The sequence below is a fragment of the Platichthys flesus genome, chromosome 24 (genome assembly GCF_949316205.1).
Source record: "Platichthys flesus chromosome 24, fPlaFle2.1, whole genome shotgun sequence".
Classification (NCBI taxonomy): Eukaryota; Metazoa; Chordata; class Actinopteri; order Pleuronectiformes; family Pleuronectidae; genus Platichthys; species Platichthys flesus.
Window position 1 is genome coordinate 5977047 of NC_084968.1, and position 125531 is coordinate 6102577.

General features: G+C 42.8%; 6 protein-coding genes, 5 non-coding genes and 3 pseudogenes across 11 annotated transcripts in view; 10 read left to right on the forward strand and 4 right to left on the reverse strand.

The window, feature by feature from the left end:
- Positions 1-466, forward strand: part of LOC133949561 (carbohydrate sulfotransferase 12-like) — a 2229-nt gene extending 1763 nt beyond the window's left edge. The window contains exon 5 of the mRNA XM_062383471.1: positions 1-466. This exon is cut by the window's left edge and continues 213 nt beyond it. Within this exon, the coding sequence (XP_062239455.1) occupies positions 1-28 (28 nt within the window). The 3' untranslated portion in view covers positions 29-466.
- Positions 467-4732: 4266 nt separating this feature from the next.
- LOC133950282 (semaphorin-4F-like) lies at positions 4733-16864 on the reverse strand (annotated as a pseudogene).
- LOC133950210 (carbohydrate sulfotransferase 12-like) lies at positions 10036-12964 on the forward strand. The gene is made up of 5 exons (XM_062384452.1): positions 10036-10289; positions 10448-10623; positions 10715-10858; positions 10991-11265; positions 11359-12964. Exons 1-5 carry the CDS (start codon positions 10190-10192, stop codon positions 11597-11599), a joined length of 936 nt encoding a protein of 311 aa, XP_062240436.1. The 5' UTR covers positions 10036-10189; the 3' UTR covers positions 11600-12964.
- Positions 16865-19068: 2204 nt separating the features above from the next.
- Positions 19069-21954, forward strand: LOC133950302 (carbohydrate sulfotransferase 12-like). The gene is made up of 5 exons (XM_062384553.1): positions 19069-19240; positions 19399-19574; positions 19666-19809; positions 19942-20216; positions 20310-21954. The coding sequence occupies exons 1-5, from the start codon at positions 19141-19143 to the stop codon at positions 20548-20550; spliced, it is 936 nt and encodes a 311-aa protein (XP_062240537.1). The 5' UTR covers positions 19069-19140; the 3' UTR covers positions 20551-21954.
- A 108-nt stretch (positions 21955-22062) lies between these two features.
- On the reverse strand, positions 22063-25719 carry LOC133950303 (semaphorin-4F-like; annotated as a pseudogene).
- Positions 25720-27924: 2205 nt separating this feature from the next.
- Positions 27925-30154, forward strand: LOC133949555 (carbohydrate sulfotransferase 12-like). The gene is made up of 5 exons (XM_062383466.1): positions 27925-28196; positions 28546-28721; positions 28813-28956; positions 29089-29366; positions 29460-30154. The coding sequence occupies exons 1-5, from the start codon at positions 28097-28099 to the stop codon at positions 29698-29700; spliced, it is 939 nt and encodes a 312-aa protein (XP_062239450.1). The 5' UTR covers positions 27925-28096; the 3' UTR covers positions 29701-30154.
- Positions 30155-31090: 936 nt separating this feature from the next.
- LOC133950283 (semaphorin-4F-like) lies at positions 31091-35379 on the reverse strand (annotated as a pseudogene).
- A 4947-nt stretch (positions 35380-40326) lies between these two features.
- LOC133949582 (carbohydrate sulfotransferase 12-like) lies at positions 40327-43167 on the forward strand. The gene is made up of 5 exons (XM_062383499.1): positions 40327-41207; positions 41563-41738; positions 41830-41973; positions 42104-42378; positions 42472-43167. The coding sequence occupies exons 1-5, from the start codon at positions 41108-41110 to the stop codon at positions 42710-42712; spliced, it is 936 nt and encodes a 311-aa protein (XP_062239483.1). The 5' UTR covers positions 40327-41107; the 3' UTR covers positions 42713-43167.
- Positions 43168-44392: 1225 nt separating this feature from the next.
- LOC133950198 (semaphorin-4F-like) lies at positions 44393-91178 on the reverse strand. Its single transcript, XM_062384437.1, has 16 exons — positions 90443-91178; positions 90117-90352; positions 52691-52836; positions 51891-51950; positions 49125-49223; positions 48751-48862; positions 48511-48630; positions 48221-48375; positions 47955-48136; positions 47673-47805; positions 47365-47572; positions 47112-47221; positions 46873-47024; positions 46408-46463; positions 46083-46273; positions 44393-45958 (listed from the first exon to the last, which is right to left on the reverse strand). The coding sequence occupies exons 2-16, from the start codon at positions 90238-90240 to the stop codon at positions 45236-45238; spliced, it is 2571 nt and encodes an 856-aa protein (XP_062240421.1). The 5' UTR covers positions 90241-90352; positions 90443-91178; the 3' UTR covers positions 44393-45235.
- Positions 91179-95898: 4720 nt separating this feature from the next.
- Positions 95899-95970, forward strand: trnaa-cgc (transfer RNA alanine (anticodon CGC)). The gene has a single exon. It is a non-coding gene; the product is annotated as a tRNA-Ala (tRNA).
- A 525-nt stretch (positions 95971-96495) lies between these two features.
- Positions 96496-96567, forward strand: trnaa-ugc (transfer RNA alanine (anticodon UGC)). Its single transcript has one exon. It is a non-coding gene; the product is annotated as a tRNA-Ala (tRNA).
- A 4580-nt stretch (positions 96568-101147) lies between these two features.
- On the forward strand, positions 101148-101219 carry trnaa-cgc (transfer RNA alanine (anticodon CGC)). Its single transcript has one exon. It is a non-coding gene; the product is annotated as a tRNA-Ala (tRNA).
- An 846-nt stretch (positions 101220-102065) lies between these two features.
- Positions 102066-102137, forward strand: trnaa-cgc (transfer RNA alanine (anticodon CGC)). The gene has a single exon. It is a non-coding gene; the product is annotated as a tRNA-Ala (tRNA).
- Positions 102138-102983: 846 nt separating this feature from the next.
- trnaa-cgc (transfer RNA alanine (anticodon CGC)) lies at positions 102984-103055 on the forward strand. The gene has a single exon. It is a non-coding gene; the product is annotated as a tRNA-Ala (tRNA).
- Positions 103056-125531: the final 22476 nt, after the last annotated feature.

The window sequence follows — 125531 nt, forward strand, 5'->3', positions numbered from 1 at the left end:
AAAGCCAGATGAATTGCTTGATGGTTGAGAGGAAGTCATGAGAACTTCATTCCTCTCTATGAAACCAATAAGCACAAAAGCCACAGCAGTCACTGCTCAGCCAAGAGCAGACAATAGTTTTCTGTATGAAGCGACAACCATTCAATAAAAGTAACTTAATACAAGAAGCAAAACAAAAGACTGTTTAATTAAAGAAAAAGAGTTGCAGAGAAAATCTGTCCTAGCTGGAGAAGATTAGAGCTCTCATACCTGGAGTGTATCAGGAGGTCTGACCGCAAACATACAAAGAGAATACATCATAATCATAAAGTCATCTGTATAATATTCCTGTGAGTAACTGATGGTGAAATGTTCGCGCTGCTTGAAGTGAAAACCTCTTTTCTCAGAGTGTCATTCTGTTTTAGACAGGAATCTGAACTAGGCGCACAGAGTACCGTGCAGTCCGTGTATCTTCTACTATAAATAAAGTTAGTTGAAAGAAAACACTGAGTGTGAGTGGAGTCAGATTTTTCTCTGAACCATGGTTCTCCTTTCTTTACTCCTCATGGCTTCTCCCTCAATGCTTTCCTTGACCTTGTGAAGTTTCCTTTCGGAGTCAATGAGCAGTGGTTGGGAAAGGAGATTAGTTTGACTTGACGAATGTCTCCATGTAAGACAGTTCTCTCTTTGTTACAGCTCTCTGCCTCCTCTTAAATACAGGACAAAATATTTGTATGTAATGTGGGACTAGACACAGCATTAAAGTAATGAAGTTATTCTGAGAAGTGATGGCCTATTTCAATGGCAAGATAAAAAAAATCTACAGAAGAATGAGGAAGCGTAGTGCATTCACTTGAAAAAACACTCATGGGTGGCAGCGAAGGTCAGGGGTCTCGACGGACCAGACCCGGGCGGCAGAAGCTGGCTCTGGGGACGTGGAACGTCACCTCGCTGTGGGGAAAGGAACCGGAGCTTGTGAGAGAGGTGGAGCGCTATCAGTTAGATCTGGTGGGGCTTACCTCCACGCACAGTCTCAGCTCTGGTACCGTACTCCTGGATAAGGGTTGGACTTTATTCTTCTCCGGAGTTGCCAAGGGCGTGAGGCGCCGGGCGGGTGTGGGGATACTCATAAATCCCCGGCTGAGCGCCGCGGTGTTGGAGTTTACCCCGGTAGACGAGAGGGTCGCCTCCATGCGCCTAAGGGTTGTAGGGGGGAAAACTCTGACTGTTGTTTGTGCGTATGCACCAAACAGCAGTTCAGAGTACTCGGCCTTCTTGGAGACCCTGAATGGAGTCCTGTATGGGGCTCCAGTAGGGGACTCCGTACTTCTGCTGGGTGACTTCAACGCCCACGTGGGCAACGATGGAGACACCTGGAGAGGCGTGGTGGGGAGGAACGGCCTCCCTGATCTGAACCCGAGCGGTCGTTTGTTATTGGACTTCTGTGCTAGCCATGGATTATCCATAACAAACACCATGTTCGAACATAAGGGTGCTCATAAGTGTACCTGGTACCAGAGTACCCTAGGCCGAAGATCAATGATCGATTTTGTGATCGTGTCATCTGATCTGAGGCCGCATGTTTTGGACACTCGGGTAAAGAGAGGGGCGGAACTGTCAACCGACCACCATCTGGTTGTGAGTTGGATCAGGGAGTGGGGGAAATTTCCGGATAGACCTGGTAAGCCCAAACGAGTAGTGCGGGTGAACTGGGAACGCCTGGAGGAGGCCCCCGTCCTAGGTATCTTCAACTCACACCTCCGGCGGAGTTTTTCTGGCATTCCTGTGGAGGTTGGGGGCATTGAGCCGGAGTGGGCGGTGTTCAAAGCCTCCATTGCTGAAGCTGCGGCGGCTAGCTGTGGCCTCAGGGTCTTAGGCTCCTCAAGGGGCGGTAACCCTCGGACAACGTGGTGGACACCGGTGGTCAGGGAAGCCGTCCGATTGAAGAAGGAGGCCTTCCGGGATATGATATCCTGGAGGACTCCTGACTCGGTTGCAGGGTACCGACAGGCCCGAAGGGCTGCAGCTGCTGCCGTGTCGGAGGCTAAGCAGCGGGTGTGGGAGAAGTTCGGAGAGGCCAAGGAGAAGGACTTTCGGTCGGCACCAAAGTGTTTCTGGAAGACTATCCGGCACCTCAGGAGGGGGAAACGGGGAACCATCCAAGCTGTGTACAGTAAGGATGGGACTCTGTTGACCTCAACTGAGGAGGTTGTCGGACGTTGGAAGGAACACTTTGAGGAACTCCTGAATCCGAATAACACGCCCTCTATGTTGGAGGCAGAGCTCGAGGTTGATGGTGTTTCATCGTCAATTTCCCTGGTGGAGGTCACTGAGGTGGTCAAACATCTCCGCAGTGGCAAGGCCCCAGGGATTGATGAGATCCGGCCAGAAATGCTAAAGGCTCTGGGTGTTGAGGGGCTGTCATGGTTGACACGCCTATTCAACATCGCGTGGGAGTCGGGTACAGTGCCAAAGGAGTGGCAAACCGGGGTGGTGGTTCCCCTGTTCAAAAAGGGGGACCAGAGAGTGTGTGCCAATTACCGGGGCATCACACTTCTCAGCCTCCCTGGTAAAGTCTACTCCAAGGTGCTGGAAAGGAGGGTTCGGCCGATCGTCGAACCTCAGATTGAAGAGGAACAATGCGGTTTTCGCCCCGGACGTGGAACTACGGACCAGCTCTTCACTCTCGCAAGGATCCTGGAGGGGGCCTGGGAGTATGCCCATCCGGTCTACATGTGTTTTGTGGATCTGGAGAAGGCGTATGACCGGGTCCCCCGGGAGAAACTGTGGGAGGTGCTGCGGGAGTATGGGGTAAGGGGGTCTATCCTCAGGGCCATGCAATCCCTGTACTCCCAAAGCGAGAGCTGTGTTCGCGTCCTCGGCAGCCAGTCAGTTTCGTTCTCAGTGGATGCTGGTCTCCGCCAGGGCTGCGCCTTGTCACCAATCCTGTTTGTGATATACATGGACAGGATATCGAGGCGTAGTCGTGGTGGGGAGGGGTTGCAGTTCGGTGGTCTGAGGATCTCGTCACTGCTTTTTGCAGATGACGTGGTCCTCATTGGATCATCGGCTTGTGACCTTCAGCACTCACTGGATCGGCTGGCGGCCGAGTGTGAAGCGGCTGGGATGAGGATCAGCACCGCTAAATCTGAGGCCATGACTCTTAGCAGGAAACCGATGGATTGCTTACTCCGGGTAGGAAATGAGTCCTTAGCCCAAGTGAAGGAGTTCAAGTACCTTGGGGTCTTGTTCGCGAGTGAGGGTACTATGGAGCGTGAGATTGGCCGGAGAATCGGAGCAGCGGGGGCGGTATTGCGTTCGCTTTACCGCACCGTTGTAACGAAAAGAGAGCTGAGCCCCAAGGCAAAGCTCTCGATCTACCGGTCGATCTTCGTTCCTATCCTCACCTATGGTCATGAGGGCTGGGTGATGACCGAAAGGACGAGATCACGGGTACAAGCGGCCGAGATGAGTTTTCTCAGAAGGGTGGCTGGCGTCTCCCTTAGGGATAGGGTGAGAAGCTCAGCCATCCGTGAGGAACTCGGATTAGAGCCGCTGCTCCTTTACTTAGAAAGGAGTCAGCTGAGGTGGTTCGGGCATCTGGTGAGGATGCCCACTGGGCGCCTTCCTTGGGAGGTGTTTCAGGCACGTCCAGTGGGGAGGAGACCTCGGGGAAGACCCAGGACTAGGTGGAGAGATTATATCTCAACACTGGCCTGGGAACGCCTCGGGATCCCCCCGTCAGAGTTGGTCGATGTGGCCCGGGAAAGGGAAGTCTGGGGCCCCCTGCTTGAGCTGCTCCCCCCGCGACCCGACCCCGGATAAGCGGATGAAAATGAGATGAGATGAGAGTTATTCTGAGAAGTGATGGCCTATTTCAATGGCAAGATAAAAAAAATCTACAGAAGAATGAGGAAGCGTAGTGCATTCACTTGAAAAAACACTCAACATTATCAAGTCCAAATACCGTTCAAGAATGATATTCTTTCACATGTACATTCCTGTTTGAGAACGACACTGAGTCATTCAGTTTAGATTAAGATTAAGATGCATTTACTAGTCCCAAACACATGCACAGGCACACTCATGCAGGTAGGGAAATTTAACCTCTGCTTTTGACCCATCTGGTGCAGGACGCACAGAGCAGTGAGCGACCATGTTTGGAGCCCGGGGAGCAGATGTTGGGGGCGTAAGGTGCCTTGCTCAGGGGCACTAGACAGGATAGGGAGAATCCTCTTGGATTTTTGGACAGATCAATCCAGGTTTGTCTTTTTGTTGTTTCTCCCTGGAGTCGAACCAGAGACAAACCAGAGACCCTTTCTGCCCATAGTCCAAGTTTCTGCCACTAGTCCACCGCCTCTCCGCAACCTAAAGCACTTTATCTTTGTCTTTTAGGATGTCACATCTTTGATGGTTAAAAGGCCTATGTGAAAATTCATGTTTGTCCAGAACAGGCATTGTATTTTTGCCAGTTGGTGTTTGATTTTGTATTGTTAAAAAAGCAACCTTTTGCAATAAAAATGTCATTTAAGATGATTTAGTCAGAGCCCATATTTGTATGTCTCAAATTATCCAGACCCCAGAAGGGGAGGAGGGTTGATGTCTGGACCTCTTGCAATTTTAGTTGAAGACCCCTGGACTAGAGTGAGAGAGTGCAGCCGTGCTTGTGAACTGTATGTGCAATCATTAAAAACTACGCAACTGGTTTACATGAAACTTTGTGGCGGAGTGGGACACGACCAAAGGAAGAAGACATTCAATTTGATTATTAGGTCCATATGGGAACAGTGATACCAGGTAAACAGCTACTTTTGTGTCTTTATTATAAAACAACACATTTTTACGTTGAAATCCAAACACAAGGTGATTGTGGCTCAGTGTCCATTCTGCAGATTACTTCCATATCCTTGTTGAAAATCATTTGCCTTCTGAGTAACGTTACAGGTGAACAGTGACATTTCTGGGCAGCTGTAGACTCTATTGCTGATGGGTGAACTTGAACCTATCATCCACTTGCCCTCTGTGGCAGTTTAGGCCGGAACAGCCCCATCACGGTTCTTTAGTCTCTGACATCTATTTGTCTGAAGCCCAGGGGTGGGCAGTCCGTGGCTCAACAGTCCTTTGGTGCCTTTGGCCCCTCGAAAGATTTGAGTGGTATGTCAGAGAGAGAAATAGAAATACAGAGACAGAGAGAGGTGCCCAAGGATGCAACGTGCACTCTTCTGCGGTGCCATTACGAGAAGAGTTCGAGAGTGCGAACGAAAACAGACGCTAAGGACAAAGACAATATGGCTTTTGGTCACACACGTGGCCTTTGATTCATTGTGACATCTGAAATGCCCAGCGTCACGCTCACTGTCCTGTCCACAGCTTATATTTACAGTTTTATTTATTTACATCTGATACATTTATGTAGCTGTGACAGTCCATCCCAACACTCGCAGCTCTCTCTATACGTCTTTCATACTCACATATTTTCCTCACGTCTCAGTAGTCTCTCTTCGAGCCACAGCTCCCTTTCAAAGGCATTTGGCAGTAGCCATTTTGCATCCCTCCCAGCAGTACTCAGTTTATTTGGAGGAAGCAAAAATGCTGCAATTATTAATATTTTTGTATCACTTTGACATATTGAGCTTTCCTCACACTGAGCCAGTGGTGCTGGTGATTTAAACATGGGAAAGCTGGCAAGCTCCTCCTCTAGTCCTTTTATTCCTTCCCCTAACCCGTCCCCCAGCCCTTCATCCACCTCGTCCCCCTCCCCTGAGTCCCTCTCTACCACTTTAGGCCTCACTCTCTCCCCTGTCCTTGCGTCCAACATGTCTGCAGCTAGAATTTCGGAGGCAAGCTTCAGCCCACTGCTACTCGTGTTGCAGTTGGTGTACAAGGCGTTCCCGTGGCCCGTTGGGTTGCTGTGGATCAGGGTCCCGCTGTAGCTGTTACCATGGTGGCCACCATTCCCCTGGTTGCTGAGGAGGGTGGTTGATGTGGTTGTGGTCGCGGTCCCGTTTCGCTTCTCCGTTAGCCGGAATCCCTCCGACAGCAAGCTGGCGCTGCTCGGGGACTGCGGAGTGGCAGAGGAGCCGAGTAAGTCCTGCCCCTTCCCAGACGACAGCGAATTATCTGGCAGCTGGTGGCCCTGGCGTCCAATGTTGCGTCGCCTGGTCAAAAAGTACAGGACACACATACCGAAAGCTACACCTGCGCAGAAGAAAAGGATGGAGACAGCCAGGACGTGACGCCCACCGGCTGTGGCTACTGCTCCTCCAGCTTTAGGGCCTTTTAGTGTGAGGTGATAGGCTGCTCTACGACAGGGAGTGTGGTCTCTGCTTCCTGGTCTCACCTCCTGGAACCAAGATGAAAAGAGAGAGAGTGTTAATTGACCTGTATGTGGTGTGAAAATCTAAGTATAATGAAGCAACACTTAAAACAAAATAAAGAACTTGCGGTTGACATCAGTGCAGTAGTACCTGGCATGTGCAGACGTATTTTCCCAGGCTCTCCTCTGTGACGGTCACCTCCAGGTCAGAGTGATGTTGCCGGGTGTGTCTGTGGAGAGGATGTTCCCAGCTGCAGGGCCTGGGAGTCAGCTGGACGCACGGCAACAGGAGGCAGGCTGATGGAAACTTGCAGCTCCCTGGTGGAAGGAGAGCAATGCCCTGGAAGAGAGAGAGCAAGCGGCGAGACAGCAGAGAGGTGAATAACAGGAGATGGGGGTATATGATACTACCAATTGATGCTTAACTTTATTTGCATTGTGTGTGATCACCACATGAAAGTGGAGTACATTACCCTCCTTTAAATCACATTTCCTCAAGGCCTCCTCTACCGAATCACCTGGACCAGGCCTGGACACACACACACACAAAATGTAGTCAAACCTTTGCATCAAAGGTTTAAGAAGCAACAGAAGTCTTTCCTTTTCCTTTGCATTTAAAAACAGATCCACAAATAGTAATAATAATCTATTAATGATGTATCAAGTGTGATATGATTAGTGAAGGTTGCATCTCTTGTTTTCTGGTATCTACTCAACATCATAATTAGACGTTTTACTTCAGCTCTGCTCATCTGTTTTTTGACAAACAATTACTAGTGTTTCCACTATCAAACTAATGTAAAATAATGAAAACGCTGATCAGAAATATCTACATTTTTACACTTAACTCAGCTTTTCTAAATCAATACAGTTGCTGCCTGCCTGTGATTTTCATTCCTGGAAGCCTTCCGGTTCTCTATGTGCTGCCGTGCTCCTGCAGGCTGCTTCCTTCTCGCTCCACACACAACCCAGTCCTCTGGCTCTGGCACACAGCTCACAGTTGGGATACAGCGCGCAGCCTTCAGCCTGGACAAGAGCCAGAGACAGAGGGCTGCCCACCAGAGCCTGGCCCTGGAAACAAAAGATGACAGCTGATATGTCCTGGAACTGCAGGTTACTTTGTTTGTCAAGGGTGTGTACGGATGCATGTAGTTTTACCTTGCGTAGTAATATATTGTTGACAGGTTCATTTGAGGCGAACAGAGGAATCTCCTGCAGAAGGGTGGTGTTCTGGCCCACTACCTCCACCTGGTGGAGCTCCCCACGGTCTGCAACATACACGATCACATGGTGAACTTTTACATCTCATCTTTTAACAAACTATTCAAACTCTTCTTCAGCTCTTTAAAGGGGCCGTCCATCACTTTGATGATGTCAGACTGAAAACACACACTGCGTAGCTCCTCACGTTCCCTGTGAACAAAAAGTAATAAGAGTTAATTTCTCATGTCGTCAAATATAAAAAGGATCAAAATTTAGGGAAAAGCCTATTCCATTTCTGACTGAGAGTTAAAGGAGAAAAATGATTTCTTCTTTCCAAGAGTGTCAAAAAACCTGTGCATGGTTCTGCTTGTTCTTCATCTTACCACTGGGGGGGGTGAAGAGTCCATAGAAGTGCGTGCTGCTGGGGTCGCCTGGCGTGTGCTGCATGGTAAAGAACAACGGTCAATATGTTGTAGCGCTGATCACATGGGTTTGTCCTCTCACACCTTTAGCTGATGTAAGGCTGCAGTTACACAACATCTAGATTCATCGTTCATTATAATCAAATCTGGGTAAATGAGAGAAATACATGGAAACATGATTATTAGACTTATTCCCTCACTGTGACTTTTCTGTGTCCCTTCAGTTGAATTTAAGCCTCCGAACAAAACAGTGAAGGCAGCAGCTCTAGACAGACAGACACACAGAAGTACTACTCGCGCAGTAGGTGGGATTTCCTGCTGGTGATCATGAGGTTATACTTAAGTAGGCCTCAATTGTTTGTGTGATTTTGTATGATTATCATTTGTGACATAATCTACATTACTTTGTCATTACTATTCATTTATTTTGGTTTCAATTCTTAAGCACTGAAAATCAACCGTTTTTAGTTTTTTACACATTTATGTAGATTTTTATGAGGTTTTTAAATAAAACCAACATGGAAAACCAAATGTTAAAGATTCCTTCTATCCACTTGCACGTACGCACACACACATGTAGGCACGCACACGCGTAGGCACATCAGTGGGCGCGGATTACTTTCTAGAATGGTGGTCCCTGGGACAAAACCAGTTGAAAACCCCTGCACTAGATGGTCTAAAAGCCCTATCTGTAGAATTAAAAGAATACTCAGGAGTGCCATCATGGGATGATTACATGACGTATATTTCAGCAAATGGTCCAATATGGTAACGGCTTTTCAGATGTCTGCAGCCTTCTTCGTCGCCCTTTTTGGCATCTGTGGATGTTGTGCATTCCCTATGCCCGTGCTCTATGTGTTTGAGTTATTGAAACAGCTGTGGCAAAACGAGACGGTGAACAGGCGGCTATGATGCCTCTCCTCGATGAAATGGATTCTGACCATGACGCCGGCAATTACCTGCTACTGTTTCCTCAGGCCATGCACAAGGAATATAATCTGCCAGAGTATGACCAGAGCATAGCACAGGAGGTAGAATATGACGACGTGGCTGAGGGTTATGTCGATGTGTCCAGTGTCGTGTGATTTTTGTTTACTGATATTCTGTGTTTTAATTTCCTATTCTGATTATTCTGTGACGTATAGTCATAAATCAACAGAGGGATTGTTGTGATTATATCCATTGTCATTTGCTTGCATGCTCCGCTGCATTAACGCACACACTTACAGGATGTGGAATGAACTTACTCAGCAAACAGGTTCTGCAGGCCTGAGAGGAAGACGGTGTACGAAGGTTCACATGTGGGCAGTGTTAACCTGTTCCACCACATTTTAATCTAAACATAACAAGGCCATTAATAGGCATACAACAAAGACCAAAAGAGATTGGGGCTCGAGTCTCCATGGCAGCACTCCTCCCATTGGAGGACTCAAACCTTCCCTCCTCTCATTCTGCACCCAGTTCTGTCTCTGTAATGCAATGTTTGCTTTCACCTGGACTATCACAGTCCACCTGGAAACGTACGTTTGGGATCTGCCTGGGATCTGAAATAAAGGATTGTGAACCATCAGTGAAAAATAATCTGACCATCATTCAGTTGGGCACACTACAATATGAAAGTGTCCACTGTTTAAAGTAATTATTTGTCATTAAATTGCGTTCAGTTCATCATTCTCATAAAAGTTAACCTGTTCAATGAACGCGTTCTTTTGAACTCGTTCATGCACAACACTGGGTACAGACCTGTGATTTCTTTGGTTTAGAGGATTCAAATGTTTACAAAAAAAGAACATACAGCCGATGGATCAGGAACACAATATTCTTTACTCCAATGAACAACAACACTGACTCACAAGGCCTCAGTCGAGTCAAGGCTTGTTTTTGAAACACAAAAAAAACTGTCATGAATTGAAGATTTTGCCACGCAATTATCAGAGGAGGAGGAGTGAGATTGGGAGCGGTTGCTTGTCATATCCATATTCCAATGCCAAGAGGCTGGCACCAAGTATCGACTCCCCTTCATTATTGACCAATCAAATTATACATACTGTTGATATTACAGACGCCGTATTTTTGATGCGACTCGTGACTCTCTAGTGCTGCTAGAGTGCCAGGGCTGTGATATTGGTGCCCATTGCTTAGCTCTAACTTTTCATACCTTTTCATTGCTTCTAAATAAATACTTGATAAAACTCTTCTCATATTTAGGATAAACAAACACGCAACGACATTCAAAAGCGTAGACTGACATACAATATATCCAGCTGCCATGGCACTATGCAGAGGAATGCTGTGGACCCTTATATTTCTTGGATTTATTTTTCTCATCATGTCCGTTTACGGATGGGACAGGTTCCATCGAAAAAGAGGTAAAATGTGTGTTTGTTAGTTTCTCACTGTTCCTGCTGCATCCTGATCTTGGTTTACACACCTATTTTCTTTTTGAGTAAGAATTCAATGCTAAAGCTATTTTTAGCACTAATAACTTTGGATGATTGAATGTATCTTCTGCTTCTCCTTATCACAGCTGAAAGGATGCATAACTTACAGGAAGGGAGAAAACAGCTGCTAAAAGAAATCTGTGAAAATGACAAAGAGGCCATTTCTAAGGGGGAACACAGTCTTGAAGACTTGAGTGACAGTGAACTGGAGAACCTCATTGTGGATGACAAGCACGGCATCATCTACTGTTACATTCCCAAGGTGACACGGACATGAACACACAGCACACAAGATTGTTTAGGAAAATACTTTATAGCTAAATACCCTGCTGGCTGTACACTCTGTCTCTCAGGTTGCATGTACCAACTGGAAGAGGGTGATGTATGTACTGAAACACGGGGAGCCATATCAGGAGCCTAGTTCCATATATGATCAGTACGTTCATGGCCTTGACACCTTACGTCTTTTAAGCAGCTACCCAAGAATAGAGAGGAAGGTGAGTCCATATGGTGACCTCAGAAGTATGTTTAAACTTACAAACCAAAAGTTTGTCTGGCTATGAGTTGGTTCAGTTTCAACACAGTTAGTATGATAGAGTGTTCATGTGTATCGTATTTGTTAACCACAGGCAAAGCTGAAGCACTACACCAAATTCCTGTTTGTACGGGACCCGTTCGTCCGTCTCATCTCCGCCTTCCGAGACAAATTCGAAGATTCGAAGAACGACTACTACTATAAGCCCCTCAGCCAACACATCCAGCGTCTCTACGCCAGCCAGCCTTATCCGCCACGCATTACATTTAACAACTTTATTCAATATCTTATTGAGCAGAGTGAGCAGAATCTGCCCCTTAATGCTCACTGGAGGCAGATGCACCGTCTTTGCCACCCCTGCCTCATACAGTAAGGACATTTTGAATGCTACAAAGATCCTGTCCTCTGCGTTGTTGATGGACATTTTCCTAAAGGTTGATACTGGTTGGTTTTATTTCTCAGGTATGATTTCATTGGCCATGTGGAGACTCTACAGGAGGATGCTGAACAGCTACTGAACACCTTAAAGCTGCAGAACGACATTAAGTTCCCTCCTTCCTATGTCAACCTTACAACTGCTGAGTCTTTGTCAGGCTGGTTCAGAAATGTGCCTCTAGTGGAAAGGATGAAGCTGTACAAGCTCTATGAAACTGACTTTAAGATGTTTGGCTACAGAAAGCCAGATGAATTGCTTGATGGTTGAGAGGAAGTCATGAGAACTTTATTCCTCTCTATGAAACCAATAAGCACAAAAGCCACAGCAGTCACTGCTCAGCCAAGAGCAAACAATCGTTTTCTGTATGAAGGGACAACAATTCAATAAAAGTAACTTAATACAAGAAGCAATCAAAAAACTGTTTAATTAAAGAAAAAGAGTTGCAGAGAAAATCTGTCCTAGCTGGAGAAGATTAGAGCTCTCATACCTGGAGTGTATCAGGAGGTCTGACCGCAAACATACAAAGAGAATACATCATAATCATAAAGTCATCTGTATAATATTCCTGTGAGTAACTGATGGTGAAATGTTCGCTCTGCTTGAAGTGAAAACCTCTTTTCTCAGAGTGTCATTCTGTTTTAGACAGGAATCTGAACTAGGCGCACAGAGTACCGTGCAGTCTGTGTATCTTCTACTATAAATAATGTTAGTTGAAAGAAAACACTGAGTGTGAGTGGAGTCAGATTTTTCTCTGAACCATGGTTCTTCTTTCTTTACTCCTCATGGCTTCTCCCTCAATGCTTTCCTTGACCTTGTGAAGTTTCCTTTCGGAGTCAATGAGCAGTGGTTGGGAAAGGAGATTAGTTTGACTTGACGAATGTCTCCATGTAAGACAGTTCTCTCTTTGTTACAGCTCTCTGCCTCCTCTTAAATACAGGACAAAATATTTGTATGTAATGTGGGACTAGACACAGCATTAAAGTAATGAAGTTATTCTGAGAAGTGATGGCCTATTTCAATGGCAAGATAAAAAAAATCGACAGAAGAATGAGGAAGTGTAGTGCATTCACTTGAAAAAATACTCAACATTATCAAGTCCAAATCCCGTTCAAGAATGACATTCTTTTACATGTACATTCCTGTTTGAGAACAACACTGAGTCATTCAGTTTAGATTAAGATTAAGATGCATTTACTAGTCCCAAACACATGCACAGGCACACTCATGCAGGTAGGGAAATTTAACCTCTGCTTTTGACCCATCTGGTGCAGGACGCACAGAGCAGTGAGCGACCATGTATGGCGCCCGGGGAGCAGATGTTGGGGGAGTAAGGTGCCTTGCTCAGGGGCACTAGACAGGATACGGAGAATCCTCTTGGATTTTTGGACAGATCAATCCAGGTTCGTCTTTTTGTTGTTTCTTCCTGGAGTCGAACCAGAGACGAACCAGAGACCCTTTCTGCCCATAGTCCAAATTTCTGCCACTAGTCCACCGCCTCTCCGCAACCTAAAGCACTTTATCTTTGTCTTTTAGGATGTCACATCTTTGATGGTTAAAAGGCCTATGTGAAAAATCATGTTTGTCCAGAATAGGCATTCTATTTTTGCCAGTTGGTGTTTGATTTTGTATTGTTAAAAAAGCAACATTTTGCAATAAAAATGTCATTTAAGATGATTTAGTCAGAGCCCATATTTGTATGTCTCAAATTATCCAGACCCCAGAAGGGGAGGAGGGTTGATGTCTGGACCTCTTGCAATTTTAGTTGAAGACCCCTGGACTAGAGTGAGAGAGTGCAGCCGTGCTTGTGAACTGTATGTGCAATCATTAAAAGCTACGCAACTGGTTTACATGAAACTTTGTGGCGGAGTGGGACACGACCAAAGGAAGAAGACATTCAATTTGATTATTAGGTCCATATGGGAACAGTGATACCAGGTAAACAGCTACTTTTGTGTCTTTATTATAAAACAACACATTTTTACGTTGAAATCCAAACACAAGGTGATTGTGGCTCAGTGTCCATTCTGCAGATTACTTCCATATCCTTGTTGAAAATCATTTGCCTTCTGAGTAACGTTACAGGTGAACAGTGACATTTCTGGGCAGCTGTAGACTCTATTGCTGATGGGTGAACTTGAACCTATCATCCACTTGCCCTCTGTGGCAGTTTAGGCCGGAACAGCCCCATCACGGTTCTTTAGTCTCTGACATCTATTTGTCTGAAGCCCAGGGGTGGGCAGTCCGTGGCTCAACAGTCCTTTGGTGCCTTTGGCCCCTCGAAAGATTTGAGTGGTATGTCAGAGAGAGAAATAGAAATACAGAGACAGAGAGAGGTGCCCAAGGATGCAACGTGCACTCTTCTGCGGTGCCATTACGAGAAGAGTTCGAGAGTGCGAACGAAAACAGACGCTAAGGACAAAGACAATATGGCTTTTGGTCACACACGTGGCCTTTGATTCATTGTGACATCTGAAATGCCCAGCGTCACGCTCACTGTCCTGTCCACAGCTTATATTTACAGTTTTATTTATTTACATCTGATACATTTATGTAGCTGTGACAGTCCATCCCAACACTCGCAGCTCTCTCTATACGTCTTTCATACTCACATATTTTCCTCACGTCTCAGTAGTCTCTCTTCGAGCCACAGCTCCCTTTCAAAGGCATTTGGCAGTAGCCATTTTGCATCCCTCCCAGCAGTACTCAGTTTATTTGGAGGAAGCAAAAATGCTGCAATTATTAATATTTTTGTATCACATATTGAGCTTTCCTCACACTGAGCCAGTGGTGCTGGTGATTTAAACATGGGAAAGCTGGCAAGCTCCTCCTCTAGTCCTTTTATTCCTTCCCCTAACCCGTCCCCCAGCCCTTCATCCACCTCGTCCCCCTCCCCTGAGTCCCTCTCTACCACCTTAGGCCTCACTCTCTCCCCTGTCCTTGCGTCCAACATGTCTGCAGCTAGAATTTCGGAGGCAAGCTTCAGCCCACTGCTACTCGTGTTGCAGTTGGTGTACAAGGCGTTCCTGTGGCCATTGCTTGGGTTGCTGTGGATCAGGGTCCCGCTGTAGCTGTTACCATGGTGGCCACCATTCCCCTGGTCACTGAGGAGGGTGGTTGATGTGGTTGTGGTCGCGGTCCCGTTTCGCTTCTCCGTTAGCCGGAATCCCTCCGACAGCAAGCTGGCGCTGCTCGGGGACTGCGGAGTGGCAGAGGAGCCGAGTAAGTCCTGCCCCTTCCCAGACGACAGCGAATTATCTGGCAGCTGGTGGCCCTGGCGTCCAATGTTGCGTCGCCTGGTCAAAAAGTACAGGACACACATACCGAACGCTACACCCGCGCAGAAGAAAAGGATGGAGACAGCCAAGACGTGACGCCCATCGGCTGTGGCTACTGCTCCTCCAGCTTTAGGGCCTTTTAGTGTGAGGGGATAGGCTGCTCTACGACAGGGAGTGTGGTCTCTGCTTCCTGGTCTCACCTCCTGGAACCAAGATGAAAAGAGAGAGAGTGTTAATTGACCTGTATGTGGTGTGAAAATCTAAGTATAATGAAGCAACACTTAAAACAAAATAAAGAACTTGCGGTTTACATCAGTGCAGTAGTACCTGGCATGTGCAGATGTATTTCCCCAGGCTCTCCCCTGTGACGGTCACCTCAAGGTCAGAGTGATGTTGCCGGGTGTGTCTGTGGAGAGGATGTTCCCAGCTGCAGGGCCTGGGAGTCAGCTGGACGCACGGCAACAGGAGGCAGGCTGATGGAAACTTGCAGCTCCCTGGTGGAAGGAGAGCAATGCCCTGGAAGAGAGAGAGCCAGCGGCGAGACAGCAGAGGGGTGAATAACAGGAGATGGGGGTATATGATACTACCAATTGATGCTTTACTTAATTTGCATTGTGTGTGATCACCACATGAAAGTGGAGTACAGGTACCCTCCTTTAAATCACATTTCCTGAAGGCCTCCTCTACCGAATCACCTGGACCAGGCCTGGACACACACACAAAATGTAGTCAAACCTTTGCATCAAAGGTTTAAGAAGGAACAGAAGTCTTTCCTTTTCCTTTGCATTTAAAAACAGATCCACAAATAGTAATAACAATCTATTAATGATGTATCAAGTGTGATATGATTAGTGAAGGTTGCATCTCTTGTTTTCTGGTATCTACTCAACATCATAATTAGACGTTTTACTTCAGCTCTGCTCATCTATTTTTTGACAAAAAAATTACTAGTGTTTCCACTATCAAACTAATGTAAAATAATGAACACGCTGAAATATCTACATTTTTACACTTAACTCAGCTTTTCTAAATCAATACAGTTGCTGCCTGCCTGTGATTTTCATTCCTGGAAGCCTTCCGGTTCTCTATGTGCTGCCGTGCTCCTGCAGGCTGCTTCCTTCTCGCTCCACACACAACCCAGTCCTCTGGCTCTGGCACACAGCTCACAGTTGGGATACAGCGCGCAGCCTTCAGCCTGGACAAGAGCCAGAGACAGAGGTCTGCCCACCAGAGCCTGGCCCTGGAAACAAAAGATGACAGCTGATATGTCCTGGCACTGCAGGTTACTTTGTTTGTCAAGGGTGTGTACGGATGCATGTAGTTTTACCTTGCGTAGTAATATATTGTTGACAGGTTCATTTGAGGCGAACAGAGGAATCTCCTGCAGAAGGGTGGTGTTCTGGCCCACTACCTCCACCTGGTGGAGCTCCCCACGGTCTGCAACATACACGATCACATGGTGAACTTTTACATCTCATCTTTTAACAAACTATTCAAACACTTCTGTGATTAATTCCCAAAGTATAAAATATGTCTAGAAAGCTGCTGTTAGCAACATTAAGGTCCTTATTTCTCCTCACCTGTTCCGAGGTGCAGCACCCCACTCCTGATGGCTCTGCCCCTATCTTGGTTACAGCCAGCTTGGTGTATCTTGTCCCCTTGCGGACCAGCAGGGGTGCTGCGTTGACACTGTTTTCCATCAGAGGGTGGTCCCTCACGATTGTCAGCACCTTGTCTGGGGGTTTTTAGGGATGACTCCAATCCTTCGGCCTTTAATGCGTTATTTAAACACTTAAAAAAGTGTGGAGGGGAGAAGATATACATTAAGGACGTTGAAGGAGGCATTGTATAACAGATTGATAGAAAGATATGGGATAGTAAAGCCCAGTACCTGGCCAGGCCCGGGTGTGGGGACAGGATTCCAGCCCGCACCGGTCTTCTTCAGCTCTTTAAAGGGGCCGTCCATCACTTTGATGATGTCAGACTGAAAACACACACTGCGTGCAGCTCCTCACGTTCCCTGTGAACAAAAAGTAATAAGAGTTAATTTCTCATGTCGTCAAATATAAAAAGGATCAAAATTTAGGGAAAAGCCTATTCCATTTCTGACTGAGAGTTAAAGGAGAAAAATGATTTCTTCTTTCCAAGAGTGTCAAAAAACCTGTGCACGGTTCTGCTTGTTCTTCATCTTACCACTGGGGGGGGTGAAGAGTCCATAGAAGTGCGTGCTGCTGGGGTCGCCTGGCGTGTGCTGCATGGTAAAGAACAACGGTCAATATGTTGTAGCGCTGATCACATGGGTTTGTCCTCTCACACCTTTAGCTGATGTAAGGCTGCAGTTACACAACATCTAGATTCATCGTTCATTATAATCAAATCTGGGTAAATGAGAGAAATACATGGAAACATGATTATTAGACTTATTCCCTCACTGTGACTTTTCTGTGTCCCTTCAGTTGAATTTAAGCCTCCGAACAAAACAGTGAAGGCAGCAGCTCTAGACAGACAGACACACAGAAGTACTACTCGCGCAGTAGGTGGGATTTCCTGCTGGTGATCATGAGGTTATACTTAAGTAGGCCTCAATTGTTTGTGTGATTTTGTATGATTATCATTTGTGACATATTCTACATTACTTTGTCATTACTATTCATTTATTTTGGTTTCAATTCTTAAGCACTGAAAATCAACCGTTTTTAGTTTTTTACACATTTATGTAGATTTTTATGAGGTTTTTAAATAAAACCAACATGGAAAACCAAATGTTAAAGATTCCTTCTATCCACTTGCACGTACGCACACACACATGTAGGCACGCACACGCGTAGGCACATCAGTGGGCGCGGATTACTTTCTAGAATGGTGGTCCCTGGGACAAAACCAGTTGAAAACCCCTGCACTAGATGGTCTAAAAGCCCTATCTGTAGAATTAAAAGAATACTCAGGAGTGCCATCATGGGATGATTACATGACGTATATTTCAGCAAATGGTCCAATATGGTAACGGCTTTTCAAATGTCTGCAGCCTTCTTCGTCGCCCTTTTTGGCATCTGTGGATGTTGTGCATTCCCTACGCCAGTGCTCTATGTGTTTGAGTTATTGAAACAGCTGTGGCAAAACGAGACGGTGAACAGGCGGCTATGATGCCTCTCCTCGATGAAATGGATTCTGACCATGACGCCGGCAATTACCTGCTACTGTTTCCTCAGGCCATGCACAAGGAATATAATCTGCCAGAGTATGACCAGAGCATAGCACAGGAGGTAGAATATGACGACGTTGCTGAGGGATATGTCGATGTGTCCAGTGTCGTGTGATTTTTGTTTACTGATATTCCGTGTTTTAATTTCCTATTCTGATTATTCTGTGACGTATAGTCATACGTCAACAGAGGGATTGTTGTGATTATATCCAATGTCATTTGCTTGCATGCTCCGCTGCATTAACGCACACACTTACAGGATGTGGAATGAACTTACTCAGCAAACAGGTTCTGCAGGCCTGAGAGGAAGGCGGTGTACGAAGGTTCACATGTGGGCAGTGTTAATCTGTTCCACCACATTTTAATCTAAACATAACAAGGCCATTAATAGGCATACAACAAAGACCAAAAGAGATTGGGGCTCGAGTCTCCATGGCAGCACTCCTCCCATTGGAGGACTCAAACCTTCCCTCCTCTCATTCTGCACCCAGTTCTGTCTCTGTAATGTGTTGAAATTTGTTCGCACGCACACATGAATGCAATGTTTGCTTTCACCTGAACTATCACAGTCCACCTGGAAACGTACGTTTGGGATCTGCCTGGGATCTGAAATAAAGGATTGTGAACCATCAGTGAAAAATAATCTGACCATCATTCAGTCGGGCACACTACAATATGAAAGTGTCCACCGTTTAAAGTCATTATTTGTCATTAAATTGCGTTCAGTTCATCGTTCTCATAAAAGTTAACCTGTTCAATGAACGCGTTCTTTTGAACTTCTTCATGCACAACACTGGGTACAGACCTGTGATTTCTTTGGTTTAGAGGATTCAAATGTTTACAAAAAAGGAACATACAGCCGATGGATCAGGAACACAATATTCTTTACTCCAATGAACAACAACACTGACTCACAAGGCCTCAGTCGAATCAAGGCTTGTTTTTGAAACACAAAAAAAACTGTCATGAATTGAAGATTTTGCCACGCAATTATCAGAGGAGGAGGAGTGAGATTGGGAGCGGTTGCTTGTCATATCCATATTCCAATGCCAAGAGGGTGGCACCAAGTATCGACTCCCCTTCATTATTGACCAATCAATTTATACCTACTGTTAATATTACAGACGCCGTATTTTTGATGCGACTCGTGACTCTCTAGTGCTGCTAGAGTGCCGGGGCTGTGATATTGGTGCCCATTGCTTAGCTCTAACTTTTCATACCTTTTCATTGCTTCTAAATAAATACTTGATAAAACTCTTCTCATATTAAGGATAAACAAACACGCAACGACATTCAAAAGCGTAGACTGACATACAATATATCCAGCTGCCATGGCACTATGCAGAGGAATGCTGTGGACCCTTATATTTCTTGGATTTATTTTTCTCATCATGTCCGTTTACGGATGGGACAGGTTCCATCGAAAAAGAGGTAAAATGTGTGTTTGTTAGTTTCTCACTGTTCCTGCTGCATCCTGATCTTGGTTTACACACCTATTTTCTTTTTGAGTAAGAATTCAATGCTAAAGCTATTTTTAGCACTAATAACTTTGGATGATTGAATGTATCTTCTGCTTCTCCTTATCACAGCTGAAAGGATGCATAACTTACAGGAAGGGAGAAAACAGCTGCTAAAAGAAATCTGTGAAAATGACAAAGAGGCCATTTCTAAGGGGGAACACAGTCTTGAAGACTTGAGTGACAGTGAACTGGAGAACCTCATTGTGGATGACAAGCACGGCATCATCTACTGTTACATTCCCAAGGTGACACGGACATGAACACACAGCACACAAGATTGTTTAGGAAAATACTTTATAGCTAAATACCCTGCTGGCTGTACACTCTGTCTCTCAGGTTGCATGTACCAACTGGAAGAGGGTGATGTATGTACTGAAACACGGGGAGCCATATCAGGAGCCTAGTTCCATATATGATCAGTACGTTCATGGCCTTGACACCTTACGTCTTTTAAGCAGCTACCCAAGAATAGAGAGGAAGGTGAGTCCATATGGTGACCTCAGAAGTATGTTTAAACTTACAAACCAAAAGTTTGTCTGGCTATGAGTTGGTTCAGTTTCAACACAGTTAGTATGACAGAGTGTTCATGTGTATCGTATTTGTTAACCACAGGCAAAGCTGAAGCACTACACCAAATTCCTGTTTGTACGGGACCCGTTCGTCCGTCTCATCTCCGCCTTCCGAGACAAATTCGAAGATTCGAAGAACGACTACTACTATAAGCCCCTCAGCCAACACATCCAGCGTCTCTACGCCAGCCAGCCTTATACGCCACGCATTACATTTTACAACTTTATTCAATATCTTATTGAGCAGAGTGAGCAGAATCTGCCCCTTAATGCTCACTGGAGGCAGATGCACCGTCTTTGCCACCCCTGCCTCATACAGTAAGGACATTTTGAATGCTACAAAGATCCTGTCCTCTGCGTTGTTGATGGACATTTTCCTAAAGGTTGATACTGGTTGGTTTTATTTCTCAGGTATGATTTCATTGGCCATGTGGAGACTCTACAGGAGGATGCTGAACAGCTACTGAACACCTTAAAGCTGCAGAACGACATTAAGTTCCCTCCTTCCTATGTCAACCTTACAACTGCTGAGTCTTTGTCAGGCTGGTTCAGAAATGTGCCTCTAGTGGAAAGGATGAAGCTGTACAAGCTCTATGAAACTGACTTTAAGATGTTTGGCTACAGAAAGCCAGATGAATTGCTTGATGGTTGAGAGGAAGTCATGAGAACTTTATTCCTCTCTATGAAACCAATAAGCACAAAAGCCACAGCAGTCACTGCTCAGCCAAGAGCAGACAATCGTTTTCTGTATGAAGGGACAACAATTCAATAAAAGTAACTTAATACAAGAAGCAATCAAAAAACTGTTTAATTAAAGAAAAAGAGTTGCAGAGAAAATCTGTCCTAGCTGGAGAAGATTAGAGCTCTCATACCTGGAGTGTATCAGGAGGTCTGACCGCAAACATACAAAGAGAATACATCATAATCATAAAGTCATCTGTATAATATTCCTGTGAGTAACTGATGGTGAAATGTTCGCTCTGCTTGAAGTGAAAACCTCTTTTCTCAGAGTGTCATTCTGTTTTAGACAGGAATCTGAACTAGGCGCACAGAGTACCGTGCAGTCTGTGTATCTTCTACTATAAATAATGTTAGTTGAAAGAAAACACTGAGTGTGAGTGGAGTCAGATTTTTCTCTGAACCATGGTTCTTCTTTCTTTACTCCTCATGGCTTCTCCCTCAATGCTTTCCTTGACCTTGTGAAGTTTCCTTTCGGAGTCAATGAGCAGTGGTTGGGAAAGGAGATTAGTTTGACTTGACGAATGTCTCCATGTAAGACAGTTCTCTCTTTGTTACAGCTCTCTGCCTCCTCTTAAATACAGGACAAAATATTTGTATGTAATGTGGGACTAGACACAGCATTAAAGTAATGAAGTTATTCTGAGAAGTGATGGCCTATTTCAATGGCAAGATAAAAAAAATCGACAGAAGAATGAGGAAGTGTAGTGCATTCACTTGAAAAAATACTCAACATTATCAAGTCCAAATCCCGTTCAAGAATGACATTCTTTTACATGTACATTCCTGTTTGAGAACAACACTGAGTCATTCAGTTTAGATTAAGATTAAGATGCATTTACTAGTCCCAAACACATGCACAGGCACACTCATGCAGGTAGGGAAATTTAACCTCTGCTTTTGACCCATCTGGTGCAGGACGCACAGAGCAGTGAGCGACCATGTATGGCGCCCGGGGAGCAGATGTTGGGGGAGTAAGGTGCCTTGCTCAGGGGCACTAGACAGGATACGGAGAATCCTCTTGGATTTTTGGACAGATCAATCCAGGTTCGTCTTTTTGTTGTTTCTTCCTGGAGTCGAACCAGAGACGAACCAGAGACCCTTTCTGCCCATAGTCCAAATTTCTGCCACTAGTCCACCGCCTCTCCGCAACCTAAAGCACTTTATCTTTGTCTTTTAGGATGTCACATCTTTGATGGTTAAAAGGCCTATGTGAAAAATCATGTTTGTCCAGAATAGGCATTCTATTTTTGCCAGTTGGTGTTTGATTTTGTATTGTTAAAAAAGCAACCTTTTGCAATAAAAATGTCATTTAAGATGATTTAGTCAGAGCCCATATTTGTATGTCTCAAATTATCCAGACCCCAGAAGGGGAGGAGGGTTGATGTCTGGACCTCTTGCAATTTTAGTTGAAGATCCCTGGACTAGAGTGAGAGAGTGCAGCCGTGCTTGTGAACTGTATGTGCAATCATTAAAAGCTACGCAACTGGTTTACATGAAACTTTGTGGCGGAGTGGGACACGACCAAAGGAAGAAGACATTCAATTTGATTATTAGGTCCATATGGGAACAGTGATACCAGGTAAACAGCTACTTTTGTGTCTTTATTATAAAACAACACATTTTTACGTTGAAATCCAAACACAAGGTGATTGTGGCTCAGTGTCCATTCTGCAGATTACTTCCATATCCTTGTTGAAAATCATTTGCCTTCTGAGTAACGTTACAGGTGAACAGTGACATTTCTGGGCAGCTGTAGACTCTATTGCTGATGGGTGAACTTGAACCTATCATCCACTTGCCCTCTGTGGCAGTTTAGGCCGGAACAGCCCCATCACGGTTCTTTAGTCTCTGACATCTATTTGTCTGAAGCCCAGGGGTGGGCAGTCCGTGGCTCAACAGTCCTTTGGTGCCTTTGGCCCCTCGAAAGATTTGAGTGGTATGTCAGAGAGAGAAATAGAAATACAGAGACAGAGAGAGGTGCCCAAGGATGCAACGTGCACTCTTCTGCGGTGCCATTACGAGAAGAGTTCGAGAGTGCGAACGAAAACAGACGCTAAGGACAAAGACAATATGGCTTTTGGTCACACACGTGGCCTTTGATTCATTGTGACATCTGAAATGCCCAGCGTCACGCTCACTGTCCTGTCCACAGCTTATATTTACAGTTTTATTTATTTACATCTGATACATTTATGTAGCTGTGACAGTCCATCCCAACACTCGCAGCTCTCTCTATACGTCTTTCATACTCACATATTTTCCTCACGTCTCAGTAGTCTCTCTTCGAGCCACAGCTCCCTTTCAAAGGCATTTGGCAGTAGCCATTTTGCATCCCTCCCAGCAGTACTCAGTTTATTTGGAGGAAGCAAAAATGCTGCAATTATTAATATTTTTGTATCACATATTGAGCTTTCCTCACACTGAGCCAGTGGTGCTGGTGATTTAAACATGGGAAAGCTGGCAAGCTCCTCCTCTAGTCCTTTTATTCCTTCCCCTAACCCGTCCCCCAGCCCTTCATCCACCTCGTCCCCCTCCCCTGAGTCCCTCTCTACCACCTTAGGCCTCACTCTCTCCCCTGTCCTTGCGTCCAACATGTCTGCAGCTAGAATTTCGGAGGCAAGCTTCAGCCCACTGCTACTCGTGTTGCAGTTGGTGTACAAGGCGTTCCCGTGGCCCGTTGGGTTGCTGTGGATCAGGGTCCCGCTGTAGCTGTTACCATGGTGGCCACCATTCCCCTGGTTGCTGAGGAGGGTGGTTGATGTGGTTGTGGTCGCGGTCCCGTTTCGCTTCTCCGTTAGCCGGAATCCCTCCGACAGCAAGCTGGCGCTGCTCGGGGACTGCGGAGTGGCAGAGGAGCCGAGTAAGTCCTGCCCCTTCCCAGACGACAGCGAATTATCTGGCAGCTGGTGGCCCTGGCGTCCAATGTTGCGTCGCCTGGTCAAAAAGTACAGGACACACATACCGAAAGCTACACCTGCGCAGAAGAAAAGGATGGAGACAGCCAGGACGTGACGCCCACCGGCTGTGGCTACTGCTCCTCCAGCTTTAGGGCCTTTTAGTGTGAGGTGATAGGCTGCTCTACGACAGGGAGTGTGGTCTCTGCTTCCTGGTCTCACCTCCTGGAACCAAGATGAAAAGAGAGAGAGTGTTAATTGACCTGTATGTGGTGTGAAAATCTAAGTATAATGAAGCAACACTTAAAACAAAATAAAGAACTTGCGGTTTACATCAGTGCAGTAGTACCTGGCATGTGCAGACGTATTTTCCCAGGCTCTCCTCTGTGACGGTCACCTCCAGGTCAGAGTGATGTTGCCGGGTGTGTCTGTGGAGAGGATGTTCCCAGCTGCAGGGCCTGGGAGTCAGCTGGACGCACGGCAACAGGAGGCAGGCTGATGGAAACTTGCAGCTCCCTGGTGGAAGGAGAGCAATGCCCTGGAAGAGAGAGAGCAAGCGGCGAGACAGCAGAGAGGTGAATAACAGGAGATGGGGGTATATGATACTACCAATTGATGCTTAACTTTATTTGCATTGTGTGTGATCACCACATGAAAGTGGAGTACATGTACCCTCCTTTAAATCACATTTCCTCAAGGCCTCCTCTACCGAATCACCTGGACCAGGCCTGGACACACACACACACAAAATGTAGTCAAACCTTTGCATCAAAGGTTTAAGAAGCAACAGAAGTCTTTCCTTTTCCTTTGCATTTAAAAACAGATCCACAAATAGTAATAATAATCTATTAATGATGTATCAAGTGTGATATGATTAGTGAAGGTTGCATCTCTTGTTTTCTGGTATCTACTCAACATCATAATTAGACGTTTTACTTCAGCTCTGCTCATCTGTTTTTTGACAAACAATTACTAGTGTTTCCACTATCAAACTAATGTAAAATAATGAAAACGCTGATCAGAAATATCTACATTTTTACACTTAACTCAGCTTTTCTAAATCAATACAGTTGCTGCCTGCCTGTGATTTTCATTCCTGGAAGCCTTCCGGTTCTCTATGTGCTGCCGTGCTCCTGCAGGCTGCTTCCTTCTCGCTCCACACACAACCCAGTCCTCTGGCTCTGGCACACAGCTCACAGTTGGGATACAGCGCGCAGCCTTCAGCCTGGACAAGAGCCAGAGACAGAGGGCTGCCCACCAGAGCCTGGCCCTGGAAACAAAAGATGACAGCTGATATGTCCTGGCACTGCAGGTTACTTTGTTTGTCAAGGGTGTGTACGGATGCATGTAGTTTTACCTTGTGTAGTAATATATTGTTGACAGGTTCATTTGAGGCAAACAGAGGAATCTCCTGCAGAAGGGTGGTGTTCTGGCCCACTACCTCCACCTGGTGGAGCTCCCCACGGTCTGCAACATACACGATCACATGGTGAACTTTTACATCTCATCTTTTAACAAACTATTCAAACACTTCTGTGATTAATTCCCAAAGTATAAAATATGTCTAGAAAGATGCTGTTAGCAACATTAAGGTCCTTATATCTCCTCACCTGTTCCGAGGTGCAGCACCCCACTCCTGATGGCTCTGCCCCTATCTTGGTTACAGCCAGCTTGGTGTATCTTGTCCCCTTGCGGACCAGCAGGGGTGCTGCGTTGACACTGTTTTCCATCAGAGGGTGGTCCCTCACGATTGTCAGCACCTTGTCTGGGGGTTTTTAGGGATGACTCCAATCCTTCGGCCTTTAATGCGTTATTTAAACACTTAAAAAAGTGTGGAGGGGAGAAGATATACATTAAGGACGTTGAAGGAGGCATTGTATAAGAGATTGATAGAAAGATATGGGATAGTAAAGCCCAGTACCTGGCCAGGCCCGGGTGTGGGGACAGGATTCCAGCCCGCACCGGTCTTCTTCAGCTCTTTAAAGGGGCCGTCCATCACTTTGATGATGTCAGACTGAAAACACACACTGCGTGCAGCTCCTCACGTTCCCTGTGAACAAAAAGTAATAAGAGTTAATTTCTCATGTCGTCAAATATAAAAAGGATCAAAATTTAGGGAAAAGCCTATTCCATTTCTGACTGAGAGTTAAAGGAGAAAAATGATTTCTTCTTTCCAAGAGTGTCAAAAAACCTGTGCATGGTTCTGCTTGTTCTTCATCTTACCACTGGGGGGGGTGAAGAGTCCATAGAAGTGCGTGCTGCTGGGGTCGCCTGGCGTGTGCTGCATGGTAAAGAACAACGGTCAATATGTTGTAGCGCTGATCACATGGGTTTGTCCTCTCACACCTTTAGCTGATGTAAGGCTGCAGTTACACAACATCTAGATTCATCGTTCATTATAATCAAATCTGGGTAAATGAGAGAAATACATGGAAACATGATTATTAGACTTATTCCCTCACTGTGACTTTTCTGTGTCCCTTCAGTTGAATTTAAGCCTCCGAACAAAACAGTGAAGGCAGCAGCTCTAGACAGACAGACACACAGAAGTACTACTCGCGCAGTAGGTGGGATTTCCTGCTGGTGATCATGAGGTTATACTTAAGTAGGCCTCAATTGTTTGTGTGATTTTGTATGATTATCATTTGTGACATAATCTACATTACTTTGTCATTACTATTCATTTATTTTGGTTTCAATTCTTAAGCACTGAAAATCAACCGTTTTTAGTTTTTTACACATTTATGTAGATTTTTATGAGGTTTTTAAATAAAACCAACATGGAAAACCAAATGTTAAAGATTCCTTCTATCCACTTGCACGTACGCACACACACATGTAGGCACGCACACGCGTAGGCACATCAGTGGGCGCGGATTACTTTCTAGAATGGTGGTCCCTGGGACAAAACCAGTTGAAAACCCCTGCACTAGATGGTCTAAAAGCCCTATCTGTAGAATTAAAAGAATACTCAGGAGTGCCATCATGGGATGATTACATGACGTATATTTCAGCAAATGGTCCAATATGGTAACGGCTTTTCAAATGTCTGCAGCCTTCTTCGTCGCCCTTTTTGGCATCTGTGGATGTTGTGCATTCCCTACGCCAGTGCTCTATGTGTTTGAGTTATTGAAACAGCTGTGGCAAAACGAGACGGTGAACAGGCGGCTATGATGCCTCTCCTCGATGAAATGGATTCTGACCATGACGCCGGCAATTACCTGCTACTGTTTCCTCAGGCCATGCACAAGGAATATAATCTGCCAGAGTATGACCAGAGCATAGCACAGGAGGTAGAATATGACGACGTTGCTGAGGGATATGTCGATGTGTCCAGTGTCGTGTGATTTTTGTTTACTGATATTCCGTGTTTTAATTTCCTATTCTGATTATTCTGTGACGTATAGTCATACGTCAACAGAGGGATTGTTGTGATTATATCCAATGTCATTTGCTTGCATGCTCCGCTGCACTAACGCACACACTTACAGGATGTGGAATGAACTTACTCAGCAAACAGGTTCTGCAGGCCTGAGAGGAAGGCGGTGTACGAAGGTTCACATGTGGGCAGTGTTAACCTGTTCCACCACATTTTAATCTAAACATAACAAGGCCATTAATAGGCATACAACAAAGACCAAAAGAGATTGGGGCTCGAGTCTCCATGGCAGCACTCCTCCCATTGGAGGACTCAAACCTTCCCTCCTCTCATTCTGCACCCAGTTCTGTCTCTGTAATGTGTTGAAATTTGTTCGCACGCACACATGAATGCAATGTTTGCTTTCACCTGGACTATCACAGTCCACCTGGAAACGTACGTTTGGGATCTGCCTGGGATCTGAAATAAAGGATTGTGAACCATCAGTGAAAAATAATCTGACCATCATTCAGTCGGGCACACTACAATATGAAAGTGTCCACCGTTTAAAGTCATTATTTGTCATTAAATTGCGTTCAGTTCATCGTTCTCATAAAAGTTAACCTGTTCAATGAACGCGTTCTTTTGAACTTCTTCATGCACAACACTGGGTACAGACCTGTGATTTCTTTGGTTTAGAGGATTCAAATGTTTACAAAAAAGGAACATACAGCCGATGGATCAGGAACACAATATTCTTTACTCCAATGAACAACAACACTGACTCACAAGGCCTCAGTCGAGTCAAGGCTTGTTTTTGAAACACAAAAAAAACTGTCATGAATTGAAGATTTTGCCACGCAATTATCAGAGGAGGAGGAGTGAGATTGGGAGCGGTTGCTTGTCATATCCATATTCCAATGCCAAGAGGCTGGCACCAAGTATCGACTCCCCTTCATTATTGACCAATCAATTTATACCTACTGTTAATATTACAGACGCCGTATTTTTGATGCGACTCGTGACTCTCTAGTGCTGCTAGAGTGCCGGGGCTGTGATATTGGTGCCCATTGCTTAGCTCTAACTTTTCATACCTTGTCATTGCTTCTAAATAAATACTTGATAAAACTCTTCTCATATTTAGGATAAACTAACACGCAACGACATTCAAAAGCTTAGACTGATATACAATATATCCAGCTGCCATGGCACTATGCAGAGGAATGCTGTGGACCCTTATATTTCTTGGATTTATTTTTCTCATCATGTCCGTTTACGGATGGGACAGGTTCCATCGAAAAAGAGGTAAAATGTGTGTTTGTTAGTTTCTCACTGTTCCTGCTGCATCCTGATCTTGGTTTAAAATGCATTTTGTTCATTTCATTCATTGTTTGCATTTTGCTCTCCACTGCCTATGAAATTAATACATGGACTGGTAGATGGTGCACATGTGACCTCAGCTCTGATTACTTTTGGATTATCATGCATTACATTTCTTTACCTGACTGAGGCTCTCACCAAGAGAGATATTTGCCCTTTGGTTTTGTTTTGGCCACACCTATTTTCTCTATGAGTAAGAATTCAATGCTAAAGCTATTTTTAGCACTAAACACTTTGGATGACTGAATGTATCTTCTGCTTCTCCTTATCACAGCTGAAAGGATGCATAACTTACAGGAAGGGAGAAAACAGCTGCTAAAAGAAATCTGTGAAAATGACAAAGAGGCCATTTCTAAGGGGGAACACAGTCTTGAAGACTTGAGTGACAGTGAACTGGAGAACCTCATTGTGGATGACAAGCACGGCATCATCTACTGTTACATTCCTAAGGTGACACGGACATGAACACACAGCACACAAGATTGTTTAGGAAAATACTTTATAGCTAAATACCCTGCTGGCTGTACACTCTGTCTCTCAGGTTGCATGTACCAACTGGAAGAGGGTGATGTATATACTGAAACACGGGGAGCCATATCAGGAGCCTAGTTCCATATATGATCAGTACGTTCATGGCCTTGACACCTTACGTCTTTTAAGCAGCTACCCAAGAATAGAGAGGAAGGTGAGTCCATATGGTGACCTCAGAAGTATGTTTAAACTTACAAACCAAAAGTTTGTCTCGCTATGAGTTGGTTCAGTTTCAACACAGTTAGTATGACAGAGTGTTCATGTGTATCGTATTTGTTAACCACAGGCAAAGCTGAAGCACTACACCAAATTCCTGTTTGTACGGGACCCGTTCGTCCGTCTCATCTCAGCCTTCCGAGACAAATTCGAAGATTCGAAGAATGACAACTACTATAACCCCCTCAGCCAACACATCCAGTGTCTCTATGGCAGCCAGCCTTATCCGCCACGCATAACATTTTACAACTTTATTCAATATCTTGTGGACCCACAGAGTGAGCAGAATCTACCCTTTGATCCGCACTGGAGGCAGATGCATCGTCTTTGCCACCCCTGCCTCATACAGTAAGGACATTTTGAATGCTACAAAGATCCTTTCCTCTGCGTTGTTGATGGAAATTTTCCTAAAGGTTGATACTGGTTGGTTTTATTTCTCAGGTATGATTTCATTGGCCATGTGGAGACTCTACAGGAGGATGCTGAACAGCTACTGAACACCTTAAAGCTGCAGAACGACATTAAGTTCCCTCCTTCCTATGTCAACCTTACAACTGCTGAGTCTTTGTCAGGCTGGTTCAGAAAAGTGCCTCTAGTGGAAAGGATGAAGCTGTACAAGCTCTATGAAACTGACTTTAAGTTGTTTGGCTACAGAAAGCCAGATGAATTGCTTGATGGTTGAGAGGAAGTCATGAGAACTTCATTCCTCTCTATGAAACCAATAAGCACAAAAGCCACAGCACACACTGCTCAGCCAAGAGCAGACAATCGTTTTCTGTATGAAGCGACAACCATTCAATAAAAGTAACTTAATACAAGAAGCAAAACAAAAGACTGTTTAATTAAATAAAAAGAATTGCAGGGAAAATATTTCCCAGCTGGAGAAAAACAGAGCTCTCATACCTGGAGTGTATCAGGAGGTCTGACCGCAAACATACAAAGAGAATACATCAGAACATAAAGTCATCTGTATAATGTTCCTGTGAGTTACTGATGGTGAAATGTTCGCTCTGCTTGAAGTGAAAACCTCTTTTCTCAGAGTGTCATTCTGTTTTAGACAGGAATCTGAACTAGGCGCACAGAGTACCGTACAGTCTGTGTATCTTCTACTATAAATAAAGTTAGTTGAAAGAGAACACTGAGTGTGAGTGGAGTCAGATTTTCTCTGAACCATGGTTCTCCTTTCCTATCTCCTTTTCTAACTCATCATGGCTTCTCCCTCAATGCTTTCCTTGACCTTGTGAAGTTTCCTTTCGGAGTCAAGGAGCAGTGGTTGGGAAAGGAGATTAGTTTGACTTTACGAACGTTCTCCATGTAAGACAGTTCTCTCTTTGTTACAGCTCTCTGCCACCTCTTAAATACAGGACAAAATGTATTCATGTAATGTGGGTCATTAAAGTAATGAAGTTATTCTGAGAAGTGATGGCCTATTTCGATGGCAAGATAAAAAAAATCTACAGAAGAATGAGGAAGCGTAGTGCATTCACTTGAAAAAACACTCAACATTATCAAGTCCAAATACCGTTAAAGAACGAAATTATTTTACATGTACATTCCTGTTTGAGAACGACACTGAGTCATTCAGTTGAACCTAAAGCACTTTATCTTTGTCTTTTAGGATGTCACATCTTTGATGGTTAAAGGAATGTAGGCCTATATGCAAATTCACGTTTGTCCAGAATAGGCATTGTATTTTTGCCAGTTGGTGTTTGATTTTGCATTATTACAACAGCAACCTTTTGCAATAAAAATGTCAATTAAGATGATTTAGTCAGAGCCCATATTTGTATGTCTCGAATTATCCGGACCCCAGAAGGGGAGGAGGGTTGATGTCTGGACCTCTTGCAATTGTAGTTGAAGACCCCTGGACTAGAGTGAGATAGGACTATGTGCACCAGTGCTTGTGAACTGTATGTGCAATCATTAAAAGCTACGCAACTGGTTTACATGAAACTTTGTGGCGGAGTGGGACACGACCAAAGGAAGAAGACATTCAATTTGGGTGTAGATCCATATGGGTCCAGAGATACCAGGTAAAAAGCAACTTTTGTGTCTTTATTATAAAACAACACATTTTTACGTTGAAATCCAAACACAAGGTGATTGTGGCTCAGTGTCCATTCTGCAGATTACTTCCACATCCTTGTTGAAAATCATTTGCCTTCTGAGTAACGTTACAGGTGAACAGTGACATTTCTGGGCAGCTGTAGACTCTATTGCTGATGGGTGAACTTGAACCTATCATCCACTTGCCCTCTGTGCAGTTTAGGCCGGAACAGCCCGTCACGGTTCTTTACTCTCTGACATCTATTTGTCTGAAGCCCAGGGATGGGCAGTCCGTGGCTCAACTGTCCTTTGGTGCCTTTGGCCCCTCGAAAGATTTGAGTGGTGTGTCAGAGAGAGAAATAGAAATACAGAGACAGAGAGAGGTGCCCAAGGATGCAACGTGCACTCTTCTGCGGTGCCATTACGAGAAGAGTTCGAGAGTGCGAACGACAACAGACGCTAAGGACAAAGACATTATGGCTTTTGGTCACACACGTGGCCTGTGATTCATTGTGACATCTGAAATGCCCAGTGTCATGCTCACTTTGCTGTCCACAGCTTATATTTACAGTTTTATTTAATTACATCTGATAAATTTATGTAGCTGTGACAGTCCATCCCAACACTCGCAGCTCTCTCTATACGTCTCTCATACTCACATATTTTCCTCACGTCTCAGTAGTCTCTCTTCGAGCCACAGCTCCCTTTCAAAGGCATTTGGCAGTAGCCATTTTTCATCCCTCCCAGCAGTACTCAGTTTATTTGGAGGAAGCAAAAATGCTGCAATTATTAATATTTTTGTATCACTTTGTCATATTGAGCTTTCCTCACACTGAGCCAGTGGTGCTGGTGATTTAAACATGGGAAAGCTGGCAAGCTCCTCCTCTAGTCCTTTTATTCCCATCCCTAACCCGTCCCCCAGCCCTTCATCCACCTCGTCCCCCTCCCCTGAGTCCCTCTCTACCACCTTAGGCCTCACTCTCTCCCCTGTCCTTGCATTTAACATGTCTGCAGCTAGAATTTCGGAGGAAAGCTTCAGCCCACTGCTACTAGTGTTGTAGTTGGTGTACAAGGCGTTCCTGTGGCCCTTGCTTGGGTTGCTGTGGATCAGGGTCCCGCTGTAGCTGTTACCATGGTGGCCACCATTCCCCTGGTCACTGAGGAGGGTGGTTGATGTGGTTGTGGTCGCGGTCCCGTTTCGCTTCTCCGTTAGCCGGAATCCCTCCGACAGCAAGCTGGCGCTGCTCTGGGACTGCGGAGTGGTAGAGGAGCCGAGTAAGTCAAAAAGTACAGGACACACATACCGAACGCTACACCCGCGCAGAAGAAAAGGATGGAGACAGCCAGGACGTGACGCCCAACGGCTGTGGCTACTGCTCCTCCAGCTTTAGGGCCTTTTAGTGTGAGGTGATAGGCTGCTCTACGACAGGGATTGTGGTCTCTGCTTCCTGGTCTTACCTCCTGGAACCAAGATGAAAAGAGAGAGAGTGTTAATTGACCTGTATGTGGTGTGAAAATCTAAGTATAATGAAGCAACACTTAAAACAAAATAAAGAACTTGCGGTTTACATCAGTGCAGTAGTACCTGGCATGTGCAGATGTATTTCCCCAGGCTCTCCCCTGTGACGGTCACCTCCAGGTCAGAGTGATGTTGCCGGGTGTGTCTGTGGAGAGGATGTTCCCAGCTGCAGGGCCTGGGAGTCAGCTGGACGCACGGCAACAGGAGGCAGGCTGATGGAAACTTGCAGCTCCCTGGTGGAAGGAGAGCAATGCCCTGGAAGAGAGAGAGCAAGCGGCGAGACAGCAGAGGGGTGAATAACAGGAGATGGGGGTATATGATACTACCAATTGATGCTTTACTTAATTTGCATTGTGTGTGATCACCACATGAAAGTGGAGTACACGTACCCTCCTTTAAATCACATTTCCTGAAGGCCTCCTCTACCGAATCACCTGGACCAGGCCTGGACACACACACAAAATGTAGTCAAACCTTTGCATCAAAGGTTTAAGAAGGAACAGAAGTCTTTCCTTTTCCTTTGCATTTAAAAACAGATCCACAAATAGTAATAATAATCTATTAATGATGTATCAGGTGTGATATGATTAGTGAAGGTTGCATCTCTTGTTTTCTGGTATCTACTCAACATCATAATTAGACGTTTTACTTCAGCTCTGCTCATCTGTTTTTTGACAAAAAAATTACTAGTGTTTCCACTATCAAACTAATGTAAAATAATGAACACGCTGAAATATCTACATTTTTACACTTAACTCAGCTTTTCTAAATCAATACAGTTGCTGCCTGCCTGTGATTTTCATTCCTGGAAGCCTTCCGGTTCTCTATGTGCTGCCGTGCTCCTGCAGGCTGCTTCCTTCTCGCTCCACACACAACCCAGTCCTCTGGCTCTGGCACACAGCTCACAGTTGGGATACAGCGCGCAGCCTTCAGCCTGGACAAGAGCCAGAAACAGAGGGCTGCCCACCAGAGCCTGGCCCTGGAAACAAAAGATGACAGCTGATATGTCCTGGCACTGCAGGTTACTTTGTTTGTCAAGGGTGTGTACGGATGCATGTAGTTTTACCTTGTGTAGTAATATATTGTTGACAGGTTCATTTGAGGCGAACAGAGGAATCTCCTGCAGAAGGGTGGTGTTCTGGCCCACTACCTCCACCTGGTGGAGCTCCCCACGGTCTGCAACATACACGATCACATGGTGAACTTTTACATCTCATCTTTTAACAAACTATTCAAACACTTCTGTGATTAATTCCCAAAGTATAAAATATGTCTAGAAAGCTGCTGTTAGCAGCATTAAGGTCCTTATATCTCCTCACCTGTTCCGAGGTGCAGCACCACTCCTGATGGCTCCGCTCCTGATGGCTCTGCCCCTATCTTGGTTATAGCCAGCTTGGTGTATCTTGTTCCCTTGCGGACCAGCAGGGGTGCTGCGTTGACACTGTTTTCCATCATAGGGTGGTCCCTCACGAATGTCAGCACCTTGTCTGGGAGTTTTAGGGATGACTCCAATCCTTCGGCCTTTAATGCGTTATTTAAACACTAAAAAAAGTGTGGAGGGAAGAAGATATACATTAAGGACATTGAAGGAGGCATTGTATAAGAGATTGATAGAAAGATATGGGATAGTAAAGCTCAGTACCTGGCCAGGCCGGGGTGTGGGGACAGGATTCCAGCCCTCACCGGTCCTCTTCAGCTCTTTAAAGGGGCCGTCCATCACTTTGATGATGTCAGACTGAAAACACACACTGCCGGCAGCTCCTCACGTTCCCTGTGAACAAAAAGTAATAGGAGTTCATTTCTCATGACGTCAAATATAAAAAGGATCAAAATTTAGTGAAAAGCCTATTCCATTTTGACTGAGAGTTAAAGGAGAAAAATGATTTCTTCTTTCCAAGAGTGTCAAAAAACATGTGCACGGTTCTGCTTGTTCTTCATCTTACCACTGGGGGGGGGGGGGGGGGGGATGAAGAGTCCATAGAAGTGCATGCTGCTGGGGTCGCCTGGCGTGTGCTGCATGGTGAAGAACAATGGTCAATATGTTGTAGCGCTGATGATCACATGGGTTTGTCCTCTCACACCTTTAGCTGATGTAAGGCTGCAGTTACACAACATCTAGATTCATCGTTCATTATAATCAAATCTGGGTAAATGAGAGAAATACATGGAAACATGATTATTAGACTTATTCCCTCACTGTGACTTTTCTGTGTCCCTTCAGTTGAATTTAAGCCTCCGAACAAAACAGCGAAGGCAGCAGCAACCTTTACCAGAAGCACCAGAGTCGTGGGCCCAATGTTAGCCACAATGTGTTTAGTTTGCTTTGCAAACTTACTGGTAGTGGAGGAGAAACTGGTAAATATATTATTGGTTACCTTTTATGCAGTGGTGAGAAGTAGAAATACTTCGTTACTGTACTTAAGTAGATTTTTCACATATCTGTACCTTACTTGTGTACTGATTTTCCTGGCGACTTTTTACTTTTACTCGCCACGTAACTTGAGCGAGAGAGAGAATCACACATATTATTAATTGTATAGCAAAAAATAATTGTATATGAACGCAGGCATATGCAGTGCAAATCCAATAACATCCACATTTAAGCATAACAATTTGCATAGCAACCAATGTTAAAAAAAAAAGAAGTGCAAATAGGGTACTGTTAAAAATGTATTCTTACTGTTTGTATAACAGAGCACGACAAGGATATCCGGGAGAAGACAAACACATTTGAGGCAAACCAAATATACATAAGGCTTTTAAGCTGGGCCAGCGACAGGTACTCACTCTAGTCATTTCTGCGAGTCCTCTTTTCAGTTTTGTGTGCGTGGAACTTGATTCCCTTTGCTGAGTTATCATAAGGGGCATTGTGAATCACTCCTGCTACTGATGAAAGGTCCATGTTTAGTGATATTTACCGAATTATTTAGTGGTTATACTGTGGTCTATTAGTGGTTTTAGGTTGACGCAAGAGGCACTTGTTTATTCTGTTCTCTTGATTATTTGTTTTCCCTAGAAGTTCAAATGCACTGGTCCAATTATATTTGAACCTCAGCATCTGGGGTTCCAAAATTGTAAATTTATACATTATATGTGTATATATATATATATATATATATATATTTTTTTTTTCACTCAGTTGAAATAAATCCTGAAGAGAACAATTTCGGGTTGTTTGTGCCTGTATAGGACTACTATAAAAAGCACTTTTTCTTTTTGCATTTTTAATGTTGGTGATTGTACTTACTAACCCTACTTTTGATACTTAAGTACATTTAAACAACAGATGCTTTTGATACTTAATTTAATATGAGCTACTTTAAGACTTTTACTTAATTCATTTTCTGACGGATGACTTTTACTTTCCGGTAAGATATCTGTACTTTTACTCAAGTATGACTTCAAGTACTTTATACACCACTGCGTTTATGAGTCTTAATGTGTGAGTGTCCGGAAAATGTCCAGATGAGCTCATGTGGGAATACAGAAGGAAAATGTCTAGAAAATTACGTTTCTAAGTTGCAGAGAAAATCTCAATTCAGCCGAAGGACGGTGCTCATACACATGGGTGTATTCAGGAGATATACAGAGTTGATGGCTCAACCTCGGCCTGACTATTGAGTGGTCTACATGTAACCTGCATTTAAAACCTGCACTTCCTGACGTCTTGTGCTACATCCTCATTAACCTGTGCTCTGTTGATTTCTCCTCCGTAACAAATTCCTAGTCACACAGCACAGCATTGCTTTGATTATCTTATACTACTGTGTGTGTGTTTTGTGGTGGACTTTTCTTCTAGTGCTCTTCATTTAATTTTGTATTAAGATTTACTTTTTTGGGGCTTACAGAGTTTCTATGTGATTAGATTGTCAGTATTTATATTCATTTGTGACTTCTGTCAATGTGAACCTATTTGATCTGCGCTAGCCTGTATGGACACTTCCACAGGAAATAAAGTTCGATTGATTCATTTATTTTACCTACAAGTGCATTTTCTTTCTCTCACAGTATTTCATGACCTATTTCTGAGAAGATACTCTTCACTTTAGCTAGCGCTGGAAATGTATATCAAAGTGTGGTATTTCAGAACTCAAATGCAAACCAGTATTGGCTGTCTTCTGTTGTAATTACATCAAATGTCATTGGTTTGCGCGCTCATATCCGCTGTTCCCCATCATCTGGTATTAAGCCAGTCAGCGAATTCAGAGTAAACAAGCCCTGCCACCAATCCTAAGTACAACAAACTCCCATCCAAATGTGTCACACAGCAGACTAAGTAGGAGTACATCCCCCACCACTCCAATCACCAAAACATGTACATGGAAAGGGGTGGGATGGTCCAACACACCAATTTGTCTAACCACACCAGGAATGGCCAAGGTCACGTTCCAAATTGATCTTTGTAAGCTTTTCAGCTGTCCACAACATCGCAATGACCATTATAAATTGAATCCCCTACCCTACAAAGACTGGTCCTCCTCATTTGCCTATACAGGATATGATTGGAATCCCTCACCTACTACAGTGTCAGCTAGAATGCTGCAAAGCAAGATCTCTGTAACAAGAGGGGTTATACACGCAACATACACAACATAATGGTTCATTTCTCTGAAATGAATCTGACTCAACTCCAAACCTAAACAGGATCCACTGGAACATACTATCAGATATTGGATAAAAACAAATCCATTTGTCAATGTTCACCTATGCCTCTAGGACAGATCCAATGGTTCATTTGGTAGTAAAAAAAAATCAAATCAAATCGAATCAAGTTTATTGTCACATGCACCAATGACAGCGTCATCAGCAGTTTACAGGGTGAAGGATGGGGGAATATTAAATTAAATAATATGAATATATGTATAACACATAACAGTCAAATCAAAGTCAAATGAAGCAGCAGATTACAGGGTGAAGAAGTGGGGAATATTAAATAAATGAACATATGTGAAGTAAGAGTATTTGTATGAGTGGGGGAGCAGAATGTACATGGTGACTGTTCAGAGGGTAGAAAAATAACATACTATGTAACATATCATATAACATAACATCGTAACATATAACATTGTCAAGTCAAGCAGCACTTTACAGGGTGAAGGAGTGGAGAATATTAAATTAAATAATATGAATATGTGTATATCATCTAACATAGGCAGATCAAGATCAAGGCCCAAAAGGGCAAAATTAATAATGAAAATATTAACTAAAACAAAAGAGCGAAAAAACAAATACTTTGTAATAAGAAAAATAAAATGGCATAATAGCCAAAACAATAATTGCAATAACAGTCAACTTTACCACGTTCGATGGTTGAGAAACAATTTCTTAGGAGAGCTCTAGACAGACAGACACACAGAAGTACTACTCGCGCAGTAGGTGGGATGTCCTGCTGGTGATCATGAGGTTATACTTAAGTAGGCCTCAATTGATTGTGTGATTTTGTATGATTATCATTTGTGACATATTCTACATTACTTTGTCATTACTATTCAGTTGTAGCCCCAGTTTATGTTGATTGTTATTGATCACCGTTACTTTAATGTTCTTTCAACATGTCAGCTACATGTCTGTACATTTAAGTCATGAACATTATACATTGACGTACATATGGTTCTGAGATGCAGAACAACTACAAACTGCATTTTTTATTTTGGTTTCAATTCTTAAGCACTGAAAATCAACCGTTTTTAGTTTTTTACACATTTATGTAGATTTTTATGAGGTTTTTAAATAAAACCAACATGGAAAACCAAATGTTAAAGATTCCTTCTATCCACTTGCACGTACGCACACACACACGTAGGCACGCACACGCGTAGGCACATCAGTGGACGCGGATTACTTTCTAGAATGGTGGTCCCTGGGACAAAACCAGTTGAAAACCCCTGCAGTAGATGGTCTAAAAGCCCTATCTGTAGAATTAAAAGAATACTCAAGAATGCCATCATGGGATGATTACATGACGTATATTTCAGCAAATGGTCCAATATGGTAACGGCTTTTCAAATGTCTGCAGCCTTCTTCATCGCCCTTTTTGGCATCTGTGGATGTTGTGCATTCCCTATGCCCGTGCTCTATGTGTTTGAGTTATTGAAACAGCTGTGGCAAAACGAGACGGTGAACATGGTCAGCATGCATTTCATCGAGGAGAGGCATCATAGCCGCCTCTCCTCGATGAAATGCATGCTGACCATGACGCCGGCAATTACCTGCTACTGTTTCCTCAGGCCATGCACAAGGAATATAATCTGCCAGAGTATGACCAGAGCATAGCACAGGAGGTAGAATATGACGACGTGGCTGAGGGTTATGTCGATGTGTCCAGTGTCGTGTGATTTTTGTTTACTGATATTCCGTGTTTTAATTTCCTATTCTGATTATTCTGTGACGTATAGTCATAAGTCAACAGAGGGATTGTTGTGATAATATCCATTGTCATTTGCTTGCATGCTCCGCTGCATTAACGCACACACTTACAGGATGTGGAATGAACTTACTCAGCAAACAGGTTCTGCAGGCCTGAGAGGAAGGCGGTGTACGAAGGTTCACATGTGGGCAGTGTTAATCTGTTCCACCACATTTTAATCTAAACATAACAAGGCCATTAATAGGCATACAACAAAGACCAAAAGAGATTGGGGCTTGAGTCTTCGTAGCAGCACTCCTCCCATTGGAGGACTCAAACCTTCCCTCCTCTCATTCTGCACCCAGTTCTGTCTCTGTAATGTGTTGAAATGTGTTCGCACGCACACATGAATGCAATGTTTGCTTTCACCTGGACTATCACAGTCCACCTGGAAACGTACGTTTGGGATCTGCCTGGGATCTGAAATAAAGGATTGTGAACCATCAGTGAAAACTAATCTGACCATCATTCAGTCGGGCACACTACAATATGAAAGTGTTCACCGTTTAAAGTCATTATTTGTCATTAAATTGCGTTCAGTTCATCGTTCTCATAAAAGTGAACCTGTTCAATGAACGCGTTCTTTTGAACTCGTTCATGCACAACACTGGGTACAGACCTGTGATTTCTTTGGTTTAGAGCAGTGGTTCCCAAACTTTTTACAGTCTCGTACCCCTTCAGACATTCAATCTCCAGCTACGTACCCCCTGACGCACGTATACAGCATATAACACTTGAAACTTTGAAATTGTCAGGGATTTCAGGACTCGGATGGAAGTTTAGATCAAACAGAGTTTATCTATCAATTGTCAGTTATCAATCAGTTGTTAACCATGATTGTCAGTTCCTAATCGATTGTCGGGAGAATTAACGATCGATTTTTGATTAATCGTTAATATTTTATATTAAAATGCACTATTTATAGGCTCTGTTAAAATGCAGTGAAAATATAGATCTTTATTACAAGGTGAACAACTCTTGTGGCAGTTAAACAGGAACCGCTCACTGGTTACACGTGAAAATATGCGCTGCTGTTCTCTTAAGCCCCGATGAGAGTGCAGCTAGCCGCTGTGAGCTAGCTGGATTTGACGGTTCTCGACTTCTCAGTCCGGTAGTTGTCACCCCTCACTCAGAGCCAGCTCTGTCTGGGTCCGAAGGGGCTAGCTTTGGAGCTAGACCTCCTACTTGAAGAGAGCAGTGGACTCCTCAGGCGCTCATGGAGACGTATAGCTTAGCAGTGTTGGCAGTGAACGCAAAAGAATTAAGTCATTAAGTCATTAAGAAATTCTTAAGGATCAATTAATCGATTGTCGATTAATTATGCCCATCCCTCGTTTTTACTAACAGTCACTAACCTACCTGTAACTTTTATTGACAGTCTAATTATTTTGCTGAATATGGGTATACATGAGTATTTTTGGCAATGCGACTTGGCTATTTAGACTATTTAATATTGCATGATTATTTATAACTCAGTTTGAAAATGTAAATGGCCTTTTTCACTTTGAAAACGCAAATAAAATGTTCTCCCCATGTACCCCCTGAACCACTTTGCGTACCCCTGGGGGTACATGTACCCCAGTTTGGGAACCGAGGGTTTAGAGGATTCAAATGTTTACAAAAAAAGAACATACAGCCGATGGATCAGGAACACAATATTCTTTACTCCAATGAACAACAACACTGACTCACAAGGCCTCAGCCGAGTCAAGGCTTGTTTTTGAAACACAAAATCGAACTGTCATGAATTGAAGATTTTGCCACTCAATTGTCAGAGGAGGAGGAGTGAGATTGGGAGCGGTTGCTTGTCATATCCATATTCCAATGCCAAGAGGGTGGCACCAAGTATCGTCTTCCCTTCATTATTGACCAATCAAATTATACCTACTGTTGTAAATTATTACAGACACCGTCTGTTTGATGCAACTCGTGACTCTCCGGTGCTGCTAGAGTGCCGGGGCTGTGCTATTGGTGCCCATTGCTTAGCTCTAACTTTAAGCTAAGCAACTTTTTATTGCTTCTAAATAAATACTTGATTGATCTCTTCTCATATTTAGGATAAACAAACACGCAACGACATTCATTAGCGTAGACTGACATACAATATATCCAGCTGCCATGGCTCTATGCAGAGGAATGCTGTGGACCCTTATATTTCTTGGATTTATTTTTCTCATCATGTCCGTTTACGGATGGGACAGGTTCCATCGAAAAAGAGGTAAAATGTGTGTTTGTTAGTTTCTCACTGTTCCTGCTGCATCCTGATCTTGGTTTAAAATGCAGTTTGTTTATTTTATTCATTGTTTGCATTTAGCTCTCCACTGCCTGTGAAATGGATATTAGTACATGGACTGGTAGATGGTGCACATGTGACCTCAGCTCTGATTACTTTTGGATTATCCAGCATTACATTTCTTTACCTGACTGAGGCTCTCACCAAGAGAGATATTTGCCCTTTGGTTTTGTTTTGGCCACACCTATTTTCTCTTTGAGTAAGAATTCAATGCTAAAGCTATTTTTAGCACTAAACACTTTGGATGACATTATGTATCTTCTGCTTCTCCTTATCACAGCTGAAAGGATGCTTAACTTACAGGAAGGGAGAAAACAGCTGCTAAAAGAAATCTGTGAAAATGACAAAGAGGCCATTTCTAAGGTGGAACACAGTCTTGAAGACTTGAGTGACAGTGAGCTGGAGAACCTCATTGTGGATGACAAGCACGGCATCATCTACTGTTACATTCCCAAGGTGACACATACATGAACACACAGCACACAAGATTGTTTAGGAATATACTTTATAGCTAAATACCCTGCTGGCTGTACACTCTGTCTCTCAGGTTGCATGTACCAACTGGAAGAGGGTGATGTATATACTGAAACACGGGGAGCCATATCAGGAGCCTAGTTCCATATATGATCAGTACGTTCATGGCTTTGACACCTTACGTCTTTTAAGCAGCTACCCAAGAATAGAAAGGAAGGTGAGTCCATATGGTAACCTCAGAAGTATGTTTAAACTTACAAACCAAAAGTTTGTCTGGCTGAGTTGATTCAGTTTCAACACAGTTAGTATGACAGAGTGTTCATGTGTATTGTATTTGTTAACCACAGGCAAAGCTGAAGCACTACACCAAATTCCAGTTTGTACGGGACCCGTTCGTCCGTCTCATCTCCGCCTTCCGAGACAAATTCGAGGATTCGAAGAACGACTACTACTATAAGCCCCTCAGCCAACACATCCAGCGTCTCTACGCCAGCCAGCCTTATCCGCCACGCATTACATTTTACAACTTTATTCAATATCTTATTGAGCAGAGTGAGCAGAATCTGCCCCTTAATGCTCACTGGAGGCAGATGCACCGTCTTTGCCACCCCTGCCTCATACAGTAAGGACATTTTGAATGCTACAATGATCCTGTCCTCTGCGTTGTTTATATAAATTTACCTAAAGGTTGATACTGGTTGGTTTTATTTCTCAGGTATGATTTCATTGGCCATCTGGAGACTCTACAGGAGGATGCTGAACAGCTACTGAACACCTTAAAGCTGCAGAACGACATTAAGTTCCCTCCTTCCTATGTCAACCTTACAACTGCTGAGTCTGTGTCAGGCTGGTTCAGAAAAGTGCCTCTAGTGGAAAGGATGAAGCTGTACAAGCTCTATGAAACTGACTTTAAGATGTTTGGCTACAGAAAGCCAGATGAATTGCTTGATGGTTGAGAGGAAGTCATGAGAACTTTATTCCTCTCTATGAAACCAATAAGCACAAAAGCCACAGCAGTCACTGCTCAGCCAAGAGCAAACAATCGTTTTCTGTATGAAGCGACAACCATTCAATAAAAGTGACTTAATACAAGAAGCAAAACAAAAGACTGTTTCATTAAAGAAAAAGAGTTGCAGAGAAAATCTGTCCTAGCTGGAGAAGATTAGAGCTCTCATACCTGGAGTGTATCAGGAGGTCTGACCGCAAACATACAAAGAGAATACATCATAATCATAAAGTCATCTGTATAATATTCCTGTGAGTAACTGATGGTGAAATGTTCGCTCTGCTTGAAGTGAAAACCTCTTTTCTCAGAGTGTCATTCTGTTTTAGACAGGAATCTGAACTAGGCGCACAGAGTACCGTGCAGTCTGTGTATCTTCTACTATAAATAAAGTTAGTTGAAAGAAAACACTGAGTGTGAGTGGAGTCAGATTTTTCTCTGAACCATGGTTCTTCTTTCTTTACTCCTCATGGCTTCTCCCTCAATGCTTTCCTTGACCTTGTGAAGTTTCCTTTCGGAGTCAATGAGCAGTGGTTGGGAAAGGAGATTAGTTTGACTTTACGAATGTCTCCATGTAAGACAGTTCTCTCTTTGTTACAGCTCTCTGCCTCCTCTTAAATACAGGACAAAATATTTGTATGTAATGTGGGACTAGACACAGCATTAAAGTAATGAAGTTATTCTGAGAAGTGATGGCCTATTTCAATGGCAAGATAAAAAAAATCTACAGAAGAATGAGGAAGCGTAGTGCATTCACTTGAAAAAACACTCAACATTATCAAGTCCAAATACCGTTCAAGAATGACATTCTTTTACATGTACATTCCTGTTTGAGAACGACACTGAGTCATTCAGTTTAGATTAAGGTTAAGATGCATTTACTAGTCCCAAACACATGCACAGACATGCACAGGCACACTCATGCAGGTAGGGAAATTTAACCTCTGCTTTTGACCCATCTGGTGCAGGACGCACAGAGCAGTGAGCGACCATGTATGGCGCCCGGGGAGCAGATGTTGGGGGAGTAAGGTGCCTTGCTCAGGGGCACTAGACAGGATACGGAGAATCCTCTTGGATTTTTGGACAGATCAATCCAGGTTCGTCTTTTTGTTGTTTCTCCGTGGAGTCGAACCAGAGACGAACCAGAGACCCTTTCTGCCCATAGTCCAAGTTTCTGCCACTAGTCCACCGCCTCTCCGCAACCTAAAGCACTTTATCTTTGTCTTTTAGGATGTCACATCTTTGATGGTTAAAAGGCCTATGTGAAAAATCATGTTTGTCCAGAATAGGCATTCTATTTTTGCCAGTTGGTGTTTGATTTTGTATTGTTAAAAAAGCAACCTTTTGCAATAAAAATGTCATTTAAGATGATTTAGTCAGAGCCCATATTTGTATGTCTCAAATTATCCAGACCCCAGATGGGGAGGAGGGTTGATGTCTGGACCTCTTGCAATTTTAGTTGAAGACCCCTGGACTAGAGTGAGAGAGTGCAGCCGTGCTTGTGAACTGTATGTGCAATCATTAAAAACTACGCAACTGGTTTACATGAAACTTTGTGGCGGAGTGGGACACGACCAAAGGAAGAAGACATTCAATTTGATTATTAGATCCATATGGGAACAGTGATACCAGGTAAACAGCAACTTTTGTGTCTTTATTATAAAACAACAGGACAGAAAAACCCAACACATTTTTACGTTGAAATCCAAACACAAGGTGATTGTGGCTCAGTGTCCATTCTGCAGATTACTTCCATATCCTTGTTGAAAATCATTTGCCTTCTGAGTAACGTTACAGGTGAACAGTGACATTTCTGGGCAGCTGTAGACTCTATTGCTGATGGCTGAACTTGAACCTATCATCCACTTGCCCTCTGTGGCAGTTAAGGCCGGAACAGCCCCGTCACGGTTCTTTAGTCTCTGACATCTATTTGTCTGAAGCCCAGGGATGGGCAGTCCGTGGCTCAACAGTCCTTTGGTGCCTTTGGCCCCTCGAAAGATTTGAGTGGTATGTCAGAGAGAGAAATAGAAATACAGAGACAGAGAGAGGTGCCCAAGGATGCAACGTGCACTCTTCTGCGGTGCCATTAAGAGAAGAGTTCGAGAGTGCGAACGACAACAGACGCTAAGGACAAAGACAATATGGCTTTTGGTCACACACGTGGCCTTTGATTCATTGTGACGTCTGAAATGCCCAGTGTCACGCTCACTGTCCTGTCCACAGCTTATATTTACAGTTTTATTTATTTGCATCTGATACATTTATGTAGCTGTGACAGTCCATCCCAACACTCGCAGCTCTCTCTATACGTCTTTCATACTCACATATTTTCCTCACGTCTCAGTAGTCTCTCTTCGAGCCACAGCTCCCTTTCAAAGGCATTTGGCAGTAGCCATTTTGTATCCCTCGCAGCAGTACTCAGTTTATTTGGAGGAAGCAAAAATGCTGCAATTATTAATATTTTTGTATCACTTTGTCATATTGAGCTTTCCTCACACTGAGCCAGTGGTGCTGGTGATTTAAACATGGGAAAGCTGGCAAGCTCCTCCTCTAGTCCTTTTATTCCTTCCCCTAACCCGTCCCCCAGCCCTTCATCCACCTCGTCCCCCTCCCCTGAGTCCCTCTCTACCACCTTAGGCCTCACTCTCTCCCCTGTCCTTGCGTCCAACATGTCTGCAGCTAGAATTTCGGAGGCAAGCTTCAGCCCACTGCTACTCGTGTTGCAGTTGGTGTACAAGGCGTTCCCGTGGCCATTGCTTGGGTTGCTGTGGATCAGGGTCCCGCTGTAGCTGTTACCATGGTGGCCACCATTCCCCTGGTTGCTGAGGAGGGTGGTTGATGTGGTTGTGGTCGCGGTCCCGTTTCGCTTCTCCGTTAGCCGGAATCCCTCCGACAGCAAGCTGGCGCTGCTCGGGGACTGAGGAGTGGCAGAGGAGCCGAGTAAGTCCTGCCCCTTCCCAGAGGACAGCGAATTATCTGGCAGCTGGTGGCCCTGGCGTCCAATGTTGCGTCGCCTGGTCAAGAAGTACAGGACACACATACCGAACGCTACACCCGCACAGAAGAAAAGGATGTAGACAGCCAGGACGTGACGCCCACCGGCTGTGGCTACTGCTCCTCCAGCTTTAGGGCCTTTTAGTGTGAGGTGATAGGCTGCTCTACGACAGGGAGTGTGGTCTCTGCTTCCTGGTCTCACCTCCTGGAACCAAGATGAAAAGAGCGAGAGTGTGAATTGACCTGTATGTGGCGTGAAAATCCAGGTATAATGAAGCAACACTTAAAACAAAATAAAGAACTTGCGGTTGACATCAGTGCAGTAGTACCTGGCATGTGCAGATGTATTTTCCCAGGCTCTCCTCTGTGACGGTCACCTCCAGGTCAGAGTGATGTTGCCGGGTGTGTCTGTGGAGAGGATGTTCCCAGCTGCAGGGCCTGGGAGTCAGCTGGACGCACGGCAACAGGAGGCGCAGGCCGATGGAAACTCGCAGCTCCCTGATGGAAGGAGAGCAATGCCCTGGAAGAGAGAGAGCAAGCGGCGAGACAGCAGAGAGGTGAATAACAGGAGATGGGGGTATATGATACTACCAATTGATGCTTAACTTTATCTGCATTGTGTGTGATCACCACATGAAAGTGGAGTACACGTACCCTCCTTTAAATCACATTTCCTCAAGGCCTCCTCTACCGAATCACCTGGACCAGGCCTGGACACACACACACAAAATGTAGTCAAACCTTTGCATCAAAGGTTTAAGAAGCAACAGAAGTCTTTCCTTTTCCTTTGCATTTAAAAACAGATCCACAAATAGTAATAATAATCTATTAATGATGTATCAAGTGTGATATGATAAGTGAAGGATATTTCTCTTGTTTTCTGGTATCTACTCAACATCATCATTAGACGTTTTACTTCAGCTCTGCTCATCTGTTTTTTGACAAAAAATTACTTTAGTGTTTCCACTATCAAACTAATGTAAAATAATGAACACGCTGATCAGAAATATCTACATTTTTACACTTAACTCAGCTTTTCTAAATAAATACAGTTGCTGCCTGCCTGTGATTTTCATTCCTGGAAGCCTTCCGGTTCTCTGTGTGTAGAGTAGTACTCACTTTGCTGCCGTGCTCCTGCAGGCTGCTTCCTTCTCGCTCCACACACAACCCAGTCCTCTGGCTCTGGCACACAGCTCACAGTTGGGATACAGCGCGCAGCCTTCAGCCTGGACACGAGCCAGAGACAGAGGGCTGCCCACCAGAGCCTGGCCCTGGAAACAAAAGATGAAAGCTGATATGTCCTGGAACTGCAGGTTACTTTGTTTGTCAAGGGTGTGTATGGATGCATGTAGTTTTACCTTGTGTAGTAATATATTGTTGACAGGTTCATTTGAGGCGAACAGAGGAATCTCCTGCAGAAGGGTGGTGTTTTGGCCCACTACCTCCACCTGGTGGAGCTCCCCACGGTCTGCAACATAAACGATCAGATGGTGAACTTTTACATATCATCTTTTAACAAACTATTCAAACACTTCTGTGATTAATTCCCAAAGTATAAAATATGTCTAGAAAGATGCTGTTAGCAACATTAAGGTCCTTATATCTCCTCACCTGTTCCGAGGTGCAGCACCACTCCTGATGGCTCCGCTCCTGTCTTGGTTACAGCCAGCTTGGTGTATCTTGTCCCCTTGCGGACCAGCAGGGGTGCTGCGTTGACGCTGTTCTCCATCAGAGGGTGGTCCCTCACGAATGTCAGCACCTTGTCTGGGAGTTTTAGGGACGACTCCAATCCTTCGGCCTTTAATGCGTTATTTAAACACTAAAAAAAGTGTGGAGGGGAGAAGATATACATTAAGGACGTTGAAGGAGGCATTGTATAAGAGATTGATAGAAAGATATGGGATAGTAAAGCTCAGTACCTGGCCAGGCCGGGGTGTGGGGACAGGATTCCAGCCCTCACCGGTCTTCTTCAGCTCTTTAAAGGGGCCGTCCATCACTTTGATGATGTCAGACAAGCTGAAAACACACACTGCCGACAGCTCCTCACGTTCCCTGTGAACAAAAAGTAATAAGAGTTAATTTCTCATGTCATCAAATATAAAAAGGATCAAAATTTAGGGAAAAAGCCTATTCCATTTGTTACTGAGCCTTAAAGGATTGTCAAAAAACATGTGCACGGTTCTGCTTGTTCATCATCTTACCACTGGGAGGTGAACAGTCCATAGAAGTGAGTGCTGCTGGGGTCGCCTGGTGTGTGCTGCATGGTGAAAACATCGGTCAGGATGTTGTAACGCTGATCGCTGGGTTTGTCCTCACACACCAGCTGGGCCTTAAGGAAGGTGGTCCAACGTCGCTGCAGAGTCTTCATCCCTCCCACATCAGACTAAGGGAGAAATAGACGTCAGGTGGGAATACAATCAGAGCTAGTAACGGAAAGATAAGTCAGTCTATCAAAACGTTGGGTTACCTTGCAGACGCGTGCCACCCTGGGGACCTTGACTTTGGTGTAGAGGTCGTACTCTTTGGCTACCTCAGTGAAGAAGAAGTATATCTTGTCGTCATCGCCTGTCGGGTTGCTGTCTGCAGACTCCTCTATGAAGGCTGAGCTCACAAACTCTGGGTCTGAAACACACAAACACACATTTGTCTTATTCCTGTGGGAAAGTATGAATATGAATATGCCAAAAGGTTGTTTGTGTTGGATCGTCAGCACGTGTGGATATGGTGGGTGTGTGAAAGTGTGCACCCGTGTCTCACCACTAAGCCAGTTGATGGATTGTTCGGTTCGGATGCGCTCCTGCTCTGTGCCTGTTGCCCTGGAGATGTCAAACAGCGTTCCCAGGAAGTTACTGGTGGCTGCTGTGTATAGGTTACCACCTGGAGACACACAAACAGCAAGAAGCAAGTTTTAACTGGTGCATGTCGAAATGCAATAGTAGGGTAAAATGAAAACCCTTGGCTGGCAACTGATAACAAACAAGCAGTCGTGGGACTTACCTGCCATAACAGCTGTGTAGTGCTGACTGGGCTCAAAGGGACACTTGCCCTTCCCCGTCTCCATCTTCACTTCTCCATCCTTATTTTTCTCCAGTGTGAAGGAGGGAAGCTCCTTTAGGATGACAGGGAAAGAGAGGGACAAATAAGAGGGTGCGAGTAGATTAACATGAAGAATTATTAACATTATCAATTTTCTAGATAAATTACAATGAAAAACAAAATATTTCTGAAACTCATATAAAAAGCTATCGTGACTTTAAGTGCTCAAAGTACCTGCTGGAAAACGTCACTTGCAGCAAAACATTTAAAAGCTTATATTGGTTGTTTTTAGGTGCATGTGCAAACACACAAACACAAAAAACACACAAACTAACCAGAAAGGCACACTGGGGGTCGAAGGCATAGGTGCCACACACGTAGACTCGTCCCTCTTCCAGAAACTCCAGCAGGCGTATGTAGTTATGGCAGTCCACCTGCAGGGGGACACAAAGACCCAGAAATAAGCAAAAGCTTAAATCCCCATACAACTTTAGAAACTAGAATAAAAACTATGTACGACAACAAAAAAAAATGTAATTGTTCATTTGTCTCTATTGATTGTATTTTGCATTAGATTCTTCATTATAAGTATTATAAAATGTTTCATGACCATATAATGCTTCAAATCAGCCACCCAGAGATTATGGGGAAAGTCGAAGAAGACTCTGAGAACGGCTGGAGCAGCAATGATTCTGATCGGAAATTGGAGACCCCCACTGCTGGTAGAGAAACTTGAGACCTCAACTGGCATCAGCAGAGACCCACCCTTACTAACACAGACACAGGCATGAAATCTGAAACCTAAAATCTACTCCTTTTCATGTATCAATAAAAAAACACACCTCTGTTCTCCTCACTCACTTTTCTTCAAGTTGTTCTTTACCAACAAATATCATGTCTGCAGCTGTTATGGAAACACAGCCTACAGTACCCAGTTACCATGAAACAATGACACGGGCAACTTTTTCAGTGTGTATGCGAGTCTCTGCTTGCCATCCTGGATGAGCTCCATGCCTGAGTCACCTCCTCCCCAGGGACCTGATTCCCTCTGATGCCCAGATCATGTCACCCAAATCAGCACCCGCCACTGCCACACACACACACACACACACACGCACACACACGCACACACAAGCACGCAAGCCCTCGCTTCGGTATCAGCTTCATGTGAGACGGCGGACACAGAGCCAGGGAGAAAAGGAAGAACGCTCAGGCTGCTAACACTGGGATCAGCTCGGGGATTAACTATTTCACTGGCCCATATTAACCTCATTCTTGTTAATAAGTTTCATTCACAATCTGGCATAGGGTGGGTCCAATTGCTCTATTCTATTTTATTCTACTTTCAATTATAACTGGGTCTAATTAGTCTACAAGCTTCTGTGGCTTCATTGCTCACAGTAGAAAGTCAACGAATACCACAACTGATGCTAAAAGAGACTCTTATTTAACAGGAAATTAAAGTGTGGGTGTGTGTCTGTGTGTGTCTGTGTGTGTTTGAAGACAGGAATAAAAAAATTCATTCATTCAGAGTGATCCCTCCTGGCCATCTGATTTTCATATATAGAACTGTCCACAGTTCTTTCAGCCACCAGACCAATGGGATTTCTATGTTGTTGATTGTATGATCACCCTTCAAACACACAATGTGCCATCTTCTATTGACATTGTTAAAACTAGTGACCAGTACATATGATAGAACAAATGGTTAATGTCACATGGATGAGCTTCTAGATCATTTATAAGATGTGGTGGTTGGTTAATTGACCCCTGCATGGTAGAATGTTATGTTGCAGTGAAGCAACACAAACGTACACAATCCTTTCACAAGTTCTTTTCCCCATGAGGTCTAATGGTCGTGACAATGTCAATGTTGGAAAAGGTCTTACACATCTCTCTCGCTCAGCTTCACGCTAGTTTCCTGTTGAGTCTACAGTCGTCCTTCTCTACTCTTGTGCACACTGCTCCTCGTCCTTTTTCGCTGGCTGTCTGTTGTTCTTCCCCTTCCTGTTTCCTCCCCCCCCCCCCCTCTTCTTCTTCCTAATCCCTCCGACTCACACGTAATCTTGTAATCAGTGTCTAAGCAGAAAAACAGCCCCTCTCTTTCCTGCCTTTATCAATCTTTCACCCCCCAGCCTGACACTGGAAAGCAAAAATCTGCACTAATGATTGTATAAAATAGCTCAAAAGTCATTGCGCTGCGCTTTAGTTAAAACACTGACCTTCCACTGGCTTGTTTATCTCCACATTTGACCTAATTTTTCTGGACTCAAGGCATTCTTTGAGCACTTCTGAGAATTGAAGTAATTCCAGACTGTAAAGTTTGAAGATGACACTCTAGTTCAGCCTGGCACTGTTCATTAAACTGTTAAAACCAAAGAGTCAGTGCAACATTACTCAACAAATATTTTTTCCATTGCACAGTTAGTTTACTCTGCCTTGTTGTTGTCACAGCAAAATGAGTTGTACAGCTTCAGTGTACAGTACGCTCTATTTAATCAGTTTCCACAGACACTTGCTGGACATCTGTGACTTCACATGCATCCTCTCTTACTCTCCCTCGCACACACACCCCTGATGAGACCTCGGCACTAGTCCCAGAATTTTCTATCCGATGCCTAACAGCAAGGGGCTGCGACACACAGATGCTCACTGAAGCACAAAATATAGCTCCATGAAATCACACATTTCAAATATCTGAGGCCACTTGAACAAAATAAATTGTGGAATATTATAAACAAGTGCAGGGAATCTATCTAGGTTCTTATCCAGTCCATTTAGGTAATCTTTCAGCAATTAAACTAATAAAAATGTAAACATTTCCTAAAAGTCGATGATCTAAAAATGGATCCAAAGTTGAAACACAAACATAAATATTGGAAGGGCTTGTTATCTTGGCAACCCGGGGTAAAACAATCATATCCTGCAGGGACTGAACATACTGTAAATATAATAGTTGTGTGCTTTCCAGGATTTTCCTCGAAGCTGCCATACACCATAACTACAATAGGATTATTTGAAGAGACGGCTACTGTAAATACTGTGAGTCACTGTAAAGTGTGTGCTGGCTGCAGCTTTGCTGTGACAATTACAACTCTCACCTCCGTCTTTCCTTTTCCCACACAAGATCTCCTCTTCTCCTCCGGCACATCCCACGTAATCTGGATCAAAGAAAAGAAAAGAGAGAATAAGTCGCTTCAGCTGACTTATTTCAATAATTGCCCAGATACCTAACATATTAGTTAGAAGTTCTTTTTAATGGAACAAAACATTGTTAATTTGATTACACCAGTACTTTCCAGAGTGTTACATGTGAAATCGTCTCCTGTGAAAAAGGTCTTATAGAATCAGATAAATCAATTCCTGATCGTGACCTAGAGAGTCCGAAGCTCTACCGACAAAAGACAAGTCCTTCATATTCGGCCCAGGACCCATTTTTTAATCACACAGCAACCTCCCAATGTGATGATTCAGGATGCATGGTTCAGACGTGTATTTAGCACAGACAACTCAGGACGGACCTCAATAGCAGGTCTGAATGGGATCATAGTGTGTCCATTTCAGCGTGTCACACTGGGCATTTACCGATACATAAACATTCCCATCTCAAATAGAATCGAAAGGGAAACCATAAATTAACAAACTCATAAGGACTCAATTGAGACCAAAATCAATCAAAAGTCCAGCGATACTTTGAGCTTTTTCAACTCTGTTTGTATTAAAGGTTGCACCACCTGTTGCCTCAAGCTCCAGGTGTTCCAGAATTCCACTGTGAAGTCAAATCTTACCAGTTAAGGGAACAAATATGACATTATTATTAATTGCTGTTAGTAATTATGACGGAAGCTGGTCATTTCTATCTCCCCCTCATTCAAAACAAACAGAAACATTGTCCTCATACTTTGCGTGGTGGTTGGTCCAGTTGATTGGTGTCCACAGACAATATGGCGTCACGGGCCCCCAGAAACAACAGGCCCGACGAGCGGTCCAGTAGGAAGGTGCTGAAGTTGGCCACGCCCCCAAATTGCTTTGGATCCAGAATGATGTCTGTGGAGCAGAAAAAGGGAGGTGGAGGGTGTCAATAACAGGATGCAACATGGATTCTATAACATGCACTCACAGAGAGCATGGAAAATAACAAGGATATTAATAAGGATAAAACCGTCTCCTACATGTCAGAGCAAATGGTTGACAGGATAAGATAAATCAAACACCACATTCCCAGCAGGAGGTTTCAAGAGATAAAGTGATGAGAGTCGGAGGGATGACAGTAACCCTTGCTTCACCCTGCCCTCTCATACAATCACAGCTACAGATTAACTCCTTTAATCCCTCAATCAATCTCTTTAGCATTTTTTTTTCCAGTTAACTTTTTTCATTCTCTTCCTTTTCTTCACAACCAAACCCTCAACCAACGCGGAATGATTCTCCAGTCTGTTATTCTGAAATGTCCTACCCCATTTTAAATACCACCCTACATATGAATTCAGAGTCAAGTTCAGTGCTGAGCAGAAATACAATAAGATAAATTATGCACAATCATGATTTATTATAAATGATTCATTACATGACATCTCCGCTGTATTTGTCTCTGCGATTTTATAACTATCACATGAGACAAATCCCAGAAGTGTCTGTGTTGTATTGTGTCTGCTCCCTCAGTAATTCTACCTCCCCCTGTCTGTCTGCCGTCATCCACATCAGGACAAACATATGATGTGTGTTTATATATATATATGTGTGTGTGTGTGTGTGTGTGTGTGTGTGTGTTTGTGTGCGTGTGTGTGTGTGTGTATATTCATGTCCCAGCTGCTGTGTAGAAAGAACACAGCTGTGGACTCAAAACAGGCCAAGTGTGTGTGTGTGTGTGTGTGTGTGTGTTAGATTAGATTTCTTTATTTATCCACACAATGGGAAATTCACTTGTTACAGCAATAATAGAAAAACAGAATTAAAGTAACAGTGCCGAAGCACATTTAAAAAAAAAAAAAAAAAAAAAAAGATCACAATATGTACACTACTAAAACTACACATAATAAGAGTACAGAAACAAACAACCTGCAAAACAGACACTGTGCAAAAGCAGGTGCTGGGGATAAAGTGGAATGATGTTAAGTGTTATTGTAATGAAAACAAAAATATGCAACAGTAGTGACCATGATACAGAAAATAATTAAAAATAATTAAAAAGTAAGTGACCATAATATAAATAATACTACAAGATAGCACACTGGAAATATAAATATTGCAATGTAACCATTTTAAGTGACCATGATATAAATATAGATGTTAAGTGTTGAATATTATTGTGCATGGTAGTGAAAAATAAAAATACAAATACAGCTATGGTGAGAGGTTTAGTGGAGATAGAGATAATAGACAGGGACTACAACATTATCAGGTGGTGCTGCGGTTGTAGAGCCTGACTGCAGCCGGGATGAAGGACCTGCGGAACCTCTCCTTCTTACACTGTGGGTGTAACAGTCTGCTGCTGAAGGAGCTGCTCAGGGACCCCACAATGTCATGTAGGGGGTGAGAGGTGTTGCCCATGATGGACGCCAGCTTGGCTAACATCCTTCTGTCCCCCACTTCCTCAATGGAGTCCAGAGGACAGTCCAGGACAGAGCTCGCTCTTCTTATCAGTCTGTTGAGCCTGCTGCTGTATCTGTCCGTGCTACCCCCCCTCCAGCAGACCACAGCGTAGAAGATGGCTGAGGCCACCACAGAGTCATAAAAAGTCCTGAGGAGAGCCCTGCACACTCCGAAGGACCTCAACCTCCTCAGCAGATGGAGGCGGCTCTGGCCCTTCTTATAGAGGGCATGTGTGTTGTCAGACCAGTCCAGTTTGTTGTTGAGGTGAACCCCCAGGAATTTGTAGTTCTCCACCACCTCTATGTCCAATCCCTGGATGTTCACTGGTGTTAAGTTGGATGCTTTTTTCCGGAAGTTCACGATCATCTCCTTCGTCTTGCTGGTGTTCAGCTGAAGCTGGTTCAGCTCACTCCAGCTGACGAAGTCTGTGATGACCGCCCTGTACTCCAGGTCATTCCCCTCAGGAACACATCCTACGATGGCTGTGTCATCAGAGAACTTCTGGATGTGGCAGTGTGTGGTGTTGTGGGTGAAGTCGGAGGGGTAGAGGGTGAAGAGGAAAGGGGAGAGCACCGTACCCTGAGGGGCACCTGTGCTGCAGAGCACCACGTCAGACACATAGTGATGGAGCCTCACATACTGTGGTCTCTTGGTGAGGTAGTCCGTTGTCCATGCAGCCAGGTGTTGGTCCACTCCCACGTTCTCCATCCTCACTTTGAGCAGTGTGTGTGTGTGTGTGTGTGTGTGTGTGTGTGTGTGAAGGATTTGGCATTTTCTACATATCTCACCTTTACTGACCTTCATGGATAAAAAAGGAAATAAGTTTTTGTTACATCCCTTTTACACAAAGGACAGAAATTTCCCAGAGACAGTGAAAGTGGAACCGGTAAGTTGCACTTCACCCATCGAACACACACTCACACAGTCTAAGCCTCAACAATTGATGAATTCATAAGGGGGTGTAGATTCAATTTAACTAATGTTAATGTTAATTTAACAAACGAGAGAGAAACATAAGGCACAATCAATTGTACGAGCAGTCGGCGACAATTTTGCAGCTCATAGCCAAAATACAGTCGACAGCAGAACAGAAAGAAGCAGACGTTTTGTGTACAGCAACAAGATGAAAACACAATTAAACAGCATCTTTGTATTCACCTTCAAGATCATTTCTAGAAGGAAGATGTGACACACTGCTCGAATAGCGTCACAAAGAAAATCTTTGGAGGAAATGGAATTTGACACGTGACTCTGCTTTGGTGGCTGAAAGATTCAAAACAGTTTTATCATCCTCTGTTCCTGTTACAGAGGAGGAGGGGACTCAAAGTAAAAAAACAAGGAGGATCTGCAAGATGGCACAGACATGGCGCGGACATGGTTTTCCACTTAGAGCCTGTCCATGCTGTTCTGTGAAATGTTTTTTTTTCTAAAGAGCCGCTGACATCTGCCTGTAACTGAATCACAGACAGTTTCTCTACCTCCCCCCCCCCCCCAGCCTCCACCCAGACTCCCCTCATCCAGTCAGTCTGCGTCTGTTTGCCGTAAAATTTCGCATGAATGTCATTTCTCATTCAATAAGAAGCCGTCTGCTCAGCTAAAAGCCTCCAGGCGGCCAGATAGCAAGGGGGTGTGCACTTCCTGAAAATCAGCCGAAAGTGGTGGTCGGACACACACACACACACACACACACACATTTGTCTGTCTCCAAACACATTGAAGCTGTTGATATCATCTGTGAAGTGTCTTCATGTTGCCCCAGATTAGAAGTTATTGTCACTCATTTTCTTGTTTTTAACTTCACAACCTCAAGCTAATGAAATAAACACTTTCCTCCTCAATCTGTCAATCAAAGCAGGCTTCAAAAGAGGGTAGAGGAGAAGAGACAAGAGGCAATAAAGCATATCAGAGACTTTTCCTTTCTCTCTTCTACTTCTTTTCATACTTTTGTCACTTCCCTTTATCTGCTCTGTCATCCAGCCGTCCTTTCATCACCCCCGCAGCCTCACATCACTTCTTCCAACTGACTTTACAGCCTATTTCCCTCTCGCTGGGCCGACACACACACACACACACACACGGCAAATCAAACGTAAGCATTGCTGACACAGGCCAAAGGCAAGGTCGGCAGAGATGTCCTCATAGCCTGCTATCTGCCGCCTGTGTGGGACACGACAACACACACACACACACGGACACACACACGAACACCACCTGCTGTGCACCCTAATGTAGAGAGATGGTTCCTAGAGCTACACCATCTGCCCTCCTCACACAGTCGCACACACACCTCTGTAACCCCCCCCCCCACACACACACACACACACACAACCACACATGCTCCTGATTCATGGCTCAGAAAAAAAATCGAGCATGCAATGTCTTCTTAGATTTTCCATCTCCTTTTACAATTTTATTTTACCGAGTAGGGCTTTATAAATAAAACTGAGTTGGCATGTGTCACTAGGGAGCAGAAGATGCTCTGCAGGTCGTGTCAGTGCCTCCTCGATGACAGCAGGAGCCCGCATCTCACTACCTATCAAATATCACCACCTGATTGTGTTTCTCTACATGCCCGTTCAGTGTGTATGTGTGGATGTGTGGATGTGGTTGTGTGGTGTCGACAGTATTAAAAGGAGACATGTTGCAACAAAGAAGAGCAGCAAGACTTTATGTTTATAACTCTTTAAAATACATGCACTGTGCTTTAAAATAAGGCAGAGATGATGGTACCATAGCACAATTAGCTGTCAAGTACCATCCACTGTGTAGCTGCTGCCTGGATTAAGTACTTTTTTGTACTCTTGTGTATTTTAAATTAATTCTTTGTTGTAAATTAACCTACATCAATGGATTATTTGGCCACATGGGGGCAGCACAACAAGTTGTAATCCCAACAATGATAAATTATTGACTTATAAAATGGCAAAGATATTAGAAACATGTATCTATTTACTCATACCAGCAGCTACAGAGAAGCATTTCATTTGTTTATTCATCTGACAGGAACAGTCCTCATTAATTTGACAAAGTACTGTTGATGAGCCAGAGTTAGCTCTACAAGTTCATTTTCATTTGTTGTCCCATAACAAACCCATAATTAACACCCTACACCCGATAAAAACAAGCAAATTATCCATGATCAGAATACATTATAACAAAACAAAGCCACAGATGCGCATCTGAAATAAATAACTTTAGATAAAGTGGAATAATTACACATAATCACAAGTTTGGATTGCTTTAAACCAAGTCTTGAGTTAGTATTTTTATCTAGCAATTTCTTGGCCATCTAATGTTTACTCTCCTTTAGCTCTGCTTTGCTGTTATACTGAATGCTCTGGAAAATACAATATTCGCCTCTTTAGCAGTTAAATGCTCCACTGGCTTCACCACAGTCGCAAATTTGAGTCTGTCTGCTCTGAGTCACATGCACTTGGTTCATCAGGGCTTTTTACACTGAACACCGCCTGTTGCATCTAGAAACAAAGCTTACAAGAGTGCCGAGAAGGTAGTAAAGTCGCGGACCAGAAGAGTCCCTGCAGCGTCGCTCATCACTGTTCGGACATCTCCTGTCATATTACACGCAGCAACTATATCAATTATTAATATAAAATGTTGATAAGAGCAGCTTAACATTGAAATGTTGAGTGTTTATGTGGGAAAGGAGAATAGGTTTAGAGAAAAATGCTGGATTTAAGGAAATACAGGATTACGCTTTCATAATGATTCAGATTATGTGTCTGGAAAACCTGGTGACCTCAGACATGATCAAATAAAAATCACACCTCGGGTATATTTAAAAAAAATAATACCCAACTGGTGTGAGTATAAATGAATAAGTAGTCCTAAAATACAAAATCCTCTCCCCTGCCATGAATCATTCATCCATTATACATTAAACATGACTGAGAGGCAGCCAGGGAGAGAGACCCTGGCTGTGTGTGTGTGTGTGTGTGTGTGTGTGTGTGCGTGTGTGTGTGTGTGTGTGTGTGTGTGTGTGTGGTATGTCCATTAAGGGTTTAATAAACTGGATTTTGCTCTGGGCGACCAACCCCCCTCTCTGGCTGCAGGGCATTGTGGGTTTGGACCAACCAGGAAGTGATAAATTATACACCTCACTCCTTCTTCTGTCAATCAAAACTGACGGGATGAGGAGAAAAGACGAGCCACACACATGCACCTGCCCCCACAGGCTCCTAACACACACACACAAACACACACACAGACACACACACACTTGCCCCCCCCCCCACGGTGAGGCAGGACACAGCTGCATCATCTGTGCTCTTTGCAGAAACGCACATTTATAGCCGTATCATTCACTCAATGCCATTTTCCAGCTGCTGTTTCCTCTAAATTGTTCGGCAGCAGTTATTGGCAGACGTACTCCACAGGTTAAAGGAATAAACCGGCTTTAAGCTGATTGTCCCATCAGACAGCGTGGCAATTATCCAGCTCCTGCGCTCCACACTGACACTTCAGCTTTCAACTTTTTCAAAACTGAAACGCTATAAGTGTTTTGTTTTTTTTAAATTAGAATAAAATCCCCAAAATGATGGGGGAGGCTGATATTTTTTGGACACATTTGCAGTTGACAATGATGAATTCATGTCATGTGAGGACTGCAGGAGACAGCATGTTTAGGATACAGTACAACGCACAGTGTAAGATCAGAGTTTGAGTTGTCATCTAGACAGTAGACAGAGCAGCGGCGGAAAACACATTTTACATGAAAGCACCAGAGTCACAGCTCTAGTGTATAGGTAAACACATCAGCGAGACCTTTTTTTTTAGTTCAATATATCAGAGACACAGTCAAGCTCTGTCTGTGTGGCTGCAAATTTCACCTCAGCAGTTGTAACAGTTTGTAAAGAGTATTTTATGGCAGCTTTAATAAAATACACAACCAATCTAACCCCTGAAATGAGCCTCTGAATGAAAAAACAGAAAATATGAGAAGAGGTCAGTGTGGGACTGAGGCGATTTCACAGAGTACTGAGAAACCACATGATTTTCTTTAGCACCTTTACAGGGGAATTAAAGACTTATGGTTGTGATTAAGAGCAGTGAAGGTGGCTTTAAATTGATGTTGTTAAAGTGCAAACGTTTAAGGACCTCACAGAGCATGTGCAGAGATAATGGGGTCGTTTACATTTTATGTACAAATCGAAAAGCAGTGGCATCACAAACAACCGTACAATATGAAACCCAAATACGAGGGACCCTTTGTGGTTTCCAGGTTGGTATTTAGTCCCTTTGACAGGTGCTTACACTTTCTGTTTCATATTAATTCAAAAACAAATATTGGTCATTCCTTATTAAAGACTTTTTGCGATCATAGCGATCTATAAGCATTAATAAATAATTATTTAAGACCCCATTTATACATATTTAAGATATTAAAAACACTGCTGGAAATAATAATTTGTGCCCAAATCATTATTTCATAAAAGTTTACTTTCTTCATTGAAAGTTCCCTCATTCAGAGTCTGTTATTATCCTTATATATCAAACGTTTAACCACCAGACTTAAGTTGTCACCAACTTCTCTGACTTCCAGCTGGGTTTGGTCACGTTGGCTACTAGATTCATTGCGCTGCACGTGCCTGTAATTGAGTAAAACATCCATCCCGGGGTGGGGAACAAATATTTTCCAGACAAATATATGTTACACCCCTACTGTTAGGGAATAAGCTCAAACTTTCATGTGAAGGAACAAGCAGAAGCAGTCATTTCTGAGTCCAGGCGGGCTTTAAGGGTAAATAAAGCCATTAGTTACAACTCATAAAGCCTGTATAAGGACATCTTGTCCGAGGGAGAAGCCGTCCTCAGAGGTGAAGACATCAAAACACCAAATGACCCCGACAGAAGGTTCTGCTTCACTGGGAGCACCAACTCACACACAAAGTTAAAGTCCTGAGGGAAGAGGGGGATTATCAGGCATCAAGAACAAAGGTTGATAAAGAAGGAGATGGTGAGACTGGAGGAGATGCAGGAGGAGGGAAATATACAAGCACAGAGTGAAAGGATAGAGGGGAGAAGGGAGGAGGAGGAGGTCCAAGGTTGCAGTGGCTGATTGCCCACTTCTACACTTTATGCTCTGCTACTCTTCATCTTCTACTGCCTCTTTATTATTCCGTGTCTCCTCTTGCGGGTGTGTTTATTTTTGGACGATTTTAGCCAATTAAATGATGATACAGAAAAAACAAATTCCTTTGTGTGAACCCACATAGCTATACCTTAAATTCTCTCACTCCCCTCTCCCAGTTTCCAGACTCCCACTACCCCCCCTCTCTCTCTGGCTCTGGTTGATAAGCAGTAGCACTACTAATCAGGCTTGCCCTAAATTCGCCCATGCCCTGCAGGATTATCATGTGCAAGAGTGTGAGTGTGTGTGTGTGTTTAGAAGCCGGGTGCCTGCAGCATTCACCAGCCCTTACACAGGAGGTGTGTGTACATAGAGCCCAGTGTGTGTATTTGTGCGTGTATGTGTGCGTGCGTGAGAGAAAGAGTTTATGTATGAATGAGTCATTGAGTCAACACGACCTGTTATTTTTATCTTACAGTACTGTACTGCTGGGCACAATAAACCCAGTTGCATAATATCCTACACAATCATGTATTCTTAATATAAATGAATATCAGGTCTTTCGGGTGTTTCTTGTATGCTGGAACAGGAAGGACGGATGGATGTACAATAACTAATGTCATATCATAGACTCTGTATAAAGAAGGTCGACACGTGTCCACTTCCTCCTACTATCCAGAAATGATGCCAAAGTATCCTGGATAAGAAAGCCGCCATTTTGCCAATTTGGAGCCAGAGTCTGGCCCGCTGATACACAGGCTCAACCAATCATGAATTAGTCTCGGCTGTCAATCATGTCATTTAACATTTGGCTTTCATGGCATAAAAACAAAAAAATTTAAACTTAACTTACTGGAAACATGAAAACCTGAACATGCATCATTGTGATTAGAACGAATCACAGAAATGAATAACAATCATCTCTGAGAATAATGCTTTGTGTAAATTAACTTTTAAACTTAATTTTAGAAAAATCTACCTCCATAACTTAGTCCATGTCCCCTCCGCCTACATAATTCAGGACTTGGATTTACTTTAAAGGAGCTGTCATTTTTTCCATCTTTATATAAAGTCAATGAATCATACATGTTGAGAACATCCACACAGTGTTGACCGTTGAAGAAGTTTGATAAAAGGCTAAAATCATTTAATTCTTATTAATTTATTTTATTAAAATGAAGGACAGAATGTTTGAGCACAATAAAACTAGACTAAATCAGTTTGGAAACATATATAAATATATTTACACGTATACATATACATACACAGTAGTGCAGTCACATATTTCCCACAAAGACACACAATCACACCGACATGCTCACCTGACTCTGTGTTTAGGTTCTGGCTGCTTCACAGAGACTAAACAGTGAGAGAATCTGAGTCTCGGAGCAGGAGCAGCCACAACATCTGTCAGACTAGGACCTCTGTTCTGAACGTTTGTCTTTCTATTTTGTCTTGTTATCTCTAAAATTAAGGCAAAATATGGCCCAACAGCCCTAGAATGGACATGATTTACGAGCAGTCCAACCAAACTCAATTGTTGTATAGGCCTTAAGAGCAAAAGCCAGAATACTTTTTGTTTTTTTCTCTGATCCCTTCAATCATCCATCATTTTTTTACTTTTTACACGTTGGACATTTCTTACTGTTGTGGCCTCAAGCTTTTGAACATACCAGATTTATTACGGCATATTTCCTGTACTCTATTGCAAAAAGTGTTGGTAATAAAGTAATGCTTGATTGGATGATCACAGATAAATATCATCGGCGCAAGTGCAAGCTATCGCTGTCAGCTCCAGGGCTGCCCTGCTACAGCTGAGCCTGACATTTCACCTCCCTGTGGAGGGATAAAGAGAAAAGAGAATCTCCCCACAGGGATCTCGCACGCAGGAAGTATTCAAAGTGCTGAGAGGGTAAGAGGGCGTGCTCGACTACAGACGTCAGAGCTTTTAATGAGCTCCATCAAACTCAGTTTTACAGTATTGGAGAGAGGTTTTATCTTGTATAATAACCAGATTGTGTTACGTTTTCACTTGTGTAATTTTGTTGCAGCAGGGGATGGAAAGACACATAGACAAATGCATAGAAACAGCATGAGAGAGGGGTAACTGGGAAAATCCACATGATGTGAGATTAACCCAATTGTGCTGACACCACAGGAGCAGAAACAGAAATCCATACCCTCACACACATGCTTTTCATCTTATGTGATTCGCGGCTGTCTGCTCTGGGCCAGTGCACACTGTGGCACAGGATACAGGCTGGTTTACCACAGTTTCATATGAGCTCGTGAGCATGTATGGAGAGAAGGTATCCGCTGCACAGAAGACCACACAGAGACCCCACACATTTCTCATTAAAGCAGCACAAACCACACAACTCTATACAGCTAACACACTCAGGGCTGTTCCCACATGCAACAGCTGGTCAGTGTCACATGCGTGTCACCGACGACTTCCGCGGTCACAAGCCAAAGGTTAGAGTTTGGATGCTGCTCCAGATCAATAGGAGCAACATGCATCACCATGCACACAGTCATGCTGTGGTTCTGTGTTCAATCCAACTATTTTATCTGTCTGAAATGCAAAAAGCATATCAATCTGGGGGTTTTTTTGCCCAAAGGCTCAGAGTCGATGTCTGAAACTGGTCACACCACAGGTATTATCATAAAACCCAATTAGATACAATTGGTGACCAGTCAGTCCTGTGACTGACTGGTAAAACGATGACAAATAAGGTTACTGAATGTGTTTGTGTGTGTGTGTGTGTGTGTGTATGTCACAAAGTCCCCTGACTGGCCCCCACTGTGGACACAATGGTTTAATAATTAACAAAAGCCAATTTCCTGTCCGTTCCTGACGATGACAGTGTTGAGGCAGCCACACAGATGTTTTACCCCCACTCCCAATCTCATATTTTCACTTCCTGTTGCACTCCTACACACACAGACACACACACATACACATAGGTCATCATAAGAAATGACAAAGGAGACAAAATACTAAAATGCAGGACAAAAAGTAAGAAGTGAATGAATTCAATTTGGGGATCTGGCCGAGAGCAAGTTTTAGCAGAAAGCTAGCAGCTTGTCCATTAGGGGAGCAGATATTAACAGAGGCTAATAAGGGGGGGGGGGGGGGGGACAGAGAAAATCAATAATAGATACATCAATTAGCTGCCTGCTGGACTAGATGGCAGAGAGGAGAGGAGAAGGGAGGAGATCTAAACAACAATCCATCATTATCTCTCCTTTTCTGTCTTTTCTTCTGACGTTCAACCTCTTCCACCCCCTCACTCCACTTCTGTTCTAATCTTGATGTCATCCTTTGTGCCTTGAGGCAAGAAAGAGAGGTCAAAGGTCATGTCATTAATAGTAATTTGAGTGTGTCTCAGAAAGCAGAAAAGAGGAAAAGAGTGGGGTTTGGAGGTCTCAAGGGCAAGTGGGAAGAGTTCAACATCAGCACTGGTGATGGATGACTAAAAGTTTTAGGATAATTTAGTTGTTGATCTTAATAAACAGAGAGTGGGAAGGAAGGAAAACATGGAACGATTTAAAAGAAAAGGAAAAAAAAAAACATTGCTCCTGCACGTGTGTCATGAAAGAAACCAAAAAGGTTTACCTCCCATCTGGTTATAAAATGTCTTCCATTCACAAAGCCAGCTGGGAAGGCCACAGACACACACATACACGCAACCCTGTAATCACACAAATGCACAGCTACATGCCTTCATGAACGTCTGCCACCATTTGTTTCAATCCCTTTCACATCATCTAGAAACTCCGCCTTATTACCATCGAAGAACAGTAATCAACCACCAGGTAAATTATACCATACTGAGGCTGGACTTCCATGATATGTTGCATTGTAGCCGCCATTAACATCCATTAGTGTTCATGATGTCTGGGCTGGGTCGCTTCTAAACAACAGAACAAAGAAACAAGTATATTGAACTGTGTTTGGCCACTGACGTAAATAACAGATCAAAGCTTTCAACATTTAACCACTGGCAGCTGACGAGTCGAGAAGGGATGTGTGTTTGTGAGGAGGGTGTGTGTGTATCAAACGGATTGTTAGGACTATTATTCTGGCCTTCGGAAAACTACAGAGGCAAGCTGCCTTGATTTCATACATTTGTCTCAAAATTGTGTATGCTGCTACTGGAATTGTCGCTCGGAGCTAGCCAAGCTAATGGGTAGGTCGTACTCGTGTGCATGTGTTTTTACGATGTCTGTGTGTGAATTTCCAGGGAGACACACTTCAGACAAAATTTAGTGGTAAATTTAAACTATAAAGCCTCCATTACTGCCTTCTGATCAAGTGCCTGAGTCAGTGTTCTAGTCTGAATGACATAATTGAGGCTGAACAATCCTCAATGGTCTATTAACACTCTATAGTATTTCTTCTTATTATCCAGCAGATCATCTAAATCTTTCTCATTCCCTCTCTCTCTTTTTAGTCTGGCCTTGCTCCAGGTACAGCACTCGGTGCTCCTCATATAGATCCAGGAGCCTCTTCTGGCATTTTGTGTCCCATAGAGGCTCACCCCAAGTGGGGATAGAAGCTCTCAGCGCCTCCCTCCTCACCCTCCTCACCCTGGTTCTCCTGCTCCTCTTCAGTTTCATTCATTGTACAGAACAATGAACGCACTGTCAGCGAGACACAAGTGACTCTCACGTTACCAAAATAAAAGTCTCCTCCTGCACCACAGAGTTCGGGCTCAGCCTCACCGGTGCCCGCCGCAGCTAAAATCATACAAGCACACACTTCAACCTGAGACAGTCAGTATATTTACATTAAAGGTTCCACTCCAGCAGTTCTAACCAGACACTGACACAAACATGACACCCTCTTTGACCTGTGACCCCTCTCTCCACGCAGTCTGATCCTTTCACACACTTCCAGCGCCACATGAGCTGATAACACTTTGGAAGCAGGAGTGTGTGTGTGTGTGTGTGTGAGTGTGTGTGTGTGTGTGTGTGTGTGTGTGTGTGTGTGTGTGTGTGTGTGTGTGTGTGTGTCTCTGTGTGTGTGTGTGTGTGTGTGTGTGTGTGTGTGTGTGTGGGTGTGGTGTAGTTGAGGAGGGATGATTCTCTTGCAGCTGCAAAGACCGGTCTTACCTAATAACATGATGAAAACATAGAGAACTTCCCAAACATAGCAGAAGGAAAAACAGAAAGAAAGAGAATGAGAGAAGGAGGGGGGAGAGATACAGAGATGCTTCCTGAATTGAAAACAAAATTCCAAACCTTCCTCTTCACAGTAGTCTTTTCCACTTCTATCTTTTCCCCTGCCATCCCTCTTTCCCTCGATACTTGGCGGCTTTATCAAGGTCAGCTGGATCACAGCCGGTTTTGATGCACCTTCAAATTGCATTTGTTAGCAGCTCACTACCTCCCTCTGCATGTGCTTGTGTGTGCGTGTGCAGATTACTTTTGGAAGCTATTTAGCATAACGCCAAATTACAGAAGAGGAACCCCATGGGGTGGAGGGTGAGAGGGAATGAGAGGAAGAGAGGCACTGGGGAATCAGAGTAAATAAAGGTTTGAGGAGAGTGAAAGGAAAAGGGAGCGATAACGTGAAGAAGGAGAGAAAGAGCGGGAGAGGTAGGAATTCATTTTGGAGATACAGAGAGATGACTCAATGTAGTGACGACAAAACCACTGGAAAAGTATTTAAACTGATCGGGTATTTATTTTTTTTCCAATATGAAAGGCATACTGCAAAGTGTGTATGGGTCTATTGAGACCGTTTAAACTATCATTACGTGCTTCCATTATTTTAGGTATCGTTTTAGATTAAAATGCCGTCATTGATATATGTGGAGAATCAATGTTTAATACTTTAAAGTAAACATCATTAAAATCCATCATCTGCTATTTATAAGACAGTTTTACATTATTGGTGCCTCCTCTATTGATATCTAATTTAAAAAAAAGAAAAAGTGGTTATAAAAATTGGCCAAATAATAGTTTTTATAATAAGTTACAAAATCTAGTTAATATATGCTTTAAAAACTTGCTGTCTGTGTTAATGGATGACTAGATTAGCTGTTTTGAATCATGATAGCTGTTTTGAATCATGACAGCCCCTTAGACTGATTCTAGTAGAGTGTGGATATCCGACGTGACATGTCAGACTGGTGTCCAGAGGCACAAACAGGAAAAACAAATAAATATGTGTGCTGCTAGCCTGTATATGTTTAGCTCACTGACCAGAGAGAGGAGAGAGAGATGAAAAGTGCAAGGAGGGCAGATTCAGCATCTTAGACAAGCCAAGGCCTTTTTCTCCCTCTTATTGGCAGAGCTGTAGTGGTTCAGTGTGTGTGTGTGTGTGTGTGTCTTAGGTGATGTATGGCAGTAAAGGTTGACGGGTTAAGTGCTCTGCTCATGTGAAATGGGTGCCAAGGGTCCCTGTGTGTCTGCAGAGCTGATAGCTTTATCTGTCCCGCAGGCAACTCTCAGCACCAGGAGCCCAGACCGAAGGACCAGATGGAGCCGTGCGCACACCGCCCCTCACTGCTGCAGCCACCAGTCTAATTTAGCGGGACAAGCTGACTTTACACACTAAAATCCTGTCTCAGAAAATAAGGATGCTACAGGAAACCCATGTTTAGTAATGAAATGTAAATGCTCAGCAGTATCTTGTGTAGCCTGGATGAATAATGAGTTTGCATTCCCAATTGTCAGCTTTCCAGGAAACAGTCACTGCTCGCAAGTCATCTGGACATCCTGTGCCCTTTAGGATTGTTGTCTATTTCGGTTTTCACGAGCCCAAAGGTTGAGAATCTTTGACCTGTGACACGTAAATCATCCTCTACAACAAAAAATAAAATCACATATTAAAAACTCATCAGCACTGAGACATTTGGAGATTTAAGATATCCGTGAGAGACAGAGAGAGAAAAGCTGAATAAAACATGCTTCCATGTCAAAGAAGAAAACAGACGTTGCATGAGAATCACTTGGTGTACGGCACATGAACTTGTGAATCTCTGACCCCTCATCTTTGTCTGCCCTTGGTTTTGTTCCTGGGTCGAATGACTTATGAGCCACACCTCTTGCACACACACACACACAAACACACACATACTCATGCATGAACAAAACATTTGTTGAAGACATGAGGGTGTGTGTCTGCGTGTGTGATTATATGTCAAACAATAGATTAGCAGAGTCACAAGGGATGAACGCCCTCGAACTGCGTAAATCGCACACTGTCTGCTTCACTTATTCACTATCTGCTGCGTTCAAAGGAATCAGTGCTGCGATAGCCTGGAGCGTCAGTGTATGATGTGGTTTAACAGCATCTGAACTCAGATCAGGTGCCTCCCTCATGCCTCTGAAAACTTCGGACGTCACATTTACCTCCAGACCTCCAAACCAACTAAGTGCATTGTACTTCTCTAGTCTAGTTATTGAAGACTCAAACTGCTTTAGGCTACAAGCCACCTTCACCCATTCACACACGCTTTTAGGGGTAATTTAGGGTCCAGACACTTTGGCATGCGGAATAGAGTAGCCTGGGATCAAACCTCTAAACTTCTGCAAAGTGGACCATCCGCTTCACCTCTATAGCCGCCCACGAAAGACTGCATCTACCTAAACATGTTTTCTTGATAAACTGCTTCGGTCGACAAACCCGTTCTAAACAAATGTTTTAGGACTGCATCATAGATAAACTCCGTCCATATCAACATACCTCAAAGTGCTTAAAACATGACTATTTATGCACACTAGGCTTGTGGGTGCCCAAAAGACAAGGGTTATGTGATAGCACCGCGAGGAATCAGGAAGTGAATGCGGGCATCGCCATCATCATTTCTGCTCATCCAGACAAAAACGCAACCACAGAAATGTCAAACGTCAGCAGCAGCGTTTTCTAGACTTCTGACTTTTGAGGGGCTCGAAAAACTAACTTTCACCTCGTGTAAATGTAGCAAAAGTTATTTGTTTAAGAATAAAAAATGCTAATGTGGATGTAGCCAGGAGACAGCATTACCAACTGCAGAAACAATTATATTTCTTATTTCGTGGACAAAATAACACAACTTGAAGTAACTGCAGCATGTAGATGTTTCCCACAGACACATGTTTAGAGTGAGCACATCAGCACGATCCTTATCAGACCTCAGAAAGAATATCAGTGTGAATGTGTGAGTGTTTTCGGTTTAAGAAGATGGCAAGTGACAGCAATGATTACCCTTGACGGGCCATTACCTTCTAAAGAAGGAGAAGTAATCTTATACAGGTGGGAAAGACTTATTCTTACATAACACACACACACACACACACACACACACACACAAAGACACGCACTACAAACACTCACATCAACACACATTTTAAATGAAGAGCTTGCAAGCCTTGAAGTAGTGAATACTATAAACACACACCACGCACACAGGACACAGCCCATGTTAAATAAATGATCTGCATTATTACCATGTGGCTGAAGCTCCTGTGCTGATTCACTGCACCGTCATTAAGCACACGCACACGCACATGCACACTCACACAGTCTGCATGAACACACACCGCTAAGTTCCACTGACAGGTTAAACATGAAGCATTTCCTTAGCGCAAATCCCTGATGTTAAAGGCAGTTGGAGCATTTTGACGCAGAAGGGGACGGAGGGAGTTAGAAGGTTAGGCAGACTGTTTATGTGAAACTTTTAAAGTGATGCGGGATGAGGGGTGACTCAAAGTTAAGCTGACTTGCAGCCACAGCGAAGCCTCAGTAACCGTGACATTCACTGGAAATGTTGCCACACCTGCTTCTTACCCCCTCACATAACAGGAAACAAGTGGTGGGGTCAATTTACATGCGACTGTTTTTGTGCTGCGAGTCTCATGCATTGTGAATTCCACCAAACGCAGGTCATGTCATGTTTCCTGCTCTTGATACTTGTCGCTCGTATCGATTCGATGTAGCCCTGAAAGTGCCTCCAGCCTCCTAATGTTCTGTTTTCATTGGTTTAGTGTGTCACTGATGATGTGTGTACTGTCACAAACCCACTCATTCCCATCGCAAAAAGGCACACACCTCAAAATAACTCACAGGTTATCAAAACCATGACACTCCTAAGAAGAAATGGCAAAAATCCTATTGGATAATCAAATCCAGCATTTACTATATCTTTAATTTACTATACAAATCCTCTTCAAACTTCTCTGTGATGTCTTCTGTGCTTGTGATAAGTTTAAGATAATATAGTGCTGTCATGTGTGTCAAAGGAAAATCTGGACTTGGACAGGACAAATTTATATTAGACTGTATAGACAAAGCCTGGAGAGATGTTTTTTTTTTTTACCTGCAACTTAAATTTTAATCTTTTAAATCTAAAGTGACAAACATATGCATTTTTTATTTGCACCAAAGGCTGCATCAACAGTCGTGTACCGACAGTATATGGGTAAACGATGAACTGGAGACTGAAGATACAACATACATGTTCGGTCATCCCATTAATCAATAGATTGACATTATCTCTTTCACCCTCAAATAATTAATGCTGACCAATAATCAATACTTTCCACTCCCGCATGTGCTGGTTGAAGAGCATGAGGGCTATTTCCTTTATTGCCTGTGTGCACTGCTCATGCTCAGCGTGTAGTGTTTCCAAAGTCACTTAGCTTTTTGTCTCCAACAACCTTTTAGGACATTCTGCTTTAGTCTGTTCTGCTATGAGAGATACTGATGTGAAGGCAATATAAATAATACATTCGCCTGCGGGGTCCAGATAATGTAGGTTTGACATTTAGAAAATATCACTTGTAGAGAGGAAGCGAGAAAGGGACAAATGATCAGATGTACCGTTCTGACATGCACTTACACACGGATGTGTTTGATGGATGGTGGGTTTCACTTGTGAAGCTGGCATTAACCAAAAGAACCTACCTTCCCCCATACTCACGAGCATTATACAATCCAATGGTTGCATGCTTATGTCTTCCTCTTGATTATAATATCACTGTAGACATCTCACCATTTCTTTTTTTCACAATTATTCTGCTGCACTCCAACTTGTGTGTAATGCACATTTAAAGAGCTTGAAAATGTTTCTCTTTGCTGTAAATAAGTGAACATGCGATTCAGAGATGTTGACTGTTCTGAGCGGATATGATGTTCACGTTTGTTTTGATTATCTCACCAATGCAACATTTTCAACAGCTGAATGAGTTTTTTCTGGATGTGCCTGGTTGTGGAAATTTGAGAGATGTGATCAAAGGTAGGTACAATATGTAACTTAGGCCACTGGTGGTCTTTCTATCAAAACAAAGATAGAAAACTGCTGACTAGCTAATTGGCTAACTGGCTACCAGTGTGTTTTTTTTTTCCCATATGAAAGTTATAGCAGAAACCCTTGGTAAAGTAGATTTACAAAAGGCAACCAAAAGAAATGGTGTTTTTAGACCTTTCAAAGAAGAATTGTCATATTCTATATCCTTAACAAAACTTAGACTGATGTCTATAATAAATATTGTTTTCAATGGTCACAGATACCTTCCAGAGCATTGTCATAACCATATGGCTGGAGAGGAGAATCCAAGAGGTCACTGTACCCAATGATCAAAATACATAACCCTCTTCAAATCCACATTCTGAGGTTTTGGAAGTTGAATTGTTTGATATTTTGCAGCAAGTTTATACTACGCTATAGTTTCTCTGTTGCTGTATGCATCTGAATCTAACCGGATAGCTAAAGTATATTACCAAAGGTTCATGTACACCATAATGTATATCGATCACATATCTTAGAGTGTGTAGATAGTGTAGATCATGTAGATGATGCTGACTGTGCACAACAGCAGAGTTTATTTTAATGGACTTCAATTAATGTTAATCGAATCCTGACCTGTACAGATTGAGGAGAGCCCCAACACTGCAACACACAAACAGGAATACACACTCGACACAACATAGTCATTAATCATGTCAGAGCGGCTGCCCCCATCCATTTATCTACCACTCACCCTGACTCACACACACAGTCAGACACACACATACACACAAAATGACAAATTGCTGACATAGGTACAATATTCCCCCGTGTGGGAAGATGATATTCTAACTTCATGAGTCCGGCTCCCTAACCCGTCTCCCTCTCCTCTTATTCTACCCTTCTCTAGGGGTCGCATACACACTTGCGTATTGTTGTGAATGTGTCTGTGTACGCGCCTGTGTGAATCTTCATGGGCTGAGGTCTTAGGGGCATTTCCCACGATGCCCTGCAGCTCCAGCTCCGCTGTGACGTCACCGTCACTCTAGGCGACAAGGGGAAGTAAAGAGGCGGGGCTTTTCCTTCCTAACCCCATCTCCAATACAATGGAACCACACACATACACACATACACACCCACACCCACACACACACACGCACACACACACACACTTGGTAGTACAGGAAAACCTCTCAGATAGATTTATGCAAAATCTGGGTGTATGGTAATATATGTGTGTATGTGTGTGTGTGTATGTGTGTGTGTGTGTTTGTGTGTCCTCTGTGCTTTATGAACTTCACTCTGCTGTTCATGTTGTGAGGGACCAAAGAACTTACAATGGTGGTTAGGTGTTAAGCTTTGGATCATTTCCATGTGCAACAGGAAGTAGAACTAAACACACACAGGTAGCTAGCAGTGTGGCTACAGAAACATGTCAGACAGCAGAAGTGTTTAGTCTTGCTTCAGGTTATTAACCACGATGATGCAACAAATTCCGTTGAAAGACAGACCGGAACTCCAGTTAACTGACCCTCTCGGATTCTAAGAAATTGAGTGTGGTGGCTCGATTGTATTTCTCTTTAAATGTATTTGATCCAGCTCTTATTATCACCGGAAAAGTGAAGGAGTGCCACCGCCAAACGCTGAAAACACAAAAGCTGTTTATCCTGCTCGTGGAAGATGCTGACTGGTACAGTTTACACAACTAAATGAGGTCCTCTCGTGATGAGAACAGCTCTCAAAGACCTGCTAGTGATGAGATGAACAGAGAAAACAAATGAGCTGCTGATAATATAACAACAATTAAAAGGCTGAGGTGCTGCATTTCAAATTCTATTTTTAAACAACCTAAATGGAAACATATAAATGGATTAGGTCAAAAACTGCAATGACACAGTAGTTTCCTGTACACACAGATAAATATAACATTTTAACTGGGATGAAGAGTCTCATACAGTACACTTGCCTTCAGGCTATTATGGAGTACCCACATCTCCAGGCACTATTCGCTGGACCTGCTACACAACCTTAGTGATTACAGTGTGTGTGTGTGTGTGTGTGTATGTGTGTGTGTGTGTGTGTGTGTGTGTGTGTGTGTGTGTGTGTGAGTGTGTGTGTGTGCCTGTGTGTGCACGAGTGTTTGTGAGTGCGTGAGTATGACTAAAATTGGGTCAGCATGTTGGTGGGGGGTGGGGTGTCAATCATCACTCACAACCTGCCAGTTTCTCGCGGTTTCAAGAAACCAGATAAGGAAGAGGGAGAAAGAAGTAGACAGACAGTTTAAGGTTGTGGTGATTCCTCTTTGCCAAATTGTAAACTGAAGGTCAGTTAATGTATGACTAAGACCTTTGTTTAAAAAGAAACACATAAAACTTATGCTCACTCCTTTAAAGTCAGTCAGTCTATAAGATCAGTGAGTAAGGGCATTGACAGATCTGAAAGTCCGAAACAAAAATTCATGTCTTATGTTTTATTTATTTTTTTATTTTGGTCTTTTTTGGCTTCATATTGTAACTAAAGGAGCTCATTTAAGACTTTTGTATGACATGTACGTCCTGTCATCAACTCCTATGTGAGCGTCTACTTATAATTGGTTATTTGGTTGGTAGTAGTCTTTCCGAATGTAGAAAATGAGTGAACCGTCAAAACTACTTAGGTATGAAAGTTTCCTTATAATCAACATATTAGATGGTTTTGTTTATAGCTTTTCTTATTTCTAGTTGCATTATTGGTTGGAGGAAAGCAAGATGTTTAACACTGGACATCTCTTCAGTTGATGATGTATTTACATACAACAATATATCAACCTAATAACACGTGATGAAACTGATTTACTGAGCTTTCCACAATGATGGTAAATTGTCAAATGATAATGATTATATCTTTAGATTTGCACTTTGACTACAAAGGCCAATTTAATTCCACATCGTACATATTTGTTCTCATATCTGTTCGGGAGAATAGTGTGATGGGTCTTAAAAAGGTGACCTATCCTTCTGTCTCTACTATCTCCAAAGGTAAGTCCACCCTTGGATGTTGTGTCCATCATGAATATAAAGTCTTACTTTATAATATACTGCACTACTTCAACCTGCTTTCCCTACTGGCTCTCTGACTGGTTGGATTTGTGTTAGCGCTCAGCACAAACGACAGTGAGTCAGCACGGTGCAGCATCACAACGTGAGCTTGAAGATTCACAATCCCCTTGGTTGTCGTCTGTGGCAGAAGTACACAGCCCATAACTCCCGACGACTGAAAGGAGCTCACTTAGCTGCAGCTGGCAGGAAAAAATGGAAGCAGGAGTCGGGACTTTATAAAGTATTGAAAGGATGAGTCTCATTTCATCCTCCCTTCGCCCGAGGAGATGCTGTGCTGGCCTGGAACAAAAGTTCCGGAGAGTCGCTGTGCCGTTACGTAATCGCCACTAAAGACCAGTCATTCATGTGTGAGGACAGTGTGTGTCGGGGTTGGGCAACAGAAGCGCACAACAAGATGTGCACATACTTTACAACACACACAGAGAGCAGTGTAGTGATATTGACATTGACAGCACCAGCTATACCGATGTCTAATTGATGTTGACCCTCCGAATAAAGTCAGAGGATATCTCTTGTGTGTTTAATTTCCAGTCATGTCACAGCGAATAAAAAAAAATTCCTTCCTCCTATCGCCTCTTTCGGTTCTGTCATATCCGATAAAGAAAGGTTGTTTCTTCAACTTAAACCTCCATCTCTCTTTCCTCCGCCCTCCCTCTCTGTGACTTTCCCCTCAGCCACCTCTCTCTTCTAACAGGGCCGGCTCCATCCACTGTGGGAGCCAGCAGGGGTGGTCGCTCTCATCTAATAAGCTCCTGTCACACAGATTAATGCCCGCTGATGACAAATCTCCCCCCGGATCGGGTCGAACCAACTGTCGGCTTGATTAAACCCAAAGGGAGAGACAGCGAGAGAGGGTGAAAGAAAAAAGAAAAACTCCTCTCTGTCAGGTTGTCATTGGCCAACGGGATATGACAGCTCTTTTGACTTCCTGCCCTTGTTTCTCATCTTGCTCCTCTTGTCCCATCCACTTTCATTTTCCTCAAGTTAGGACCAAACAGTTTTTTCGCACGTCTAATTCCTGATCCCTCCATCCATGGAGACAAGGGTCAGTCCGCCTGCATTGTTTGGATATATTTTGATATATATACACCATGCATTTAGGATAAAAGCCTCACCTGAGCATCGGCAGTAAGGGCTTGTTTAAGCTCAATGCTAAATATATGAACATCAGAAATGATGGGGGGGGCAGTGTAATAAATAGTTCAGACAACCGTAAGACACGAGAAAGAGATTGCGGAATGTTTTTGAAAGATAGACTTTGTAAGTTGGAGAGAAACTACAGGCGTCTAAATGATGACAAACCTTTTCTTAAGAGGTACATCATCATGAGCTTCTCCACTGTAGCCATGTTCCTCGTTGTCAGACAGTCTCAACTCCGCCCTCCCTTTTCGGACATAAAGGCAGAATCAATGAGCCTTAAGAGGGCATCAACTATTTTAATCTTCTTTGCCCCCTGCCTCCATAATCACAAAAACACCTAAAATCCTCATGTTTGCTACAGGGGCTCCCCGCATTGAAAATCCCTGTAGAGCACCCAAACAGCCATCTGGTGGCTCTGGTTTGTGTTTATGTTTGTGCAGAACACCTTCTTACATAACACACAATGGCATACCAACACATAACTTCTCGCACGTGCAAAAGGATGATTGATGATAAACAAGATCAGTGGTATCCAGTAGCAATGCGCGCCTGTCTATGCCTGTATTTACACATGCAAACAAACAGACACAAATGTGTGTGTTGTCACCTGTTTGTGCACACACACCTGGTGGGAGGAGCTTAACAACAAAAGATGGTGAACAGAACTGAAAAAGAAGCTTGATTTCCCAGAAAGAAAGTTTTATCTTGTGCCTGCAAGCTTTTGTGTGTGTGTGTGTGTGTGTGTGTGTGTGTGTGTGTGTGTGTGTGTGTGTGTGTGTGTGTGTATGTGTGAATTTGGTCAGTCTATCCCAAAGCAAAGGAAGATTGATGACCCTTAGCTCATTCCTGGCAAATGCCAAGATCTCCCTATGTGTGTGTGTGTGTTTGTGTGTGTGTTATTGCGTGTGTGTTTGACCTAACAAGGAAGGCTTTGTTCATTTAATGGCTTGTAACTGAACCTCAACCAGCTGATCAGCTTCCGTATGTGTGCGTAGTTAACCGGGAAATAACCTTTTAACATTTATTTCTATGTTCTATTAACCATTAAAATTGTTACATGCATTTTTTAAAAGCAGTGGAATACTTTTATAGCATATAAATACTGGATTGAATGCTCTTGTAAGGATGTGTCCTAGAATCCACTTTCAGTTGAGCATGTATAAAAATAAATGGTTCATTGCCGACAGTTTCCTCTCTCGTCTACCAAGTTATTTTCATAACATTAGCAGTGCGTGTTGTTTGACATCTTTATCAGTGGTTGATAGCTGTGAGGCCAATAAACAGCACTGAATGCTTCACAATGGTCAAGTTGGCCTGGTGACAATCCATCAGCTAACACACACACACACACACACAGACAGACACACACTCACACAGACATGTACAGATAAGCAAAGGCCCAAAGACAAAAACACAGAGGAAAAACAGTGTGTGCAAACCATCACACTTAATGCATGAACACCAAACATTGCACAAAGGTCACTTTGAAATCTGTAGTGTGGGATTCTGGCTCATTCATGTGTCCCTCGGAAAATAAGCTCTTCACACACTGATTGGATGCAAATACTCACCATACAGTGTGTATGGCTCTTGTGGAGGCATACACACACTTCAGCACACAACTGAAGCTTGCCTATAGGGACCCGCTAAAATAACAGCCGGTAAAAAAGGTTAGGAGTGAATAATTGACTGGTCCATTAACTCTCTCTCACAGTCCCTCATTCCCTGTTTCTCTTAGTCCATAACTCATTCTGTATTCAGCTCACTATCTGTTGCAACTAACATCGCTTTTTTTAGAACCAGAGCCGTCGGTCAGGAAGTCACACACATAAGCAATTAAAATGGAGAACTTGGTATTTTTTTCTTTTTTTTTTTTTTTTATCAACTTGTCAAACGACCGTTTCCAAAGAACCGGACCATCTTTTGCACCTCCAGCACAAAACCAGCATCTGCGTGAGATGGTAATGAAAACAAGTGGATTGTTGATGGTTTTAGATTTTTAAACAGAGCTGACAACTGCTCTGTCTCTTGCTGCGAGTCTCTCTGGGCGTATGTTTGAACTGCGGCAGTGATGACATGCAAACTCACTGCCTATTCATAATGCAAACCAGTCGGGCCGACTAAACCAAACAAACCTACAGTGTGATGTTCAACGTGACCTGGTGAACGTGCATGTACACTGATGAAACAGACCCAGTCAAAAACAAGACCAGACTGTCAACAACCTAGGAAACACGAAGCTGGAATTAAACTGTACAAGATAACATGACAGCTCCCGAAATAGAAGCCAAATCATCGTGATCGCCACCTGGTGGTCGGCTACAGCAGAGTTCATTAATCCTGTCTCCTCCATGTTAGTGGAGCCACATCGTCCATCTTTCTTTACAGGCTAAGGTAAGAGCTGTCCCAAGCAAAACTGATCTCATTTGCTGTCCCTAAATCATTTCAAAGACGAGCTTTGGTTTGCTCTAAATACTGAACCTGAGAACGATTAAATCTGTAAATCTCTGTGCACCGACTGAACCTCTAATTGAAGCGGGTGAATCTTTAACACAACCTTCAGCTGGCATGTTACCTTCACCTCTCTAGCTCGTACCACTATATTGTGTTCGCTGACATTTATAGAGGTTATAAATGGAGCTGAGCCTTCAAAGCTAAATGATCACACCCCGACTTTTCTCCTTCAGCTGACGTCACTGCAACTAGAAAAAGATGTGTTTATACTGTAAGGATACATAAAAAATAAGCATGGTTGGAGGCTTTGTATATTAAACAACACACATAAGCCTGTATGCTATTAAGTACATGCAGGCCTAATGTAAACAGTATTAATGGACTCAAATGATGGGAAAACATGGTGCAACCACATGTGGGCATATTTTTGCCATGGTGCCGTTACTTGGCACTGACTATGAGGAAAAAAGGATTGATACTCAGAAGAACCTTTTTTACAGCAGCATCACACATTATCCTATAGAGACTTTCAAAACTTCAAGAGAAAAGAAAATATCTGTCTCTTATTCTTTGTTGTGGGTTCAACTTGTTTACTCTTATGAGCATATAACGCACGTTAACTGTAGAATATATATGTTCTTTTCCACAATATCCCTCAGTAAAGCTGCTTTACAGAATTTTTTTTTATTTTAGCTTCCACATTTGCGCTCTGTGTTTTAATATGGCATGAGCAAGACTTCTGCAGTGTTGAAAACTGGTTGTGCAAAAGCCTTATTATATAGAACAGGAGACGGTGCTGCTCATTACTTGGTGTTAAGAAGGGTGTTTGCACAAGTAGGTACATAAGAGCTCCGTGTGTTCCTTGAATAAGCCACTAATACAGTTAATCTTTCATCAACTCTGAAATTTTGAGGCACATAACACAATCAGGGACATTACAAACCTAATAGTTTTACCTATTGTTTCCACACAAAGCTGGATGGATGCATGTGGGAGACTAGGACGTATTATGACTCAGACAGTCATAATCAGTATATTAACACGCCATTAGTGTTTCATAAAGTAGCTAACAACCAATTGCACATCATCACCAATGTACAAACACACACGCACACACATGTCTCATCACAAAAGTAATTCCCATTAGGTTCCAAACTACAAGCTTATTAGCAGATGTCACTAAATTCCCTCTTAAGCACGCACACACATATACACACACACACACACACACAGTTTGACCTAACCCATATGTTTGAGGGGGTTAAGTCTGCATCACCTCTTAGTGGCTTTAATGCCTTAAGGCCTTTCATTCAGTTCCCTGTTTGTGCTGGCTCTACACCATAGCACAGGCCTATTAACAGATTGCTGTCAATTCAGCTCTCTATCAGTTCTGTTGAGTGATGAGGACCTCCATTTACTAAATTTACACTGCTGAAGGGCTTTTGTTAAAGCCTGGATAAAGGTCCACATTTACATTAGTGCAGAAGAAAAGAGAAGAACCAGCTTTCATGCAGTAGTCCGACAGTTGTACAAAAAAAAAGGTGGTAAATAGTATACTCCACATGTTATGTTCCTTTTCATCCAATAAAGATCATGTAAAATGGCTTAAAGTAGTATTAAGTTGCATTAATTGATTATCACAACAGAGCGTATGTCTGATTTGCATTAAATGCACTACTTAATTTCACCCCAGATTGTTTACTTTAAAATACCAAATTAATTATCAATCAGTTTACCTCTTAAGCCTGGGCTTTACGCTTGTTAGCACTGACATGACTGATCCACCAGAGTTAACATCATTTATCATTCTGATAAGAATTGTCTTTTTCTTTCACAGTGAGGAAATGTGAAATAAGATAGGATCTTACATAACTGTGCAGTCACATGTCCAACATGCTGATATGTATTATCCACATTTTCTCAGTGCCTTATAGGTATCAGGCAGCAGGATATTAATATAATCTGCACTGCTGGGATTTCACTGTGTCCCATGTGGACAAGGGCGCCATTATATAAAAGCACTTAAGCTGATGAGATCGGCCAAGATGCAGACCGCTGTGATGTCATGGTGCCATCTGACTGCGCACTCTGTGGTATGATGTCATAGGCTATGGTTAATTATAACTTTTAATCACAAATGGATCTGTTGCCCACTGTTTCACATTGTGTCTGATTTCACATATCGTAAAAGCTAAACTGTATTAAAACGTTTTTATTCTGCAGATACATCACCACTATGTACAGGGCGGTGAACTATATGCATAATTTATTTTGTGGACTTATCTTACACAATGTTTTATGTAATTATCTATTTAGAGTGACTGTTTGAGCTTTGTTCTCCACTCTCTTCTATTCAAAACAAAGGTTCAGTTATTGTATTCCTACCGAGATGCCACCATCTACATCTATGAGGCTGCTGTGTAGGGTTTGTTGTTAGGACGTGCTCTCTAGATCAGTGTGATAATGGCTTTTCCTGCCTCTCACACACAGAGACACACACACACACACACATTTTAGAGGGCCTGTCTACCATTGTAATGTTAAGCTAAAAGATGAAAGTATGGTGTCAGTCTGGGTCTAAAGACCCTCTCTCTCGCTTTCTGTATTCCCCCTGGACACACACACACATGCATAAAGTACAAATACAGGCTCAGCAGACACCTCAATTATGATAATGTGGATCAGCATTAATGTATCCTTACAGGGCGGCTGGCTTTCTGCAGTGTGTGTGTGTGTGTGTGTGTGTGTGTGTCTCAGACAGCGGGGAGAGGAGGGGCAGCTACTGTATCTCATTTAACACAGGTTACTCCCTGCAGGAGAGCAAAATGCTTTAGATGAAGTAAGACAAAGAGAGAGACAGGCTGAGAAAAGGAGACTGACACAAACAAATGAGGGTTAAGAAAGTGAGTAGTCGGGAGCTTGATTTCAAAAAGTACACAAGCCTCAGGGAGATGAACCTCGACTGTGTTATCCCGTCTGTGTTTATCTGTGTGCAGACAGCTTCAACAGGCCAGATGGCTTCGAATTTGCGGAGAAGAAACTCCGATTATACAGTTCAAACAATGTGGAACATTCGAATGACATCAGAGTTCACGGAGGAAAAACATTAAAACAGTGCAACAGGACCTCACCCGTTTGTGTTGGAGGTTCGAGCAGGCTCATTCGCTTTAAATGGGGTGACTTCATGTTGTGCCGAACTACATTGTGGCTCTTTTGCGCCGTGTGGTGTGGGGGCGTATGGCAGAAGTTGACCAGAGCTCAACTTTTCACGCAGCAACGGAGACCTGGTGTGTGTTCATCTGGTTGTGGGTGTGATTTTATTTCCTATGCACTTCTTTAGCGTTGCATTGACAGCTAGGATGGCACGTTAGATTGAAAGGCAGCTATGTTGTATTTCCCAAGCATGAAAACTGTGAATCGTTGTCGTTATGACATAGAGTCAGGACCAAGCAACATGCACGGCCACCGTCAAGTGCTTGTGTGCAAGTCAAGTGCCAATATTTCAAAGGTGAACCTTCTACTTTGGTTCACTTCCAATCTCTGAAAGCAAGGAGGCGACTGCTTCCTGTGGCGAGGCAAATCGCAGCTTGGCTTCACATGGAGATACTCTTTGGTGAACTTTGACCCGAAATTTTAGCTTCACATTTGTGTAAATGTGACGGTGCATGCCCTAACTTTGTGGTCCTAAGAATGGACAGTTTAAAAAAGGAAACTATTCTGAAAATGGTGCATTTTTTGAACCTACACACAACCTTGAATAAAAAGTATAAGCTCCAAACTGTAGTGCGCACCAATCTCACCCACAGTAGTGTTGATGTCCTCTGTGTGTAGTAAGAGAAGAAGTTGAAGTTTGTGGGACTCAGTTGAGAAAACAACTGCTGCTCTTGTAAAAGGTGTTTCCCCTCTCTCATCTCTCTGCTGCAGCTCTTTCATCACAACCCTCCTGTTTCTTCCTCCTCCTCCTTCTCCTCACGTCTTCCTTAACCCTCCCTCCTTCCCTCCATTCTGCCTCCTTCTTCCTCCTCCTCCTACTCTCCCAGACTCCCTCCCTCCCTCCCTCCCTCCCTGTAATTACCGCCTCAGACTCCAATTAAAAGAAACCACAATAAAGAGAGTAGAGGAGAGAGACCAAGGGGCGGCAAGGGAAGGAGAGAGGGGACGGCAAGACGGGGACAGGGAGACACAGAGGGGGGATTTTAATGAGAGGTTTGCACATGCACACACACACACACACACACACACACACACTCATCAAAACTAGTAGTATACTGTACGAGCAGGTAATATTTTGATAACTTGAGCTTTTAAAAAACAGCAATACATAAACTTTTAAAAAGACATTGTGTTTAAAGTGTTTGGATGTGTGTGTTGGTTTGTACACCGGTGAGTGTGGGTATATTATATGTAATTGTCTAGATAGTAGTGTATGTCTGTGCGTGAGGGGGGCTTCTGACAGTTTTTTCCTTTGTGTTAACACCAGTCTGTTTGCTGCCATTAAGGTTCCCAATGCTGCTCTGCTTTCCTCAACAGCACCAACACACACAAACACCCACGTCAAACCGGAAAAAAAATGAGAAAGAAGATCAATATGCCAAAAGAGGATGATAAAAAATAACAAAGGAGGAGAGCTGGAGATCAACAAGTCCTGGAGACATCATAGAGAGAGACAGCATCAGTCAATATGCGCTTAAAAACTGACCAATATAAACAAACGCACAACCACACAAAGTACCAAAGAAACTCTCTGCAGAGGAAGATTCAATCAATAAACACAAAGTAGAAACAGCAGGGAAGCCCTTACTGTCAAGCATCTTACTGTGTGTGTGTATGTGTGTGTGTGTGTGTGTGTGTGTGTGTGTGTGTGGGTGTGTGTGTAAGCACAAGGAAGAAATGGACCTCATGGTTATGTGCCAAACACGACTGCCAAAAGACACAAACACACACTCAGACACACACACAAACACAAAAAGAGTGAGGGAGAAGGAGTGCAGAGAGGTGGCTTGATTTACTAGGCTGCCAAAGTGAGAATGGGCACAATACACTGAGAGGAAATAGATATCAGAGTCCAATACACAAACACACACACACAGTCCCAGACACGCACAGTAGTCTCCGGCTGGCTCAAAGTTTATCCTTTTATAGTAGATCTATAAATCAGCTTCACTTTGCAGACAATGTGTGTGTGGGCGCTTCAAGTGGGAGTTTCAGTTCTGACTTTATGGCCAGGTGTGTTACCATGTGGTGCACACACACAGACACACACACACACACACACACACACACACTAACTCAGCTCCATTGAACTGTAAATGAACCAACTACCAGCGTGTTTCTATTTTCACAGGAAACCGGTTTGAAGCGAAGAGCGTATGTGTTTGAGTTCCGGTTCCACCTGATGGTCCAGTTCTGATGAAAGTTGAAATTCCACACTGACTGAGTGAGTGTTATTACCTCTGTGTCCCATACATTTACAGTCTTACCACCTGACTATTATGTCTGTAAATATATGAAGGCTGGAGGAGAACTCATATAGTTACATAAACAAAGCTAGTTGTATTAGATTGTGCCCACCTGGCCTTCAAAGGGCTCGTTTTACCTATCCTTTAAACCTGTGGTAATTTAATCAATAACTAAATAAACGTGGAATATGTATTATTTAAAAACAACATTTGTATACTGAGCGTCTGGTTTTGTTTTAGAGGTGCAGCTTCCTAAACAGGAGCCTGAAGCTTTTTGGAAACTGCCTTGGAAAGCAACCTAGTGCAGTTTCCCACTTTCACAACCATCAGAGGATGCGATCCATTTTTTGGAAACTACATGTCTGAGAGTTAAGATGGAGATGAGCCAAGAAGTTGATGTCAGCGCCATTGCAAGAAAAAGTGTTAATAGTTGAGCATTAGATTTCACATAAAACATTATTTTATAAATAGCGTGATATAAAGTGCTGGTGGGCCACACACACAACAAACAGCTATTTGTGAAGAAGCGGTGGTTTCAGGGTCCTGCAGACTGGGTCCTGAAGACGGTCTTTGCTCGAGCCAGCTCCATTACTGCAGGTCACTTTTGAAAGAAAGAAGTATTACCAACGGCCAAGCTAACAGCCCATGAGACGTGTATCGGCACTGCACTGGTGTTAATAAAGCAGAATTTAATTCTACAACGTTTCCCCATACTAAGAGTTAATCAATTTCAATTTAAGTAAATCATAGAATATTTACTGTTTTTGAAAATGTTAAGTAACATGAGCTTTGTCCCAGTCCCTGTAGGTGAAATGCTTTAAATTAGAGCACAGAAATATTTGGACTGTACGAAAGCAGTTGAGCTGAAACTTTGCGAGACGTTTCCTGTGCACTCAAACTCAGCAGTCTGCACACGGTGGCTTCTTCCAGCTTCCAACTGTCACTGAGGGTGAAAAAATGCCAACAGGCACAACTCTGGAACAAGCTGACTGCTCGCAGTGCAGCAAAGGTTGTGTGTGTGTGTGTGTGTGTGTGTGTGTGTGTGTGTGTGTGTGTGTGTGTGTGTGTGTGTGCTTTCATCACATAATGAGCAGTCCACCTTTTATCACAACCTCTTGTGACACAAACAGCAAGAAAACAACACATGTCCATAGCTTTGGATGTGATTGTAGCTGCTGCAGGCAGAGACTCAACTGAAATGTGGAAATCAGTCACCAATCAGTGTGTTTCCTCCCCCACCCATACTGCTTCCTTCACCTTACTGCTGACACAGGTCATGTAACAAGAAAACACACACACACATGCACAGGCACACCCAAAGTCCAATTATGAGCCTTAGATGTACACAAAGGCCCTCATGATCTCAATTGCTTCCATTATTGGTTAAATCCATAATTCTTTTTGGTGTTAGGAATGTAGTAAAAACACAAATAGATGGAACATGCCTTCACATTCAAGTGTTTCCGTTAATGCACCCTATGACCTGAAAAATCACACACACACACACACATCCGACATTGACTGACAGCTACATTGATTGATGACTTCTGTTGATTCCAGACTTCCAATCAGTCTCAGTAAACATCTACTCCACCACCTACTCTCTGAGGAGCGTCTCATTGTGACCCCAGTCTGGTGTGTGTCCTTGTCTTTGTGTGTGCATTAGGGCAGAAGATGCTCCCAGCCTTAGTGGATGCTGTCTGCACCTTTATGTGAACAGGTTGACCTTGTGCAGGACCTCTGACCTCGTCTTTAACCCGTCCCACCCATCGCCTCCTGTCTGTCTCTGTGGTTTTGTCCTGAATAAGACGGATCAATGATGCTCTTTCTCCGTCTAATTTCATCAATGACTTTTAGTTTCTGTCTCACTTTTCGAATCTTATCAGATCGGTTTTAAATGTTCTCTTGACCTTGTTTTGTTCCTTTCATCTCATTCTCTCCTCTTCTGCTTTTCACCCCTATTTTCTTGGGTCACAGCATTAAAATCCAACCTCCTCTCTGTCCATTTTCCGTCACCTTCAGTGGGTGAACGATAAAATCAATCCTGGTTAATGTGAGTAATGGTGGCCCCAGACACCAGTCAGCAGTATTGAACAGCGAGGCCTCTGAGGGAGGAGTCCTCAATCTTATTCACCACATGAAGCAATACTTTAATTTAATAAAGCCGCTGGGACTGCCCAGGTTTGATTAAAACACAACTCCAAAAAAGCATCACTTTATCTTGAAATTAAATAGAGCAAAAGTTGAAAAAAAGAAAATTCGACGGCTTAAGTGTATCCCATGTGTTAAAAAGCTGAAAATGGTTCTCAGCACATTATAATTGGTTTCAACTTGCTTTAAATCAGATGGGATTTTCACGCAACAGAGGGCTACGGAGGAGGGAGGTGAGGGCCGAGAAGCGGGGAGTGCATGCCAATGACTTTGTGATATGCTTGAGGTGTATAATGCAGTCTCTGGCTCTAGAACCCTCTGATGGTAATACATACAAATTGCCCTGTGTGCTAAACCCCCACCCCAGAATACTCAAACTGCCTCAACGTCATGACACAGCACATTTCACCAGATTTTTATGAACGAGGGAGTGAGAACAAGACTGGAAGGAGGGAGGGAGGAAGGGAGGAATGAATGAAGACGGAGGAGAATTCTAGCAGCCCACCCACGCTATGATTCTACCCCCGTCATTGACCTTCAAGTGTCTTGCATTATAAACCATCCAGTGCTGTCATTCTAGGCGGGAATAGATGAGGTGTAATAAGAAATGGCGAATTAGGGCAGAGAGAAAAAGCCAGCAAAGTCATGAAATCCTCCTGGGAACCCAACACAGGGCAACTGCTTGCGTAGACTGTGTGTGTGCGTGTGTGTGTGTGTGAGTGTTTGACCTTTGACATCTGACTCGATTTGACCTTAACTGTGACATGCTCCAGCCACAGGAGTGCCTGTGTGGGCCAACCATTCACAAACAATGTGGGACACGAACAACTATGTACGTACGCATTGCTAATGTAATGCTCAGAACCGTGGGCAATGACGGAACTTCACAGAGAGAGCATTATGAGTGGAAGCGCATGAGATGCTGATGAACTCTGCTGACGAATGCCTGAAGGAGTGTGAGAATATTTTCTGTAGGTTGGTGATGACGGCTGGGAATGTACTCCTCTTTTTCTTCTTTTTTTCAATTTTTCTCCCTCCTATCTGTTTTCAGAGTTCCGCCTTTTGTAGCAAAATATTTCACTCATTTTTACCTCAGTTTAAAATATCTCTGAAACCATAAGCTGATTTCAGACATGAACTCGGGAGATTGTCTGCACAATTGAGTCCAACTTTCTCCAGAGTTAGAACAACGAGGTGGGAGATTCTCCTCATTCAGCAACACAGAATCCTCCTGCTCAGAAAGTTCAGTGCATGTCTGAAAGCAATGTCGCGAAAATGAAAAGGTGAGTCAGTCATGATAGCAACAAAGACATCAAAAAAGTAGTAGTTTGAAGAGAACACAAAGAGCTTAAGCAGATAAAAGAAAAGGGTTAAAGGCAGAGAAGTAAAACAGAGAGAAGAAATGGAAAGATATGCTAAATGTTGACTTACAGACTAACAACCACAAATGTCATGATGGAAACTTTGTAATCAGATGTGGTATTTCTGTGTAAGCCAGAGAGATATGCTATAGATATAAGGGGGCTTTTCAAATGACGCAGCTTACCATCATGCGCTCAAGCCCCAGCCCACAAAGACCTGGGGGTTATCGGGCTAAACTAAAAGAAGCCCTGAAAGCATTTCTGATACCTCTTCATTCCCATGGTACCACTCATTTCCAGCAGGCCCTCTCGTCCACACTTAGGAGCTGGAGAGGGATGAGGGGCTGGAAGAGGAATAACAAAGAACAAGATAGAATAGGATGCAGGGAAGAGAGAGAAGAAAGGCTCTCCTCTTGTCTTTGCAGTACCACTTCATATTCCCTGGTGGGAGACAACAATGCAGCCTCAACCCAAACACATAATCTATTGAAGTCCACATGAGTTCTCACAGGCAAAGCTCTGTTAAGACGCTTGGTGGTTACACTCTTCCTGGTCTAATCCCCGGGTGTTTCTCTGATATGGAAACACTGCAGCGATGACAGCATTTCGACCCAACCTCTCATCCAAACAAGATACCCATGATGGCATAAATGATTCCAGCCATGAAACTGATCAGCAGGGATGAACAACAAACTCATGACGAGCACAGAGCAGAGTCTCTGGCCCCACTCACCATTCCAAAGTATGTAGGGACATCACTCTGTTCTTTCCAGGCTGCTTTGATCATCTTTGTTATACGGGACTCCCACCCACACACACACATTTGCCATGTACAAATGTTTGCATGAAAACAAAAATCTACAATAGAGGAATCAAACCTCCATCATTGAGAGCTTCTGGGGGGAGAGATGTTTGAATAGAGATTCTGCAAAGCTCCTGTTGACTGCAAACAAAGAAAAAGTATAGTTTTGGTTGCGCGGGCAGGTGCTACAGCATGGAGAGACACTGGGTGGCCTCGGGCGCAACGTAGCGCTTATGTATCTGCATAGTTTCTAGCTAACCAAGCTAATCAAATCAGACATAGCCCTTCTTTCCCTCACCATAAATGGACCCCGAGCCACACAGCCGGTGCACCACTGGGAGCCGGGCCCCCCTCCCATGTGGGCCGACACCCTAATGAGTTTCATGTGAGGGGCATTAAACAGCTGCTGGAGCGAGCAGTGGAACTGACTGGAGCTGGCAGAGAGACTCTGATCCCGTCACACACGCGGAAAGACAAAACATGGAAAGTTTTGTTTTGTTTCATGAACACACAGGAATTAAATATAGATATTACATCAGCAACCGTGTATTCTTTGAACATAAATATGATGCTTTCTTTAATTTTCTTACATGTCTTCATATAAAGGTGTACTTTATGAATTTGTTTTTGATGCTATAAGGTTCATATTATTGGTAGAAGCACAATATGACACCCTGCAGGGTTGCTCGTGACTTCTTTGAATTTAAAATCCCACACTCTGATGGTAACATCATTAGGCAGCGTGCAATTTCAGCCGAGCAGTTTTATGACTTCTCCCCAAACACTTAACCACAGAGCTGGAACAATTCCGCGACAGTCTAATTAGCCACTAGTTATTATGTGCACATCTTAACAGAACAACATTTTTTAAATGTGAGAGTGAGAGACAATATAAATAAAAACAGGAAATTTCTCTTAACTTCATGTATTTCACAGAGCAAATATGTTTGTTGGAGAACTACATGTATTACCTAAAATTTGAACCTATTTCAAAGTACAGCTGCAACAGTATTTGGCTGAGCATGATCTGGCCTATTGGTAATGCAAGCTGTAAAGACAGGTTATCACCAAACTCAACAGGATTCACCCTCTGGTCACAATGGATGTCAGAGTTTCTGGGGTCGAGGGAGCAGAAGTGCCTTCCACACTCAGTGCTGAGAGCCACTCGGATGTGGCTGTACTTGCAAACCAAGCTTGACACAAACAAACACACACACACAAACACAAATCACCTGACCAGTTGTTCATAACAACTCCAGTGTTTCACCTAGGAGATCGTCACACAGACGCATGCACACCCATGGACACACACGCACACAAACACACCCTGCAGGAACTTTTAGGTGAACTGGTATTAAGAAATGCATCAAAATATTGATGCATTTCTTCTTCTCCAATTGTTAAAGGAAAATTAACGAAACCGCTGCTAAGTGGGGCATCATATCTGGATGTGTGCATCTCCGTCTCCGTCTCATTGCTGTTTGTTGGAACTCGCTCCAACTGTATTTATCATGGGGCCAGCGTGCCACAGGCCACAGTTGCGTAAGGACACTTAGAGACAGTGGATCCGACCCAACAAAACACTGCATTCATCCAGCAAAGCAACGGCAAACAGGGACCGTCTCAAGTCAGTGCTGCGATGAGAGTCAGTCAGAGAAATGCAAAGGATTACAGCACAATAAGTTCTGCTGTACAGTGCAGGGGTGGAGCAAAGCCCATTAATACAGGCAGGTGACTGGAGTGCAGGCTAATGGTCATTGGACAAAGTGACGCAACCTCTAAATCTTTCTGCCTCGCTGCATCTGGGTGTAAACACCATCACATGGTGGAGTAGAGGAAAAAAACAGCAGGGTACAAAATGCTGAAATAGGGATGAAAAAAGAAATGCATTGAGAAAGAAATAGGGGTCAAATGAAGATATTATAGATGGTTATTATCCAGCAAACAAAGAGAGTCACAGACACACTCACACCGACTGGAGTCCAATCTCCAAATGATCAACACATAGCTCTGTGTGAATATTGCCTCATACGCTTCTTATTATTTTGTTGTGATGGATGTCTGCTCTCATTTTGTGCTTTCCATTCTAACTGTCAGTCAGTTTGCAGAAAACAAGGCGGCTTGCAAGTCTGTGCTTCTGACCCTGGTGGCCACAAAGAGGGGGCTTGTTTCAGAGCCCAGCTCCTCTTCCATTCTCTCTGACTTATGCCCATCCAAAGATATGTGTCTGGTCCCCTTCATCATTTTTCCACTTAACATTTTTGCGTATGGCTGATGCACAAAGCTGCTTTTCACTAAGGGTGAATTTTGTGATGTATTTAAAGTCCCTGTGTTCTATCAAAGCCCATGTGTCCACTCTGCTGAAGTGTCCTGGAGCAAGATGCTGATTACAGAGCTGCTGATCCTGACCTCTGCCTTCCCCAGATCAGAGCAAATGAAAAAGATAAATTTCCCCTCACGCATCAATCCCTCCAGAGAGAAACGCATTTCACAGAGCTGTCCCTTTAATTCTGAACACTGCTACGTGTCTGGATGAACCAGCAGCCCGGTGTTTGAGCCCTGGTCTGTGCACTTGTTGTTGGCGTTGGGGTAGAACAAGTCTGGCACCTGCTTGCTTCGCCAACACCACCATCTATCAAGCTGCAATACAAGGCATAGGGCAGCTCTGTGAACCTGCGCTCTGAGGTCGTATACCTGCAGATTTGGGGTTTGCGCAAAATACATGCAAAAGCTTATTACGCATTATTTTGTGCACACTCTGACAGGTGCATGCGGTTAAATAATCTTAGACAACAAGCAAAGTCCACTAAAGGTGCAGGTGTTACTCCACTAGGAGTATAGATGATATTTGACACACTTGCAAAAAATTTAAAATTCAAATATCACTCTCAGCCTCACCACTGTCATACACTATCTCTCTCACACACACGTATCGCTGTACTGAGTTTTTGTTTGCCCTCACCTTGCAGGTTGTAGCCGCCTTCCACTCCGCCTAGGGTCGCAGCCCAGGAGGCTTCGGAGAGCAAGCACAGCACCGAGAGCACGATCAGCATCGCCCCGTCACTAGTCACCCTGATTCGGCCCATGTCCCGGTCCAGAGGGGGAGCTGGAGATGCCTTCCGATCTGATTCAAACACCAAAGTCCCGGACTGGTGAGTCTCAGCTACTGTGCATCCTGATCCTGGGCTCCACGGGTTTCTCCAAGAAGACAGAAGTGAATAAGTTGCAGTGGCAGTTTCTAAATGCAGCAAATGCTTGTTGAATATCTTTAATCTGTTTCTCAGTTACTCTTTTTCCTGGAGCTGCAGCCTGCACAAAGCTCACTGACGCGCATGCATCCGCTCCGCGCAGCTGAGGCTCGTATTATCCTCTACGGAAAGGCGACCGAACAGCGGGAGGTTCATTATAAGAGCGAGCCCATCGGTGTATTCAACACAAACTGTGAGTCAAAGTCTTGAAAGAGAGGAGTCCTCTGGTGCACGAATCAACGTCCCGGTGTACTGGGTTAGAATAAGCCTGGCTCTCCACGCTCTGTGCCCCGGTGTCGCTGACTCTGTCCCGCCGGTATCAACGAACGTCCGCCCGCTTCTACCAGTTTAAAACCGTCCAGGCAAATATATAAAAAAGCGAAACAAGTATTTAAAAAAAAAACAATCACGTTTAAATCCGCGTAAAAACAAAAAAACAGGGAGTGCGCGCTGCTGCACGGCCGCTCAGTGATACGAAGGTTGACGGATGTGGGAGCGCGAGCGCAGACCGAGTGAAAGACAAGCGTCTCGCGCGGCCCCGCCTTCCGGAAAACAAGCAGCGCGAGAGGAAAGCGGATGACAACAGGTAAGCGTATGACGTCAAGAGGGACAGGTGCATTTAAAGCACACAGTGGTGTTTTGTATTCGGTCAGGTTCTTTACAATATCTTTGTATTTCATGTGTGGTAATGATCGGCAGCGTGGTCATTTAGGTTTAAATGTGATAATATCCTGTAAAAGTTCATATCGTGCAGTACAATGAGATAAAAGCATTTAGTGGTTAAATAAATGAACAAAAAAACAATGTTCATCTCCCATTTTATTCTGAGTAGGCTGGAGCATTTACTTTTCGGCTAAATTGGTGGATGAGATATGGAGCAAACTAAAAAGTAGAAGTACACGTCAAATATATTTTTAGGTAGGTGGTTTCTGTCATTTTAGGTAGTTCTTGTCACAGTTTGTATTGTAAGCTTGGTTTTATGATGTCAGTAATTTGATGCTACAAAAACAGTGAGATGAGTCATGATTTGACAGCTGAGACTGATTCATGATTGGTCGAGTGTATGTTTCAATGGGATCTCACTCCCACCACTCTATCCCCCAATCGCTACAGCGCAGATTCTGGCTCCAAATGCATAATGGCAGCGTTAGTATTCGGGATATTAAAGCTTCATTTCCAGAGTTGTTGTCCATCTTTACATGCAATCCACAGATGAGACCATATCAGAAAGTACATTGTTCATTGATTTCTTTGGTGTCATAGCCTTGCTTATTTCCCTTCCATTGACAATGCAGGAACATACAGTATCCAATGCATGTCCATTTCACATAATTAAACAATTTTCATTCAAAATAGCCTCCTTAAAGTTTACTTTTAATCCGTGTTCTCCCTTTCCCCCTTTTTTACTCTGTGTTATGGCGCTCTTAATCCATCTGTAAGTCATCTCACATAGTGGTTTTGGGGGTTGGGGTAGGTGGTGTGTGGGGCTGTTGGGTAGAAGGGGGCTGGGCTTCCAAAGTAAAGATGATTAAACAGTAGATGTGAGGTCAACGGTCTCCAGGCCTTAACCACACTAATAACTCACAGAGAGCATGTTTTCTGCCATGTGCTGTTAATTTGGCCTGACAATTTCTTCTTCAGTGCCTCAAAAATATAAATAAACATAATCATAACTGCAAGTGAAGAGGCACTGTTATCTAAAAAAGCCAATTAGAAATTGCTCCATCCTGTTTTGCAACTTTGCTGGGGGTTTTTCACAGCCGCACAGCAGCATCATAAAAGATGAAGGAAAAATGGACACCCTCTTCCCCACTTCCTCCCTCTCTTTCTCCCGCGAGCCGAGCGGCATGGCTGGCAGCGCTAACCGGCCAATTTCACGGGGCGGGGGTGCAGACATGTACCCCAACCCGTGGACAAAAAGGAGGGGTCACAGAGGAGCTGGGATTAAAGGATTTGGTAGATGAAGAGGGGGAAGGAGTAGGACGGGGGTCAGAGGTGAGGGAGCGATGATAAAGAAAAAGCCAAACAGAGCCAAGAAGTGAGTGGCGCCCTCTCTAATCGAGCCCGATTAAGCTCACACTGTGCGTGTCTCATCTCTACGAGGCCAATGACTTTTGAATGATGAAACATCACTCATATTCACAATAGACGTCTTCATTCGTTTGTGATGGCCAAGGCAGTTGGAGCTGCCGGTGCTTTAGCAAAACCCCACCCTGCCTTCACCCATGACTTCTGGGAGGCGAGCACATTCATCAGTGTCAGGGTGGAGGTTCAGATCCACGTCTGGGTCAAGCATTGTTTAGACCAACTGAAGTCCATGTGGGATAAAACTAAACAGTGTTGACATTAACTTCTGGACAGGTGAAGCAAATACAAAAAAGGAGGATTTCTAATCCAGACAACAATGCAAAGAAGAACATTGGCACTGGGGGAAGTCAACCCAATTCATTTTTCTTCCAGATATCTGTGAACAAGGCGGCAGAAGACAAAGCGAGATGCACGGCCACGTTCAGATTGATGGAAACCTTCAAACCACTCCACACACAGACACACACACACAGACACACACACACACACACACACAAACACACACACACACACACTGGATGAAATTGAAGCACAACATTTACATAAATTGGCTGTTCAGACTGGCATAGATTAACCACGAGCACCAACCAGCGAGGAGCATGGCCTGAAAGGGATTGCCATGGCTGCTTATCTGTCACCACACATTAATATTCAGACCCTGATGTAAGGAGGCTGCAATCCGTGACCCTGCGCTCCTTCGGTTAATGTTTGTTGCAGTCTGCGTGCCTGTTTATGCATCGTCACAAGTCTGTGAGTGTACAGTATATGTGCGCCCGCTTGCATATACAGTGTGTTTGTTAACATTTTTGTGTGGCAGACAAAACCAAAGTCTGGGTTAGGCCAAAAGGTTTTGCAAGTGAGTCCATAGTTGGAGAACATTGACGCTGAGGGGGATTTGAAAAGGTCGAGGACGACAACAGAAAAGAAAACCAGACAGACGAAAGAGCTGGAGAGAGACTGACAAGCCATCTACTCCAGCAAATGTAATTATATGGCTTGGAATCCAGTGGGTTGCTCCTTGATCAGCTCTAAGCCACACACACACACACACAAACACACACACACAAACACACACACACACACACACAAGGATGCGTAATTGACCTTGTTTTTGGACATCAGAGCAGACGCAAGAGGACTTTGTCCAGGAATATGAAAATATTACTTATTCTGCAGACTGCCTTTGTATTAAATTGAGCAAATCTGTGACTGATCTATTTGCTTGGGAGGCAATTAACGCTGTCATGCTTTTTAATTCAGTTCCAGTGTGTGTGTGTGTGTGTGTGTGTGTGTGTGTGTGTGTGTGTGTGTGTGTGTCAGAGAGGAGGGGGTCACAAATGGATGGGAGATTGGGAGCAGTGGGTCCACACATAAAAACACTAATTTAGTTAACGGCTTTCATTTCCCTAATTACACCCAAGATGTAGTATACCCTCCATCTTTTGTGTCTCTTACTCTCTCTGCCCCCATGTCCCTTATATTTTCCATCATGCCTTCCACCTCCCATGATGCATCTGCCCACATTGTCTGCTCCCTCTGACTGTCTGTCTAAATGTATCAATAAAGCTGTCCAAACTCTGTGTTGTGCATTTTGTGAAGGATAAACACGTCACTGTCTGGGTACATCACACAGCATTGGACCCCTCCCACTAATCATGCATTACGGTCCACACCATCAATTGTGGACCACACGGTGAAAATGTTATGTTAATCTAGTTAAAGTTGTAAAACAAGGCTTACCTCCTTTTGGCAGAGGTAGGTGCTATCACTATCATTACATACAGACTAATAGATCTGTTCAGGTCAAAAACACTTTTGTTTCTCTTCAGATCGTATACATCTTTAACCTTTGCAACAGTCTAAGGCATTAAAGGTATCCATAACCACTGACACTAGGACATTAAAGCAAACTGACAGCAACGGATTATTTGCTTAATGAATCCTTTAAAGTGTTTTTTTATATAAAGCCCGTGTGGGGTTAAATAGTAAGTCACAAACAAGCGTTATTCTTTTGGCTTAACCCTGAGCACAAAATGGTTCAAAAATGGCCCTTAGAAGATGAGCCTTCTATGTCATCAAAGGAACAGCTAAAGCAAAAGAGCAAACCAGGAACACAGCGGGGGGAGCAACACTGAAACACTTGGAAATCCAAGGATGTGAACAAATGAACTGACTGAGAGTGGGGAGCACAGAGACACACACAGCACTGCCAGATGTAACACCACCTACAAATCTAGCCACATGAAAAAAACACGTAAATTAAAAAAACGTGTACATAAACTGGGCTTGCCTCAGTGAGAAAGTTCGAAAACCATCTCTGAATCACTGCCTGTGTCTCCTACATCGCCCGCAAGTGGACCAAGCATGATTGGCTGGAAAGAAACAGAAACAGATCACGATCACCACAAGTGTAAACACAAATGCAGGATTCCATATTTTCCTATATTGATTATTGTCCTGCATAATACGGTAAATAATTTACTAAATGAACATGCGTTATAGGGATTTTGGCATTTTTGATTGTTCAGAGGGCAAAATTATCGTACAAATCTGCCGACACTGCAGAGACTATATACACAGAAAGGCAGGGCGAACTCAGGTGCAAACAATCACAGGAGCAGGAAACAGGACAAAGACAGGAAGTGAAATAGAGACACACTGGGTCAGAAACTTCAAACTAAAACAGGAAATGATTAGCTCAATGTCCATAACTCATTTTAGAAAATACTTGATTTCTAAAAATCAAAACTAATATATATAGGAGGGGATGCAGCTCAGTGGTAGAGTGCATGCTTTGCATGTATGAGGTCCTGGGTTCAATCGACAGCATCTCCACAATTATTCCACAATGCCCCTGGAATAATTAACTTTATGGATAGTACCTATTTGCAATGGACTAGTGCCACAAACATATCATGTACGATAATTTCATATCTGTTTCTCATCACCCGCTCATTAACAGAAAAACTATGTAGAAATGTGGGCCAACCACTGCAGATATTAACTGGTGCCACAATCTGATCAAATAGCCTTGATTCTTTCCCTTATTCAACACGAGTAGCTAAAACATAACTTGCAGGCATTGAGAGTTCATACTCGACAGACAATGGGTGTTATGTCTTGTCTACAAGCTTTATACCACCTTCATCCCCTCCTGTGCTCTGATTGTAGTTGGGGAAGATTCGATGTGTCAGCAAGCCACTGGAAACCTCCTCTCTCATCAACAGTGTCTCAGTCCATAAAGCTGCTGTTCACTGGCTTTTCTGTTTATCACAATAGGATGCATGATTCTTTGCATTGTACTGCTGTCAGATGATTGAAAGACCCTTAATAATTTACTCAATTGCTTAGAAAGTGACCCTTACATTGTAAAAATGTTTTATTTATAAATTCGTACATTTAATCAGGGGGGATGTAGCTCAGTGGTAGAGTGCATGCTTCGCATGTATGAGGTCCTGGGTTCAATCCCCAGCATCTCCAATTGTATTGCACATCTGGGATCAGGTAGAAGTTGATCCTTATGGGGCCAACAAAAGATTCTCATGAGCACATTTCAGATTTTTCTACACATGTACAAATCTTGCAAACTGATATGTCCTTGCATCTGACTGAGACTTACATTGACTTTTCAAGAGTACCTTAGGTAAAGGCAGAGTTGCTGCCTTGCACCATCTACAAGCTGGACATATACTGTAATGGGTCTTGACTACTTATTAACTTTGGACTGTTGCCAAAAAATAATTATCATTTCTGTTACTTAGCATTTACTGATTAAGCATTAACATGTGGGTACAGGGGATTCAGGTCTTAATAATTTACTCAATTGTTAGAAAGTGACCCTAACGTTGTAAAAGTGTTTTCTTTCTAAATTCGTAATAGCTACCGCACAAAAGCAGAACCTTAAAGCAGGGTGTGTGTGAACACAACAAAACTGAAATTTCACAACATGCAAGATCAGCAATGTGAGCCTTTGTTATTGTAATGATCTTCATCGCTGTAAACAGAGGGGATGTAGCTCAGTGGTAGAGCGCATGCTTTGCATGTATGAGGTCCTGGGTTCAATCCCCAGCATCTCCATTATTCTCAAAGAACAGAATTATTTGTCATGAGGGCAACATGCACAGTTAAATTATAGTTTATATAAATTACATTAGCAGTGTTACCCTACCTCCTGGTGAATCAATTCAAAACAACTGGAGATAAGTTTCACAACAATATTGGCATACCTCTTCTTTCAGAGTAAACTAATTTTTTCAACGCTGTGGTTAAATTTTTACAAAATGCAAGAATTGTGTTACATTTTTGCTAATTTCCTGTGTCCATCTCGCCCTTCAAATTTGTCTCTGCAAAACCTTGAGCGAGCAGAGCACAGGAGACAAGAGGGGAAGAAAAACAGGACGTAAGAATCCGAAATCATATCTGTATTTATTTTCAAGGCTAATCTCCAAAACACAGCGATCGCTAGAAACCCTTCAGGCTGGATTGCAGTTACTTTATGTCAAATGCATGTCACATTGGATGTATCGTAATAAGGGAAACCAAAAAAAACCTCATATCAGCCTCTATCGTCTTTAAATTCTTGGCTTAAAAATTCTCCCAGCATTCCAGAATAAGAGCGTCCAATCCATCTTTTCCATTGTGACATGAACACAACATGACTTCCAAGGAACATATATAGATGTTGTGCGGCAGCTGCGCCTACGCTGAGGTGTTACAACACAATGCTTGGCAGGGGAAACAAAGTCACCTCCCATCATCGCATACAACACGTTGGGCTTGTTTTCAGTGTTTAGGTCTGATAATCACACAAACATTATCACATGATACCACAGGCATTTTTTTTTTCATGCAGCCATGGGAGAAAACAGTGTGTACCATCCACCCCTGCTCTGTGAATTAAATATGTTCAAAGGATGCTAAACAATCAATTATTTACATGTCACACACACCAGAATAAATAAAAAAAGACAAGTAAACACATACATGAATGCACACACCCTCACACACACACAACATATCCTATTAAAAAGCCTGGTCTAATTAAAGGGATCATTTCAGCTATAATTAGCCTGCATGTCTGTGTCATAGCCGTTCTTTAATATAATCGCTAGCTTCATCCCTCTCAGGATCACAAAGTACTTTAGTAAGACATGCTTACTCGTTGCCATTTGTCAAGGACTGATCACTTAAATTTAGTACCGCTAAACCTAATCATATAATGCAGTAATTCCAGGCCAGATGTACTTTTACCTCATCGATGCGTTACTTCTGCAGTTGTAGGGAGAACATCCATCTTCTGCAACTTGAAGTAGCTGCTGCAGAATGAAACAAAATGTGAGGCTTTTAAATGTTTTTTATTTGACCTATGCTTCAAAAGATGGTGTTAAAGGCCTCTCATGACCAAGACTCTAATATACAACTTGGCATCAGTGCAGAGGCCAATCAGAGTTGTCTAAAGTGACCAATCAGACTTAAACTACTTAAGTTAAAATCTATGAAGACAAAAGTATCATAGTCATTTACACTCAAGAGAACATTTGGAGATGAACCAGAGGCTCTGGAGGACGGATCAACAGCAGATACACTCACAAACCCAAAGGACGAACACTCATCCTGTTGTGACAGTGGAGAAAGCCGAGTGTTAAATCAAATTTTCCAGGATCAGCATCCTCACGGCAAAGAAAGGTAAACTGTTATTACCAAGTGTTGCTCTAACCTAATTCCTTATGCGCGACATCCTGGTAAACTGATTCCACAGCAGATGGTGCTATCAATTATTGAGCCTGTGAAGACAACCCTGCCCTCAATCAGATTAAGTAGATTATGCCATCATCAACTCCCTTATGATCCAGACTTCATAGATCAACATACATCATCAAGATGCGCACCCCCAACATCTCCTTTATCCACCCATTCATCCTCTGGGTGTATTAACGTCTGTTATGGTATGCAATTTTCCAATGTCACCAAAATACGCTACATGCAGAGCGATATTCGACTACATACCACTATGGGAGTCCCTGCCAGCGTATTCAGCGCTCCACCCAAGCCTATGTAAATGTCCCCTTAATCCTTTTAACCCACCCCAACAGTGTAGAGTAGCTAAGGGAGCAGGAGAGAGCCCAGGGCGAGTATGACATTGTACGCTTCCACCCTGCTGAGATCCAATTGAAGAAACAAGTGCTCGGTACAAAGTGAATCTCCTCCGCTCCCTGTGACATTAATACATGACTAGTCTTTAAAAATGACTGTGATCCAGGGCGTATAAATCAAAAAAATATTATCCTGAATACGGGGGCGCAGCCAAAGAGGAGGCTAATTTTAAAACCGGTTTATATTTAAACTGAGATTTACTGCTCCCATGGTGAATCATCTAATCTACAGGTGCAGGAACCGACAAATTAGGTCTGATTTCACTGCTATTTAATTCACTTCAAATGAATTAAACTTGTGCAGTGTTTGTTCTAAACCTGGCTGCTTGGAATGGGCTATTTGCCTGTCCTGTGTTGATGATGCTGAGCAACTTCACAATTATTCCTTTTCAGTTGCGAGTCCTCCTCAAACAGTTCTACAATATTCTTTTTTTATAAACAGTCTGATGCAGAGTGAATTGAGAAAACATTCATTCATCCTTTCTTGAATATCTGCAATAAAGTGTTTTCTTCAAATTTAAATGAATTTGCTTTGCCAGACATCCATTTTTCAAAAGAAAAATGTTCATCTTGTTACAAAGCACTACAGCGGCAAAATGAACAGTGCGCTTTTGCTTTGAAGAGAATGGCTGAGGTGAAAGTGATTCTAAGAATGCTGGTGCCATAACAGAGATCAGAAATCACGAGACACATGAATTTCTATGTCAGTCCAATATGGTCAAATTCAAATATTCAAATTATCAAAATGAGCTGATATGACCGATGGAAGACATGCAAATCAGTCCTAGAATTGGTGGATAGATTTAAGCTAATTACAGTCTTTGTATTTTTAGGCTAGAGCACAGCTGAGACCCAGTGCAACATACATACAGAATATAGGTCACCTGATCATGCTGTTTTGCTCTCAGCTTCAGTTAATCAACAGATCTCCAGCTTTCAATGTTTTTATCACATGGTTCCATACACCTGCTTTTTATTGTTACTAAAGCTTCCAACAACAGATAATTCAGTCACTGGATTGGTGTGTGTGTGTGTGTGTGTGTGTGTGTGTATGTTTTTGTGTGTGACAGATGTTAGTGTGGGTCAGTGGATGATAATATGTGACAATATGTTTACTTATAGATTTGCAGCATGTGAGGCGATTGGGGTCATTGTTTTCTTAAGAGTCTGAACTGGACGAGGATAAGACAGCTGGTCTTGACAACATGTTTTGATTCTCATCCAGTGAGAAAAAGAGTCCTAAGAGAAGTGGAGTGACGCTCTAAACATTAGCAGCAGTTGCACGCTTTACAGTAGGCTAAATATAAATGTGCATTTCAGGGAGAAATGACATTGAAGTGACAATGACGGTGGCAGATTTTGGTGTTGATTTTTTTAAACTTGTTCCCAGCGCTGGAGATAAACTGCTGTGGGTAGCTGATAGCACAGAGATTAAAACCCCTCACAGTAAATGTCACCACAGCGTCTGACTCTGGCTGCAGTTGCCTCGGTTGGCTTTATCACTTTGCTGCACTGTGGGCCCGAGCAGATGTGGAACGTTCCCATTTCAGAGGCAGTCGATGCTTCGCCGAAAGTGTTCAAGGTCTTTTCGTGTCAAAGCATGTCTTGTTTGATGGGGAAGAAAAGCTTTGGCAGTACACGAGTCGGCTGTCAGAGTGAAGTCCAGCTCCAGGACTGTTAAACACAGATTTTCTCCCAGTGACTAGGGTTTACATTCTCCACTTCATTTACACCCACGAATAACTCAAAAGCTACATGTCAGCTGTTCTTTTATTGCCAATTAAAAATGTTTGAAATGGTTGACATGGTATGTGTTGATGTTCACACTTGAACCAACTTGTTTTTTGTGTCAAATGTTTCTGCTTCAAAAAGAAAATGTAAGCCTTGCAACTCATTTACAGGAAAAACTACGAAAATAGTTTCTCTCAAAACACTTACTGGTGGCCACATGGTCTCAAACAAAAGGAGTTGGGGCTGAACACACCCAGCTCTTACATAACCGCCCCTTCTATACTTCTCCCCTGTGCACAGGTGAATCTCTCCACCTCAACATGACCTCACAGAATAAGCACTGAAGCGTTCAAGCATGAGATTCTTTAATAGACAGACTATGTTAGATCACACTGGAATAATTACTTCAGCAGCCATTGGTGAAAAGATAAGAGATAATGGTTATATGCTGGATGCAGATCATTTCATTCAGCCGATTCAGTGGTTTACAAATTATACTTGGCTATGAATCACTGATGAAATTATTCACTGTGTTAATGTGTGGCTGTCTGCAGCTGTGTGAGTGGTGTCTAATACTGTAAATATATAAATCAATGGCTATTTTTTAAAAAATTTTTAAATATAGACAGAAAGCAGACAGGTCTTACATGTAAAAAAGCAGAACCTTAAAGCAGGGTGTGTGTCTGTGAACACAACAAAACTGCAATTTCACAACAAGCAAGATCGGCAATGTGAGCCTTTGTTATTTTAATGATCTTGGCTGTTATAGACAGAGGGGATGTAGCTCAGTGGTAGAGCGCATGCTTCGCATGTATGAGGTCCTGGGTTCAATCCCCAGCATCTCCAATTGTATTGCACACTGCAGGGATCAGGTGGTAGGTTGATCCTTATGGGGCCAACAAAAGAGTCTGAAGAGCGCATTTGCAGATTTGTTTACATATGTACAAATCTTGCACACATAGATCTGATATGCTCCACCTCTAAGCTGGACGTATTCTGTAAGGTGCTCCACAACTAATTGACTTTGAACTGATGCCACAAACTAATCGTTTCTGATACTTTAAGCATTAGCATACAAGTACAGGGGATGTAGCTCAGCTTACTGCATAATTCTCCATGTTGATGTGATTGAAATTCTTCACATTGCAGCTCTTGTCAATCTACCAAATCAGAAAGATGGACACTAAAATTCACTATGCAAATTTTCATGTTCATGAAATCATTGTGAAGAGACTTTTGCTTTGTGACAAAGAGCACTATCGAGATGGAAGTTGTCATTAGAAGATAGTAAACTGTACAGCAACAATACTCAGACTGCTGTAATTAAGGAGAATACATTTGCAAAGAAAAGATTCTCCACACCCTCAGTAGCAGCCTAGGCTGTCTTCTGCTATTGTGGGACCATCCACCTCAAGGTTAGACATATTCAATCTGCTCACCAAAGATCATTATCATGGCCTTTCTGTCAGCTGCAACCTGTCTGACAATGATCCGCTGACCCTACTCTTCTCTCCTTAGAGCATTTGCATTCTCCTCCACATTTACTAAATCTGAAAGAAGAAAATAATTGATTTCAGCAGCCTAAAAAGAAGAAAACCCTAAAATAGAGTCTTTAAAATCAAGATGAAGAATATACAATGGATATTCCCCATGTTATGGTCTCCTTCAAAATAAAAAGAGTAGCTTTTCAGAGGGGATGTAGCTCAGTGGTAGAGCGCATGCTTCGCATGTATGAGGTCCTGGGTTCAATCCCCAGCATCTCCAGTTGTATTGCACACTGCAGGGATCAGGTGGTAGGTTGATCCTTATGGGGCCAACAAAAGAGTCTGAAGAGCGCATTTGCAGATTTGTTTACATATGTACAAATCTTGCACACATAGATCTGATATGCTCCACCTCTAAGCTGGACGTATTCTGTAAGGTGCTCCACAACTAATTGACTTTGAACTGATGCCACAAACTAATCGTTTCTGATACTTTAAGCATTAGCATACAAGTACAGGGGATGTAGCTCAGCTTACTGCATAATTCTCCATGTTGATGTGATTGAAATTCTTCACATTGCAGCTCTTGTCAATCTACCAAATCAGAAAGATGGACACTAAAATTCACTATGCAAATTTTCATGTTCATGAAATCATTGTGAAGAGACTTTTGCTTTGTGACAAAGAGCACTATCGAGATGGAAGTTGTCATTAGAAGATAGTAAACTGTACAGCAACAATACTCAGACTGCTGTAATTAAGGAGAATACATTTGCAAAGAAAAGATTCTCCACACCCTCAGTAGCAGCCTAGGCTGTCTTCTGCTATTGTGGGACCATCCACCTCAAGGTTAGACATATTCAATCTGCTCACCAAAGATCATTATCATGGCCTTTCTGTCAGCTGCAACCTGTCTGACAATGATCCGCTGACCCTACTCTTCTCTCCTTAGAGCATTTGCATTCTCCTCCACATTTACTAAATCTGAAAGAAGAAAATAATTGATTTCAGCAGCCTAAAAAGAAGAAAACCCTAAAATAGAGTCTTTAAAATCAAGATGAAGAATATACAATGGATATTCCCCATGTTATGGTCTCCTTCAAAATAAAAAGAGTAGCTTTTCAGAGGGGATGTAGCTCAGTGGTAGAGCGCATGCTTCGCATGTATGAGGTCCTGGGTTCAATCCCCAGCATCTCCAAATCTTATTTGCGATGAAGAAAAGCACTCATTTATTCCACTTTGTCCATGCTCACCGTACCATCACATTTCCAATGTTTTTTTTACTTAAATCCTTGCATTTCTTTGTAGAGAAAATGAATGAAAAGGAATGTGAGTCTTTCTTCAGAAAGCAAACATCCACATACATGTTAGGCTCCAATAGACTAATTAACATTATCACAGTTTCTTGGTGGGGATGTTATAATCATCATGTCCCTTTATCATGAGACGTGTTTTTATCTCCATCATTCGCCCTTTTCTTTTTTCGACACCAGGCCACCCCTTGAGCAAACAGAAAACAGGAGGGTGAAATGACGGTGGTTAAGAGAAGGAAGGGTTGAGAAAGCAGGGAGCATGGAGTGGGTGTGGAATAAGAGGTAGACATAAAGAGAAGGGGGTAAATTGGTTCTTGGCAAGAAGGCAGATAAATGCTTGGATGGAGGACTAATGAAATGTTGGTCTGAGAACACATCATGTCAATTAATAAAGGGCATGCTTCAATAATCAGCACATGAATATGGATTAATAATTTCATCAGGAGGGAGAACAGGTTTGCGGAGGGACGGATGAAGCCAGCTGGGCGTCTGCTCACACAACAGCAGTGCCTTCATTTTAAGGTTTCACAATTGGGGATAGAGGCAAGGAAATCAGAGGGAATTAAAAGGGGGAGAGAAGGAGTGACAGGAGGACAGGAGGGAGGAGGAAGAGAGTGGCGTCTTTCCCTCCCGAGCATCTGCTAACTGATTAGCAAGAGCGGAGACGAGAGGAGTGGAGAGGGCCGAGAGTCTGAGTGAGAATTAAAAAAAAAAGTGTTAAAGTGGGTAGAGAGCAAATAAATCATAGGTTCTTTAATACTGTATGAGATTAGAGGATAAATTATGGAACCTTGAGTCTCTTTTAAGTAAAAAGAGTGCATCCCTTATGAGGAGAGGGATTAAGAACCCTGGTTAACATCTCTCCTACGACTGGATGTACATCAGAAGGAGAAGCATTTGCTGTGTTGTCCAAAATTCAGCTTATCATATAGTTTGTATTGAATATATATTATAAGCGGGGTATATATAGATATTTAACAGCAGTTGATAAGATACAGGCATGTACAGCAAACATGGAACGTCACTCATGGCTGTCATAGTTGGGGTATGCTTGCGTCTCCTGCATTGTGTGAAAGTTCATCTCCAGTGAGAGTGAGAATGAAAAGACAATGTCACAAAAATGTCCTTTTCTTTTGTTTTTCTTCTGAGTGGGTGAACAGGTAGATTCTCAGGTGGTAAATCGAATCTGACAGACTTGGTTGCTGGTGTTCCCCCTTGGGCAAAAACGTGGATACCGATCGGTTAGGGAGAAAGCTGGGGGGGTAAATGTGCTCAAAAATCACCTCTAAATGTCAGAAAATATTACATCACTTTAGCCACTCCTTCTCTCTTTTGAACATCTCCATCACATAAACTATCGTAGGGGAAAGAACTGAAAAGTAGTCACTCTGGAACAAAGTCATCATTGCTTTAACACAGGCAACTTTCATCATGTACTGGACAGCACTGGACAATATAACAATAAAAATAACTTGGTATCATAAAAGCAAACAAACTAAAATGAAATTAAACACTCTGTAGTAACTGATAGAATACAAAGATAGTTATAGGTTGATGGAATAAACCAATTAAATCAGTATCTAATCTATTTCCCAAAATAATTGCCATTTACAGCTAGAGCTAATGATTTCTTGTCACCATGTCATTAATTTTTCTACTCATATTATATTATTTTATCTATATGTGTAAATTGGCAGCTAATTTGCTCCTGGGCACCACTCATTCAGTCTACCTTTCATCAATACACTCTTCTTTATCCCAGCTTCCATTCCAGTTCATGTCCTCATCCCTTCCTCCATCTCTCCTCCAAACACTCCCGAGCTCCTTTGAGCTCCCTCCACTCCCCGAAGACAGTCAGATAGGCAAGAAGGCTTTGGGGGGGATGGGGTGATGGTGGTGCGAATGGGGGGGGATGGAGGAGAGGGTGTAAAGAATAGTGTTCCCAGAATGTCAACACCCACACATGTGCTCATCAACCTACATACATGTATCTCCACACACACACACACACACACACACACACACACACACACACACACACACACACACACACACACACACACACACACACACACACACACACACACACACACACACACACACACACACACACACACACACACACACACACACACACACACACACACACACACACACACACACACACACACCGACACACACACACACACACACACACACACACACACACACACACACACACACACACACACACACACACAACAAGCTCTATAACCAGCCCTACCTCCTGGCACACATCAGCTCTCACACACAACGGCTGCCAGTCTTTTCACCCAGACCCCCACCCTGAGGACCCTCTGTGGTTTAATCTGTGTAATTATATTTGCATAAGGCTGTCCTGTTTCAGCTAACACACACACACACACACACACACCCCTGACAAGTTTTAATAGGCAGGATAATTGAATATGGTCCCTCACTAGTGCCCTGAAGGCTCTTTCTGTATATTTTGAGGAGGATCACAGCTCCATATGTTTACTTAGACAAATGGGAGTGCAGAGCACTCGCTGTTAATCAGATTTCAAACTGTAATAGATGTGAATAGAGCAAATAGGGTCATCCGTATAGACGACTGGGAGAGGTAAGAGCCTGTGTGGCATTAAGTGAAACACGGGAAACGCCTTGTATAGTATGAGCCAAGTCACAAAGTTGTTGCTGTGCCTTTTTCCATGAATGAAACAAAACTGCTTTAAAACATGATAATATAAACAAACAGAATAACAGGGGGAAGGCTTGAAGAAGACATTTTCCCAAGTGTAATTTCTTCTCAACTAATCGATACCAGGTTACTGCTTCTTATGTGAGACTGAATTTATGCTCCTTGTCCAGAATGACCAGCATCTGCAGCAACATAATTATTACTAATAAGCGGACCAGAATCAGGAAAAAACTCAACACAGTAGCATAGAAACTCTGTGGCCACTAGCGTTTCGGATCCACGTCCACTAGCATTTCGGTGGTGCACACACCTATGCAGAACTATGAATGCTCAGCCCCGTGCGTAAGCTACATACGTACCTACGACATGGCTTCAACGCAGAACCATGAAGCAGCATTAACCTATATCCAATTTCATGTCTTTGGACAGTGGAGGAACCTTACGTGTGAGGCGACAGCGCAAATGTTTCTCATTTCATGAGGGGGACCAGAACCACAGATTGGGAAACTGCTCCAGTTGCTCATAACACAGTGAACTCTTTCAGTACGCATCTTACTGGCTCAAAGGCAATAATGCGCATTCAAATCATGCCAGCATCATTCCTCAAACATCACTGGTGTCCATGGCACATTACTGGTGCATGTACCCAGCTTTCTAATGGAGTAATATGGGGTCAGTAATATAAAGAAGCTAGAAAGGTTTCATTTCATTTGGTGAAATACCTCAAAAACATCTCGAAATTTGTCTTTAAAATGATCTAATTTTTTCACAACAAAATGATGAAACAACATGTTAACGATGATGTTATCAAACAGAATGATTGAATGATGATAAAACCCATTTTTCTGATCCTCAGTTATTTTTGAATTATCTGAATTTGTGAGACACCACCGGTGGCCATGGTGCTGCCACAGCTGCAGTTTTACATTATACACTGCACTGTTGCATTTTTTAGGCTTTTCTTTTTCTTTTTTTTTTTTTGTGCCTGTTAACCACATCTCCCTTCCCCCTTCTCTCTCACTCGCTTTTTCTCTCTCTTTCTTTTATGAACTCGCCTCACCTACGCGATCCATCCCTCTCCCCACCTCCCCCTCCACCTCCTCATTTTTCCGCACAAACCAAACCCTTCGCCTAAAACTGAAATCGGATTTTCCTTCTCTCTCGCTCTCTCTGTGGAAGAGGGTCTCTGGGTCTTTTGTTCATCCACCCGCTGATGTGGCCTCCTTGCGTTGCCATGGCAACCGGGTGTACACATACTGTTGCTCCAGGAGAGAAAGCGAGATGGAGAGGAGAAAGGGATGTAGAGGGATGAGAGAGGGATGAGAGAGGGAAGTGGAGGTTGATAGGCATGATATTGAGTCCAAATCAGCGGGTAAGGACATAGAACATAAGAGGAATAAAAAAGTGTCCGAAACATGAAATAAAAAGAAAAAAAGAGGAAGAGACGACAAAGAGAGATAGAAATGAATGAAAGTATTTTTGTTGTAACAGCAGTATTCTATCCAGTTCAGTGTTTTCTCCTGAATAAAATGACTTTCTGACACCGACGCCAAAACAAATCTATAAACGTAATTCAGCATTTCTTCATACTCTATCAATTTTTTTGCCAGGAGATAATTTAATTTATTTCAGATGCACAGAATCGGCATAGGGATTCATAACTGACTCACAATTAAAAGATGAACAGACAGACAAAATTGTATTTATATTACTGTTCTCTCCTATTCTTATATTGCCTGTTTTCCAGTGGATCTCACTTTAAAATAAAAAAAGGAAGATGAAACACCATTAAAAAAAGAGGACAAAATAGATGGGATGGGAAGACCTTAAAAGAATTTGAATCAGGGATGAGAGCGTACCAGCTAATAAAAAAAATGGATGGAGAAACAGAAACGAGACACAATAAATTTCAGCATCTTCGACTGTTTGCTGTATTAGAGGCCCTGTAGGATCCAAACCCTGCAGACAAGCAACCATCTGCCATCCTGGCTCCGGTCCAACGCTGCTCTGTGGAGCCAAGATGGCGACCAAGCACCCACATTCATGTAAATGATGTCTGAAACTCTCTGATTTATCGTATACCAACAAATACTGCATATCTGTAAAGGTTTTGGCTGTAAAGGTTTTCATAGATGGAGACAGAAATTAAATGGAAACTAAATTACGGGCATATGTCAACAGAGAAGGACTAATTATATATTATTGCCGGGAAACTTTCATAATCTATTTTGATCATTGCAACTAAATGCAACGGCAAAAGTAAAACTAAGTTCTAACAAATAGTATGTAGCTCCTTTTTAATAACTAATCTAAACTGCAGGTAATACTGCAGTGTAATACTTTACTTTAGATGTCACTGTCAGTGACTTGCGGCCACTTTGTCACCATTTTGCTGACACTTCCGTGATTCTTTTCACCAAATGCGAGATGTTGTTGTACTTTAGCTGTAAGAAATTACTGATTCCACAAACTCAGATGGCCAACGAGGGGCTATACATGAAGAGCTAGCCTCATGATTGTGCTCAGACCAATAAAGTCTGAACAATATTGCATGGTTCTGCATTCGCCTCTACGACTGGAATACCGGGAATAATAAAATATGAATTTAGAAAAAGCTTTAAATAGGAATGATGTGGATACATTAGTGGTAAATATAATTTTCCTAACATCAGCACAAGCCAAAGCATCTCATTCTCCCCCTAATAGCTGGCTGCAGTATCGGTCATAAACCTGGCTTCGTCCATGTTAGTGGATGGGACATGGACCAAACTAAAAAACTACACTAGAATTAACTCAAAGATTGTCATTTTTGGCTTGTCAAGTTCTGACTAGCAGACTATGCCTATTGTCACTTACGAACAACTTGACTGTGACAAAGTCGCACAACCCACCGGAGGACACTGCGAGACCGTCGATTGTCAGCTGGCCCCACAAGCATCGGAGATGGTGAAGGGAGAGAAAGCAGAAGCAGGGATAAGGGTCTGGCCTACTTGGCAACCAAACAAACCTCCGCTACAAAGCATTTCTGTCACAAATGCCAGATCCATCCCGCTTGAAATGGACACATTCAGGCTAAAGATCGCTGCTTTCTCAACACAAAGACCATATTGTAAAAGCAGAGTGAAAAGTGCAGACCACTCATCATTTATTTATCCCTTTGCAAAACACAAGTTACAAAGTTCTTTGGGGAGAAATTGTCAAAGAGGAAGATTAAAGAGCGGCTCATATTTGGGATTTAACTAAAGTATGAAATGTTTTCTGTCCAGCAAACTTTTTACCCAATGACGAATGAGGACACGAGGTGAGCGTTAGCACTAGTGACGTTTCTGTGCAGCTGCAACATGAGCTGGTGCCCACTCACTGGAGTCGCTGGTTGTCTGTACATGTATCGGGTGACCTGCTTATATGTCGACCGATTGGCTGAGCTTAAAGCTGATAAAGGAATGATGATGATGTAGAGAGGTTGGAGGGAGAGAGATAGACGAGCGATCAGTATCAAAGTGATTAACTATGGCAAGTGCACATACATTCTCACACACACACACACACACACACACACACACAAAAACGGGAAAAGGATCATGACATGACGCTCTGATCTCAAGCTAATGCTGGATGCAGACTCACTGGCATCAATCCATTAAACACACACACACACACACACACACTGGCAGTTCTCCATTATATTAATCTCAATTCCCTCGCATGCATAAACATACCCACATGCTCAGAGGACACACCAGAATATAATGCCACTAAAAATAAAACTGTACGCAAAATAATTCTCTGGGATCACGTCCTTTATAGCTGCATTTTCCGAAGAAGATACGGTTTGACTGCTGCTGAAATTCATTGTTTGAAAAGCTGGGGGATGAACTGCATAGCTGAAAAAGATGAAGGATGAGGGAGTACACGAACAAGTACGGTAGATAGGGACAATAGGAGAGTTACAAGTAGAAGGATGGAAGGACAAAAGGACAAAAGGAAAAAAGGAATGAATACAAATTTGCTGGAGTGCACTGAGAGTATTTGTATCCTTATTTTACGTTTTTGTTTAGTTATATTTTTAAGGATATTGTGGTTTTCTTTATAACTACTACATATTTAGTTATGGTTGTGAAAGATAAAGGCAACAATGACTTCAGAGCTGTGAAAATGATTGAGAAATTCCCTCATTGAAACTAAAGCACTATAGTTTGTAAATACATTTTTGCAAAGGTCAAAATATTTGAAAAAACTATTTTAAAGAATTAATGCTATACAAAACATTTGATTATTCAGCTCTTCTTTTTCTTTGAAATGATATGATATAGGCTATAATATATACAGTACTGTATAAATAACAGTATAATATCTTGCTGTCGGAGGGATTATATGAGACCCATGTTCAGTGTCTATATAATTACAGATTACATGTGATTACACAACACACACAGAGCCATGTGTGGCTGTATAATCCGAGCATCATTCCTTTGACATGTGGTGGAAGTCAGCATATTTCAGTTGTTTGTCTTAACACTGACACTGACACAGATTAATACAGAGCACTTAATCACCTTAACAATGTGTGTGTGTGTGTGTGTGTGTGTGTGTGTGTGTGTAAAGCTGTAGTCAATTCATAAGCAACAATAAATTAAGAAAGGTCAGTCTCGGGTCAAATGCTGTATGTTTGCTGTGCATCTCTGTGTGTGTGTGTGTGTGTGTTGGCATGCATGCACAAGTGTACGTGTTATTAAAAGAAGGAGATACAGCACTGCAGATTACACACGAGACGACAGTGTGCAAACATATAATATCTGTACATGTCTCAGCTGGTGTCATGTGGGAGAAAGCTGAGGGGGGGGTTGGACGCCTCAGAGGTGGTTGTCACATTCAATGAAGATGCTGTCAATAACATGTGTGTGTGTGTGTGTGTGTGTGTGTGTGTGTGTGTTTGTACGTGTGTGTGTGTGTTTGTACGTGTGTGTGTGCGATGAAGTAAGGGGTCTATAATCTGTAGGATTAGAGACAGAGATTAAAATCAGCAAGAAGTAGGGGCAGATGAATGTATATGTGTGAGGTCATGTGCTTTTGTTAATGATATCCAAGATGACATGTGAGGATTCAATGGTATATAGACGGGGTTTAGTGATGAGAAACGCAAAGAGACTGAACCCTAATAGGGACATTAGGGGATTTTCATTTTCACTTAGAGCAGAGAAAGTCTAAAACATAATTTTAAATAAATTATCAAATATGTAGCTGCGATCCCTCATGACCCCTGAGGAACAAGGGGAACAGATAATGGCTGTACGGATGGAGATTATAAAATATTGGATTCACTGAAATTCGTTGAAAGCACAAACTTGTTGTAAATGGAACTTTTCAGATGAAGACCATCTGTTCAGTCGGAGCTATGTGTTAACGAAGTTGGATTAATTTGCATAATCACAAATACGACAACGTTAATGAATGTCCAAATCTCTTTAACTCATCTCGCACATGCCACTTGGGAGTCAGTGCTGACAATTATTTCATGTGTCGTAACCTAAATTCACACGCTTTTACAATAAACCATTCTTTGTTTTCATTTCTTTCACAAAAAGAAAAAGCTGATTAGTATTTAACCATTTTTATACAGGTAAAAATAATAAAGTAATTTTCTCTTACAAATTTCTTCATGTCAGCCTTTGCCAAACACAGCCATGGACACATAAGCTTGTACACACATGCGCACACACATATTGCCTCTATTCTTCTATTTTGACCTTTAAATACACTGTCATTTTTCTTTTTTACATATATTTGTTCAGACAAACAAAACCTGAAATGCCTACAGGCTCCTGTTCACAATGTCACAATCAATGATTTCTGGCATTTCAGATTTAGGGGGTTGGGAGGGGGGCTGATCGTTGTGTACAAGTGTGCAGGAGTGTGCACGTGCATTTTAGTGTGTGCAGATTTTATTTCAAAGCAGCATACACGGTCGCACAGTGGCCTCGTGATTTAGACATTAGATATTATACAGCTAAAGATATTGTGTATAAGACCATTTTATCAGGCTGAAAAGCCATCCAATATCAAGGCTACATCTAATCTAGCTATCCCAAATAATGAAGGGCAGTGGCTGCAAATAGTGAAAGTATACAGTAGCATTTAAATGACTGAAACTGTAGAAATACAGATTTATATTATAAATCATTAAAATATATTTTTAGAATCATCAATAAGTGCTGTACCTTTTCTGTCAAAGGAGGTTAATTGTTGACACATAAATATTGTGCATACACGACCTATTGGAAAATTGAACAGGCATTTTAAAGAGTCAATACAGAGTAAAGCACTCCAGAGCGACACAGTCAGGATCAACAATAGGTTGCTCTATAGCGTCCTGTGGATAGAATGCATCTGAACGAGCGTATTGAGTGTGGACGAATTGTCCTGTCAAAACACATCAACACACATTTCTCCTCTCAGCGGCTTCTGTCTGTAGCTTGTGTGCACACTGACAACCTGTTGATTCATTCACTTGTTTGCCTCAAACCCGAGATGTGGAAACACAATTGCGCCTAATAACGCCAGCATGATTGAATGTCTGTCTGCAGCACTACAAAGACCACTTCAATCAGGAGACAACAACGTCACCATCCCCTCTGCCATTGTGGGATCAGGCTTGGAGCTTGTCGACAGTGACAGTGATTGTTGATTGTTGAAGTGTCAGACCAATAAAGGAGATGACGAGGATGACGACAGCGTCCTCCAGATTTGACTGTCTGTGTCCTATGCATCTGTTTATTCAGTGTGGGTTCCCCGAACAGGAAGTCAAGGGTCTGTCTGATTGGCCTTTTCTGGTATTGTCATATGCAGACATATGAAATTAATGCGGGAGACAACCAGGGCATTCGAAGAGTGCACGACACAGTTGTCCCATTTCAAAGACTCCTTCAAACATGGCAGACTTATATATCATTTGTAGACTCTTTTTATTCCTCTCTCTATTGCCCAAGAACATAAAATAATGAATAACTTTTTTAATTTAGTCGATTTATTTAAAGATTAATGATTAATACGTACAATTTACCCGGACCATGAAAATGTATTAAAAAACCAAAGGTAATCTAAGGTTGAGAGATTTTCCAGGACAGGAAATCTTACCTTGGAATATAGAACAAATCGTGTTTCTACATCACAAACCTGCCGGCCCTTTGTTGGTAATAGTCCTTGTGTCCTCACAGTCATGGTCGGGTGACCAGTAGAAAGGTTGGGATTTGCTCTGTTGCTCGGTTGAGTGCACCGATAAGACAGAGGTTATAGTCATGTTGCACACATTGCATTGGCTCCCTTGTTGTTATCATGTGTCCTGCAGCATTACTGGCTCATATTTTATTTTCCTAGTGATGATGTATGAATGTAAACTGGGCTCTACAGTATTGGGTCCAAATATGAATCCCTCTGGTTGGACTGACCCTGGTTTTTAAGGGCATTAGGTTACCTGTACATATGCAGCTGATTCAGGTGCTTTTTGAGGACAACTCAACAGCGCCATTTTGGTTTACATGAGGAACTCAATTTCTCATATTTCCTGTAATTTATTACATTGCAGTATTGTTTATGTTGTTTACACTTTACTTTTGTAACTACACAATATATCTGTAGTATTTTGATGTTCCATTATGCAATACATCTAAAAATATCCATTGATCCACTAACAGTTGAAAGCCTGTTGTAGATCAACAATACATTCTGTGTGTGAACTCAGATAAATCTGTACGCTCCAGTTCCCCCTTTTGCCTTGGAATTACTCATAGCAATTTTAATTACAGATTGCAAAAGCTAACATTTGTGCTAATAATTAATGTTTCATATTTTCAAAGATCAGTCTGGAATATTCTCATATCAGACCATTTTTATTAGCTTACCAATATATTGGTCAGCCTTTAAAGGAAATATTATAGCTAGCCTGCCAAGAAGAAAACTTTTCATAAGATATGATTTGATTGAGTTTAAGTCTTGCAGATGCAATGAAAACAGACTGATCCCAGCAATCAAGGCTCAGAAAATTGTTTACTAATAATTGAAGGAGAAAAGTAAGGGTGAAGCAAATATGTAAACTGTCCTGGTACAGTGTTCCAAGACTTAATCTGTTTACAATGTGAAACACCACCTAATGCTGGTAAGAATGCACAAAGCCATGTTAAGGCTCAAACTACATCCAAACAACATCACACACATAACAAGTGGCTCTAACGTATCAGTGCATCTGACACAAACAAGGACATTTCCACTAATGTCATCAGTCTAGACAGTTGTACAATCACATCAAAACACTTTGACACAATGATTCACTACAGCATTAAAGCCAGAACGTCTCATAACAATGGGATTAACGGTATTAATGGCCCTGTTCAAAAACAACCCTTACATCCCTTTCTTTAATCCTCTTCCTTGATTTCCCCAAAACACTTCGCAAATAATCATCTTAAGTGATAAGACTGGGGCTTCTCATTCAAGTTCACTATCAAAGACTGTGATTCATGTTCCTTTCAATAAAAACATACTTCAGTAATTATGGTACATGATTATGGGAGTTACAAATTAGACGTGCGATTTTGCAAGCCAGCTCCATTTCATCTGCGCTTGATCTTCTACAACAAAGGTTTCATTGTTCTTACATCAGTCAGCCAGAACTGTGACACGTTGATCATACTTTTTTCAATTGAATCAAACAATGACATGTGATCCATCTGAAGCTATGACCCTTTTGTTTGAACATTAAAAAGTCTTCCTTTAATCCCGCTCTCCGTCCCAATTGTATCTGTCGTTGCGCTCAAATTGGATCAATGGGTTTTAGTTTAATTCACAGACAGTTCAGTCAATATCTGTAACTAATGCTAATTTAGATGTAAATAAAACCCTTCTAATAACACAGGCACAGTCAAGGTCAGGTGAGGACAAAGGGCATGAGTGACAGCCTTGACAGAAATTTCGCTTTGGAAAGCAAACATGTTCCTTCTCTTTAAATTAACATTGGAACAGGTGGGAAATTATATTCACTGTAGTTCAATAAGTGGATTCAAGCTTAACCATAGTGAACTTATTGGAAGTGGTGTGCAATAGACATGAGCTGTGTCTAAATTCAGGAGCCACCTCCTTCAGAGGCTGCATTTGAAAACCGATTGCATTAGAGATGCATGACAAGACTGTCACATTTTGAAGGCTGCTTCAAATACAGGCCAATAAATATGCCCTTGCATCGCGGAGCAATGAAGGCTCCAACGGGTGGATCGTTCTCAGGTCAACATATCCCAGGATTCATTGTGTGCTAGTGCAGAACTCAAGACAACATCTTTTATTATTTATTATTGCTGTTTTCATATTGGCCTGTATGTTAGTGTCATTGTGTTTTCATTTATCAGATATCATACAAAAGCCAGACTCTACCACATCCGCACTGGATTAAAGTCACTGACAACACAATTACTTTTAAAATCACCCCCATCTCCCTTAGACAAATAGGCATAATAAGCACCTAATTAGCTATTTCTTGCACTTTTCTATGGACGTCCTACGAACAGAAGAACCGTTCCATAAAATGTACCCAAAGAACCGCGACCGTAAAAAATACCTTTATGTCTCCCTGCAGCAGGACACAGACATGTTGGCTGCTTTGGACCTTTCTTATTGGTCCTGTCGATCTCAAATACAACACATTGCCCATGAAGTGATTTACATTCTAAATGCTCTGCCAGCCAATCACCCACAAGCCATTTGCCCAAGTACCTCCCGCTCTAGGAGGATGGATGTTGGCACCACAGGGACCTTTGTGGTCACATTAATGGATAAGCTGGCAGGACAACAGCTAAGACTCACCACATTGCATTTGGAATAAACCACTTCAATCCATTTAACAACAGTGATGTCTGAGGTGACTGATTGAAAGTGTGTGTGTGTACGTGTGTGTTTGTGCGGGAGGAATTGGAGCGTGGGTGTCAAGGCTCCAGCCGCCACTTGTGACCTTAAAACACGAGTTTAATCCCAAAGGAGGAGCCCCTGGTGTCCCGACGATGCGCCCTCCGACACACCACACACACACGCAATCACACAGCTGGCCAGTCATGAGACACACTCCCTATGGCGTGGGAACAAGCCTTCTAGACAGGAGAATGCTAAGGAGGGAGTGGATATCTCTAACTTTGTGTATTTGTGTGGTTTTTCCTCTGTGTGTGTGCCTCTGTTGCTTGCTCAGTCACCTGCAAGTGTTTGATCGCATGCAATTTCTTGTTGTGTGTAAGCGTGTGTGTGTGTGTGTGTGTTTATTTCAAAGGGGAGCTCAGAGGACAGCCGCTAACAATGATATCACTTCGTCCTCTATAAATCTCTCTCTACCTCCCACAGGGCGAAGAGTGGTGGGAGCGACGGGAAGAAAGCGGGAGTGTCAGGAATGAAAGAGAAGGCTGTTTGAGCCTGGTGGCTGATGAGTGTGCGAGGGAGAAGAAGGGAGGGAAGAAGGGAACAAGGAGATGAAGAAAGACATGCTGTTGTTGGCACAGCACATGCAAGTAAATCAGGGGTTGGAGAGGACAGAAGAAAGACTTTATCAGACGAGAGAAATCAGAGGAGACAGAGGCTTCCTGTTATCTGTGCTCACCGGGGATCTGAGTGTTTTTCTTTTCTCTTAGTTTCCTATGTCCTTCTTTGTTTCTTCAGTATCAGATACATGTCAGTGTTGGTCATTGTGTTTTTAAATTCCTACTGCGACACTAGCTGGAGGTTATGGGATAAAAAGAAGGCACATAAGTGGGTTGTAGGCTGACGAAAATAATCCAAAATGAATCCCCACACTTGCACGTCAGGGTTTGTGTTATTTTCTATAAACCATTAGCATAATATTTGGCTAATTTCAGAGCTCTGCTAATACATTTCTATGCTCAAAATGATCAAAGATCCGAAGTCTAAATTTGAATAGATTTGCTCGAAGAGGAAAACAGTTTGCCATATTAATTTTGTGCATATATCAGTGCTTGTTTCTGCCGCCCACAAGCTGCAGAAGAGACCAGTGATCGCAAACTCAAACATTTATGAATTCATGAACTATGGCGACAATCTTTTTAAAATCTCCACTCAGTAGTTTTCAGTTTTAAACAACCACATCTTAATCGATTGAGGCGAGAATTTTGTAGCAGTATTTTTATAGCACTTTTGGAAGTGGAATAAACACAAAACAACGACATGGGCTCGATTTGGAAAAAGGTTGTTTTGAAAGCCATTGTAGAACCGTGTCAGTTAGAACCTGTTCAGACCTCAGGTTCAGAGCTAAACTCTGAAACCAAAATGCTTCCTGAGATCCGAGCACTCAGATCTGATTCGAAGGTGGTCAGGGACGCATGTCAATTCTTTTGGCTGTTTGAACGCAAATGTGTCTTAGGCCACAAACTGTATGAAGGACCGCCTACTCAGAATAAAATCGTATTCCCTACACACACACACGCACACACACACACATATTGACAGTGGAGTCATCTGTAAACTCAGGCTGGGTGAAAACAACATCAAGTGGTGTCAGCTGTCTACACTTGTGATCAGATCTCTCAGGATGGATGTTAGTACCAGATCTGAACAAGGCCATAGAGGACGCTTCTGCAGCACTATAGAGAAGAAATGTCTTGGAATGTCTTGTTTCTTACCGACAGTGGAGACACTAGATCAGAACAGCCTCCGATGTGTTGTTTTAAAATGCATTTAACAAGTAGGTTAGGGTTAGTTTGGATGACCTGTTGCTTTCCTGTACTCTCTCTAACACTTCTCTCTTACACTTTGAAAAGCTGGACATCTTTCTTGTTCTGGAATCTGCCGAAAAACCCTTGAGCAAGTTGCACAGCCCTGACAGTGTGTTAAAGTCAAGAGACGTGTGTGTGTCTAGTTATTCCTCCTTCCCCCTTCCTCCCACAGGACATGAAGCTCCAAAGGAAACAGAACAAAATAAATTCTCTGTGAACGGACCACGCTCTCTCATGTCTTTATTTTTTTCTCCTGTTCTTTTCTTGCTCTTGGTCTTTCATGTACAGATCAGAGAAGCGTGCCACTTATCACAGGAGTCTTGAGAGGCTTTCCTATAAAAGCTGGCATTATAAGCCTGATTTAACAGGGCACTCACACAAAGGCCCCTCTATCGCTCTGTCTATCTTGTCTATAGGACGGCCCCCCCACCCCTCTTCCTTTTTCAGACTTTCTCCAAACACACACACACACACACCCCACACACACAAACTTAACTCACACACACACACGCACACTGGCCTCCCTCAGCTCTTGTCCTCTCACAATGGGATTAGTGGTATGATTCCTCCACTCATTTTAGGTTGGCACACCACCAATCCACTTATGACACTCTGCAGGATACTGAAAAGAGTTAAGAGGAGGGGAGGAAAAGCAGGAGAGGAGAGGAGAGGAATGAAAGATGAAAGTAAGTACGGACAGAGGCAGAATGGAATTAGACGAGACGGAGGGAGGGAGGGAGGAAACTGAGGAAGTGGAGATGGATATGAGCTAGGGGAGGGGAGGCAGAGGTCACAGACGATTAATCTTGCTCTAAAATGAGTTACTACTGTTCGGAGGACAAAATGTAACTCAGCCGGTAGAAGAATGAAGGGAGGACAGCAGGAGGAACCAAAGAAAGACAAGAAAGAGAACATGAAAGAGAATTGGCAGACTTCGTACAAGAGGTGAGGCAATCACTGTACAACTCTAACAAGAATACACACACATACACACAAACACACACACACACTAGGGGACTTGTTGCCAGGGTGACAGGAGGCTGCAGAGGCCCCGCCCTCCCCCGCCGCGTTTCACACAGTGATGTCATCGGTTGCCGCTGGCATCGGGCAGGCCCTTGGCCAATAGGACAAAGGCACCGGAGGGCGCAGCTTGTCCTCGTCTGCATTTTCTTTTCTTTTCACGTTCTCTCTCTTTCTCTTTCTACTTTCATCAGGTGCCCTCTTACTCGCCCTCTTAATTTCTCCCCCACCCCTCCCTCTCTCTTTTTGACCCATTCAACTCAACAGCAGGCAGCCGCTGAAGTTGAGGCTTTGGGTCTTTCACCACTGATAAAGAATGGAGCTGATTATTGAAGCTGGAAGATTATTTCTCACCGGGAGAGGCCACAGCTATTCATCCAGTCCAGTAAAAGGAAAGGCTTTGGATTCAAGTTTGTATCGGTGGTCCACTTCCTGTCAGAGCATCTTTCATTTTTCAAAGAGTGGTTCATTGAAACCGGATTAATAGTCTCACAGGCCTGAGTTCACCAAAGGTAAAGAGTCATCATACTGAATAGCAACCAAACAATTGACCTGAGAAAAGATGGGACCACATGACAGCTCCACAAGAGTGAAGCCAAAGTGTCTCGATCGCCACCTGCCAGATTCTGACTCCGAATGAACAAAAGATGGTAGAGCTTGTGTCCAGAATGATCTGGCTGCATTGCTGGATACAGGGACATGACAAAATGACTTGTGATGCTCCTGTAGCAATGCTAGAGTTACTAAAACTGACACAACTGAAAATGCAAACCATATCAAAATGCATTTAGAATATGTTGCCATTTATTAGAGCCACAAGTGGTTTTCATTAATTTCCATACAAAACAAAAATCCATAAGCACTGCTCTGTGGAGGCCTTTTGAGTTTTGCATTTCATAAAGTTTGCTATATATACTTTTTTATGTAAGAAATATAATACATTGCCTTATATATCATATAACTGAATATGTCTCTCAAATTTTACGTGTTACATTAATTTACCCTGAGAGAAACGCACTCACAACATGAGTTTCTTTGACTACTATATTCAGAGGTGCTTTTTATGTGCTCTCCCGGCTCTGCAGGGATGAAAGCCCTTTTCTCACCACGTTCACAACTGAGAGGTACTCGCTATCACGCTGTTAAATTCCTCTCTTTTCAAAGGACATTTCCCTTTTACGAGCCGATCTCGCTAAAAGAAGTAAATAATACACCAATGTACTATTTCTGCACCTTACAAAGACTGAGTGACTTTTATTTTTTGTAGCAGTTTATCGTTTTTTCTGCTCATTATTTTTTGATGCACAAATTAGAGGGAACGTGGATTTCAACGGAAATGAACTCATGTGGAAACCTCATTACCTAAAGTGCCCCTTCCATTTTATGTTATCTTTGGTGTTTTGTTGCAATGTGTGTGCTCATATAATCCAGATTTATTTGAATAACCTTCCTTTCTTCTCAGCCTTGTGACCGTTTGTTCTCACTTTATAACGTCCAACCATAATTCAATTGTGAACTTCCTTGCTGTGATATCATATCATAGTGTGTGGTTAAAGTGTGATTGTTGTCGTGCTTTATTATCCCATAGCCAAAGCCTACAAGGACTCTTCAGTGGATAAGAACTTTCTCCAGACACACACAAAGTTCGATAAGAAACCACCATGTAGGGTGACCATTCATTCTGCGTTTTGTGTGTGTGTGTGTGAGTGTGTGTGTGTGTGTACCAGGTCACTGAATGGAGCCAGCGGGGCGAGACTGATTATTAATTATTGCCCTGGATATTAGTAGCATGTGGAGAGAGAAGGAGATAATAAAGGGGGCAGACAGCAGAGAGGGTAGAAAAGGTCTGCAAATGACACAAACATGCACACTTTCAATAAAATACTACAAACAGTGTATAGGTTTTAATAAAGACTGGTCACTGACATCAAAATTAGTAAATGAAATTAAATTCTGAATTGCTTGAATTAAGGCTGGACGATATGGCTAAAAATTATGTCAAGATAAAAATGTTAAATTTGAGGTTATACCAATAATTAAAGACTGAGTTTAGTTTCCGAATGAAGTTTGTTGTTTTAAACTTGTCTTTATGGACAGAGAATGACAAACACTTAAAAAGTGAAACGTTTTACAAATCTAAGTGTGTTATACCGCCTGTCTGTGCACAATGCCGAAGCGAAATATGATATACAGTGCAACTTTGTTAAATTGCTATTGGGATCATATTGAGAGCAGCTTGGGCCTGATAAGAAGCCGGTAGACCAAGAAGAGACCCTTACAGGACCTTCTTTCTTTTAGAATGTTATCAAATGATGGTGTGAAGCTGGATTCATTCTCTTTGTTTGCTGTTAGTGTGGGAAATCTCCAAACTGACTCCAGACCAAGGACAGCCTCAAGATACAAGGCATCCTGTGCAGAGCTGTTTTGTTACTGTTATAAAGTGACCTATTTTGGCGTGCTGCTTTTTTGTTTGTAGCCTCGACGTGCTGCTGAAAAGATTAAGGGACACAACTGTGTGGCTTAGAATCAGCACACGATGTTCCCTTTTTCATAAACTGTTGTACTTTGGACAAGCTGTGTACTTGAAGCAGCAATATGGACGTTCCAAATCTCAGAGTGGCATTAAGATATGATTTGCAAGAAGGCATGAAAGATAAAGAAAAGTCAGTACATTCTTTCTCCGGCTGAGGATACCACAAAGGTAAAGGAAGCAAATAGGCCTTTTTTGGTGTTTTTCTGGTGTTTGGCATAATGGATCAATCTTTGATTTCACATTCAATTCAACTGGCGTACACTCAACCACATTGGCTATATGTGGTATATTATTTTTGGTGAAGATAATTCTGTCCATACAGAGTATAGAACTTGAGAGCTAGGCTGGGGATGAATGCAGAGCACAGTGTCAAGAACATTTGCAAGAGAACATGTAAATGTGCACCTCCAGCATGAAATCGGTTAGCTGCACTGTGCGCTGGATAAAATTATCAGTTTAACCTCGTGTTTACAATTCAAGTTAAACCAATATGATTATGTTATTTATTTCACCATTACCTCTTTAAAAGGTTGAACCTCTGCTCGGAGATAATTGCAATCAAGGAAAACTGGAAAACGTAAGTGGATCTTTTGTCTTTGCCATTCCCTCAAATCATTGCACACTGATGAAGCTGGGCTGATAAAGTGTGTCAGATAGCATTACTGATTAGAGCCTCCCACAGGAAATCTGCACGCCATTCTGAGCTATCTCTCTCTTCCCTGACTGTATCAGTTTATGGTTGATGACATGCTCGACTGCTTAGCTGAGATTAAAAAACAATAATCCGAAATGCATCGACGGAAAAAATAGAGTAGAGTGCTTGATTTTCAAGGTTTTTTTTACAAGATCATGTCAAACTAACCAACAGCCAACTATATTATAAAGCGCTTTAAACATGGGTCACATGCGCGCTCGTTAAGAGGAACACAAACTGTGTCTCTACTTGGTGGAAGGGGAACACTGTCGATACGAAAACAACATCATATGACAGAGGTAATGTTACGCAACTGCCGTGATATTTCAAGCACAGCAGGAAAAAGAGTTCACTGGTCACCAGTAACACCCAGCGCATGATATTCACAAGTTGTGAGACCTATCTGAGTTCAGCCTCGGGCCTTGGTTCAACAACTGTGTATTCACTCAAACAAAAACACAACCTCAACCACTTTGAAAGAGCCGTCACATGGTCCCCCCTGCTCCGATGTTGCTGGTTAGTGGTTTTAAGTTTACACACACATTACAGAAGTGTGTGATTAAGAATGTCATGGGCCTTAATTGCATGCAAACCAATTTGCAGCTCCTGTGCAGTAGAGGAGGTTAAGCCAGGTCACAGTGCAGAGGTCAGACTAAGTCCAAAGCTGTTTCCCGATATTAAATCCAGAAAATTTGTGGGGAAATGTTTCAGGACATTGAATTATATCTTTCATAGACAGTCCCCATTCAGTAGCTGTGAATTTGGACCTCTTCCTGCTGCAGTCTCCCATGGGCTCACTCTGATAATTTCTAGACATTTAACCAGGGGTCTGCCAGGAAAAGATCGACAAAATGTCTGGATTAGCTTTCTCATACATTTAGATTCTCACATACAGCCCCTGCAGAATTTTTAAGGGAAGTGCCCGATGTTCAGTGCATGTTTGAAAGCAGCTTAAAGGACAAAGCTGGAATGTGCCGGACGCTGATTCTTGAAAAATTGCCCACACACACACACACACACTAATTTTCCGTGTTCTCGTTATTAAGACAAAGTGCCACACTAGTTCTTCATTAATGACTGGAACAACTTCATGTCCAATCAAGTGATTTAATCCACTCTTCTTCTTTTGTTGGTTTCTATGACAACAGGCCTATTGAACCTCTTGACAATTGATTAACAGCGAGTCTGCGACATAATGTACTCCATTATTATATACTCCACTGTTAATCATGAGGAAAAAGAGCACCAGCATATTCAAAAACACAAAGAAACATATGTTAATGTATTCAATGTTCTGCAGTCACTACATCCCAGTTTAGTGTGCAGCAGTATACTGGATATGATAGGCTTTTTGTCATTGTAATTCCTTATATTCAGTTACATTTATTCTTAAATTAATGTCTTTAATTACTGAATGAAATTCTCACGCTGACATTACATCCACTACGTCTGCCGAAAACGTTTTGTAAATATCACACTAAAGGTGTCCCCATCAACCTCTTCGCTAATTGGAGTGGAGTATGAGTGGATTCATTGGAATGCAGCCGGCATTGTGGGAAACAAACCAAGTAGGACAAAAATAAAAGCCCAAAACGTTGATGGGAATTCAGAATATATCAGTAGAATCACTCCTTTTCTCGTCACACTCACTGGCCATATTTTCCGTCTTAGCAGGGTTATTAAAACTGGCTAATTTGCATCAGTGCCAGAAACTAAGGTACTCAGCTCTGTCTATTTTCATATGGCTAAGCTCTTAGCCTAGTTTTTCTTTGTGGATTGAGAGTTTTTTTAGCCCGAGGCAATTAGGCAAATTCACTTGCCCTGTCAGTGAACGCATTGAATGCAATCCTGCCATGAGAAATTAACTACTGGCCAGATTTTCTACCTTCCGTGGCTTCAATCAACACATGGTTTTCTTCATTCTTTAACTTCCCTCCCTTTTTTCCTCTTGTCACGAAATGACAGAAAGAGTGATTAACTGCTGAAATCTGCCAGTTGGCCCCCGCACACACACACACACATATGCACACATGCAAAGTGATGCACACAGAAACTCAAATTCATCTTTCGTGAGAAGGCCAGTGAATGGTGCCGTGTGGAGAGCCAAATTTCCATGACAACAGGCCTGAGGATTAGGGTGAAAAACTGTCATTCCAGAGCAATTGTCAGAGCACCTTGATTCAGAAGAGCACTTAAGAATGAAGGGGAAGGAGCCGGCACAGGACGGGGCTGGAAATAGAGGAATTTGGGTCGCTTGGAAGGATCAAGGGAGAAACGAAGGAACGGGTAATAATCCTGCTGAAGATCACTTTACCCCCACATCCCTGCTCATTGTAAGTCACTGTGGATAGGGGGGTAAAATACCTGAAATGTAAATGTATAGTCGTGTGGTATGACGACACGGAGATAACAACGAGATGGAAGTGTGAGAAGAGAAGAAAAGGGATGGGGATGCAAAGGAAGAAAGGGAATAGCGCAGGAGGCAAATTCGATGATTACAAAACCTGAAGCATCGAAACCATCCAACTGCTTCAGCTCTTAATCTTCACAAGAGGGTAGAAGTAATAAGAGATGTATTTTGTACTATGATGATGCATTTCTATGCATTTCACTTATCACATGTTGAATTTAAACGAGTGCTGCAAAATTAGTTTTTCCTCACTCTGGCAGAGGGTTAAGGGTTTCTATGAATATGCAAATAGTGTTAAGGTTTGCTGGAAATTAATGTCTTCTACAATGTGTCTTGGGTTAAGAGGTAACTCTGAGACAATTTCCCCCTTCAGAAACAATATGTGGATCTAACTGAACATGACTTAATCTTGTGGCGGTTACATGACGGACGGAGAGAAAACACAGCGCTCTGCCACCAAACATAACAGGACCATGAATAATCCTCAGCTGCAAAACTACTTTGACGGCTGCTTCAAAGACCTGGAAAAAGACCGGAGGCAGGTTAAAGAAACAGCCTAACATTTAAAGTTCTCGTCTTATATATGTTATTTAGATTTCACCCCATCTTTCTATGCGAGAGTAACAGACTTCCACAGATAGAAACCCAGCCACAAAGCAAAATGTTGCATGTCTGTTGTGCTTAAGCAGCTTGTCAGTCTCTCTATTTTCTCAAGTTACGCTTCATATATTTTGGCACCACTGCTCAAAAGCCATATTCGCAGCGGTTTGACAGGTTATCTTAACCTGATCCATATGCTTCACTCCTGCTTAGAACTGATTTCTTTCATTACGCACAAATCTTCAAACCGTCTGCAAATCTCACAGACAGAGTTCTCATCATTCATCACAGTCTCCTCCGTGTTGATTGGCTTGGAACAACGTTTGCACGCGTGGATGCTGCCTCACTCCAATTAGCCGTTTCTGATGTCAGCAGCCACTCACTCAAAAACATCTGCTCTTTTTAAGTGGCTCTAATGACTTAACGATTTTTATCCTGCTGAAAAGGCACATTTGACTGTAAGTGTACTGAAAAATTAAGCATGAGGTTAGAGTAATATTAACTGAAGGCATATAAAAAATCCCATCTATTAGCAAAACAGAGGGGGTATGAACGTTTTGCTCCCATGAGAAGTGCACTGATCATTTACAATCCATGTACAGTGCAGCATATCAATTCCTTGGCAAAAAATGCATGCAAGCACATGACAT

Coding starts and splice junctions, on each gene's coding strand:
- LOC133950198 (XM_062384437.1), bottom strand. CDS start 90,240: ATGGGCCGAATCAGGGTGACTAGTGACGGGGCGATGCTGATCGTGCTC. Junction 47,222..47,364: donor GGTGCTGCACCTCGGAACAG/GTGAGGAGATAT, acceptor TTTATGTTGCAG/ACCGTGGGGAGCTCCACCAG. Junction 45,959..46,082: donor AATACATCTGCACATGCCAG/GTACTACTGCAC, acceptor TCTTGGTTCCAG/GAGGTGAGACCAGGAAGCAG.
- LOC133949555 (XM_062383466.1), top strand. CDS start 28,097: ATGGCACTATGCAGAGGAATGCTGTGGACCCTTATATTTCTTGGATTT. Junction 28,957..29,088: donor ACCCAAGAATAGAGAGGAAG/GTGAGTCCATAT, acceptor TGTTAACCACAG/GCAAAGCTGAAGCACTACAC. Junction 29,367..29,459: donor TGCCACCCCTGCCTCATACA/GTAAGGACATTT, acceptor TTTATTTCTCAG/GTATGATTTCATTGGCCATG.
- LOC133950302 (XM_062384553.1), top strand. CDS start 19,141: ATGGCACTATGCAGAGGAATGCTGTGGACCCTTATATTTCTTGGATTT. Junction 19,575..19,665: donor TCTACTGTTACATTCCCAAG/GTGACACGGACA, acceptor TCTGTCTCTCAG/GTTGCATGTACCAACTGGAA. Junction 20,217..20,309: donor TGCCACCCCTGCCTCATACA/GTAAGGACATTT, acceptor TTTATTTCTCAG/GTATGATTTCATTGGCCATG.
- LOC133949582 (XM_062383499.1), top strand. CDS start 41,108: ATGGCTCTATGCAGAGGAATGCTGTGGACCCTTATATTTCTTGGATTT. Junction 41,739..41,829: donor TCTACTGTTACATTCCCAAG/GTGACACATACA, acceptor TCTGTCTCTCAG/GTTGCATGTACCAACTGGAA. Junction 42,379..42,471: donor TGCCACCCCTGCCTCATACA/GTAAGGACATTT, acceptor TTTATTTCTCAG/GTATGATTTCATTGGCCATC.
- LOC133950210 (XM_062384452.1), top strand. CDS start 10,190: ATGGCACTATGCAGAGGAATGCTGTGGACCCTTATATTTCTTGGATTT. Junction 10,859..10,990: donor ACCCAAGAATAGAGAGGAAG/GTGAGTCCATAT, acceptor TGTTAACCACAG/GCAAAGCTGAAGCACTACAC. Junction 11,266..11,358: donor TGCCACCCCTGCCTCATACA/GTAAGGACATTT, acceptor TTTATTTCTCAG/GTATGATTTCATTGGCCATG.